The 143,793-nt window shown below is 40.4% G+C and overlaps 7 protein-coding genes and 1 long non-coding RNA gene across 9 annotated transcripts; 4 read left to right on the top strand and 4 right to left on the bottom strand.

Moving 5' to 3' along the window:
* Positions 1-1,703: 1,703 nt before the first annotated feature.
* Positions 1,704-17,415, bottom strand: ptger2a (prostaglandin E receptor 2a (subtype EP2)). The gene is made up of 3 exons (XM_004573270.5): positions 17,201-17,415; positions 13,441-14,287; positions 1,704-4,764 (listed from the first exon to the last, which is right to left on the bottom strand). Exons 2-3 carry the CDS (start codon positions 14,284-14,286, stop codon positions 4,489-4,491), a joined length of 1,122 nt encoding a protein of 373 aa, XP_004573327.1. The 5' UTR covers position 14,287; positions 17,201-17,415; the 3' UTR covers positions 1,704-4,488.
* A 6,626-nt stretch (positions 17,416-24,041) lies between these two features.
* nid2a (nidogen 2a (osteonidogen)) lies at positions 24,042-88,476 on the top strand. Its single transcript, XM_014411633.4, has 34 exons — positions 24,042-24,338; positions 25,849-26,034; positions 26,235-26,351; positions 40,198-40,299; positions 40,679-40,818; positions 41,259-41,391; positions 44,574-44,879; positions 45,226-45,337; positions 48,018-48,057; positions 48,392-48,501; positions 48,598-48,731; positions 49,634-49,745; positions 50,069-50,269; positions 50,350-50,580; positions 59,006-59,146; positions 60,547-60,675; positions 62,193-62,318; positions 62,717-62,850; positions 62,943-63,048; positions 63,416-63,549; positions 63,705-63,810; positions 63,903-64,036; positions 64,344-64,449; positions 68,068-68,201; positions 68,513-68,618; positions 71,187-71,316; positions 71,421-71,521; positions 71,627-71,799; positions 72,530-72,659; positions 72,775-72,946; positions 83,660-83,817; positions 84,054-84,177; positions 84,286-84,398; positions 86,252-88,476. The coding sequence occupies exons 1-34, from the start codon at positions 24,135-24,137 to the stop codon at positions 86,260-86,262; spliced, it is 4,596 nt and encodes a 1,531-aa protein (XP_014267119.3). The 5' UTR covers positions 24,042-24,134; the 3' UTR covers positions 86,263-88,476.
* On the top strand, positions 75,411-83,218 carry LOC143415140 (uncharacterized). Its single transcript, XR_013095751.1, has 2 exons — positions 75,411-78,918; positions 79,220-83,218. It is a non-coding gene; the product is annotated as an uncharacterized LOC143415140 (long non-coding RNA).
* Positions 88,477-88,775: 299 nt separating the features above from the next.
* Positions 88,776-92,013, bottom strand: rtraf (RNA transcription, translation and transport factor). Its single transcript, XM_004573269.5, has 8 exons — positions 91,838-92,013; positions 91,235-91,359; positions 91,005-91,104; positions 90,187-90,267; positions 89,887-89,975; positions 89,449-89,517; positions 89,265-89,313; positions 88,776-89,114 (listed from the first exon to the last, which is right to left on the bottom strand). The coding sequence occupies exons 1-8, from the start codon at positions 91,896-91,898 to the stop codon at positions 88,960-88,962; spliced, it is 729 nt and encodes a 242-aa protein (XP_004573326.1). The 5' UTR covers positions 91,899-92,013; the 3' UTR covers positions 88,776-88,959.
* Positions 92,014-94,133: 2,120 nt separating this feature from the next.
* sap18 (Sin3A-associated protein) lies at positions 94,134-98,093 on the bottom strand. The gene is made up of 4 exons (XM_004573268.4): positions 97,907-98,093; positions 95,204-95,313; positions 94,519-94,641; positions 94,134-94,411 (listed from the first exon to the last, which is right to left on the bottom strand). Exons 1-4 carry the CDS (start codon positions 97,976-97,978, stop codon positions 94,255-94,257), a joined length of 462 nt encoding a protein of 153 aa, XP_004573325.1. The 5' UTR covers positions 97,979-98,093; the 3' UTR covers positions 94,134-94,254.
* Positions 98,094-102,763: 4,670 nt separating this feature from the next.
* LOC101487633 (gap junction beta-2 protein-like) lies at positions 102,764-107,830 on the top strand. The gene is made up of 7 exons (XM_004573267.2): positions 102,764-102,845; positions 102,964-103,012; positions 103,650-103,821; positions 105,471-105,623; positions 105,862-106,010; positions 106,087-106,293; positions 106,439-107,830. Exons 3-7 carry the CDS (start codon positions 103,651-103,653, stop codon positions 106,524-106,526), a joined length of 768 nt encoding a protein of 255 aa, XP_004573324.1. The 5' UTR covers positions 102,764-102,845; positions 102,964-103,012; position 103,650; the 3' UTR covers positions 106,527-107,830.
* A 527-nt stretch (positions 107,831-108,357) lies between these two features.
* LOC101466801 (gap junction alpha-3 protein-like) lies at positions 108,358-123,139 on the top strand. Of its 2 annotated transcripts, none has more exons than XM_004573281.3 (5): positions 108,358-108,629; positions 111,265-111,326; positions 112,325-112,413; positions 112,665-113,215; positions 117,343-123,139. In XM_004573281.3, exons 3-5 carry the CDS (start codon positions 112,345-112,347, stop codon positions 118,154-118,156), a joined length of 1,434 nt encoding a protein of 477 aa, XP_004573338.1. In that variant the 5' UTR covers positions 108,358-108,629; positions 111,265-111,326; positions 112,325-112,344; the 3' UTR covers positions 118,157-123,139. The 2 variants fall into 2 exon arrangements, with proteins under 2 accessions (XP_004573338.1, XP_076736361.1); XM_076880246.1 differs by lacking the exon at positions 108,358-108,629 and adding an exon at positions 109,772-109,982.
* Positions 123,140-126,864: 3,725 nt separating this feature from the next.
* On the bottom strand, positions 126,865-130,427 carry hpxb (hemopexin b). Its single transcript, XM_004573266.6, has 10 exons — positions 130,270-130,427; positions 129,726-129,751; positions 129,459-129,551; positions 129,221-129,378; positions 128,967-129,120; positions 128,594-128,806; positions 128,417-128,509; positions 127,650-127,780; positions 127,396-127,543; positions 126,865-127,324 (listed from the first exon to the last, which is right to left on the bottom strand). Exons 1-10 carry the CDS (start codon positions 130,332-130,334, stop codon positions 127,098-127,100), a joined length of 1,308 nt encoding a protein of 435 aa, XP_004573323.3. The 5' UTR covers positions 130,335-130,427; the 3' UTR covers positions 126,865-127,097.
* Positions 130,428-143,793: the final 13,366 nt, after the last annotated feature.

Below are 143,793 nucleotides of genomic sequence, written 5' to 3'. Positions count from 1 at the left end.
TTTTTCTTTGAAAGAACCCTCTAATGTCCATTCTTATGTTTCAGTACATAACTGAAACCGATTTAGTCGGGGAGGGTAAGAACTGAAAATATGAAATAAACACACGTAAGCTAAGACTCTAAAAAAAATAGCATTTGTTCGGCTTTTCATTTTGCCATTTGTTGATTCACTTGAAGAGCAAGTAACGTAATATTGGTCAAGTGATCAGTTTCATATCAATCTTTCGTGATGCACCGTCATATTTACATTATTTGTACAGTACGAATGATTTGCTTTGGTACCTGGTCAAACTTAAGCTCTCCTTAGTATGGCTGGCTCCGTCTCTCCAACAGCGCACTCACGGGCAGCAGCTGCCCCGCCCCCTCGCTCAGTCGCTTAGTGCCTGAGCTTGGATCATACCAATATCAGGGGGGGATTCACGCACAGTCGTAAATTCCCACAGTGTGCACTATGTGCTTCGAATATTGTGTGTACTTTTTGTTTTATACAGTTGTCAGCCAGGCATCTAACTATGAAAAAATTACACTCCAAAATACCCCGGGCTTCTGACAAAACAACCCGGGCTTAAGCCCCGTAAGCCACCCCCACGCTCCGCCCCTGCCCCACCTTATCATGCGAATTCCTGAGGTCAGATGGCCCAGGATGTGAGTGGGCGTTAAGGCGTCTGGGAAGGGAACTCAAAACTGGATTATAGATGGCAGAGAGTTGGTGTCGTAAACCCCCGCCTCTGTTCAAAGATGGTCGCTCACAGTGGACATAAATGGCTTCTTTCACTCCTCTTTCAAACCATCTGTCCTCTTTGTCCAAAATGTGAACATTGGCATCCTCGAAAGAGTGTCCTTTATCCTTAAGATGCAGATGGACTGCTGAGTCTTGTCCTGTGGAGGTGGCTCTTCTGTGTTGTGCCATGCGCTTGTGAAGTGGCTGTTTGGTCTCTCCAATGTAGAGGTCTGGGCATTCCTCGCTGCACTGTACAGCATACACCACATTGTTAAGTCTGTGTTTTGGCGTTTTGTCTTTCGGGTGAACCAGTTTTTGTCTGAGCGTGTTGCTGGGTCTGAAATGCACCGGGATGTCATGCTTGGAGAAAACTCTCCTGCCTCAAATCTGAGGCAAAGGCTCAATATATGACTTGCAGAATTTTCCAAAATATGTTAAAGATTTTTGCACTTGTTCTCAGGCTGTATTTAGTCTGCCTCAGTGGTTTCAACTTGGTTAAACAGATGTTTGAACAGGCCTCAGGGGTAGCCCAATAAAATCACTGTGGCCCCTCAATTGAATTCTATTGATACACTGTAACTATGAGTTAGATTAAACCATATAATTTGGTAATGAAAACTAGCAAACTCAATTTAGTAATTTACTTCACAGTTATTTAGTACTTCTGTAGTGATCATGGGCCTGTGCAGGTCAGACTTTTTCCCTCTCAAACAAGGGCATTCATCTCCCCGCTTTGTCCTGACCGTCTTCTGCTTTACCAGGACAGATATTTTAGCACCTTTATAACATAGCATATATGGTTGTACGTTGCATCCAAAAGTAAGAGAGCTGATCATAAACAAAGCAGAAGGTCTTGGTATGTAGTTTTAGCTGCCATATTCGACTCTGTTCTCTACATCTGGAACCCATCCACATACTGCATATAAAAAGTGTGTGTGTGTGTGTGTGTGTGTGTGAAAAATTACAAATCTGGTTGCTCAGAATACTTGGTAGATGAGATGTTTATTTACACAAGCCATAAAACACACACACAAGCTTGTGCGCTCAGTGCATTCAATTTCATGTACAGTACTTAATTACAGAAAAATCCAGGTAGGTAGCATTCAGGTTTGACATTACATTTGCTGTCTGTCACACAAGCTGATACATATCACAGGCACACTGACGCAAAGACTCACATACACACGCTCATTCTCAAAATCACAAGAGAACACATTGGCATTAGTGCACACAGAAAGAACACATTACCACTGACAGGAAGCAGTAAGTCTCTGTCGTAAACACTGAACATATTGAGCCTGAGCTAAGAATCAACAACATACCAGCAGAGGCAATAAACTGCAGATTTTAACAACACAACGGGCAATTCTCACAGTGATGCTCACTGAATCTTCTGGCCTTTACCACACATTTCTGTGAACATTTTTCCACTTTGTACTCATTTGAGCACCAAACTATTTCAATTCCTAAACCCAGTCACGTCAGTGGGAGAGTTTTCCCTTTTTTTGAGAGATAATGGCAGGAGAGCAGGCAGAAGTTTGCAGTAGCTTTATTTTATTCCCCAGGGTTCCTTTAAAAGAAAGATATTGTGTAATTCAACCACATATAACTTTTTATCCCATTGAAAGTCTGCAAAAAAACAAAGTGGAGAATACTACCCACATTTTCCAAGAAAATCAGTAGTCATCTGATTTCAACTGATTTGCTAAAAGTGACATCACTGTTGTGTAATGGTGGGTGGCTGATCAGTAAAGCGCGTGAGCTGTGTAGGCTAACTGCAAAATGATTAATGCGGGGTACAATTCTTAAGGACCTGAAAGGAAACTTACATTGGAAACCTTTGCTTTATCAGCTGAATTTCTAAGAGGATCTTAGCTGTGAGCCCTAATTTAGAAAGATGTCTTGTTTCAACACCAGATTGTTACTGTAGGAGACCCCCCCCCTACAATGTCTTAATTTTGTATGAGCAAGTCAAGTTGCCATATTAGGCTACTTCAGTTACAGTAAAGTTTTATTCAACCGTATTTCAGTCAGAACCACTATAGTCAAAAGTTATGGAAGGGGATTAGGGCTACAGGAAAAAAACAAAAAAATGGGGACGTCTTTTTTTTTTTTTTTTAATCTCTCAGAATTCCAACTTTTTTCTCAGAACTCTGGGGGGGGGGGAACCTCCCCGCTTTTTTACCCCCAATGCCCTTATCCTCTTCTGTAAAAAGTTTTATGCATAAATTAGAAAATGTGTGTCAACGTTAGATAGAAAGAACTTTGAGAAGCACAGAAAAACTGCTTGTGTGAATGAGGCAAGTTTATAACATTTAAATGGACTGTTTTTTCTCTACCTGAACACTCAAAGCACCTTTCCATTTAAAGTTACAGTCTTTCCACACTATAAAAATAGAGATAAATTCAAAGAAATCATTAAACGCCCCAAACTATGAAATTCATGTCCATGAAACTTCTGAACACAACTGTTTATGGAAAGCTAGAAGATGACCCCAAATAGGACATAGCAAACACAAATAAAACAAAAATCACATCATCGGCTTAGAAGGTGGAGTTGGGTAGAGATGAGTTGGATACATAGCAACTTTAGCCAGACTAAGACCCAATAAATGGCGTGGCGTGGTTCATATTCGCCAAACAGGTGTGTAAAAGGGTATCATCTCAAACCAGCTGATGTAGATGTAGGGCTAAAGCTCAAGACTTCAGATATTTGTCGTGTAAATATTTATAATGAAAACTTTGAGACAGGATTTATAAATGGCCACTGCATATTCTTTGTATTGTGCATAAAGATGCATTTGCACGTGTATTTAGTGAACTGCTGCCAATAACTGTTTGCCATTACAGTGATAAATACTGAATGTAATCAGCCATTTCTTTACAAATCACGCAGCTGACATAATTTAATCTACAGTATCACTTAAGGCAGAAAAGGTATGTTTATGCTATAATAGTTAACATATAAACCTACCTGGTCTGGAAAATTAACTTGATCACATTATTTTTAATTGTTTTGTCATTAATAAGACCCACTTTAAAAAGTACCCTAAGTTCATAAAGTGCATCAAAAGCATTACAATAACAGCCACGTGTCATGAGATTATTGATCCGCTTTTCCTTAACAGTTTAAGAAGCTTAAATCAAAATACATTTGCACATGAAACCTTGTTGTTAATAACATGGTAGTGTATCCTGTATACTACACACTATACATAAAAAATAAATACTGTAGCTCTCTACCTTTTTTGGTTAAAAGATAGCTTAATCTAAGACTCTGTAGGCATCCTGCCCTTTGACTTTTCTAACATCAATCTGGCAGCCTAGATTAAAGTACGAGGTTTAGACTCTCAGGGTTGATAAGAGAAGTATCAAAATACCAGTGATCAATATTTGTAACGCACTTGCACATTGTCTATGACATCACTGCCAAACTTTAGATATTTCCTTTCCCATCAGCAGCCATTTTTCTTTCATTCATAAAGAATGCAAGTCATGAGGGAGACAAAATCTCCGGAGAAGTCAGTGTGCATTTAGCTGAAATGCTAGAAGTGTATGGAAATGCCCACTAATTGGCAAGAGACGGCCCGAAACTGATAAGGCTGCTTAGAAGTTCTTATCAGCTTGATGGCATGGACCATTACCCAAAAGAAACACTGCTGTGACCCAGCAAACTTCTGCAGCTTCGGTGCTCAGGTAGGACAGCGCACAGTCTACTTTCATGTCCAGTAAACATAAATATCAAGTGATGGCAAAGCACTGCTGCAGTCACATATTTTTTACTGAATCAATTTGCTCCATGTACAGCGTTGGCCGAGACAGTTCTAGTTTGGCATTTTCTTTAGCCAGCGATGATTTAAACACAGATCCTCTCTGGTCTATCAGGGTGGACTGGCAGACAGAGGTCCAGCAAAAGTGCTGAACACCAGGGGAGAGTAGGATGAAGACCCAGGGGTCGACGATGGAGTTGACGGAGATGAAGCGGAGAGCAATCAGGTCTGAGGGATGATCATTCTCGCCATTGTAGTTGATGTACACTCGAATCTGAGGGAGGAAAGAGGAAGCAAGGAGTGAGGATAGAGAGATTATGAAGATTCCAAGGTACAATCTCAAAGCGAACATCATGAGAGAAAGACACACCACAGCTAGCATCCTGGTTCCAAATCAAACATTAAGCCTTTAATAGTAAACCATCACATAAAGACAGTTTGATATAGGGGGCTGAATTTGACTTAATTTTAATTTAATGCTGCCTGCATGTGGAAGGAGTTTGGAATCATCTTGACAGTGAACAGTGCAAAAGCCAGCCAACATCCAAAGAAGAAATTACAAGAAAGCCAATGTTGTAGAATAAAAGTGGTAAAAAAATACTACGAATGTTCATGTTTCATGTTTTTGCATTATTGCTCTAGCTAGCAAAATCACATCCGCTTATACTCGCCCATTTATTTATTTATCTATGCAGAATCTGTGGCTCTACTATACATTGATTATTTTGATTATTGAGGAAATACTGTTGGGACATCTAAGAAACTGGAGACTTTTTCTTTGTTTCTTCCAGCGAGATTAGCATGATAGCAATCAATCCAACGGCGAAAATGTTGCTGGCGAGTGGACTAGTGCGAGTGCTGTAAATTTTTAAAAAGGTGGAGAAATGGTCTCCACTTACACAAGAGGCTGAGGATAGAAGCCCAGATCTAAACTAGATTACATAATAACCAATGATAATTTGGGCTCAGTTTATCTTACAACCTGATCTCATTATGCATAGTTTTAATTGTTTCGGTTTTAGTCTGCATAACTGATTTCTCAAAAATAAATAGCACTACAATTTATCCCTAGTAATGCGCACACAAGATATTTTTACTAACTAATGTTCTACATCAGGAAGAATATTTAAATTTCTTGCAACTCCCAAATATGGGCTCTCATGCTTATTCACTCAGTTTACAGACAAAAATAACAATAAAATGAAAGTATTCTTACATATTTCAGTTTTTTAGCTCATCCTACCAATAATTCAAGAAATCTCCACCATTTTCAAAGCACATAGATACTTCGGGCCGTTTGGATAAACAGACCAAATATTAAAAATGAAACTCCGTACTTTCTAACGTAAAAACCAAACTAAAATCACACTCTAACTACTCTTGTGGTAGTTCATGATGTACTTGTGTCCCCCCGTGTTTTAGGACAAATTTTCCTTTTTTTTTTTTACGTTCCAGGATATAAAGTTCCCTCCTTTAACTTTGTTTGCATGAAAAATATTTCTCAGGCCAATCACATATCTACTGATATAGTTAACTACTTGGTTAAGGTTAGGTAATAATAAGCAGTTTGGTTAGCTGTACATGGTCTGGATAAAAATCCTCTCTAAAGAGTCTCAAACATATGATCTGCAGGTAGGAAACATGCTTCCAACTGAAGCACCTTTTAAACTCGACTGAGTTCAAATTCAGATCTTTTCCGTTTTTGTAAGCTCACCATATGATTTTCATCTGCCTCGGTCTACAACCTCCAACCTTGTTCAAAAGACAAAAGAAAGGTAGTAGAAAAATTGATGTATTATAAAGTACTTGAGCTTTTAAATACAGCTGCTTTCATTAGCACCCCTTAGGCCAAGAATGAGCATCAAATTACACTAATTAGTTCCTCCTTTGCAGCTGGAATGTCAGTGAAATCAGCCACTGCATTTATTGGCAGGAAGAAGCAGTAAATTCCCTCAGCACATAACCACAAGGTTGAGAACCAGCATGTTAATACAATCCATGGAAGCTGTGACTAGTCTGCAGGTTTAGAAATGACTGCTACTCTCTCTCGGGGATCGAGGGGAACAATATACAGTTAAAAGGATCGAATAACAACGGACAATAACCTCCTAATATTTTACATGCTCGCTGTATTCCCTAACAGTGCTTCTCTTATTCACTTCCTGTCCTCCACCCACCCTTTTCTCTTTCTCTGAAATTCTTTTTTTTATTGCTATCTGCAAGTTTTTATTTAGCGCTTTCTCTTTTGCTTTCCACTCTACATTTGTGTTAGCACCTATGAGAGCACTCAGATTATCACCTGGAAATAAGGAGTAATTTGCATGAAAAATTTGCAAGAAAAATCAGCATGTATTTCAAAAATACAAATGATGAAGGAACAATGTGAACAACCTTGGAATAAAACACAAAATGTGCCTTTTGCGTGTTCTGTTCTTTAAGTGCAAACCCCAGTGCCATTTTAAACAAAGCCAGATGGGATCATTACTCTGATCAGTGACAGCCTTCACCATGTGTGAGAAACGAGAATGCGAGGAGACAGAAGTCAGACTTTCACCGTGAGCCCACGTTTCTCTCACAGCACCAACAGGAAGCGTTGTTGTGAGTCTTTGAGGGTATTGATCAGAGAACTAATGTCATCTGTTTTAGTTTCATTTCGAAGAGCAAAATGTTACACAGCCACAGTGTATGCTGAGCAGATACTGAGTCAGAGGTGATGACATTATTAATTTTGCCCTCATGATATCGTGTTACTTATTAATGTTGGCTAGCGTTTTCACATTTTAATGCGATCACAGATAACCACATCATCTGTCCACGATTTCATATCCGCAGAAAAATGTAATATGATCTTGCCATGTGGCTGTGTGTATTTGATATCCTGACTGTGGTCTCACATTACAATCTGGACACCCAAGAGTATATACAGTATATCATTGTGTCCTTGGGAATCTCACAATCATTTTGCAAACATGAAAAACCTTAAATATTTATTCAAGCCCCACCTTCTTGAGCTACAGTCATTATTAGAGAACTGCTCAGTGATGACAGTCACAACATCAGATCTTATCAGTGAAAAGGGTAGCAGTTTTATCACTTTAAAATACACTTGGCTTGAATGCTAACGTATGACTCTACTTTGAAGGCAAACCTCCATCTTCAATGTGTGCTGCACTTGATAATTTGCACTAACATTCGGCTAGTATTTGCAGGCCAACATGAAAAACTACAGGCAGCTATGGCAATCTGCTAGGAACCAAAGCAATGACTAGGAAGTTTTTGGTGCAACTACTTCTTTGCATCCAACTTCACCCAAGCGACCGCCAAAAACCAGCGAGCGGTGGTAAAAAGTCTGATGACTCAGCCACTCAAAATTGTTGCTGCATAATAGCTGAACATGACTGACATGAAGATGCAGTCTGTCCAACAGAATCACAAACTTTTTTTCTATTAAAAAAATACAGAATAAGTTTGCATCTAAATGATGCCATCAAGTCACCATAATCATACACCCTAACTAACAGCTTTGCATGGTAAAATTAGCAGTTTTGTCAATGTCGTCTGGTGGAGTTCAAGAGTTTGACTTGTTAAGAAGCACCACCTGAAACCAGGAAAAGCACTGAAAATGTTCAACATATAACATACATTTAAACTGATATCAACACATGTAAGTTTACTTTCTTGCTAGAAGGCAATACTGCATCGTTGATGGTGTTAAAAAAGACTACTATGGGTAACATGTAATTAAAGCGGATTATCCCCAACTAAGTGAAAACAATTTACTCAGAGAATATGATAAAAATCTTTAAATGGTTCTATGGACTGAAAAAAGGCAACCCAGTTCTGGAGATATACATCATCGAATACATATTTTATTTTATGTCTCTCCAGTAAAAATAAAACCACCAAAATTTGACTCTTCATGTATTTGGAATTTAGCAAACTTACAAATTTAGTAGGGGAACAAATAATTATTTCCCCCACTGCGTTCTACTGTAGCCCAAGTAGATTTCCTTCCTCCCTCATGTCCCTGTTTACCCTCGCTGTACCAAAAGTCATGCATTTCACTGAGTTGCCTGTTGAGGCAGTGAAGAAACCTGATCTCAGTGTCTTGTACCTGCCTACAGAATTCTACATCTGGCTGCAGTTGTCTGATAGTTGATTCTCATTAACACAATTAGAAGCTGTCAAAATGTTCAGTTTTACGGCATCCTGTGATGATTACGCTCCTCATTACTGTTAAAGACATTTTTTTAAAAGTCCTGTGTATGAATAGCTTATGTTACAAAAGCACTAGAAATTTTAAGTGAGTGGATGTGTGACAATTTGAGGGATTTACATAACGATCAAACAATAACTGTTAAATTAATAATACTCCTTGAGGAACACTCTCTGAAGGGCTCTGCTTGTAAGAACACGGTTCATAAAGTGGCTTCCGCCTTGGCGTCGTCTGCTTTTTATATTGTGGCTGATATTAAGTTAAGTATAATGCACAACTTGGCAGACACTGCAGAGCTGAAGGTTATGACTCCGTATTTCAGGTCAGAGCTGAGAAGCAACAGCACACGGGATGGCACTTTAGCACATAACCGATGTCTGCAACTAAGTGCATGGCATCATATTTTGCTGGGAAAGCTACTCATTTAGCATTTGAAGAACAAAGTGACGCTTAGGAAATCAAATGTTTCTCATATGTCTACTTTGTAAACATGCTATGCTAGTCAGAAATATCATATAACAAAGTCTAACAACATAGAGGTTTTGTTTTTGGTGTTTTACTACCATCCCCTGAGCAATCATCTGTGATATTGTTACAAGTGACATTTCTAATTGCACTTGGAAAGACAGATACTCATGATCTTCTCATTACAGCCTGAATCCAAATTGCTTTCTGATGACATTACTGATAAAATCTTAAAGGTTGCTTCCAGTTACCAAGCATACTGCAAGTGAAGCTTGCTGTTTGGAATGATAACTTGACCTTAAAACATAACTTCTATTTGATGGGGGGGGGGGTTGGATTGTAGTCCTGGACATTTCATTATCTACTCACTATTTAAATAAAACTTAAGTATAATAATAATGACAATGTTTATGTGTTAGTCCCCGTAGGGGAATTATTCTTCTGCATTTAACCCATTCACCCAGTGAAGCAGTGGGCAGCCACCAGTGTAGGGACGGTACCTTGCTCAGGGGTACCTCAGGGTAGCTGTTCAGTGGATTTGAACCCCCAACCTTCCAATCATGGGGCAACCACTTCACCTACTGAGCTATCCCTAAATATGTGAATCAATATGTGATGGAAGAAATCATTAGGAAAAATATAGCTTGGGATCATAAATAGCTTTATAAATATCTTGGATTGATTTATTTTTAATTTAATAATTTCGTAATTCAGAGTTGGCCAGGCTTCTGCACTGCCACAAGCTGTAATAAACCCTTTCACATAGGAAGTGGCATGTGCTGTGCTGCGCTCTGAAACCCAGTCTTTTCTATGGCTTGTGCCATGCAGTTTCCTGCTGTTTTGAGCAAAGCATAGCATAAGTTTGCCGGGCAGGGAGCACTTGTGGAGGCGTGGCTCAACACAAATTTCTGGCTGATCATTCAACATAGCCGTTAGTGCAGCGCATGCTGGAAAACACCCTGAAAAACTCACCAGTCTATTTTATTCATGCATCCATCCATGCATCTATCCATTCATTCTCTTCCGCTTATCCTTATCGGGGATAACTTTTCAGACACAATTTCTCTGCTGTAGCTGCTTAGTGGCAAAGTGCCTAAAGATACCATTTAAGTTTTCTGATATGTAGACAAAACACTGGTTTATCCCTTGAGTTACAGTGGGGCAAAAAAGTATTTAGTCAGCCACCGATTGTGCAAGTTCCCCCACTTAAAATGATGACAGAGGTCAGTAATTTGCACCAGAGGTACACTTCAACTGTGAGAGACAGAATGTGAAAAAAAAATCCATGAATTCACATGGTAGGATTTGTAAAGAATTTATTCGTAAATTAGGGTGGAAAATAAGTATTTGGTCACCTCAAACAAGGAAAATCTCTGGCTCTCACAGACCTGTAACGTCTTCTGTAAGAAGCTTTTCTGTCCCCCACTCGTTACGTGTATGAATGGCACCTGTTTGAACTCATCATCTGTATAAAATGGGGCAGGGATAGCTCAGTAGGTAGAGTGGTTGCCCCATGATCGGAAGGTCGGAGGTTCGATTCCCCTTAACAGCTACCCTGAGGTACCCCTGAGCAAGGTACCGTCCCTACACACTGCTCCCCGGGCGCCCAATGGCTGCCCACTGCTTCACTGAGTGAATGGGTTAAATGCAGAGAGCAATTTCCCCACGGGGCTCAATAAAGTACAATAATGTACACACTTTCTTCTTAAAAGACACCTGTCCACAGCCTCAAACAGTCAGACTCCAAACTCCGCCATGGCCAAGACCAAAGAGCTTTCGAAGGACACCAGGTAAAGTATTGTAGACCTGCACCAGACTGGGAAGAGTGAATCTACAATAGGCAAGCAGCTTGGTATGAAAAAATCAACTGTGGGAGCAATCATCAGAAAATGGAAGACATACAAGACCACTGATAATCTCCCTCGATCTGGGGCTTCATGCAAGATCTCATCCCGTGGGGTCAAAATGATCATGAGAACGGTGAGCAAAGATCCCAGAACCACACGGGGGGGACCTGGTGAATGACCTGCAGAGAGCTGGGACCAAAGTAACAAAGGTCACCATCAGTAACACACGACAACGGCAGGGAATCAAATCCCGCAGTGCCAGACGTGTTCCGCTGCTGAAGCCAGTGCATGTCCAGGCCCGTCTGAAGTTTGCCAGAGAGCACATGGATGATACAGCAGAGGATTGGGAGAATGTCATGTGGTCAGATGAAACCAAAGTAGAACTTTTTGGTATAAACTCAACTCGTCGTGTTTGGAGGAAGAAGAATACTGAGTTGCATCCCAAGAACACCATACCTACTGTGACGCATGGGGGTGGAAACATCATGCTATGGGGCTGTTTTTCTGCCAAGGGGACAGGACGACTGATCCGTGTTAAGGACAGAATGAATGGGGCCATGTATCGTGAGATTTTGAGCCAAAACCTCCTTCCATCAGTGAGAACTTTGAAGATGAAACGAGGCTGGGTCTTCCAACATGACAATGATCCAAAACACACCGCCTGGGCAACAAAGGAGTGGCTCCGTAAGAAGCATTTGAAAGTCCTGGAGTGGCCTAGCCAGTCTCCAGACCTCAACCCCATAGAAAATCTGTGGCGGGAGTTGAAAGTCCATGTTGCTCGGCGACAGCCCCAAAACATCACTGCTCTCGAGAAGATCTGCATGGAGGAATGGGCCAAAATACCAGCTACTGTGTGTGCAAACCTGGTAAAGACCTATAGTAAACGTTTGACCTCTGTTATTGCCAACAAAGGTTATGTTACAAAGTATTGAGTTGTATTTTTGTTATTGACCAAATACTTATTTTCCACCCTGATTTACGAATAAATTCTTTACAAATCCTACCATGTGGATTCATGGATTTTTTTTTTCACATTCTGTCTCTCACAGTTGAAGTGTACCTCTGGTGCAAATTACTGACCTCTGTCATCATTTTAGGTGGGGGAACTTGCACAATCGGTGGCTGACTAAATACTTTTTTGCCCCACTGTAGGTAGTTTTGTATGCTTGAATGATTCATAGGCCAGTGTTACGTGGCTTAACAAAAAAAAAAAAATCAAAAACAAGACAAGACAAAAAAAAAAGTTAAAAAAGGAAAGATGTGAATATTTTAGCAAGCCCCTGTACACAAACTGAAGTGCATCATCTTTGGCTTTAAAATAGGCAGCAGCTTCACAAAGGCACTACAGAAATTCCTGTCTACACATTGGCATCAAAGCAACCGATAATCTACTGCAATGTTTATGAGTATTGCATTTCCACCACGTGTCCACAGAGAAACAGTTACATTTGCATATGTATCAGACTTCACACAATAAACAGTATCGGCTGTGGGTGACATTTTGATACACATCTGATAAGACAGCAGTTTTTCAGCAACCAGGCTAAAAAAACAAAACAAAAAACAGTTTTATCTTTCAATCAGTACTCGAGATCAGATAAGCTGAAAAGAGATGCATATACATGAGTTGCATATCAGTCAAACCACTAAGCCAGTACTTCGCTTTCCTTTTGTAAATAGCTAAACATTGTCTCTAATTTTGTATAAGTGGAACGTGGTTTGTGTTCTAGGGGGTCTGAAATAGTGGTAGTGTAGTATTAAGGTAATGTGACACAGTGTGAACCTAATAACAAGTACTCTAACCAAAATATCACTATTACCAAAGTGTATAAAGGATATAAAGTGTCAAAAAAGACTAGCCTGTAAGCCTGCATGACCAACAATGTAGCACAAAAACTGCAGTGACCTAATCAGGCCGGTCACAAATAGTAGACAAGGGATGTTAAACATGTGGTCTGGCGGGCAGAACCAGACAGCTAAGAGTCAGTTCAGTGAAGGGTCTTGCAATTGTGAAAATTGTAGGCATTGAAGTAAAAAAAATGTATTTATTTATTTATTTAGTCTACGGAAGGAGGCGTTGACCATTCCTATTGGTCCCCACTCCCTGCTGTAATTAAGTGGGAGAAGGGACATATTTAGGGATGGGGAGAAAAGGACCCCAGTGCCCATCTGACCCCACCACAGAGAAAAAAACTACACCCGCCCTAACATTCAGTCAACTCCCAGACTACATAAGACAATAAACAACAAGGTTAAGTCCATCCTCCACCTCTGGTAGATTCATCCACCTGTAGAGTGGTCTCCTCAAAAGAAGAGACAAAAAAAACTGAATTGGCCATGAATGGCTCCTACGGATTCAGTTCAGCCCAAACAAACTGATGAACAAAGGTCATTTGCAGAACAACACTCCATTGTCACTTACCACTAGTGGTAGTGTACAGATGATAAAGATAACGGTCATGACGACCATCATGGTCAGATGCTCCACCTCCTCTGACATGGACAGAAGCTTGCGCTCACTGTTGGATCTCATTGTGGACATCACTGTGCCATTTCTCCTCCGGCGCTGGTACATCCTATACAGCTGGTACACCACAAAGGCGTTACACACTACAATGGCCACCACGAGCACCAGCATAAAAGTGGCATACAGAATGGCATAGGCTTTGTTCTGTGGTTTCACTGCATTCATGTCAATGAAGCACCATGTGCCCGGGCAGTATTGTACATATCTCCCAAATCCAGCAAAAGGGAGGAGACAGAATATTATGCACAACAAAAACACCAGCAATATTGTGATGTATGCACACTTCTTGGTGACATGCCGGCTGTACAGGTAGGGGTACCCAATGGCAAAGCATCTTTCTAGTGCTGTAGAGAAGAGGAGCAACATGGTAGCCAGGCTGAAGAAGGTCATACTGGCACCAAAGTACGAACACAAGCCGCAAGTTTTAGGCCTCATACCAATCAGGGTTAAGTTGCGCGAGTATGAAAGCAGCACTAATGGGCTGACCAAACAGGTTCCAGTCAAGTCCGTAACCACCAATGATGTGATGAGGATGTGGAACAAGCTGCGCTGCCATGTGCCTCCACTCCTTACGTTCCTGCGTCGCCGTATTTCCAAGATCACCAGGGCAGCTACGTTTCCAAAGATGCCTATAGCAAACATGGAGGCGCTGATCAGGGGGTTCACAGGAGGGTTAATGTGGTGCTTGAAGTGGCATGTATCGTTGTCTACATCTATCCTTGAGCAGTTGCTTTCACCCATCCTGTTAAACCAAAAATAGGAAAAGAGATCTGTGAGACGTAGTCTTGACAACAAATTTTTTTTTCACTATTATTAGCTTGATCAAAATGATTGGTGAAAAATGTCTTAACAAAATACAACTCAATTGATATAAGTACTTTTAACAGAGTTCCAAATAACACTAGCAAAATTGTATATGGGAATTATTATCACACTATCAGTATGTATTATTTACTTTTAAGAAAACAGAAAGAACTAGACTCCGCAATGCCTTTCTTTCACTGTACCACCGTGGCCCTCATCAGCATACAAAAGTACAAAGAACCAACCATGTTTAGTATGAGCCAATGCCACGGTGACAGTATATACAGTCTGGTACAACAACTTTGCAACAAATTATTAAGACCTAGAAAGATGGTGCTCAACAAATTCAGTTAGATTAAAATAACTAAATAAAGATACATGTTTATGTATGTAACATGTTACAAAGTTACAAAGTAACGTGATTACAAAGTAACGTGATTACAAAGCAACGTGATTACAAAGTAACGCTTGACTGTAATCATATTAGAGTTTTCTATAATGCAGTAAAGTAAATTACTGTACCAACTGCATTATAAGGCTAACACAACTTCAGCTCTTTGCAAGCACCTGCACAGACAGCATGCAAACACAAATCTAGCCAAGAACCCAGAGTGATGATAAAGCCGAGTCCATGATGACTCCAGCACAGTAACCAGGCCCCGAATTTCCACAGTGATGGGCCATCAGCCTGCAGCCTCCATTTCTACCTGTTTTTGTTTCTAAAATAGAATTACTGGCGATTCTACTTTAATGTTTAGGCTGGTTTTCATCTTTGTTTGGCTTTGTGTTTATAAGTAAAATGTAATTATGTTTTACAGAGTAACGAGAAAGTAATATGCCAAGCAGTCAAATTACTTTCTCCAGCATCTAATTTCATTCCATAGTGCATTCTTTTAAGTCGAGTAAAGAGGAATGTGTAATGCAAGTGTAATACATTGCAAGAAAGGCACTTTCATACACATATTATGTAAAGAACTCAAGAGATTGGGTCTCCAGAGCTATGTAGCCCTAAAAAGACCACTTATCAGTGAAGCTAACCAGAAGAAAGGCTTCAATTTGATAGAGAGTGAAAATATTGGTCTCTACACCAGTAGAAAAAAAAGTCACATAGTCTAATGAGCCCAGTTTTACCCTGTTCCAACTTTTCCATGAATTCATTTCTTTCTTCCCTGATTCTGTGGCTATATCCCGAAAGCTACATACTATCCTTTTAAATTGTGAAAGAGTTGTTCGGGGGGCTCAAGACATCATTTTCACATACTGTGGCCACCACTGACTCCGGACCTTCACATCATTCAGAATCTTTAGGAAGTCCATGTGTGTCCATGTGACATCATAAAAGCTAAAGTCAGGTCAACGATATAATAGAGTGTATGATGACAAATAAAATGAAAGGGCATGATAGATTCCCCTCCAGAGAAAAACAAACATGCTACATAACTCAACTACGCCCAGTCATAGTCATCTTTCATGTTTGCAGTTGCTCATGTGTTTTGTGGGTGAAACCAAACTGCTGGCAGTTGAAGACAAACTCAAGTCTGTGCAAAGGAAAAACTAGAGGCCTACAAATCTCTTATCCAGGACTTTTAATACAAAGATTTGTTGATTTATGGGTGTAATGTAAATGATAAAATACTGTCTTTAACAACGGAGCAATATCATAAAATATACTGAACTAACAGAAGTAATGCATGCAGCTCCAGCAGGTGCCTCAAACTCTGTGTCACAGTTGTGGCTTAATAAGACAAGAAAAAAGAAATCATGTTTTCGTGTACTAAACAACTCGACAACTGCATTAAAACTGTTGGTTTTAATGTTCATTTTAACATAATGAGGGAACATGAACCTCAACACATGATCTTCACTGCAAAGCAAATTGAATTCTGACTCAGCTTTAGGGAATGCTCTAAGCGCTAAGTTCCAGCAGTTTCAAAATGACTTTCATTTGTTTAACTTCCGCTCACTGGTCCAAGAAAATCCAGTGTTGGCTGCCAAGAATGTTTACTGGTGTCATTTAAATTCACACCATTTTGACTGAAGCCAATAACGCTGATAACACATGGCGCACACTTGATGTTTGTAGGACTTTGTCTGACCTTACTGACCGCACGCATGCTGTGCGCAAAGGAAGATCCCCCCCTCCCATTTCTCCTTTTTTACATTTGCAAAAATTCCACTAGTATATCTTTTGGAATTGTGAAACCCAAAGTTGTTCCTCTTTTTCCTCAGCAGTTAAGAGATATCAGCTGACAGGCAGAAAATCAGAAAGTGTATCTCAAGGTTTCACACAGTTACTTTTACAACGGCTGTGCTGATTTTTCAAAGTCTACGTCTGCATACTAATATTGCACATTTGCGCCGTTTGCATGACTTTCTGTGGGTGTGATTGCCTTCACTTCCACTGGATGTGTAACAGGCTCACTTGCTGTGACTGATTACGCCCGCTGTTACTTTGGGCTTCAGATGCTCCTGAACTGATTAAACAGCTACAAAAACAACGTCGGGAGTCTGAAAGATGTGACCAGGTTTTGGTTCTTGGATGAAGTTCTTTGCAGATTTTTCATGACGTCAGTTTTTGACAGCTATTTAAAAAATTCTGGAAAAATGTGACTTTATTAATTAACACGCTTTAATGAAAACAAACAAGCCGGCTTCCGTTTAATTTAATATCGATGACTTCTTGTAAACAAGACACGGCGGTTTGCTGTCTGGTTTCAAAGTATTTATTTAATTGGTAAAAAGATGTTTGAAGCATGTGACGAAGGCTTTCAGTTACATCATTCACACTCAAGAAAACAACGCGACTGTCCCTCACAGAAGCAACACACATCCAAAAAAATTAAGTTCTCACCTGCTTTTTGACTTTCCTTCACTAGTGTAGAAGTTTGTCGTTTATCAATGTCCCAGTCGAGTCGCAATGCAGGTAAAAACACAAGAAAATACCCACCGTATATTCCCTCTTCTTTCACTTACGGCGCCGCTCTGGATTCAGGGTAAGTTGGTGCGAGAGCGAGGCGCGCGCTGCTGTGAGAGTCAGGCATGAGTGGACCCGGGTAAAGGGAATCGTGCGGTGACGTCACACCCAAAAGGTCCACCCACGCAGTGAATGCGTGCCCGTGCAAGCCTTACCTTAAAAATACTGTTAAATAGCGCTCACTGTGAGTTCAGCTGCAGAACAGTCTTTGTTCAGTTTGTCTGTCAGACTGCAGTCACGTGACGGGGATGATACTTCCCTGTTTAAACAAGTCATGTAGCTTCACTTTGGTAAGAATGACAACCGATCACTCCTAAGTTAAAGAAAGTACCACAGAAGCGAATTATCTACATTGTTTGTAACATTATATGTCTTTATTTTTGGAAATGCTGCATTATACTAACAAATAGGTTATTTAATGAAGAAGGGGTTTCACACTAGCCTTCAACTGGCTTACAATGTTTTTAGAAACAAGGCCACTCTCCAGATTGTACACAAGACTTTTAAATGCGACAAGCAGCTATTTTGGGGGAACTATTGTAAAAAAATTTTTTAAACAAACAGCTGTAGCACTAATGTGAAGTAATTATATAAAAATGTAATCTGCTCCCTTTCTTTCTGAAGTCCCTAAAGCAATATTACATGGCATTATTATTCATGGTGAGTTTCCAACACTAAAAACAAAAAGAAAAGTTATAGCATGGACTGTTTCCTGTCTGATAAAATGACGTGTGTGTGTGTGTGTGTGTGTGTGTGTGTGTGTGTGTGTGTGTGTGTGTGTGTCTGTCTCCTGCTTTTATCTCGAATGTACAATTAGGAGATTCAAAGAAAGATGTCTGTTTTCTCATATGTAGGGTTTGTGTATTCTTTTGGGGTTTGTTTTTTTCTTCAAATTAATGTACATTTGAGGTGAGTTTCCCAAGAAGATGAATAAAAGTGTTTGTCCCGTATGAATCAGCATAAAAAAAACCAAACAAACCAAACAAAAAAACTGTAGAAAAATTCCATGCCAATATCAATACATCATTTGATAAAACAGATAGAAGAAGAAAACAGAATAAATGCCAAACAAGATCCAATAATGTGCCTTTATTGGAACATGTTGCCATCGTTGGACATTGTAAGATTAAGCTCAATGGGGATTTCAGGTCAGTGAGTGACTTCTTTACCATTTACCTTTTTTCTTTTTCTTTCTTTTCTTTTTTCTTTTACAATTCGTCTCCTCTGGTTTGAAAAGCCTTGTAATCAGCTAATGTCTAAAGCACACGTGCAACCACAGAATTGTATCACATATTATCTCCTGCCCAACACCTCAAATTCTAAATGTTATTTACAGTTTTCACAGCTCACACACAGAAATTTCACACACCCTTCCTTCCTGCCTGGTCTTTCTTCCTTTTTTAAAAACTCTTTCTATCTCTCGCTCTCTTTCATATTGCAGATCTTGTAGCTTCCACTTTTATTTCCTGTAATACCTTTCGCTTCCCTTACAGCTTGTCTGCTCCCATTTTGTTTCCTTTCCTTTCTTTTTCCTACCTTTCCTCTGTCAGCACCTTTTCCATTATGTCCTTTTTCTTGTCATTTCCCCGTCCTTCTACTTTTTGCCCTTTTACAGTTGATTTCATGCTTTCTTTGATCACCTAACCATTACAAATTAAAAGACTCAATCACAATTTTCAGCTTATAGATACAAAACCTACAAATCCAGATTTTTCAAGTAACAGCCCCACCCGTGAGTCGATATTGATCCAAGCAAAGGATTTATAAATAGCGATCATTGTTGTCTGTCTTTGCTCTTTATTTAGAACCATTTCAATTATTGATCAAGGTCTTGATCCACAAAGTCTATGTCCTGCTGCTCTGGTAAACAGCCTTTGTTGGGAGTTTGGCATCAGTCAAAGTGCTGACAGCTGCTGTACAAATTGTTAGTGTCTCGTGATTTCTTTTCTGCACAAACACACACAAGCCCCACTGCTGTCAACAGGATACAACTGTATGTGTGTGCTTTGCTGTAGCCTGCTAATGGTCTGTGTTTGAATCATTGATGAGTTCATCGATTTGTTTTTCTTTTTTTAGTGAATATTGACTTTCACAGCTGAAGCATAAAGAACTGACATCCTGTAATTACACACTGAAACAGTGAAAAGCAAAACGGAAGATGAACACATCAAACCTTCTAATCACACTATGGGAAATGCACTTTGTTATATATGTGTATTTATTTTATGGCACATGGTCGTCCAATTATAAATATGGGATATGATTTCATGTGGGTCTTCCTTTATTACATGATAGACAGACGGTTTAAAATATCTGTGTGTGTGTGTGTGTGTGTGTGTGTGTGTGTGTGTGTGTGTGTGTGTGTGTGTGTGTGTGTGTGTGTGTGTGTGTGTGTGTGCAAAGTAAACCACAAATCAGACAGCAAAATCACACAGAATAGACGACCCACACTGTGTGGAATTTAATCTCTCTGCTTTGTCTTTGTCTCCACCTACTGGTTTCTGTGTGTAAGTGCAAGCTCGGATTTCCTGTCTGAAGAAAAGCTCGCTGATACAGGTATGTACAGTAGGAAATACTCCTCACTTGTGTCCCATCACTTCACAACACGTTTGCGGTTGTTTTTAGGTCTCGTTTAACTTAAAGGAGAAAGTGTTCATTTTTTGGCAATCAGTTCTGCACACAGTAACCTCAATGTCAAGAATCTACCTGTATGAACTTCCCTTGGCTGTTGGACAGGGGCATTTTCAGGGTTTTTGAAATGAAAAGTGGACAAGTGGAGACAAAACAAGAAGTGGCAGACCTAAAAAGGACAAACAGTGTGAAAGTCATGTTGTTAATAAACAGGAAATTATTCAGCAAAAACCTGACCCGGGACCTGATCCTTATGTTGGTCTCAGTGGAAGGCTGGCTGTCACAAGGCCATTCTTTAAGAAGGGAAAAGTCTGAGGTATGCTAAATTACACAAACCTGACTAATATCATACAAAGTAACAGGTTATATGTTATTACTGATTTGTAAATATTATCATCTGGTTGTTACACTGTTTTATTGTTAACAATAACTCTAAAGCGTGTAAATGATGGTCTTTAAAGTGGAGTGGTTTGTGTCCACATGAGGAGTTCCAGAGAGAGAGAGAGAGAGCTGAGAGGCTATAGCTGGGACACCAAGACAATTCTAAGAAAGGGGAGAAGAGAAACTGGTAAGTACAAAGAGTAATTTAGCATGACACTACAAGTCTGTATGCTAGCTGTTGATGAGGTAACGCAGAGCAGATATGCCAGTTATGTCAGCTCATGCTCCAGCAGTGCAGCTTGGAGGCTGTGTCTCACAGGAACAGTAAGCCTGTCACTCACACACATCAGCACACAACAGGGTGATGGGGGAGAGTGAGAAAAGGGATGGTAAATCACACTGGTGGGATCGCAAAAAAAATCTTATTATTTAAGTTGTTTTTTCTCTTGAATCTTTGATTGATTGGTGCCTAAGATACATTTCCCAAAACAATTCATATATGCAGCAAAATACTACAGATAATTGGATACTACGGATACCTTTAACAGTGTCTAAACCAGAGTGGTCAAAATGTTCGGTACCGTCAGAATCACAAAGTGAATATTTCTCCATGGGAGACGTAACCTCTGCTTTTGTCAAATGCTGATTTCAGGGTTTTGCATTCTACTACTGGCATGAATTATCTGCAGAGGACCCAAGGGCAGAACAAAAAAAACAGATTCAAACAAAAAAAAATGACCATTTATTTGGGTAAACAAAGTAGTACACTTTACAAAAAAGCAAAAAAATCAAAAATGAAAATCTTCCCATCACTGAACAGAACAAAGCATATGGACCATCTGTACTACAACTATGGAAATAAAGCATAGGCTGTGTACAATAATACACCGCTCACAAAAATGAAAGGAACACTTTTTAATCAGAGTATAGCATCAAGTCAGTTAAACTCCTGGGATCTTGGTTAGTTAGGTAGCAGATGGGGTTGTTAGTCAGTTTCAGCTGATTTGGTGAAATTAACAACAGGGTCAGTAGAGGAGCTAGGCTAGAGAATCTTTTCCCCTCGTAGTCTTTTATCTGACTGTTTTTCACTTGTTTTGCATTTGGCCAGGTTCTGTGTCACTACTGGTAACATGAAGCCATACCTGGACCCTACAGAGGTTGCACTGGCAATCCAATTCCAGATGGCTTGGTGTGTCTCCTAGTCCGGTGTCAATGCATGGAGGAGATTCCAGGAGACAGAAAGTTACCGCAGATGCTACCCAGTTACTAATCAGCAGGACCAGTATCTGCTCCTTTGTGGAACTGCCAGCGCTGCAAAATGACCTCCAGCAGGCCACTGGCATGAATGTCTTTCTCTAAACAATTAGAGACAGGTTTCATGGTGGTGGCCTGAGGGTCTGATATCCTGTAGTGGGACCCGTGTTCACTGCCTGGCACCATGGAGCTCAGTTGTCATTTGCCATAGAATAGCAGAGCTGACTGGCGCCTGGTGCTCTGTGCTTTTTGCAGATGAGAACACATTCCAACCATGAATACATGTGACCGATGTGAAAGAGTCTGCAGAACTTGTGGAAAACATTTTGCTGCTGTTACATTCAGCTTGACAAGTTTGGTGGTGAAGGGATGTGCAGACCTTTTCCGGCTAGGCAATGGCACCCTGACTGTCATGAGGTGAAGGGTTTAAAATCCTTGGACCCACTGTCAGACCTGGTGCAGTGGGTCTTGGGTTCCTTCTGGTGCACGGCATTGCCCAGAGTATGCAGGCAGTTCTTGAAGGATCTGGAACTGATCTAGGAACTGATACTACTTACTGGTTCCCAAGCTTGTCTGAACTAAATCCATTAGAACACCTCTGGGATATTATGTCTCGGTCCATCTGATGCTGCCAGGTTGCCCCTCAGATTGTCCAGATCTGGAAGGAGTTCCCCAAGTACACCATACACCACAAACTAAACACACTCTCACTCACTGAAGCACAATTTGCACAATAATTAGATGCAGAACATTGACCACAGATGCCAAAAGTTGAAGCGATAGAAGCCAGAACCCACAAAAACAGAGAGAGACTTAAATTCAACACTAATATGTAGAAACAATATGTGAGACATGTCTGCTTTATATTTTGGTAATCATTGTAATATTGTGAAACAACCACTTGAGATTAAAGGTCCAAGTTCCAGTTCCTGCACCAGTTGTTTTCAATTTTTTTGATGTGGTGTGCTCTGAATGCCCAGTATTTTCTTCATTTGATTGCATGCATGATCAGATAAAACGATGTGGTTTGAAGCACATCAAAACACAGCTGTTTTGATGTGTTTGTGAGATTTTGCAAGAGTGTTTTTGTAAATGTAGGGTGGAAACTTTCAAGAGAAGCAATGGGCTGTGACCTGCCCAGCCTGTCCAGTCCTAAATGGATGGATTCAAAAAACGTTTCTTAGCAATTGCTGAAAATTGTAAATGACTGTTTTCAAACTCAATTTAGCTGGGGCATGGTGCATATTCTGCAGTATGCCTTTGCAGACACCAGGTGGCAAACAAGACAACACAATGAGTTTTTAGGGCTTCTTGCATGGTTCTGGGTTTTCAGTAAGTAGTCTCTGAAATGCTCATACATTGGACGTGGTGTAAATTGTCTGTAAGTGTGTGTCTGAATTTGTACACCCTATAAAAAGCACAAAAGAATTGTTTATGTTATAACCGTACTACTTTTTCTTACTTAGTCGGCTAAGAAAAGTTCGTAATAATTTTATTTTTTGATTTTAAGTGACACCCTCTAAGGCAGAGGTGTCAAACATAAGGTCTGGGAGCCCAAAGTTGGCCCGCAAAGACTCTAGTCTAGCCCACTGGATGGCTTTTCCAAAAATGTGATAAAGTGCATAAAATTTCAGACTTATTGCTGTATTTCCACAAGTTTTACAGCTGGTTCTACTGATAAAGATTACCATCACTACCATTGCCATTCATGTTGTCTGTACCTCAGACAACTGGACGTAGCACTATAAGCTTTATTTATTTCCTTGTTTTTAGCATTTTGCCTAATCGTACAGCCCATCCAAGAAGCAGATGTGGATTGTCAGGTGATCATACAGGTATATACTTAGAAACAAAGGGTGCAAAACCAAGAGTGCTAACTCCTTATTGTTCCATCTAATATCTCATCTCATTCAAATGTGGCTTCCAAAAAAACTGACAAAGAAAAAAACGAAGAAAAAAAAAACGATCTATATACAATATATAGAAGTGTGAACCTAACATACTGAATCATTACCTGATGTGTCGGAATTTTATGTTTTCCTTTACATAACGATATTTCCATTACGAATAAATGCAGAAAAGTCACATATTTGTTAAGAAAACTTTACAAGAATTCAGGAAGTAAGTTAAAAGTTTCCCAGGGAAGTCCTCCAGATCCCCTCACTTAATGTGTCCTCCTCGAAAACCTCAAATTAAACCTACAAACTATTTAAGAAAACATGTTTCTCACTTTGTTTGTTTTTTTAAATGACACCACATGTCTTTTCAGTGTTGTGAAACAGATAGAGTTACATCCGGATTAAAAATGCTCTATTTGTCTTTTCTTTAATACGAGCCAGATGTTACCTCCAGCCCCGGCCTGCTGTCACTCACCCCGCCTTTGACCAATCACAGTGGGCATAAACTCCTCCTTCCCTCCCCGTGGAGTTTGCGGGGGCTCGGTGGAGAGGAGGAGTGAGTAAAGATCTCTTTCTGAGTCCAGCTGTGCTTCTCTCCTGCTGCTCCCTCTCATAGCGCAGCGCTGCTCGATCACTCAGGCTGTGCAATGGAGAGATGGGCGATGCTGGCCGCGTGCGTGTTGCTGTGCTGCAGCTGCACTATGGTTACTGCCATCCAGAGGGCTGACATGTTTCCTTACGGCACTTTAAATGGAGATTCGGTGTTGAGAGAGGGCGACGATGAGACGTCCAAAGTGCTGTCCCTTCCCAGACCCTTGTACTTCTTCAACTCCCCTTTCTCCCAGCTATATGTAAGTACGACTTCATTACTATTCATTTGCACTCAGTCGAGGTTGTCTATTTTGTGAGCACCTAAAAAGATTCGCTGAAGTTCCCGCTTCACGTGTCTCAGGTGATATTTGCAGCTGTTGAATAATCTGCGCAGGAGAGTTGTGCTGCTGTTTCCCCTCTGCTAAATGGAGCGATTCATTCACGGCTGAATAAAAAAAAGAGATGGACAGCAGAGGAGATTGGGTTTATTATCATGTGTACTCTTTTTTTCATGAAGGACCAATGTTTGAATAGGATTTCAACAAACTGCGCTCCTAATATTTAAATCCAAATCTCTCAGCAACTTCACTTTTATGTTCAGCAGATGTCAACAGATGCAAATAAATTAACTCTTTTTCTTTTACCATAACTGCTGTAGGAGCATCCGGTATAAGTAGAAGTGTTGCTCAGTCAAATGTACTTAATGCTTTAAAAGTAAAAGTAATTATTGCCCAGAGTGCCTCCTGTCAGAGCCTGCAAAGTAGCCATGCTGCAAAGTAGGAGTGAACCAATGGGTTCAAAGGAAAAAAGCCACTTAAAGCTTCTACTTAACTATTTTCTAACTGACTATTATTTGATAGCTTGCAGATCTGGGAAAATAACTCAAAATATAACCAAGAAATAAATGATGTTGTATTGTTCTTGTTTGAGATCAACAACGTTTCTTAGATCCAAAGAAAGTGGTAAACTGTTATTATCCTCACTTAAAACTTGAACTAAGTCTCAGCAATGCACTTCTACAACACCATGGGCTGGTATGTGATAAATAGAGATTATGTTGAACTGTGACTCATGCAAGCTATCCAAGGAGAACCAAAGATTTCAGGATAGATAGATAGATAGATAGATAGATAGATAGATAGATAGATAGATAGATAGATAGATAGATAGATAGATAGATAGATAGATAGATAGATAGATAGGTTTAAGTGGTAGCAACATTGCACTGATTAATACTGTCACATGTGAGAATGCTCATTATGCAACATGGCCACTTTAATAATCAGGAATACCAATATTAATGCTTTGATGTGTACATCACTTTAACACACAGCTGGGTGGGGCTTCTGTGCTCACAGTCAAAGGTTTGGGCTCTCAATGACCATATTAGGGATAGTCCCTCTGACTGATGTCATACAGAGCCAAGAGTAGAAAAAACTGATCTTTTGACTCACGGGGATCTATCTACAGCCTTGTAAAAATCTCCTTCTAAAATGTTGTGAAGTAGCATCAAATGGAAATATTGAATTGCTTGAGTACAGCTGTGGCTGCATGTGGTCAGAACTTTTCTAAATCTTGATCAGAAAAATTTGGGAGGGCACCCCGAGGTTGTTCCAGTGGTTTTTGAGGAAAATAGGGGTTCATTATGTGGTTCCTGGAGTCCATGAAGGGGTTCTAGTGGTTTACAAGGGCGAATGGGTTCATTAGGAGGTTTGTTGGGTTCGTGATAGTATTCCAAATATTCCAAACTAAAGCTTTCCCTCCCTTTAGGTGGCCACCAATGGCATCATATCAGCCCAGGACTTGCCAATGGAGAAGCAATATGTTGATGACGGATTCCCCACAGACTTCCCTGTGGTGGCTCCATTCCTGGCTGACATTGACACAAGCGGAGGGCGAGGACAGATTTACTACAGGGTGACTGAAATACCCAGTGTGCTCAACAGAGTCGCACAGGTGTGTAATGATTACAGTTTTAGTGTTGAAAACTCATAAGATGCTATAAAACACTAGAGAAAAAAATACCTGTTGAACTTTAATTAACTACAGATTTGGTTTGTCTCAATCCATCAGCTCAGTGTTTGTCTTTCATTCCCTTATTTCATGTGTCGTCCTTTCCCTTCCTCCCTCATTCGTTCATTCATCTCCTCGCCTAGGAAGTACACCGGGGGTTCCCAGATGCAAATTTCACACCCACACACGCTGTAGTGGCAACGTGGGAAAATGTCCCGGCATACGAAGAACAAACTCGACCCCCTAGCCCTCCAAACAAGGTAAGATGTTTTAAAGGAAGAGACACCAGTAGCTCCAGGGCCTCCCTGTATGGAGGAGTTCTGTTTTATCATCATGTAAACAGCCCACATACCCCACACTAGTATGTTTTGGTTCTTGTGTGACACTTAATCCCAAATTCCTGGCTGTTGTGCATGACTTGTAATCACCCTAAGGTTGGGGAGATTATTTGTAATCCCTCTTCCCCAAATTTGCCTCTTAACCTTTTTAAAGGGTCAAAGATCATCTTTAAGAGTCATCAAAGTGTCCCCCGCCCTCTTTATCCTCTCCAGTTCACACACCAGTAGACACAAACATGTATTGACCATTGTTGCCCTCCGCCACTAATGGTTTTCCTCGTGTTTCACTCTTTAAATCCTTTTTTGTCTTTCCGTTTTGTGTAATCTAGGATAATTGTGCCATTTTTTAAATGCTGTATTTGCCATTTAAAGTATTGGTCGCTGATAGTTCCTGTTTGCTGTGTAACCACGACCGTAATGACAGCTATCACTAAAGCATGATGATTCTCAGGAATGGTCAATATCAAATCAGTGGAGTCTAAGAATTCCTGCCTCTCGTGTGGGTGCAGAAGCAGTGCAGTCATAATGCAGCTCAGCAGTGACCCTTGCATGAGACCTTTCCTGCCACCTACATGCTCATGTCTTTTAAAGTGTAACAAAGTGTAGTGACACTAGCAGGGTTTAAATTATGGTGTATCCGTCAGACATTTGTATCGGTTTTCTTTCATATTAATGTCAATATTAATACTTTCTAAAATCTTGTCCAAGCAAATGATTCAGAACTTAAAGAGCTGTATTAAGAAGAGTTAACAGGAGAAGCATTGGTTGCTTTGTTACAGTCCAACTTTGGGAGAGACTCCAAGTAAAGCCAGACCTACTATTGATCAAACAAACAGCTCCTTGATGTTCTTGGTGTGCAGAATTTGGGGTGAAGAGGAATAAAGGGAGTGGTAGGTTTAAGGAAAAACACCAGGGGATCTTTCTTTCTGTCAGCCCTCCTCGTCTCTGTTTGTTCTTTTTGTTGCTCTCACGGTCTGCTTTCTTTTAGGCTTGTTTCTTCCTCCTTGAATGTTTAAAAAATTATCATAGAGTAGTCTAATGGCTACTGCAACATTAACCCTCTTAACTGCTTTCTCTGGAACTGATCGGGATTTACAAGCCCCCAAGTGGACAAGGGCTTTTTCTCCGAGCCCCAAAATTGGAATTTTGTCTTAGCTCAGTTCTTGACAACATGCTAATTAGAGGATGGAGCGTACCTCCTAAAGTACAAGAAGTGACGTGTTTTGCTATTTAAGCGCTCCGTGCTGCTCATCAGATTGGAGCGCTCTCTTAGTTGCTTGAGTGGGTCTCTCTTTAGACTGATAGCATCTTCCTTTGAAGTGATTAGCCAGAGGTGCTGGGTGGTGTGTGTTTAGGGTTGCCAACTCCCTGAAAAATAAATAAGGGACACCTCGTGGCCAGGGCCGGGCGACCCAGTTGTCTTCACCCTTCCCAGTGTGGTGAATTTTCTAGCTCTTTTTTTGTGTGTGAAATTATTTTTTTAACCCTTTGACTTGAATTTGATTTAAGTAGATGTGTATTCTTTGTGATATGAACACATGTGAAACAAATGATCATTTAGCCATTTATTTTTAGCTCAAAATGACAACATTAACACAATAAAACAGGTCTCCTTCTTAAACAGAAGCCTGTCATGCTTAACTTTTGAGAATATAAGTAAATCTTTCTTTAAAAGCACTCTGTCCTGCTTAACTTAAAATAATAGAAAACAATAGAAAGAAAAACATTCTTGTAACAGTGCACATTTAGTGCATTTAGTACAATCGGCTTCAGTTGAAATATTATTTCAGCTTTTCTAATGCTAATCAGCTGCTCCTGTTTGTAAACCCACTTGTTGCCATGATTACGCATCTTAACTCATCATCATTATTCATCTATGTATTACTTTTATGTATTAGTCATCTATTTGTTGTAATCATCTATCCTTGCAGTTGTTTATTACACAAAATAAATTATATTATCACACTTCTGGCCACATAGCGCTGATATTCACTGCACATGCCCATATTAACTTTTTCCAGCCAGGTGTTTTCCTTTTCCCATTCTTCCCTTTCTCTGAGGGGAACAAACATTGCTGCTCTAATGCTGGGCTCACACTGTGCGGTTTTAGGCCCATTTTGAGCCGATTTTTGACCGATTTTGGCCTTCATCGTGCATCGTGTAGTATACGTGGGGTAACGAGAAGTGATTAACACCTCACGACCAGCTCCCGATCATCAATCGCTCGTGAGAGTGTCATCACAGCCGCTCACACTGCTCGCGCGCAAACACGTAAACGTCGGTGAAAAAGATGGAGCAGCATGGCTGTGCAGCGTGTGATCTGGACACAAGCGATGGAGGCACAACTTGTAGAACTTTGGAAAGCTCATCCGAGCCTTTTCGATGTGGCATCACAAAATTATCACGACCACAACAACCGTGAAAACAGTTGGATTTACACTGCTGCTCAATCACAGCTGCCTGATCATGTTTTTCATTAGCAATTTAGCAAAGTTGATGGTGGTGGTGTGTGTGTCTGTGTGAGTGTAAGACGGAGAGAGAGAGAGAGCGCGACAGATTTTCTGTTATAACCTTCATGTTATGGAGGCACAGTGTGAGCACTCAGGTCGCATCAGAGCATCGGGCGGTATAGTGTGAGAGTACATCGTGACCTACCAACTTCTAACCCCTGCGAGTCAATCGTGCAGTTTGAGCAGGAGCTGAATAACGTGACTGAAAAAATCGCACAGTGTCTGCCCAGCTTTAGGTGTACTGTCGTCCGAGACTTGCACCGCCGTGTCGGCGTTTGTTTCCCTGTTGGCCATGCTTCTTGTTGTGGTCATCTGTTGTCTTCCGGTATTTTCTCCGTAAGCGACCTTTCCTCGACCAATGAGATGAGCGGTAATCTGAATTGTCATACTCGAATTGTCATAAGTGTGCTGTCAGCTCATTGGTCACAAAGCAGGAGAGGGGCTGGGAATTATGTTTTCAAACAAAGCGTTAATTCCATTAACATTTATAGACTACTTTTGATTCTCACTGTATTACGGGACAAAGTGCGTCCCTTATTAGCTCAATACGGGACGATTCCGTATTTTAAGGGACGGTTGGCAACCCTATGTGTGTTGAGGGCAGATTGGTTTGTGTGTGACCTGAAGTGTGTGATTGTTGGGGTGGGTACTGGGGGGTGTTGGGATGCTGTTTCAGGGGGAGGGGGCAGAATGTGTGGCGTCTGGAGATGAAATAACAGGAAAACAGAAGACAGAGAATTAAAGCGAAAGAGTGAAGGCTCACACTTCTAATAAGCTGAGCTGTGTTTTCGATGAAATTAGCCTTAGAGATGCTATTATCAAAATTGGACAGAAATTGCTTGACTTAAAATACACACCCATACATCAACTAGCAGGGTGCTCTGTTAGCTAATTACCGCAGTCATTTCGCTAAAGACTGCTTTCAGTGTTTAGATCTTTTAAGAAGTGTTGACTTTACTTTGAGCGATTATCAGTAACACTAAGCAGCCCGAAGTTGGAAAAATATCTCATCCAAAGAAGCACTAGAGTTATCTTGATGTTAAAAGAGCAGGTTGACATTTCACACATACTCACTGTCTTGTCACGAATTAGATAAAAAAGATGACTATCTTAGCTTAACGCAGAGGCCAGATGAAAGGTAAACAGCTAGCCAGGCTCTGCAAGTTACAACAGCTACAGATTCACAAGCTAACTAATTGCATGTTATAACTTGCTTGTTCATCAAAGCAAAACTTGATAACTTCAGTTCCTTGTGTCCTACTGTCATGTTTCATAGCATAAAGGCAAACAATCAGAAACGCCTGTGTGTCCCTTGAAGTGAGCATTCTCTCTGAGGTGATAAGTGGAGGCAAACCGCAGGTTTATCAGTTCATCTGTCAGATGTCTCTATTTATATTTAATATTAATATATTGTAGGGGTGGGGAAAATGTTGTAATACCGTATAGTATTGCAGTACTTTGCTTGGGGGTATTATATCAATATTGGAACACCAAATATCAATATTTTATCAAATACATTTAAAAAACTCTGGGAATACTACAAGCAAAGTGGCTCATCTCATGCACCACCATCCTGAGATAACGTTAGCCAAGCAAACTTACATTAAATCATCTATATTAAAAAAAAACAAAAAAACAACAACAAACATTCGACACTGGACACACTCTAATTCAGAGCAAGCTAAGTGCCCGGTCATGCGATTGAAAATAGGACAACAGTCTTTGGACAGACTGCAATTACTCTCAGAGAGAGTCAAAGTTTTGCACATAACTTATGTCTAATGTATAAATGCAGCAAAAATTTTCTGGCACAACTTCACCTGCTTCCAAGGTGCATGGAGAGGATCAATGAGTTTTTATGAACTACACCTCCTTTTTTTTATCAGTTAAATTACTCTCACATGAGTAATGTTTATTCAATTAATCTTATTATTTTAGCCAAAGAAGAAGTAACGTTTTAGACATCTCATCTTAAGTCTACAATTTAAGTCTAAATTTTAGAGATTTTATATTTTAGAGACATAATTTTTTTTTTAAACCTGTGTGTATATAGCATCCACCTTTTGCATTTCATGCATGTGTTATTTTCAGACATATGGGGGTTATGTCACCCCCCCCCCCCCCCCCCCCCCCCCCCTCCTCCTCATCAGTAATGATCTAGTCCGGTATTTACTTTTTTCTGTTTCCTGTCTTGTATTTAAGCAATTTTTTTACAATGTTTTACTATGACCCTGATGAAGGCCACAAGCCGAAAGGCGTTGGTCAATTATTAAAGTTGTTCATCTTCCCTCAAGTGTTGCTGGAGTTCCTGCTTAATGTATAAATGCAGACAGATTACCAACATGTTGTCATCACGCTTAGGTCTTTGTCACTCGACTCAAGTCGATTGTGGTGATGGACATGGGGGGGGGGGGGGGGGGGGGGGGAATATACAGGGAGTGCAGAATTATTAGGCAAGTTGTATTTTTGAGGAATAATTTTATTATTGAACAACAACCATGTTCTCAATGAACCCAAAAAACTCATTAATATCAAAGCTGAATGTTTTTGGAAGTAGTTTTTAGTTTGTTTTTAGTTTTAGCTATTTTAGGGGGATATCTGTGTGCAGGTGACTATTACTGTGCATAATTATTAGGCAACTTAACAAAAAACAAATATATACCCATTTCAATTATTTATTTTTACCAGTGAAACCAATATAACATCTCCACATACACAAATATACATTTCTGACATTCAAAAACAAAACAAAAACAAATCAGCGACCAATATAGTCACCTTTCTTTGCAAGGACACTCAAAAGCCTGCCATCCATGGATTCTGTCAGTGTTTTGATCTGTTCACCATCAACATTGCGTGCAGCAGCAACCACAGCCTCCCAGACACTGTTCAGAGAGGTGTACTGTTTTCCCTCCTTGTAAATCTCACATTTGATGATGGACCACAGGTTCTCAATGGGGTTCAGATCAGGTGAACAAGGAGGCCATGTCATTAGTTTTTCTTCTTTTATGCCCTTTCTTGCCAGCCACGCTGTGGAGTACTTGGACGCGTGTGATGGAGCATTGTCCTGCATGAAAATCATGTTTTTCTTGAAGGATGCAGACTTCTTCCTGTACCACTGCTTGAAGAAGGTGTCTTCCAGAAACTGGCAGTAGGACTGGGAGTTGAGCTTGGCTCCATCCTCAACCCGAAAAGGCCCCACAAGCTCATCTTTGATGATACCAGCCCAAACCAGTACTCCACCTCCACCTTGCTGGCGTCTGAGTTGGACTGGAGCTCTCTGCCCTTTACCAATCCAGCCACGGGCCCATCCATCTGGCCCATCAAGACTCACTCTCATTTCATCAGTCCATAAAACCTTAGAAAAACCAGTCTTGAGATATTTCTTGGCCCAGTCTTGACGTTTCAGCTTGTGTGTCTTGTTCAGTGGTGGTCGTCTTTCAGCCTTTCTTACCTTGGCCATGTCTCTGAGTATTGCACACCTTGTGCTTTTGGGCACTCCAGTGATGTTGCAGCTCTGAAATATGGCCAAACTGGTGGCAAGTGGCATCTTGGCAGCTGCACGCTTGACTTTTCTCAGTTCATGGGCAGTTATTTTGCGCCTTGGTTTTTCCACACGCTTCTTGCGACCCTGTTGACTATTTTGAATGAACCGCTTGATTGTTCGATGATCACGCTTCAGAAGCTTTGCAATTTTGAGACTGCTGCATCCCTCTGCAAGATATCTCACTATTTTTGACTTTTCTGAGCCTGTCAAGTCCTTCTTTTGACCCATTTTGCCAAAGGAAAGGAAGTTGCCTGATAATTATGCACACCTGATATAGGGTGTTGATGTCATTAGACCACACCCCTTCTCATTACAGCGATGCACATCCCCTAATATGCTTAATTGGTAGTAGGCTTTCGAGCCTATACAGCTTGGAGTAAGACAACATGCATGAAGAGGATGATGTGGACAAAATACTCATTTGCCCAATAATTCTGCACTCCCTGTAGATGATGATCTCATTTTCATATTCCTACAGAACAGGTGGTTTGCTGACAGAAAATGTAATAGTTAAATGTGAATTTCTGTCTACGTAAACAGCTACAGATATGTCATTTTCAATGATTTATCCCTGTTAATTGCTGGATTATCAGAAACAGATTGCACATAATTGAGAACCTGACCCCATTTAATTGCAGACTGTCTGCAGACTGACTCCATCCTATGGCAACATTTGGCCAAGTTTATTGACAGCGTTGGTATGCTTGTCAATCTGAATTTGCAGCAAAAAATAAGTGAGGTAACTTTATCTTGTTATATAAGATAGATACTGACAAAGTTTAACTTTGAAGACATAATTTATGGTTAACAAAAGGTGATAAATCTTAATTTATATATTATTACAGTACTTAATATATTGCAAAATATTAAAAAATTGATTCTGTTTTTCACAGGTTTTGGAGTGCCTTAAACCTGTGCTCTTGCTAATGATTGGCATGAGGGGAATCATTTGGTCATAAAAACAAAATCTAGGTGTATAATAGAAGTCAGTAGCAAAATGATTCTCGGCTCCCCTGACCTATTATCTCATTACCTGATGAATTTATGATGATGTGATTGTCCAGTGTCCCTCTGTTTCTAAGCTAGATCCGTCTCTCACCCATACGGAGGATGGCAATAATGCTCAACAGCTGGACTTACAAACCAATAAGTGCCATCCATCATTTTGTATAGTTATATATGGTTTTACTCAGCTTCAGTTCAAGATGTAGTTCACAAGCATTATGTAGATCAACTCAGATAGTGCGTGATGCCATATGTAACATGACTGTCTTTCAAAGTGACAACACAGTCATTTCTTAGCAATCGTCCTGGCCTTTTAAGAGGAAACATGAAGAAGATTTGATCTTAGAATATATCTTTGCATGTTTTCTGGTTTTATAAATCTGTCCTCTGCATTTGCTATATGTGGAAAAAGAAAGGTATTGCCAGCTGAACTGTCTTGTTACTGTACCACAATAGGAGGTGCTGTTGCCATCGGTGTTATTTGTTATTTCTGGTGGCTCCTTGCAGTGACACAGGAGGCATCCCCCTGAAATATGTTCATCCCGGTCCAAAGCAGACTGACTGAACTTCAAGTTTTAGAAGATGTTACTCTGCTTTTACGCCCTGAGAAAGATTCTGCTTATTAGTGGACAAAAAGTAAGGGGAAAAATGAGTTTGCCTTAGTGTACTGCTCTGTGATGTCAAAAAAATGACTCATGATGACTTGGGACATCGCTTTAGTAATTATAAGTACACATTCATAGCTGTCTGGTTTGTAGTTACGTAATAGATTCATGTTCGCAAACCTTTGAGGATCTAAGAAAAGCAGCTATGGTTAACCACCATTTGCTCTTGATTTTAAAAAAAGCTTTTGAAAAGCTTTCAAAAGCCCCAAAGCTGGACAGATTTTTTTCAGCTATAAACAGCTGAAGGTAAAAAAAAAAAAAAAGTCACAAAAAAATAAAATTAGTGTAGAGATTTTCATATGACAACAGTAAGATACTGACAGGAGTGTTGGGCTGTAGTCAGTATGTGTGTATGTGTGTGTGCCAGTTCCCACGCTGCAGGCAGTTCCGTTTGTAGCACTCTGGTGAGGCTGGCAACTGGGCTGCAGCTGCTGTCTGCCTCACTTTGCCTGCTTGGAGCTGTGCGGCCGACAAGATAAAACACCAGCAACTAACAAACAAGTGAAGTCCATTTATCCCGAACTCGTTTCCCTGGGATGTTCCAGGCAAAGCAGACTGGGTTCCAGCTTTAAATATCTGTGACATGATTCAGAACATCCGCTACAGTGTGTTGAGTCATTTATTTAAAAGCCAGATGAGACGGAAAATCAACGAAACTGTCTTCAGTTTAATTTATGTGAGGTAAAGTAGACTCAACTATCTCAAGGCAGTAAACCACACTACTAATAAATAAGTAAATAGTAAACAATCCCAAAGTAAGATAAACTATGTTGAGTAAACTGAGAGAGTCCTAAAATTAATTCTACACAACAGTTTGATATATGTTTGCAGCTGCTGTCGTTTATTCAAAGCCTTGTTAACGTAGTGTCAAGAAAAGAGTGTATATAAAAGATGGATACAGCCAGTGTGTTTACACAGCCCTGTGGATTCATGAATTCTAAGTTTGTAGTTTGGTAATCAGTCTTGACCATGCATGACCATATTTGTATGAGATGTTGTCATACACGTAGTTTAGTGTAATGTTGTATGGCATGCTAATTTTGGCAAGAAATATCCTAGAAAGCAAAGTTAACTTAGTGGAAAAACTGAGGAAGCAACTCACTAAAGTGATTTTTAGTACAACTGAATGCTGAAAGCGATGACATTTTAAAGTGGCCGTTTAACAACATTAAACATGAATAGATTTTGATAGGGTGAGTGATATGAATATTATCATATCAGATAGTTTTTAGAAATAGGGAAACAGTTTTTGTACCAGGCTGTAAGAAAATAAGTTAGGCGTTTGGATTGACTCCTTTTAGCTTCTTTTTCATTGCTACTTGGCATCAGCTAAGCAAACTTTTGCAAAAATAACTTCTTGGCTGTAAATAATTGGATCTATATTGCAGTATATGTAAAATGTTGTTTAGATTAGGGCTGATGAGGAATATTTCTTGCTTACATGATCTGTGTATACAGAATAAAGCTTATTAAATAGTATTATAGTATCAAGTCTGTATGCTAAGCAAAGCTAATCATAGCTAACTATCTAAGCTAGTTCTAGCTTCATATTTAGAGTGCAAACTTAAAAGTGATATCAATATTTTAATTTTAATTCTATTCCTTTAAAAGTAAAACACCAAAAGAAGGGAGATTGTTATGAATCATCATCATATGCAATCACATAAATCATTGGGCCACTCAAAATGCAACAAATGACACTTCATAGGCTGCCATTGAGAGACAAAAATGATGAAGAAAACAAAACTTGACACAGGTTTCAGTCTTCTTTCTCTTCTGTTTTGTCCTGTTTGTTGTACCTGGTCTCATTCCCTCTTCTTTTTACCTTCTCTGTCTCCTCAGTCCCGATTTGTCATAGCGAACAGCCGCCTCTCTCTGAGCCTGGTTCTGCAGGTGGTTGCTTAATGTTAAAGGGGAGTTCTTCCTTCCCACCATCGTGATCACCTGATATGTTGGGCGTATCTCTTGAATATTGTAGGCTTGTTTCCTTACAGTGCAGTAAAAATCACTTTGTGACAGCGGTTGTAGAGAACTGGTCCCATGATAATAAAACATAATTGACTTTAATGTGATTTATACACAGGTCTAAAAGGCAAGTTCATGTAAGTGCTTATCACCTTTCTAAATAAACTTCCGGTATTTTTCTTTAGAGGTGTTTTCAGACTCTCTCACCCCCTGCTGTGAAGCAGACAGGCCTAGCAGATGGATGATGTTACCACCTAAACCTTAAAACAGTCAGCATGGCCCCCAAAAGAAACATTTGTTGGTCCCAGAGACAATTAAACGTCTGTGCCTGCATCTGCTTGCAGCAAAGAGTGTGAGGAAACGCTTTAAAAAGGTGTGACACAACGCCTGTAGGGAGTCTGAGTGTTGTATATGTGTGTGTGTGTGTGTGTGTGTGTGTGTGTGTGTGTGGGGAGCGGGGGACCTCTCACATGCATACTGAGCTACAGAGTCTAAACGTCTTTGATGTGTGTTGGCTGCAATTTGTTGTTCTCCAGCTGTGAGACTTCTTTACACACTTGGGGAGACAGACAAACACATGAGTACAAAGACAGAGACAGGATGGGGACCAGCACAGAGGACCTTACAGGACTGAGGCTACGTCCACACTAGCCTGGATAGATTTGAAAACGGTGTTTTCACAGAGTTGTGCATCCACATTGAAACGCCCGAAAACGCTTACGTTCCAGTACTGCGCATGCGTGAAACGCAAGGAGATTCAACCTGCCTCATTTCTGTCTGCCGTTTATTTACTTTCCGGTTCTTTGAAACATCGCGGCAAAATGTTGAGGAAAAGTTTTTTAAATGGACTAACAATGACGTGGAGTTGCTGCTGTGAGTAACACAAAAGTACAAAGTTGCAAAAGTGAGTGAGAGTTAAAGAATTTGAAGAAAAGCTATCTGAAGCATGTACAAACTGATATTAATCTTTAATATCGCTGTCAAAATTGAGAGTAAACAAAACAACTGCTGTACAATGCCCTCCGCTATCTTAGTTTAATTGGTCACATGACTGCATCATATGACTAATATGCATCATCGTTTTCTAAAGTCTCCGTTTTCGCTGTCCACACTGCATTTGAAGCACTGTCTTCAAATGTATGCGTTTTCGAGAGCGTTTTCAAAACGCTGTGTTTTCCTCCGTCTCAGTGTGGACGGGAGGCCAAAACTGGGAGAAAACGATGCGTTTTCAAACGAAAACGCATTAGTTCAGCATTTTATGAATGGATTTATTTGTTGTGAAAATGAGATCATCATCTATACCCCCCCCCCATGTCCATCACCACACTCTATCTCTACAGGCTGGAACAGGCTGGTGTTTGCTCGAACACTTGGGAAAGATTAAATATTCTCAGCTACTTTCAGTTGCTCCCCAAAGTCGTGTTTTAACTTCTTTTATCTGTGTTTTTAGCAACACTTATAGTTCAGGAGTAAATCACATCGACTTGAGGGGTTATTAGGTTTCATACGGTCGTAGTTTACAACAATATTTCAGTGGATAGTACCTATCAAAGTAACATCCACATGGATGTCAGGCCCAAGCTTTCCTAGCACTCACCTTATCGTAAAGACATGATCAGCGTTACTCACCTTACCTGTCACTGTTTTTAATGTTGTGGCTGATTGGTGTATGTTACATGTAGACAGAGAAAAAACAAACAAACTTCCTTTTGCTTTTCTCAACTTAACCTTACATTTTGGTTGATCTGATATCCTCGTGTTGGTGTTGTTCCCAGATCATCATACTAAATGTTGTTCCAGGATCAACATTGCAAGTGACCAATCAGAATGTTGTGACGTCATACTTTTGCAACTTCGGGAAAAACCGGCGTAAAACAAAAAACTGTACTAAAGCTGCGTGAAACCGCCTCTGTCCGCCGATCAACGGACCCTGACCCTAACCGTAACCCTTTAATAAACGGTAAGCAGAATTGATATTGTCCTTGCAACATTGGAATTTCATAAATGCACGAATGGCTTGGCGCGCAAAAGAATAACGTCACAACAATGCGATTGGTCACTTGCAATGTTGAACCTGGAACAACATTTTCATGATGGTCTGGGAACAACACCAACACGAGGATATCAGATCATCCTTACAATTTTAGTGCTCCTTTTGCTTCTCGCTGTGTCCTTCATTTCTCCTCCTCCTGCTCCCAAGAAAGCAGCAACAAAAACAGGAGAGACATCTAGTTGGAGTATCAGAATCCCCCCCCCCCCTTCCCCCCCCAAAAAAGGTACACATCACGTCATGTTGCTCCAGCGTCTTCTCCTCCTTCCCTGAAAACACAAGCCCCCCTCCTCACTAACTGCGCAGAGCCCAGAGGCTCCGAAATCCCTCCCGCCCACAAACAGCAAGAGCATTTAAAGATGTTGATGTAAACAAGGTGGGGGACACACACATGCATTCACATGAGATTAATATAGGTGGAGGAACATCTGTAGGTGTGTGTGTGTGTGTGTGTGTGTGTGTGTGTGTGTGTGTGTGTGTGTGTGTGTGTGTGCCCTCCATGGCCCCTGGCTAACACATTGTAGCTGGTCTCTGGTTTGCATGTTGTAAAGTCATCCTGAAAGATGTTGAGACACACAGGAAGACAGCTGTGGAGATCAACATCTGGGCTGGGGGCTGAGAGTATGAGGTGTGTGTATATCTGTTGCTTTCTTTTTATGTGTGAGTCTACGGATAATTGGATTTTGTTCCAAAGGAAAACAACATGGGATCACTCACAGTGTCTCCTTCATTCACTAAATCTGTGTTTGTTCAACTGTGGTTGAGCAGTGGGCTTGGCCTCCCCCATACGTGTAGGAGATAAGTTCTTCAAGTCACAGTCTCCCGTGTAAATGGAATTCCCTCATTCGTCAGTCCATGCAGACTTCATTCAATTCAGCTTAGTTTGTGTAAAGTGAGATGAGATGAGATGAGATTAAGTAGTCGTTTTGGTGACCGCAAGGCGTGGGGGGTGTGAAAGGTGAGAAGTCTAAACATGGGACCCAGCAGATGAGAGAAGAAGGGCAGGCTACACAGGGAGGAGGAGAGGGTAGGTGCAGGAGAGGTGTGAAGTTTAAACATGAGGAGTAAGTGTAAAAATAATGAATAATCGGAGGGAGGTTAAGCTGAGCAGGACACACTGGAGGTGATTTTATAGATGTGTAAAAACTGGATTCAACACTATGTTAATCAGAAAAACATAAATATGTAGTGTAGTTTGCTTCCAGTGAGCCAGACTTTCTCATTTTATTTTTAATTTTTGGGTTAAGTAACTTAACCTGCAAATAGTTCAAGCATAAAAAAGGGAAAGGGGAAAACAAGGCTCAAGTGATGAACTGATTTAAACTGTACTTTAGATACTTTCTTATCAGTAGCCTTTCACAAAAACTTTTGTTTCCATTTATTTAGTTCAATCGATGAAAGATTGCAAATATAGAACAGTCTCACAGGCATACAATACAATAGAATACAACAGTGAAGTTTATAACCATCTGTAAACACGTTGGAGGTTTTGTCATGGTTAGGAGCTGCATGTCAGCCAATGGCGTTGGGGACCTTGTCATATCTGTTTAGATGTTCCAGATTTGATCCACCTGGAAAGTGTTTGATTGACGCCACACAAGCCCCTTTTCCATTAGTAGCTACTCAGATCGGTTTGATATGGATCGACTGGTTTTCCATTACAATTTAGTACCTCTTGATGGACGTGGTTGTCGTCATAGCAACGCGTCTGAGTGTACCACAATGTAATCAATATGCAACACAAAACCAACAATAAAAGTGGACTTCGAGGCAAGATTATACCTGCTGCTCGGGGTAACACGGCGTTGTTCAGCCTTGTTGCTAGGTTTCAAAAATGTGGTTTTGATTTTCCTGAACGACACGCTCTCATGACTCATGGAATGACGCCACAGACTAGCCAATCGGTGGCATGCAGTGTGATGATGTCACATTTTAGTACCTGCTCAGATCACTTGGAACCCTGGCTGAGCAGGTTAGGGTTATTTTTTCTTGCTGCCCATGTTGTAATCCGCTTTTGCCTCCACAGGTCAATACGTTCCAGGCTGTTATTGGTTATGATGAGACAGACTCATATGTCCTCTTCCTCTACCCTGAAGGCGGTCTGAACTTCTTTGGCACACTGCCTAAGGTAAGCAAACAAGAGTTAAGTCATCACTGTTACAGCTGTAGGGCAAAATGTACACGAGCAAAATGAACCATTGTATTTATATCACTATTTTTATCACTTCACATAGCCACTGCTGCTTTAGGTGCATAAAGGGGTCAACATAACACCTGACCAGGGTTATGTTAGTATCTGTGTGCACGTTTTGGTTGCTCAGATTTTACATATTATTTTGTTCCTTAATGACTATTGAATTATTCTATATAGTTCCTAATTTTTGTTATTGTTAGTATTTGTTGCTAAATATTTGACAAATTATTTTATTTTATTTTATTTTATTTGAGAACATGGTTATTATGTTGTTCTGTTTTTTGTTTGTTTTTTGTTTTTTTAATTTTTCTAGGAGTCGTATAATGTTGAGATAGAGCTTCCAGCAAGAGTTGGCTTCAGCAGAGGAGAAATTCCAAATATATTAACTTCCCGAAATGAAGGCCCTTACTACAGTGTCACCAGTAATGAGCAGAGTGTTAAAAACCTCTACCAGTAAGTAAAAAAGGTTAAACCATAAATTTCTTTGCAGCCAACAGTTTAACCTTAGAATTAGATGTACGCAAATAATGACTTGTTCTATGATCAGAATCGAAACAAGTAACAAGATGCATACACACACAGTAATCGCTAAAACAAATACTGGTAAATAAATGTGTATGTAGTAAGAGCTTGCTAATGACAGTGCATGTATAGCACAATAAGGGGCAGATAGCTAATAATTACAGGTTGTAAATGTCAAGCTAAAATTAGTGACTCAAAAAAAGATGTTCACATTCATTGTTATGTGCCTTGCCTTATGTCCTTTGTTGAACCTTTTCTTCAAATGCTGTTGCAGGAGAAGCTTAGGACATTTATAACAACAGAAAATGTTTTTTTGTGGTGCACATAATTATTTACATCCTTCTGTGAATGTCTGATTTCTTCTGCTCTAGGTTTGGTAACAGTGGAATTCCAGGCCTTTGGCTTTTCCACACTGGAAACCGTTATTCCTTTGACAACATTGTACCTGCATCCATTAAAGGTCCTGTTTCTACTCCACCAACTGTAGGATATGACTCCCATATGGTAATTTTGTTATTTGCTTGATTTAGCTTTTGGAAGATAACAATATATCTTCTTGAAATATACTGTAGTGCATCAAAAATCTACATTTTCTGCCTTATTTGCTTGCTTATTATGCACCAGTCTACTGCTTTGTACAGTGTTGTCGGCCACAATTTTTTCTCCCCAAATGACCTCTAACAAGAAAGCCTAATTTCTGCTATTGAGTACATCAGAAATTTCAACTTTCATAAATCATTCCAGATTATGCTAAATTGCAAAAGGCTTAGCCATGTCTTTAGTAAAACCTCTGTAACTTTGTGAAAAACAGAAAAGTTTGCTTTTCAATTTCTACTATAGAAATTTCATTTTTTTATGACTACAGTTAAAAACAAAACAATTAAAAAACAATTAAAAAAAAACAAATAACACAAAACTGGAAGTCAGAGCAATGAGCTACCAGAACTTTTACTTTAATTTTATTTCTTACAATTTAAGTCCAAAGAGCCGTGCTGACAGATTTCTGTTATTGGCACATGTAGAAAAACAGTTAAATATGTAACTTCTTTACAGAATGGGGAGTTTCAGTCGTCCGGACCGCTTAAGATCAAAGTGGGTTGCACGTAGCCCGCCATGTAAAATGAGTTTGACACACCTGCTGTAGAGCATCTCTGCCATCATGGGCTTCCCAACACACACAGTCAGACACAACGTTCTTGCTATGCTGCTTTCTTTATTCATTCAGTGTTATCTCTAACGCTTTTTTAACAGTGACATGTCCACTCAATTTTATCAGCTCTAGTAGCTCTTCTGGCTGCTAGTCCAAGTGATTGCTATACACACCTTGGTCCCAGCGAGCTACTGCATAAATAGAAGAGACATAATGAGACAATTGCTGACAGCTGTGCCAGCCAGCCCAAAGAGCCCTCTGCTCCAGCTCTCCCGGCGCTGAGCCAAAACCACACCCCGCCACCAAATACCCCAATCGCCCAACCTGGGATGCGGAGCCTAAACTTCCTTTGCCCACAGAAGAGGAAATCAGCCACAACCATCTATACCTCAAGCCTTTGGATCATCGTGAATTTGAAAGGCTGTCAAGCTAGATATCGTTGGATGATCTGGGTGTTGGCATCCTTCGTGCAATGGAGCCATCATTCTGCAAAACATTGCCCGAACATAGGGTGAATCAGCATATCAGGAGATAACAGTGGAGGGCTTCAACTGCCTACAGAATTGCCAGACATTCTTTATCTGCTGTGCTGTATTTAGTCTTGCGCTCTGACAGCTTACAACCGATGTATACCTCAGTCGAATCCCCTCACCTGCAAACACAAAACGGCCACCTGCCCTCAGGGAGAAGTTAGGACTATGGAGCATGGTTATCCCTAGAGAGTTTATTTTACCCAGTCAAATGGAATTTAAAGCTTCCTTGGCACTGCTCTGTCAATGGACCAGGTCTGACTCACACTTTCGGGTGAGGTTGGTCAGGGGACTAGTTAGCTCTGCAAAGTTCATGATGAACCCATTCAGCTCCAAGAACCACCTAACAGCATCTGCTCTCTGGGCTTGTGTGAGATGGTCGTCACGAAGGAATGGCGGGAATGGGCCCCAACCCATCTTTGTCTTTCATCAAGCTCACCAGAGAAACAGGATCTGCCTGCCTCTGCACTTTCAGGCAGTATATTTTTGTGGCTCTACCCCTGGCAGAATGTGCTAACTCATAATTGACATCACCCACCCATCATGTGTGACCACAAAAGACCCTTACTACTTGACAAGTACTTTTCAGCTGGAGGATGGGAGAAACACAAGTAGTTTACCTCCTGGTGTAAACTACTTGAGTCTAGCCTCTCTGTTTTCATCCTCTGACATCCTCTCTTCTTTTATTTTTGCTTGGACTTTTCTCACAGTTTTCTGTAAGTAGGTCCAACACCACACGTGGTTTTCTGCCAAACAGCATTTCAAAGGAAAAGAAAAAATCAGTGGAGGCCTGGGGCACCTCCTACAGTGGAAACAACAGTGGGTCTAACCACCAGTCCCAAGTTCATTCATCCTTGTGAATGAACTTCTCCTCAAACATCATGGAATTTAATGCTTTATTCACACACTCCACCAGCCCATGTGTGAGATTTGAAAAAATTGCCCTGGTCAGTAAATATTTCTTTTGGGATTCAGAATATGACCAGAAACAGCTCATGGACCACACTCTCAGCAGAAATTGAAATGCTTCACAAAGCCACCTCTTCATGATATTGTGTTGCATAATTCACCAAGACTAAAAACAAAAGGATATCCTTGTGCACTCCAGTGAAATGACCTGACTGGCATTCCAAGTAGGACTCATCCAGAAGAATTGGGTCACGATTTTATTATGGTTTTATCATATTATATCAGCACCACCAGCAACAGGATGTACATTTCCCACTACAACATCCCTAGTTACAGCCAGCTGGGTGTGGCCAATAGCTGATCTCCCACTCCCAGTCTGGAGTTGTGGAATTGGCAGCACTGGTCTTTATGGGAGTAGCCCAAGCAGTCCAGCACAGTCTTCCAGACATCTTTAAAGTTCCCCTGAAAAACCGCTGGTAGGCTGAGCGCTGCTGCCTGCCCTTCCCCAGACAATAGGGGAAGCAGCCACACAGCCTTTTCCTCCACCAGCTGCTTACCAGCCTCCAACACTGTATCCTCAAACATATCCAAGACCAGCTGCGGTCATACGTCTCCACTGTCTTGTGTGGCATGATCAAAGAACCATGGTAAGTAGAGGCAGTTGAGTTGCGGCCCCAGACCAGACCACAAGGTTTTCCAGCACCGGGTTGTGCCGCTCGGCCTGGGCCTGCAGTTCTTCCATCTGCCCTCAGTTAACCACCGCCTGCTCCTATTGCACAGGGGAAGTTTTGCCACCATCTGATCCAGGGCTTAGACTTGTTTAACAGTACAATCTGTTGGTGTGACCCTTCTTTGGGTGTTGGGTGGAGTTGGCACCAGTGTAGGACATTTCTACCATTTTGGGCTTCCCAACAGATAAGACAGTCAGACACAACCCTCTTGTTATGATTGTTTTCACTGTTCTTTATCTTACACACTGTTTCTGATGTTCTTTTTAGATAATCCCCAGTCCAATCAGTTTTATTAGCTGCCACCACAACCTCAGACACCCATGCTGCTCTTTACTCTTCTGACTTTTCCATTGTTTTTCCTTCCAGGGCACCACCACCCCAGACTATGATGAGTTTGAAGAATATGTGGAGAATACGTTTGACCCTAATACCCAAGAAAGAGAAGATGATTATCCTTTAACAGGGAGGAACCCTGAATTCCAGCCTGCACCTGCTGATGGTGACCGATCAAGATTCCTTCTACCGCAAAACCATTATGGGAGCGACAATATACCATTGACCTTTGAACCTGTGTATGGTTTCGAGCCACCAGAGAGGCAGTACGCTTCCCCTAATCCTCCACAGACAGTCGCAGAGGGAGGTGCTCAGCAGCCCCAGGAACAGCAACCACAGGTAACAGTGGTTCAAATGTGCAAAGAACTGTAGTATAACCCACTAACCATTTATCATGCACAACTTGGTATTATGCACACCTTTTGCCATCACAACTGCCTTAGTTAGATATGAAAAAAGGGAATTGAAACAGCAGGGTTGTCAGGTGTTAAAAGGATTTTAAATTCAAAGGACAATTTAAGAAAATATCATGGTCATAGTGGAATGGTGTTGTCAACAAAATAATGAGAACATAGCGCAGATCATAACTTTCTGGATTATGATATTTGTAGAGAATTACAGCTACAGGCTTGGATTTTATTGCTTTCAATGCCAGAACATATTTCTCCTGTGTCTTCCTCTGCAGCTGCCTCTGAAAGTGGTGAATGTGCACACCCCACATAGAAATGCTCCGCCTCTTTCCCCTGGAGCACATGTGGTCAGTGTGGATGAAGAACAGGTTAATTTTGACACAGGAGGTAAGAAAAAAACAATGAGTATTTTTCTTTTTTTAAAACTTATCAGCAAACTTTATCCTAAAGAAGTGCACAGAGCAGTCAAATCAATATGTGGTACCTCACTGAATCGTCTAGATACACTTTCCAACAGTTTTCCAAGTTACTTCATAGTGTGCTCGTTTCACGCTTAGGCCAAAATAGGCCATTTAAAGGACGTCAGAAACAAAAGGACAGCTGGTCAAAAGTTCAGTCTTTTTCACAGTCAAGTTGTCATAGTGATAACTGGGCAAGTATACACTTTGTTTTGTTTTTCATGCAATTTTATTTATTTATTTGTCTTTGGATTCCTGTGACAATGAAGTGAGTCACATGAGACTATGTTTTGAGGAGCCATTCTAAAGAAAGCCACAGCCAAAAATGTGCCTATTTCACACAGCCACGTTTTGAACAGGCACAGTCAAACCCATACACATATACAGAGAGTGAATTCTCATAGCTGTCCTCTTTTCATATCAGTAACTTTGTCACTGCCTGCATGTGATGCATTTGGGGACATCTGTACATTGTAGCTATAACAAAATAACCTTGGTTGCACTTTCTCTACTCTTTGAAATTAGTTTCATGGAAAACGCTACCTCGCTGTCTTGGCCAGCTGCCGAGCGGTACCTAATACAATACTGCCGTTGTGCTGTGTAGCTACCAGGTGTGTGTGCTCACGCTCCCTCCCCTTCAAACTACTCCCACAGGATTTTGCCATAAATAAGAATGTGTTCTCAGTGAACCTCTTATATAAGGTCAAGCAAACTGTCTGTGTAAGTGAGTTCATCTTATTAGGTCAGTTTGGGAAAAAGAAACAGTTTTTTCTGAGAAGCCTTCGAGATCTGTCGCCAAGTGTTTAATGTTCTATCTGACATTTTTATGCATGTTTTTAGGAAAACAAGATATGTCTTTAAGCTCACTATTTTGTTGTAGAGCTATAGTAAAAGTGGAAACAGGCAGGATGGGATATGGAGCATCTTGCTGCTAAGGCCATTTTAGACCATATCTTGTAGACTTAAAGAATATCAGACTTCATGTACTAGTATACGTACATAGAGTATTTGGCTATATTTATCAAATCAAATCAAATCAAATTTATTCATAAGCACATTTAAAAACAACACAGGTTGAACCAAAGTGCTGTAGATAATGGAAATAGTAAACATTCATAGTAAAAAAACAATGAAAGACTAGCCACAATTAAAAGCTAAAGAATACAAGTGTGTTTTCAAGCGGGTTTTAAAAAAGGTCAAATGTCAAGTGCTATATTTATGTGTTTTGAAGTTTTTAGAAAGCACATTTATATTTTTCGGCATTTTTATGGATTTGATGTTTATGAAACTTGGAGTACAATTGTTACGTCTTTGTCTCCCTAGAAAATTCCAACGTCCCAAAAAGAGAGAAAGAAAATGAGAAAGTCAAAGAGAACAATGCACTCGCTCAGGAGTTATGCAAGCTCCATGTGATGTTTTTTGTTAAGAGAAGTTACTTAAGCATGTGAGGTTGTGGTCAGACTTGAGCAGTTCTAATAAGAATAGGCATTTAAGGTTTCAATCTAAATATCTTAAGTCAGCAGTTTTCTTGCTGACTCAGTTATTTATTTATTTTTTTGTCGATTCAAAGAAAAAAATTGTGCAGCATTCAAGTCAGAGACACTTTCAACAAATAAACAGTCTTTTAGTTTAGAGTCTATTTAGAGTCGTAGTCAGAACATGTATATGCTGTGAAGACATTGGGTCTCATCTTGGCCACATCCAAGGACTGTTTATTACTTGGTATTGAGGTTTAGGTTAATATTTGGCTTAGTTTAGGGTTGTGGTTAGCCAGTGAGTGGTGAGGGTTACAAGACTACACAATGTATTATGTCAATGAAGGTTCTCATTAAAGAGGAAAGATGTGCATGTGTGGATGTTTGAAGCAGGACTGCAGCAGCTGGTTTTCTTTTCATATAGCATCTTGGAGTGTATGCATATATGTCTGCATGTGTGTGTGCAAATTTCATGTTGTTCCACTCACCCCCAACCAGCTGCAGAGTCTCTTCCTGTTAAAAGAGTTTTTCCTTCCCACTGTCAGTAAGTTCTTGGTCATAGAGGGTCATCTGAATTCTTTGTGTTATTGTAGGGTCTTTACTTTGCAGTGTAACGCGCCTTGAGTTGACTGTTGGTGTGATCTGGTGCTATACAAATACATTTGAATTGAAGTTTTTGTACAATGTGTAGATTGGAGACAAAATATAAATTGTTCAAGTGAATCATCTTACCATCACTCATTTTCAGGTAAAAGTCATAAAAATAATATAGAATGTTGATCATTATAAAAGATTTTTCATAAATTTTGCAGAAGACATTCACAGATGATACAGAGGGAGATGTTGCAACAGTTTGAAAAGATAAGACTTAGTCGGAAAAACTCTTCTCCCCCTAAACCATCAGCAATATGAAGGTTTTGTCTGAGTAGCAACACTTACTGTTCAGGAGAATACTGCAAGTACCTGCGTCATAACAGAGAGCTTAAATGAATATGGCTGAGTGATGATGTCACCAGTGGAGCGCAAACTAACCAATGTAGTGGGTATAACTGAAGCATTAGAGTGGAAACATTAGGCTAATGAGTTTAAATGTCGTATCATGTATCCTCTAATCTTACTTTTTTTCTCTCATAGTGATTCAATATACTACAGAGAATAAGGAAACATGTGCCAGGTATGTAAAGAGTAGACATGCAATTTAATTTGCTTACCTACACAGCCAATCAGACATTGTTGGTAAGACATTGAAAAGACATCAAAGACAACTTTGTTAGGTGTCTTAACAACACTGAGATTTGTTCAAAACAGTGTAAAGAGTAAAAGTTGCTTTCTCAGAATCTGAAGATCTTTCTTAAAAAAGAAAAGCTCTTTCCTGCAGAAATAATATTTTAAGTTAGTGTCTGCTTGATCTGACACTTGTCCATTCTCATGCCTTGTCTGATGCCATGAATACATATCAAAAAAGCACCGATCGTACTTAAAACTACAACTTTCTCCTTCTCATTTAGATTCCTGCAGCAGTGCTCCCAGAATGCATTTTGCACTGACTATGCCACAGGCTTCTGCTGTCACTGCCAACCAGGCTTCTATGGAAATGGACGCCAGTGTCTGCCTGATGGTTAGATCTTGGCCATTTTTTCTAAGTGCTGTGCCCATTGATTGTCTTTACATATTAAAGCTGCTTTGTTGTGTGCGTTCTGTGCTGCTCATCCAGGTGCCCCCCAGCGTGTTAGCGGTAAGGTGAGCGGTACTGTGTATGTGGGATCGACTCCAGTATCGCTGAACAACATTGATCTCCATGCCTACATCGTGGTGGGAGACGGGAGGGCGTATACTGCGATCAGCGAGGTACAACCTGAAAAACAGCCCCATTAATCGTGTACAAGCTTCTTCTATATTGTAATTAAGATTAAAGCAGCCAGTACTTTTTCCATAACAAATTTAAGGAACCAATCTGGTAAGCTTTCAGAGTGGGGCTAACTTATCAGATCAGGAGATCAGGAGCAAGGTTTAACTTACAGTCATGAAAAAGAAAGTTTTCAGAGGACTGCACGTAGTCATGAGACAAACTAAGCATACCCGTACTGCTTCCACAGGAATTAAGAGGGTAACCCTAATACTTGGCTAATCGAATGTTTTTGATTAATTGACATCAGCAGGTTTGAGCACCTCTATAAAAGTTTTGTCAGTTTGCTGGTCTGGAGCATTGAGGTGTGTTAACATAATGGAAATCCCAGTGAATTCATTCCAATGTCAGACCAAGAACTACATGGGCATGCTGAGGCCTGTAGAGTCTGAGTCCTTCAATGTTTAATGTCATGATACCATCGTTATTTAATAAAAAAGTGCATGTATGGTTTGCTTTGAAGTGTTATCAGGAGGAAGCCTCTAAGAACATGACAGCACAGCTTAGGTTTTCCACTTTGCATCTGAACAAATCACAAGACTTCTGAAACAATGTTCTTTGGATGGATGAAACTAAAGTTTGGCTATAATGCTCAACACCAAATAAGGAGGAAACCAAACACAGCATATCAGCACAAACACCTGATATAGTGTCCATTGGGGGAATTCGATTCGAATTTTTTTCAACCACAATTTTTTCAAATCCACCTTGGATTTAATCATTTTTAAGTAAAGGAAATTGAAATATGTTGGTTAAAAAGCCTCTGAAAAAAATGAACATCTTAATGTCTTGCGTCATTTATGTAAACTTAGTCAACTTAGCAAACATTATCCCTCTTGGTCAGGTACCAGAACCAGTGGGCTGGGCACTGATGCCAGTTGCACCCATTGGAGAGCTATTTGGATGGCTGTTTGCTTTGGAGCTGCAGAATAGCCAAGCGGGATTCAAACTGACAGGTAAACATGTTTGCACAGTTTTTTGCCTTGTACGTCCTGACTCTTGACATTCTGGAGAGACATGAGGGAACTCCTTAATAGCAAGGACATCGTGCGTCTGTTTCTTTGCATGTGTGTGTTTCTGGTCTCCCAGCCAGATGTAGTGTCTCCAGGGATGTGATGTGATATCAGTCTTCCCCCTCCCCTCACTAATGGGAAACAGCTGTGTGGTTGTGTTAGTGTGTAACTATTGTAGACACTGCACTTTTTCTGAAATGTAGCTTCTGCATGTTTGTTATATATAAACCAGTAAATAAAAGATTGATGATTATTTGTGTTACAAGGTGCTGAGTTCAGTCGTCACGCAGAGGTTGTATTTTACCCTGGGAACCAGCGCTTGTCAATTATTCAGACGGCCCGTGGCCTCGATGACCACAACCACCTAACCGTGGGTACTGTAATCAGCGGCAGTGTGCCCTTCCTTCCTCCTGGTGCTGAAGTTACCATGGAGCCCTTCAAAGAGACTTACCAGTACTACCCCTCAGGTAAAGTCAAGGATTGAACAGCATACATCATTCGATTGCCCTTTTTGTTGCTTAAAGTGACTCCATCTCTCTTTCTACAGTTGCAACCTCCACCTCTATTAGAGAGTATTCAGTGGTTACAGCAGACCGAGGGTCCGAGTCCTTCTCTTTCCAGCTGAAACAGAATATCACCTACCGTGACTGCCCACACAACAACCAAGCTGCCACCCCAGAGACTTTGCAGATCCTTATGGAGAGGGTGTTTGTCATGTTCGTGAAGGAGGAGCGGATCCTGAGATACGCCATCACCAACAAAATCAGCCCAGTTAGAGGTGAGACAAACTATGTTTACAGAGATCACACTTTAATAGCAATTCACAGGTGGTCCAGTTACTGTATATACTACATATTTACTCATATAATGTGTGAGTTTTAACATGGTAGTGTTTTCTTAAATCGACCATAGCAAGTAGTGCCTTGACCTGAAGTAAAGTGAACATTTGCGACTTGTCAAGCCTCTGACCACACGTAATGCAAAGTTCTTATAAAATCAAGTCAACAAATTTACACACATAAACAGCAAACAACAACACAACACAACAGTAGTTTAAAAGCCTGAAGTGCTGTATTTATTTAAGTATTTATTGTCCAGCAATAAATAATAATAAGAATAACATAAAATTTTAGCTAACATTAGCAGGAAGAATTTGTCTACTGAAGCCTGTCTAGACAGAAATGTGCTCGCCAAGCGATTGCTATGGCCCACATCAAAAGGGCGTTTGATTCATGAAGGGACTGTTTGGTTTCGGAATAATATTTGTCTTTCCCTGCCGACAGAGACAGATTGCAAGCTCACATAAGAAAATACTGTCTTGAGTAGTTGCCCCTTGTTATAAAATTATAAAAGTATTCGGTAAATCAACTACATTTTCTTTACGCTGTAATTGCCAGCATGGGTGTGGTTAGCAGGCCAGCTGGCATTTTTTGTGCCAAAAGTGAAAAAGTTATCATTTTCATGATACTTGGTATATAGATATAGGTATTTAGTGCACATGCCATTCCCCTACTTGTAATATAAGATAAATAACGCATGGTACAATGGACAGTGTTTACAAGGTTGCACACATTTTATGAACCTAAACTCATGAAAAGATAACTGACACTGCAGTTCACTTAATGACTGGAGTTGTCGATAACTGTGACAGTTTTTGAGCTGAGATTTTTCTTTAAATGGTAAATGGACTGATTGTTATATAGCGCTTTTTTACTCTCCTAGAGTACTCAAAACCCTCTATGCAATATGCCACGTTCACACAAGCACTGTCTTCTATGCTTTTAACTCCTTAGTAACTACCATTCACACACATTCATAGTCCAATGGACGCATTGGAGAGCAACCTGGGGTTAATATCTTGCCCAAGGATATTTGGCATGCAGACTGGGAAAGCCAGGGATCGAACCTTCCAATCAGTAGATGACCTGCTCTACCTCCTGAGCTACAGCAGTAAATGCTGCCATTATGTAAACTGTTTCCCAGCAAGCTGTCATAAAAACATCTACTAGATACTCTGATACATGATACAGTCATACATGATGACCAAAAAAACAGGCTGTTCTCCAAACTGAAACAATTTAAAGTTTTAAATCAACAAATCTTATGGTTCTAATGGCTAAATGGATTTCAGACCATCCCTGTCATGTGTATTTTATGATCTACCAGTTGTGTCTGTTTGCGTATGGCATTCCATATGGACAGTTTCTGGTGAGGGGTTTTCACCCACCGCAAACATCTTCCTGTGCAGTCTTCCAAAACCCCAACTGCACGTTGCTGGATGCAGATCAAGCTGTCTGTTGTCGAATGCTAACTGGTTGACAAGTGGGCCGTAACAGCAAAGGGAGCCGCAACAGAGTTCGCCAGAGGAAAGAGAGAAGCACACAAAACTCCATCAAAGATAATAATAAAAAATACAAAATGAAAACCACAGATAGTGACTGCAGTGGACACGTCCCATCATTTTTAACACTTGCTTTCACTTCAGCTCTTTGTATGTTATAACTTGGATGGACCAACAACACAAGCCAGACTAGTCCCGAGAATGGTTGTACCACATATTTTGTAACTTCAGTCTTTCAGCTTCAGTCAACGCCTACAGTGTTGGAAACATGACTTCTCTTCCAGAGCCTTTAACCATTCAGCTATTAATTATTGCAGGGTTGCCACAGAAACCTCAGCCAAACCAATGGCACAGAGTTGGATAGAGCACAGGTTTAAGAACACATGCTGTGGATTTACAGATTGAAACCATAGAAAATGTTGTCATAATGTCTCCATTTTCACTTCAGTGTCTACCATGGTGCAGACACACCAGACCCTTTTAAGGATAATTTGAACCACAGTTTACGTCACAGCTGTCACAGCTGTCTTTAAGGATTTTAACGAATTCAGCTGCAGATGAATCCAGACATGTGTTAACACAGTTAACGAAAAGAGCTGGTCAAGGAGTGAAAACTGTAGATAGGCCAACAGAATTTAATGAGAACTTAGCATGAGTGGGGGAAAAAATCTCAGAGTGTTGAAAAAAAAGATTTGCCTTACTGTTTAAAAGCACCTTCTGTTTCCAGAGCACAAGCCAAAACCACCAAACCAGAACTGGTTTGGTTCTGTGGAATTTGCCCCCAAGTTTGTGTTCTGCCTTATCGTCTGCAACCTAGGAATAAAAAAGTAATGTGCTTGGAATACTACTTAGTAATTATTATAATTATTGAAGTATTATTGGTACAACTGACTATGTTTACAACTTTTATGGACAGAATTTTTTAGGAGCCATGAAGAGGCAGAGGATATGAGTTTTAGTAAACTCACTTTCACACTGGATCCACTTGTGTGAAGTGGCTGACAATTAGCAGCTCAGAGTCTGAGTCTCTGGTTCTCAGCTGAGAAACTGTGGATGGCCTCTCCAGGATGGGAAGGAGGGTATTTAAAAGTACCTCTCTTCTGTGGAACCAGCTCCCACTTTGGAATTGGGAGATAGACGACCTTTATTCTAGATTTAAGATTAGGCTCAAAACTTTCCCTTTTGATGAAGCTTATAGTAAGGATTGGATGACAGGTGACACTGAACCCTCCCTTGGTACGTCCCAATAGACTTAGGCTGCTGGGGGTTTCCCATGGTGCACTGAGCATTTCTTCTTCTTCTTCACCTTAATCTAATGATCAAGGAACTGACCTCACAGCCCATTATTCCTTCAGTGGGCTGGTTTCAGTCATTATGCAAATGTGCTGTTTATAAGATTGGGGAAACCTGCAGTCAGCTGAGACTGAAGAAGTCACTTGGATGGGTGACGAAACGTTTCTCCCACTGAAAACGCTACCTCCAGATGAACAGAATCAACCTTTTGGAACACAGCATCGTATTTCATCATTAGTTACTGTTAATCTCTGGCTGACTTCCACATTGTCTCTTTGGTTCAGTCTTCCTTTCTTACCCCTCCCCAACCAGTCACAACAGATGGCTGTACCTCCATGAGCCTGGCTGTGCTGGAGTTTTCTTCAATTCATTTTAATTAGATTTTATTCGTAATGTCAAATCACAACAACAGTTGCCTTAAGGGGCTTTATATTGTAAGATAAAGACCCTAAAAATTTAGAGAGGAAACCTCCAACAATAAGATAACCCCCTATTAGCTAAGGCTTTGGAGAAAGTGGGAAGAAAAACTTCCTTTTAACAGGAAGAAACCTCTGGCAGAACCAGAAATTTAGGGAGGGGCAGACGTTGCTACCACCGGTTGGGGGTGAGGGGAGGAAGACAAATCAAAGACATCTGCTTTCTGTTAAAAGAGAGTGGGGTTATCTGATTGTTGGGGTTTTCTCTGTAGTATTTTAGGGTCTTTACCTTAGAATACAAAGCCTCTTGAGGCAACTGTTTTTGTGATTTGGTTCTATATAAATTGAATTGAATTGAATTGAATTGAATTGAATTGAATTGAATTGAATTGAAATGAAATGAATTGAATGATCTCCCTGTGTTTGCGTGGGTTCCCTCCCACCGTCCAAAGACATGCAGCTTGTGGGGATAGGTTAATTGGATAATCCAAATTGCCACTAGGTGTGAATGTGAGTGTGAATGGTTGTCTGTCCCTATGTGTTAGCCCTGCGACAGACTGGCGACCTGTCCAGGGTGTACCCCGCCTTTTGCCTTATGACAGCTGGGATAGGCTCCAGCGCCCCCCGCGACCCTGAAAAGGATAAGCGGAAGCGAATGGATGGATGGAATGGACATTAATATAGTTTTACTAATAGAAGGTGTAGCATTCTCATGTGATGCGACAAGCCAATGATCACTCTGGATGTTAGTCCGCTGTAAAACTTTAATGCGTACCCCAGCGTTAAAACACAATGCCAGTACCGGAAAAACAAAACTCCTGCCACCATGCTATTGGACCACAGTTACGGCAGGTCTCATAAACAAATATTGCTTGGCAATCATTTAATGATTCAATAATCAATGATCTACAGAAGGTAAACCTGAAATTAGCTGCTAGCTACTTTTCGCTGCGTTGGTCACAGAATAGTAACTGTAGGCAGTTAGGTCCAGTGATATCCAAGGTATGGGTTGGATTTGAATGTGTTTGGGGAGTGTGTGTGGTTGACAGGCATATTTGATGTTATCTTTTCTATTTACAGTTTTATCGTTGTTAAAGCTTTACTGCACCCAAGTGAATGGTAAATCAAGCACTTTGAGAATCACAGAGGTCTTTGTGGCTTGCTAAGCCAAAGAAAAGATCCTTTTAGATGAATTATGTTACATTAGATGAAAAGTTTTTCAACAATTTTTCCCGCGTTGTTTTTAATTTTTATGTCCATTACCTTCATCTGCTCTCCTTAAAATAATGGAAGAAAAAATGTTCATAGATATATAAATACAGGACAGAACATGTGTTGTGTTCTTTTTCTGTCAACATGCAGCAGTTGTGCTGTCTTTACCCACTTTGTCTGCTGAAAAGCAGATAGTGACAGTTGGATACGTGACCTTGTAAGATGACGGGAAAAAGAAGTCTGAAAAAGAATTTGAGACAGACACCACCACCTTGTTTTTGGATTCAGACCAGGAATCTGTCATTGAGACGTCAGCACGCTGATTAAAAACGTTATGATGACATATCTCACACATGCACATGCTCACACACAATGATCCACCCAGACCACAGCTGGAAGAGCTTTTGGGGATAAGGGATTTTGTAAACATGGGTTAAGTATGAGCCTGTCACACAGAGGGCATACATATGTGCTGTGGAGTGGGGGGTGTCTTGAATGGGGGTTGCCAGGTAGAATAGCTGACTAGTGATGTCATGAGAATTGTGGAAGAAAAGACGCTGAACTGACAGGTAAACCTGTCATACGCTTTATTAAACTGCAAATTAACTAGTTGTGGTATAGTTTATTGAGGGCCCCCTATTTTCAATGATTTAATTTAATCTAATGTAGCCACCTGTTATTTAAAGTATTGGAGTAAATAGTTTTGAAGTAAATATTTGAAATTATTCATCCATCTGGAGCCTATCCCAGCTGTCTTAGGGTGAGAGGCAGGGTACATCCTGGACAGGTCACCAGTCTGTCTCAGGGCTAACAGATAGACAAAGACAACCATTCGCACTCACATTCACACCCATAGGCAATTTAGTGTTTTCCTATCCCCACTAACTGCATGTCTTTGGACTGTGGAAGGAAGCCGGAGCAACCGGGGAGAACCCACGCAACATGGGGAGAACATGTAAACTCCGCACAGAAAGACCCCACCGTGCCACGGTGCCGCTAAAATGATTCATCCATCCATTCGCTTCCGCTTATCCTTTTCAGGGTCGCGCGGGGCGCTGAAACCTATCTCAGCTGTCATGGGGCGAGAGGCGGGGTACACCCTGGACAGGTCGCCAGTCTGTCGCAGGGCTAACATACAGAGACAGACAATCATTTGCACTCACACTCACTCCCGCATTCACACCTGTGGCCAATTTAGCATTTTAGACCTAAAGTGATTCATATTTATCTTACTTATCTGGATTTTGCTTTGAACAAACATCTCGTCATTTTAAAGAGTCTGAGTCTGTTAATGAGACTCGGGCCCCTGTTGTACATTCCCCGTAGTGCAAAAGCCAAAGCTGCATATTTTAAAAGAACTACATGTTAATTGCCCCCATGTTTTAAGCACCATGCCTGCAGTTAGTTTTTTATTTGCAGCCTCACTTTAGCTAACTGTTGACACCACTATGGATTCATTTGGGTAGTTTTCTCCTTAGCTGTGCCGGGTTGTTTTTTCTTTTAGCCCGATAAACCACTTAAATCCAGCTTTCAGTGCGTTCAGATGATTTAGTGTTGCTGGACTTTAAGTGTCCAGTGCATAAACCCAGTTTGTTTGTGTCTACGTGTTTATGCGTGTGTGGAGGAGATTTTTGAAAAGCAACAGGTGGGAAACTGCACTCACCACTTTGATGATGATGATGATGATGATGATGTGTGTGTGTGTGTGTGTGTGTGTGCGTGCGTGCTTCTCCCATTCTCTCTCTCTTTAATTATCCCTCAGCCTTTTCTACAGTCCATGTGTATCTCACCCTCTCATCTCCCCTTTTTTACCGCCACATTCAGACTTTGCAGGGTCTCTCTCTCTCTCTCTCTCTCTCTCTCTCTCTCTCTCTCTCTGATAATGAGCCAAAATTGCTCTCTGGCCTCAGGAGATGAAAACAAGCTGCGTGTGTGTATGTTTGTTTTTGTTTATGTGCAAGTGTGTTGTTGTTTATGGCATATGATGAAGCTGACAGTAAAGCAAAAGTCCAGCATGAAACACTCTAAGATTATTAAAAACAGATATTATAACAGATGTGTTCATGTGCATAACTGAGAATATTTTACATCCCAGCCAACTGGAGCCGACTAACTATAGATGTCCTTGAAATAAAAGCGAAACCATGCAGACACTGAAGGTTTGTGTTTGAGCCGAATCTAAATTCCATATTTGGGCCAATATTTAAATTGTGTGGGTAGAAGGAATATTTAAAGAATGCCTGAGCAGTGTGGGGTATTTTACATTAGATAATATTTTTACATGACACGAGACCAAAGTTATCGATCAAAGATGCTGAGACTTGTTTTAACGACACTATAATATTGCTTAATGTTAAAGTTATAATAATACAAAAAAATAAGAGTTGGAGCATTCTTATAACAGGATCATTGCTGTATCCTGCTGTACAGAGCAAATTTGAACTTTAAGCATATGTATTCATCTTTAACATTTCTATTTTTTCCCCCATGGTTTTCTTTGCTCTTTTGTTTATATTTCCGATTTTCTCAAAATTCGTCTGAGGTTTGTTTTTGAAATTGTGTGTCTGAGCCACGCAGCAGTATGAAGAAACCCTGAACTCACATCCGCTCACTCATCCCTCTGTCCATGTGTCTACCCCCCCATATGCGTCTAAGCTTGTCCATATGTTGAACATAGAGAACATGAAGGGAGTTGCTTCCTAAGAGGAGTCCGTCCTGTGGGAGTTTGTCTGGAGTGATTTTACATGTGTGTTTGGTTAACTTGCCCTGTAATCATTGCCCTAATCACTGAAGTTTCACTAAATAATCCAGACCTCAGTTGATCTGAGTTCAGGATATTTGGTGTGTAGCAGATTTTGTGTGGTTGTCTGGTTGAATTTTCTCACACCAGCTTTAACAATGTTGCTCTTTTATGTCTAATGCAGTTTATTTTCAGATTCTAATGTCTGTTAATGTTATTGTCTGCTTCTTTAAATTCTTTCTTTTTTAACATTTGTTGAAGGTGCCACTTTTAATGTGCTTTGAAAGACTAGAAAATGAAAATGAAATCAAATGGACATTACTGACAGTACACAAGCAATTTTTTCTAATAGAGTAGCTTTGCATGAGTTCCATCAGGTTACCTGAAACAAGCCATTTTACCTGCTTTTGGCTCTTTAGGCCATCTTTCATCTGATTGGCTGCTACTCCTAAACAGAAGGTTTTACCAGCAAGTGGGTGGGGCTTCTGTAACCATAGCCAAAACAATTTGACTGAGATGACTATAACAGGGATATGGTCTCTCTTTGTCATCATACAGAGCCAGTGTAAGACAAAATAACGTCTGAAATAGAAGAAATATTTAATTATTTTTAAGGCTGACCTCAAATGAAACTTTGAACATGAAAAATCCACCATGGCAGAAGTATATATATTATATTAAATAAGGAAATTATATTAGACACTGGTTACAGGGAGTTATATGAAAGTTAGCATATAAAAAGTACTTAAGCTTACTTATTTGTGTAAATGGGAAGTCCTCTTCACACACTAAGGTTAATTATTCCACAGGATTCCTTGCAAGAGCCAATTCTATTTACATTATACATGCTATCCTTAGCCAGTATTATTAGAAGGAATAGCATACATTTTCTCTGCTATGCAGATGATACCCAGCTTATCTATCCATGAAACCAGATGACAAATACCAACTAGTTAGACTGTAGGTATGAATAAAAGACATAAAGATCTGGATGACCTGTTTCTAAATTCAGACAAAACTGAGTTATTGTACTTGACCCTAAAAATCATAGACACCTGGTGTCCAAACGGATCCTCTCTCTCCAGCAGCACTGTTAGGAATCTTAGAGTAATTTTTCACTGTCACTCTCGGTCACTGTTAAGTTGCAACCACTGTGATTAAAAACACAATCCTTTCTTTTTCTTCCCTCATGAAATGGAAGCTCCAGGCCCTGAGCTGCACAACCCTTGCTATGCCGGGACCCACGACTGTGACACCACAGCCCAGTGCATCCCGTTAGAGGACCTGGCTTTCCAGTGCCAGTGTGCTACTGGTTATACAGGAGATGGGCACAACTGTTACGGTATCTATCTGTGTCTGTGTCGGTCCTTCTGTGAACAAGCACGTAGAGTGAATTCTTCTGTGGATATACTGTGCAGCAATGAGATGGTTTATGTACATTTCAGAGTGCTTCCTCTGCCTTTGTTTAGTCTAGCGTTTTCTGTCGCATACAAAATGTCGAAGTCCAAGACAGTGTTTCTGTGTTTTATCAACATCTGTCCAGCCAGTGTAGAGGGGTCAAGTACAGGTTGGTTGAGCAGAATCGTCTGTAATCACTCTTTTCTTTTCTTTTCTTTTCTTTTCTTCATCCTTCCTCTCCATTCGTCTCTTCAAGGTTAATTTTCAAGTTAAAAGGGCCTTCAGGACTTCAAGCTGGTGTGTGGTCTGTCATTAGCCCAGCAGCAGGTCTTTTTCGCTGCTGACAGCAAAGAAAGCCCCAGGCTCATCCTAAATTCTCACGGATGGGCCTCAGTGCGCCTTTCTGCTCAGATGATCTCCATGTTGTATTACACAATGCATTTTACATTCATGTGAGGAAAAAAAATGTGCACAAGACTCGCCACCATTTCTCAGTTTAGCAGCAATAACTTGAAGTAATTGTTTTCTTTACGACTTATCATTATTTCACGTTGTTGTGGAGGAGTTTTGGCTCATTATTCTTTGCAGTGTCACTTCAGGTCATTGAAGTTTGCAGGCATTCGTTCATGCACAGTTCTCTTAATGTCCCTCCACACATATTAATCGGGTAAAGATCTGGACTTCGAATGGTTTGATGCAACACCTTGATTCTTTTCTTTTTCAGCATTTCTGTTTTAGATTTGTTGGCACGCTTGAGATCCTTATCCTTTTGCATAGCCAATGTATGTCCAAGCTTCAGCTGTAAGACAGATGGCCTGACATTTGTCTAGAATACTTTGGTATGCAGAGAAGATCCTGGTCGACTTAATGGCTACAAAGTCCCCAGGTCCTGCAAATTAACCCTGAATCATCACTCCTCCACCAACCTTTAATATTTAACATGCTAACTGAGGTCTGTAGAGTCTGAGTTGTAGCTCGTCAGTTGTACTGACCTTAGACATTTGCTTCTTGGAAGATTGTGGCATCGTGTTAGCACACACCTGGATGTGTCAGAACAGCAAACTGCCAAAACCCCTGCTTTTCTAGAGGTGCTCAAACTTGGTGATGATCGCTTAATCAAGGGAAGCACCTGCCTGTTATTTACCCTCTTAATTCTTTAGAAGCTGTTAAGGGTGTACTACTAGACTGCACAGAGTCCTATGAAACCTTGCTTTTTCTTTTTATACAGTAAAAGCACCAGTAATGAGCCCTAATTACAGCTTTTACATGTGTTGACAAGGAATTCCTGATTTACAGACTTGTAAATTTAAAGAAAAGCTAATTTCTTTGTCTCCCTCTCTGCAGACATAGATGAGTGCGCTGAGGGTTTGGGCACATGTGGGGATAATTCTGAGTGTGTGAACCTGCCTGGGAGTCACCGCTGTCACTGCCAGAGGGGCTACAAATTTGGCTACGATGGGCGTACCTGTGTTGGTGAGTTTGGAAATTCCTTCAAGAAATGCACAAAACATCTGTATAAAATGTGAGAGGAAATTTTTTTGCAAAGTCAGTAGATCTCATCAGTTATTACGGGTCGCTCTGAGGGAAACATGAATGACTTGACATCAATCAATGGAACTGTATCCAATAATTTCATTAGAAGCCAAAAATGTTGTGCTTCTTTTCTATGTTCTTTTACTTCTCGTCCACCTCTTTTGCTATCTCTTGCATGAATTCTTCGTCTTTTGTCTCCCAGATTGTTTACGTTAAGGGCTGATATCAACTTCCTTGCGACACTTGCAGCCTGCACATTCTGAACTGCCTCCTATCAGTTTAATCACATCATCAGCAACAAGTGTGAACATTTTCAGTTGTTCTGCATAAGAACTGACATGTGTTGCATCATCTATCATCAGTTTATTGTTGGAAAACCCTTTCTTATGAGCTCTTATTTTGAAAATTTTCACTATTTGTCAGCTGGCTAGCCAGGTGACTGGTGTTGTGGCGCTCGGTGTTATTCAGTTGCTTCTCTAGAGAGGATCCAGTCCCTCGGTTGATGATGATGATGACGGTGGTGGAGGGCTGATGATTAGCTTCAGCAAACAGACAGTTAATTTCAACTAAACCGAATGTTTAGCATTTCAGAAATCCCACTTAAGAATATCCCCTGTGTGCAAAGAAATCAACTGAAAGCCATAACACCGTGTCAGTTTGATCAATCTCTGCTTAGAAATGTGCTGGTTTCTGCTGACTTTTTAAGCTGTGGCATCCTGTCTGCTTTCACATACCGTACCTTTGATGCAAATGAAAATTTTAACCAAATATGTGCACACATATTTTTTGTGGCAAACACATCATTCTTCCATTCTGCCTTTGTTGCATTTTATCCATTGTCAGCTGGACTAACTGTCCCCCTGAGAAGTATTCTCGGAGCATTTTGTCCTCCAAGTTCCAAAATGAGTTGAATATTTGGAAAAGGTTCACTTGTTTGTCCAAGCAGAGCTACAACATTTCTTCATCCACAGCTGCAAAAAGCTAGAAAACACAGGCAGAGGGGAGGATAGATGAGAAATGTGAGAACAGAACTAATGTGAGAACGACAGGGTGAGATTAAACAGGGCGGGTGGGGGTTAAGGGAAAGACAAATGGAGCAATGGCACAATGTGTTTGTTGCTTTGGAATGTGTGGAGGAGCAAGGTCCTGGCTGTGTGTGTGTTTGTGTGTCTGTCTGTGAATGTGTGCGCGCATACATGTCCTCCTTTCACGTAAAAGTGTGAACTTTTGATGAACTTTCTTTGAGCCCCCCCAAAAAAATAAAAAATAAAACTAAGTATAATACTTTACATTTAGATAATCACACTACTGATAAATCACCACTGAAATAAATAACATCTATTAAGCAGCCAGGTAGTATTTTTTGTGTGAGTGTTTAGTTGTATTGGTAGTGCAGTTTCCAGTCCAGTTGTGGTTTTTGACTCCTTTCTCTCCTTCTGTTTTTTTCTTTTTTTCAGATATAGATGAGTGCAGCTCTTCTCCATGTCACATCAATGCCAGATGTATTAATGGACTGGGATCTTTCCAGTGTCAGTGTCAGCTGGGGTTTTTTGGGAATGGTTTCTACTGCTCTCAGCAGGAAGGTCAGTAGCACTCCATGGATATTGTATTCTGGGCTAAATCTAGTCAACCAGTGCCTTTGCAAAAGATGCCTTTGGTTTAAAGGCAAAGACTCCAATTCAGTCTGATTTTAACCATGAAGGGGTTGTGTCGAGGGCTAATATATGTCCCTGCTGACAAGGGGTTTTGATATGGTTCATAGCTTTACACTAGAAGCTCTTTGTGCCTTAACCCCAGAGGGGCTTTGTGATTTCAGGTGGAATTGAACTGTTCACCCTTGACTTTCCAAACAGGTGTCTTTGCCAGTCAGAAACTTCTGATGTTGACAGACTGTCTCTTGCAACTCATGAATTTATGCTTTTTTCTGGTTTGTGTGTTGTTTTTCCTAAATTTTCTGTCTTTGTGTTTTTTTCTCATTCAGATCGACCGGAGCGTCTTAAAACTCGCTGTGAGCACCACAGAGACAGCGTAAAGACCACCAGTGCTGATGGATATCCTATAACTGGAGTCTACAAACCACAGTGTGATGCAGAAGGACAGTATCTACCTCAGCAGGTGAAACTCCAATTAGTACAGTTTGGCTTTGGGCTTTCATCTAAAACTTAATTTTGTTCTTCTAAATAATGTGTTTCTCATCTTTATTTCAGTGCCATGGCTCCACTGGTTATTGTTGGTGTGTGGACAGTAGAGGAGAGGAGAGAGCAGGAACCAGGACTCCACCTGGTGCAGCACCTGTAGACTGTGACAGACCAGGTGAGACTCTTATTCTAGTGTCCTGTACTTCATTCAGATTAGTTTTATTACCCCTCAGCCCTAAAAAGTTGTGGGGTATTGTTGTCACCCTGCAATAACTCGAGAATAAGGCGACATGGGATTTTCAGATTGGTACCACAGGTGTATCTAATAAAAATCTCAGATGAGTTCAAATCTCAGTGACCTTGACCTAAAGGTCAGAGGTCAAGTTTTCTAAAACTCTTATTTGTGAACAAGGATTTTGACATTGATGCATGCAGGTGCAGCTACTATGAAGCTGAGGGGTAGTACTGGCGGCCACCAGTATTTTACAGGTTTATTTGGAGTTGACACAGGAAGGTTTAGATGTGCTTTGTTTCTCTTTCAGATCAACCAGAGCATGTTAAAACTCACTGTGAGCACCACAGAGACAGCGTAAAGACCACCAGTGCTGATGGATATCCTATAGTTGGAGCCTATGTACCACAGTGTGATGCAGAAGGACAGTATCTATCTCAGCAGGTGAAACTGTGACTTTTTATTTATTTATTTAGTGAATAACTACAGTTTCTTCTGCCACTGTTCCTCCCTTCTTTCATGTCTGAAAACTCTTCACTGTTTATCAAATAAAGTTCAAAATGCCCCAAAATGGAATGTATTTCTCATCTTTATTTCAGTGCCATGGCTCCACTGGCTATTGTTGGTGTGTGGACAGTAGAGGAGAGGAGAGAGCAGGAACCAGGACTCCACCTGGTGCAGCACCTGTAGACTGTGACAGACCAGGTGAGACTTCTTCATTCAGATTGTTTTACGCAGGTTGATTTCATGTTGACACAGCACAGCTTATATGTGATTATTTTTATTTTTGCCTTCAGGTCTACCGGAGCGTGCTAAAACTCACTGTGAGCACCACAGAGACAGCGTAAAGACCACCAGTGCTGATGGATATCCTATAACTGGAGTCTACAAACCACAGTGTGATGCAGAAGGACAGTATCTACCTCAGCAGGTGAAACTCTGACTTTTTATTTATTTAGTGAATAACTACAGTTTCTTCTTTGGCTTTTATCAGTGATTTCTTTTTGTTCTTCTTAAGACCCTTTTTATTGGTGTTAGTTTAGCTCACGTGGTTGAGCAGGCAACTTTATGCTGAAAAGCTCAACACAGCAGTCTATGTTCGACTCTCACTCAGGGAGCTTTGCTGCGTGGTTTCCAACACTGTTCCTCCCTTCTTTCATGTCTGAAAACTCTTCACTGTTTATCAAATAAAGGTCAGAATTCCCCAAAATGGAATGTATTTCTCATCTTTATTTCAGTGCCATGGCTCCACTGGTTATTGTTGGTGTGTGGACAGTAGAGGAGAGGAGAGAGCAGGAACCAGGACTCCACCTGGTGCAGCACCTGTAGACTGTGACAGACCAGGTGAGACTGTTCCCCCCCAAAGATTTATGTAATCAGTTCCATTTGTTTGGTTTTATTACCCCTCAGCCCTAAAAAGTTGTGGGGTATTGTTGTCACCCTGCAATAACTCGAGAATAAGGCGACATGGGATTTTCAGATTGGTACCACAGGTGTATCTAATAAAAATCTCAGATGAGTTCAAATCCGAACCAGAGACATCATTATCCTTATGGGAGATTTTAATGTGAACCCAAGATTGGGTTTGACAACACAGGATATGAACAAATCATAGGGATACATGGGCTGGGAGTGATGAATGATAATGGGCAGAGATTAGTTGATTTGTGTGCATTCAACAACCTGGTCATCGGAGGTAGCATTTTTCCGCACAAGTGGATCCACAAAAGAACCTGGGTATCACTGGACAGTGTGACAGAGAACCAGACTGACCACATCAGCATTAGCAAGAAGTTTAGAAGTTTTCTCCAGGGTGTTAGGGTGAGAAGAGGAGCAGATGTGGCATCTGACCACCATCTTGTAGTAGCCAACATGCAGCTGAAGTTAAAGAAGAACTGGACAAAAACAACACGGCGTAGAGCGAAGAATGATGTCAGTCGAGTAAAGATAAAGGGAGGAGTTCGGTTCAAGAGCAAGATCAAGGTGCTTAATTAGCTGCACCAGGGAGAGGAGAAAAGCAGCATACAGGCCAATTGGCAGACCATAAAGAAGACACTGAGAACAATCAGTGAAGAAGTGGTCGGAATAAAGAAATAGCATCATAAAGAATGGATCACAGCTGAGACCTTGGGCAAGATAGAAGAGAGAAAACACAAGAAGGTGGCAGTAAACAACAGCAGGACTAGGGCAGACAAAGCCAAGGCCCAAGCAGAATAGGCAGAAGCCCACAGAGCAGTGACAAAGAGCATTAGGAAAGACAAGAATGTCTATATAGATGGAATGGGAGCTGAAGCAGAACAGGCAGCATACAATGGTAACATGAAACACCTTTACGCAATAATCAAGAAATTGTCTGGGAAGTACAGCAAGCCAGAACGACCCATCAAGGACAAAGAGGGAAAGGCCATCACAGAACTAGTGCAACAGATGAAAAGATGGTCTGAACACTTTGAGGAGCTCCAAGAAAAGACCAGCATATTGGCAGCCACATCAGCACAGGTTGGACTCATCAATCAACAAGGAGAAGACCAAAATCCTTAGGATCAACTCCTATAGTAACAACCCAGTCATCCTTAGTGGAAGTCCCCTGAGGAAATACACTCTTTTACTTAACTAGGTGGAACCGATGCAGATGTCAAGACAAGGATTGGAAAAGCAAGAGCCGCCTTCATCCAGCTCAAAAACATTTGGGCATCCAGAGAGATGACCCTGACTACCAAGATCCGACTGTTCAACTCCAACGTGAAGTCAGTACTGCTGTAAGGGGCTGAAACCTGGAAGACAAATAAAACCTCAAATAGAAAAATCCAGACATTCCTCAACAGCTGTCTCAGAAGGATTCTCCACATTCGCTGGCCAGACACAATCAGTAACATCAAACTACGGGAAATAACCTGTCAACTCGCTGCTAAGGAAGAAATCAGGCAGAGAAGATGGTGCCGAGTAGAGCAGGGCGATATGGCCAAAAATATTTATCACGATATATACTTGAAAATTTGCGATAATGATATAACTGACGATATAATTGATGCGAGACAAAAATACAAAATACAATTCCACAACTTTACTAGCGCAAAAAACCCATCCATTTATTTTCACTTAAACAAGCAGCTGTTTTTTATGTGAATTAAAGCTATATAAAAATTTAACAGTGCAAATGCAAATTCCTTGCTGAAAGTTTAACCAAAGGGCATTTCGAGTAGAAATGGGCGGACATATCCTGAGCATAACCATGTATAATGTCCACTAAAGGTAATGTGGTATCCTCGGATCACAAATGGTCCCTAGGTGAATGGCAAACAAGCATATGGGAATCCCGAGGACACCACAAAGGTTTAAAAAGAGGTGCTTTGCAACATTAAACTGCAGTGTGCCAAATAAAAAAGTCAAATACGTATTCTTCGGACCATAAGGTGCACGGGTTTATAAGGCACATTAAGCAAAACAAAGCGGTCAAATAAATCAAACTTTATTCAACTCATTCTTCTTGCTTCCTCCACTTCTGTACCATTGATTCGTTAATGCTGTATTCTATCACAGCTGCTCTATTCCCATGTTGTTGCAGTATATTAATGACTAACCTCGTATTGTGGATGGATTATCTCAGTTGTTCTCCTGACTGAAGTTTGGTCCGTTTACAGCATCCTGCCATGGGATTGCATTCGTCTCTAACCATCGGGAACCCTCACGTTAACTTTTATCGAGTGGAAAAGTGTTAGCATTCATCCTCCAGCTTCACTGTTTATGTTATGCTAACATAGCTGTGTTGCTAGCGTAGCGTATCATTATATACCAGCTAGCCCAACTTCAGTAACCCTACAAACATCGCTGCTGTTTAGTTTCCTGTCTTCATTTATGTTGGAAGTTATAGCAGAGCTGTACGTTTAAATTTTTTCAGAAATCTCTCAGTCAGAACATGCTATATCATGCTTAGCTCGCTAGTTTCGCTAGCTACCTAACTTCCTCAAACTTCCTGCTAACTTCTAACTCCGTTAAATGTAATAAATTCTGTTTTCATGGATGCCTGGATGTTAAACTTAATTGTTACACCTGGTAAAGCAGCAATGCTGATCATTTTATTAAAGGTGAAATAATTTCGACAGTTTTTAACTCTCAATGTGCCGCAGTGTTCGTTTGACTTTGGGACCTGAAGCGGACGGAGTTTTGGACCCAGATTGCTCCCAGATTTACGAGCACCTTAGTCCGACAAATACGGCAATAACGACGGCCCGCTTTGCATGTTCTACAAAAAATAGTGCTTTGGTGGGTATCTTACGGACAAACACCAAACCAGTTCCACACCACTGAAGGTGCACCATTTTTACAAACCAATTCTGGTTCATCCGTTTCAGTCAACGATCCGCTTTCCCCCTTCTCATTCTCCGTTGCCGCCATGCTTTTTCGGCCATGTGCGTATGAAAACAAAGGCACTGCGCATGCGTGTTTTACCCATATTCTATCGCGATATTTTATATTCTTATCGTTGCCTAACATTATACCAGTATTACCGTGAACGGTATAATATGGCCCAGCCCTAGTGCTTGGCAGGGCACGCTTTATGCAAAATACCAACCAACATCACCAGGCAGGCTCTCAGGTGGAATCCCCAAGGCAAGTGAAAGAGAGGCCGCCCAAGAAACACCTGACGACAGGACCTTGAGGCAGAAGCAAAAAAGATTGGCTACACCTGGACCCAACTAGAAATAATGGCCCAGGACAGAAATCTCTGGAGATCTACAGTACCTTTGGAGGCCCATACCCTGGGAGGGGTGACACGCAGTAATAATAGCGTCCACAAATATTAAAGTTTTAGTGGAGTCCTTTTCTTTCAGGAGCAGTTGTTCTCTCTGGGTGCTGTTGGTATTCCAGTGGCCCATACTTCATTCAGATTGTTTTTATTCAGATTTATTTCCTGTTGGCACAACAAAGCATCAATTTCCTTTTTTCTTTTTTCTCATTCAGTTCAACCAGAGCATCTTAAAACTCACTGTGAGCACCACAGAGACAGCGTAAAGACCACCAGTGCTGATGGATATCCCATAACTGGAGTCTACAAACCACAGTGTGATGCAGAAGGACAGTATCTACCTCAGCAGGTGAAACTCTGACTTTTTATTTATTTATTTAGTGAATAACTACAGTTTCTTCTTTGGCTTTTATCAGTGATTTCTTTTTGTTCTTCTTAAGACCCTTTTTATTGGTGTTAGTTTAGCTCACGTGGTTGAGCAGGCAACTTTATGCTGAAAAGCTCAACACAGCAGTCTATGTTCGACTCTCACTCAGGGAGCTTTGCTGCGTGGTTTCCAACACTGTTCCTCCCTTCTTTCATGTCTGAAAACTCTTCACTGTTTATCAAATAAAGGTCAGAATTCCCCAAAATGGAATGTATTTCTCATCTTTATTTCAGTGCCATGGCTCCACTGGTTATTGTTGGTGTGTGGACAGTAGAGGAGAGGAGAGAGCAGGAACCAGGACTCCACCTGGTGCAGCACCTGTAGACTGTGACAGACCAGGTGAGACTTCTTCACCCCCAGCCCCCTCACCTCTCACAACCAGTTTTAAATCACCAAGAATGCAACAGACAAAATGCCTAAGTTGTAGCTGCAAAACAAGTACATCTTTAATATATAGTCTATGAACTGCAAACGAGGTTTATTATTTCATAATGACAACATTTCTCACTCACATTTGGTTCAGGATCTGAAGATATCTGACCCACACAGGCAATTTGTCTGATTTAGTCATACTGACAAATTTCTTTTGTTCAAATTCAATTGTAGACTTTTTTTTCTATCTGCTTTTATCTGCTCCCACATAACTCATAATAATTGCCATCCTACAGTGGGGCAAAAAAGTATTTAGTCAGCCACCGATTGTGCAAGTTCCCCCACCTAAAATGATGACAGAGGTCAGTAATTTGCACCAGAGGTACACTTCAACTGTGAGAGACAGAATGTGAAAAAAAAAATCCATGAATCCACATGGTAGGATTTGTAAAGAATTTATTCGTAAATCAGGGTGGAAAATAAGTATTTGGTCAATAACAAAAATACAACTCAATACTTTGTAACATAACCTTTGTTGGCAATAACAGAGGTCAAACGTCTACTATAGGTCTTTACCAGGTTTGCACACACAGTAGCTGGTATTTTGGCCCATTCCTCATGCAGATCTTCTCGAGAGCAGTGATGTTTTGGGGCTGTCGCCGAGCAACACGGACTTTCAACTCCCGCCACAGATTTTCTATGGGGTTGAGGTCTGGAGACTGGCTAGGCCACTCCAGGACTTTCAAATGCTTCTTACTGAGCCACTCCTTTGTTGCCCGGGCGGTGTGTTTTGGATCATTGTCATGTTGGAAGACCCAGCCTCGTTTCATCTTCAAAGTTCTCACTGATGGAAGGAGGTTTTGGCTCAAAATCTCACGATACATGGCCCCATTCATTCTGTCCTTAACACGGATCAGTCGTCCTGTCCCCTTGGCAGAAAAACAGCCCCATAGCATGATGTTTCCACCCCCATGCTTCACAGTAGGTATGGTGTTCTTGGGATGCAACTCAGTATTCTTCTTCCTCCAAACACGACGAGTTGAGTTTATACCAAAAAGTTCTACTTTGGTTTCATCTGACCACATGACATTCTCCCAATCCTCTGCTGTATCATCCATGTGCTCTCTGGCAAACTTCAGACGGGCCTGGACATGCACTGGCTTCAGCAGCGGAACACGTCTGGCACTGCGGGATTTGATTCCCTGCCGTTGTAGTGTGTTACTGATGGTGACCTTTGTTACTTTGGTCCCAGCTCTCTGCAGGTCATTCACCAGGTCCCCCCGTGTGGTTCTGGGATCTTTGCTCACCGTTCTCATGATAATTTTGACCCCACGGGATGAGATCTTGCGTGGAGCCCCAGATCGAGGGAGATTATCAGTGGTCTTGTATGTCTTCCATTTTCTGATGATTGCTCCCACAGTTGATTTTTTCACACCAAGCTGCTTGCCTATTGTAGATTCACTCTTCCCAGTCTGGTGCAGGTCTACAATACTTTTCCTGGTGTCCTTCGAAAGCTCTTTGGTCTTGGCCATGGCGGAGTTTGGAGTCTGACTGTTTGAGGCTGTGGACAGGTGTCTTTTATACAGATGATGAGTTCAAACAGGTGCCATTCATACAGGTAACGAGTGGGGGACAGAAAAGCTTCTTACAGAAGACGTTACAGGTCTGTGAGAGCCAGAGATTTTCCTTGTTTGAGGTGACCAAATACTTATTTTCCACCCTAATTTACGAATAAATTCTTTACAAATCCTACCATGTGAATTCATGGATTTTTTTTTCACATTCTGTCTCTCACAGTTGAAGTGTACCTCTGGTGCAAATTACTGACCTCTGTCATCATTTTAGGTGGGGGAACTTGCACAATCGGTGGCTGACTAAATACTTTTTTGCCCCACTGTAGTTTGCCAGTCTGCAGATGGAACTGATGGATCATCCAGTTGTTGCTCTTTTCCAAACCACCATATTTAGTGGGTAGTCTGAACATTAAATAGAAGCAAAACCAAGTGATCCAGAAGACTAAATTGCAACATGCTAACTGCCACTATAATAAACACTTCTGGAAAAGCTAACTGCATTAATATTTTGGTTTGTCTTTATCTCGCAATAGAGAACTGTTCCCTTTCAAATTGTGTCCTCCTCTCCTTCTCAGTCTACAAACAGCAAAGTCTCACATTCAAAATTGACACTGAGAGAGCGAGGCTAGCGTAAACACAAGTAGAAGCCAGAAATGCTCTGAGGTTTAGTTTTAATGCTCTCCAATAAAGCGAGTCATTAAAGGGATTTGAACGCGGTAAACATTTCTGACAAAAGTACGATGTGTGTATATGTGTGCCTCTTTAAACACGAAGCATCCCCTCACCATTAGCTTCCAACTAACACTGTAGTATAAACTCAGCAAAGTAGGGAACATCCTGAGAATACAATTGAATAAATAATGATGAACTACAGAAGAATATCATCTGACTTGTAATTTATCTTTAGCTTTATGAATGGAAGTACTGATGGGTTGTTTTGGGGTTTTTGGCTTCCCCTTAGTTGCAGTGACTCCAACAGAACGCCCTGAGAGCATGTGTGAGCGATGGAGAGCCAGTTTGATTGAGCACTATGGTGGGAAACCTGGCCCACAGCAGTATGTACCTCAGTGTGAGCCAGATGGAGAGTTCAGGTAAGCAGCAGATATGCAGTCATCAAAGGAAGTTCTCAAGGAAAAAATAATTGCATTGCTGTTTAAAAGTCTTCTGATTTTTCCGTTTGCCTGCACCATCCCAGTCCAGTCCAGTGTTACGGGGAGACCAACTACTGTTGGTGTGTGGACCAGAATGGACGCATGGTTCCCGGAACCAAATCAGATGATGCTGTCAAACCTGCATGTAAGCAATAATCGTCAAAGATATATGTCATTGTACTGTATTATATAAGTTTTGTCTTTCACTAATTGTGACTCAAACATTTTTATCCATCCAATTACATCCCAGGCATCTCGTCAGTGCCACCGCCTACGGTGCGTCCAACATCCCGTCCAGATGTCACCCCTCCCATAAACACTGGCATCACACTGCTGTACGCTCAGGGCCAGAAAATAGGAGCGCTGCCTCTCAACGGGACCAGACTAGACGAAAGCCGATCCAAAACACTATTGGCTCTACATGTAAGAAATTAATGGGTAGATCACATACTCTATAAAATTATTTTTTTAATCTTTGTTAATTTTTGTAATAAATTTGTTTGCTACTTAAAAGAAAGAAAGAAAAAAAACTGTCAGCATTATGTCTTAAGCAGAATTATGTCTTAGAATTATAAGTAAAAACTGACTTCACATCGTGTATTTCAAATTGTATGTCATTGTAAATACCCGGCACCTTGATTATAGAAAATATCTGACTAGTATAATAAATATTATGTATATAAATATAAAGTATTACATATTTGGGTAGAAAGTTTTAAATTTGTCAGATATATAAATATGGTGTTTTAGTTATTTTGTTTAGTTATTTCTAGTCCTCTCAGGGCACTTTATACTTTAGGAAAAACTACCTAAAATATTAGAGAAAGAACCCCAGGGAATAGGCAGTCCCCAATAAGCAAGCACTTGGTGACAGCGGGGAGGAAGAACTTCCTTTTATAACAGGAAGAGACCTCTTGCAGGATCAGGCTTAGGGAGAGGCAGCTATCTGTCTCGACCAATTTGGTGATGGGAAAGAGAGACCACAATAGAAGAAAAGCATATAGTTCATAGTATCTATAACTAACTTTGAGTTTTGTTGTTGGTTCACACCATGACCAAAATGTTGGAGGTGAGTTCTCATCTTTGAGGTACACTTGTGTGAACTGATGTATGTCAACACTTGTGAAGCTTGTATTTATGTGTGCGTCTCCAGGGTTCCATAGTTGTTGGTATAGCCTATGACTGCAAGGAAAACCAAGTCTATTGGACAGATTTGTCTGCGAGATCAATCAACAGAGCTTCAATGGTGTCTGGTGCTGAGCCTGAGGTTCTCATTAACACAAGTAAGCTTTCACAGTTGTGTGGTGCTTGTTCCTGTAATGATTGTTGTGGAATGCCTTAAATGATTTCAATATCTCCTCTATGATGTCTGGATCTCTGTTCTTCTCGCTTCTGCAGATCTCGTCAGTCCAGAAGGTTTGGCAGTGGATGTCAAACGCCGGCTGATGTTCTGGGTTGACTCTACTCCTGATGTGATTGAAAGAGCCAACTTGGACGGCAGTGGGAGGAGGACCCTGTTTGACACAGACTTGGTGAACCCCCGTGCAATCATAGTGGTTTCTTCCACCGGGTAAAACCATTTGTTCATCTTTCTTTGCTTTCACTAATTTCAAAATGCCAATTTCCAGATCCGTAGTGTTATTTGAAAAAAACTGTCCTTCTTGCTGTTGACGTCAATGTGATGCACTGTCTGAAGCAACCCGTCTCTTCCTCTAACTCCTGCTCTCCTTCCCTTAAGCCCACTGCCTCTCACAAAGAGCAGATTTGAACAGATGGAGTCACAGTGACGTCTTCCGCGGGGTTCTGGATTCCCCATACGAAAGCTTCAACATTAGCAATTTGGCTGTGCTTATGTTGTTTTTTTTAAGACCCTGACGTAATCACATTTGGATGAGATGACTGAATGTTGAGTTGTCAGCTAATGCTGACAGAGTTCTTGATAGTCTGTGCCACATAGCAAGTTGTTAGATAATTCCAATAGTAGGGACCTAGCAAACAGCTACTAGCTACATCTGCTGTCAGCACACCTGCTAATAAAAGCAGCCAATTGTTCTTAAGATATATATTAAAAAAAAAAAAACATCCACCATATGTTCATGGATACAGATTGCTAGCCATAGCTTGGGTAAGAGATATGCGTATGCAATCTAATCTGTCGGGTTGAAACTGGCTGCAGAATTATGACAAAAAAGGTTAGGGCTTTTCGATGTCACTATCAAGAATATTTTGCTTAAATTATTTTGTCATAGTTTGAAGAATTAGAAGAATTGTAAGAAGGGATAATATGAAGTCTGCCTTGAACACAGAATACCATTGTTGAGCAGTCAAACAGAGGCATGCAGGTGATGTTCAAGAAGTACAGCGAGTTGATGGCAAACTTACATCTCAGTGTCTGCACAGCTTTCATTTTGAAAGTATTTTTCAGACTAGATAGGATAAAATGTACTGAACATTGAAATGTTTGCAGGGTTACCACTCAGTTCTCCCATACAAATAAGGATAGCCTTGGCTGAGTGTTTAGAGCAGTCTGAAGCCTCAACAACATCACAACATATGTATATGGAAAAAAATACAGAAAGGCATAAAAGCTCTACTTAGAAATGAAGAAAAGTATGTTAACATAATCTGGATTTGCAGACATGGAACAAGAAACAAACAAGAGCCCACACACTGTCTTGCAACAACCTGGAGGTGCTCTGCTGAGATAGCCTTCACTGTATCCACAGAGATTTTATGGAAGAAGAGGGCACAGATGGTTTTCAGTCTGTTACTACGAGAATGAAAATTAAACACTAGTTCTTTAACAAGCTATGACTCAATGAGGCCTGTACCTAATTCATTAGTACAGTGCAAACTCTGTTTTAAGGCTATTTGGCAGTAAGGGGGGTTGTTGAGTCTGGATTCTAAGATTTAGACTGTGACCAAAACATGACTTCATCATTATGAGACTGGCACTCATAGAAAAAAAATGGCAATGGGGATTTTTAGGTGGAGTCTGTCTTTAGTAACACATGTTTGCTAATTCTATCACAAGTGACTTTTAGTGCTGTGTGTGTCGCAGCAAACTGAGCCAAGAAGACTGTCCTGAATTTACTGATGCCATTAATCCTGGACACACACGCTCATAGGATGAAAGCAAGAGGCCTTGATTGGCCAACTCGCCAGGAATAACATCTGCTCTTCATCACAGCAACTAATCACATAATCAACAGTTATGCGCGTGCATGTTTGTGTGTGTGTGTGTGTTAGTTAATGTGGTTGTTACAAATGATTAAACACAGCAGCAATAACCCTGGTCATAAAACCTGAAACGTTTGCTTGACATTATTGATTTTACAGCTTAGTTTCTGACTTAGGGGTAAATATATGGGGTGTGTGTGTTCTGACAAAAACTCAGGTTTGAAAAGTAATTACTGTTCCATACGGGCACACTTATGCACTTATGATTAAGCATGTCCTCTGTGGTTTCTTAGGCTGTAAAGTGAACACATGCAGTTAACCCTAACCAATAACAGGCGAATAGACCGAATTGGGGAGGGTCGCTGAATATTCTCATCTCTAACCACGACACTCAGCGAAGCAGACACACCAAAATGACACGCAAAGGCTTTATAAAAGCATATACACGTGTGAATGTGTCAGACATCTGCTGCCCTGCACCTTCACCAAATTCATAAGTGTGTGTGTGTGTATAAGCTGAACGTTCATGTGGTGTGTATTACCTGTAGTTCCCAGAGGACTGCCAGCACGTAAGCAGCCCACACACAGTGCACTGTTTAAAATAGTATTTAAATCTTCATTAAACAGGAAATATGAAAACACTGATAAATATGCCTGCATGTGTGAGGCAGTGTGGTCCACGTTCTCTATGTACACAGATAAAGCATGACCAGAAACTAAAAAGATAAGCCTGACCTTGACCTCAAATCAATGCAAAATGACTGTAGTCAACAATCCAGATGGAAGGGTGTGGAAAGGGGTTCATTCTGCTCATGTCCAGCTCCATATTTTTAATGTTGGACTTGTGGGGGTGAACAAAAAGTATTTGACCAGCATAATATAATCTGCAGTATGATCATTGCTTTAACAATGTAACAGATAGCTTTAAGAAGGCCTTAAGATGCTTATGCACACAGTTATTATGTTTAGTAGAGGTTCTTGATTAAAACATTTATTTAGTAAAAGTCATATCCATAGTTTCAGTTCGATTATTACATATACGAGAGTGGTTTCTGTCTCTCTGTCTGGTGAGGGGTCAGGAGCTAGTCGCGAGGTGAAACAGGGTGCAATTGTGGTTAGCACACAGACGCGCACACACACACACACTCAGTTAGAGAATCATTTATAGGTGAAAGTTTAATCATGTTTTGCTGATGTTGCAAAGAGCAGTTTGTCGCAGAACTGCTGCGAGCATCCGGCAGTGACAGGAAGCACCTGTTGTGAAGATAGGAGACAATTGTTCTTTTAAACTGTGTCAAAAGTCGTTGTGGTTTTGATTTGATCTATGTATAAAATGTGTCTGTGACGTATGAAGGGGCGTCAGTAAACAAACCCTGATGCTATAAAATATCTGTTCATGCTTTGATTGAGTCGAGGACTACTGGCTGTCTGCGTACAGAGTGTCTTCCCACGCGTGTATTCATTAAAATCATTGTTTGACCAAAGATCCTCTGGACCATGGGTGGTGTGTACTCTCCTTCCTCAACTTTGAATCTTAACATTTGGGGGCTTCGTCCGGTGGTTGAGGAGGGAGGATTGGAGGTTTAGATGGAGAAATTTGGTGGTCTCTGAGGTGGTCTGACGGGCAGACATGAATTCCAGTGGTCGAAGTGAGTGGGCATAAGCCGGCTTATCCAAAAGGTAAGGCACTACCTGTTGAATTATTTCCAAAGTGTGCCAAATTGGACATGATAAAATTTAAGTCTACTCACTGAAGTTACTGGTGGATGTCTGTTTTGATTTTGATGAAAAATCTCATGAGTTGAAGCAGTTAGAGTTCTGCTAAGAAGAATGAAGAAATGAAAGCAGTAAAGTCTGCTAAAGCAGTTAGAGTCTGCCAGGAAAAGTTTAAATACTGGGTTGAAGTCCCAAAGAAATTGAGTTAGAGTCTCAAGTAGTTGGTAGGGAATTGGTTATTGTGTTGGTTAGAGTCCAAATTTGGTCATAAGAGTGGACCTGAGCGGTCATTTTGTGAGTTGGAGTCTCCATTTGACCACTAGGTTGCACCTGCCTCAGTTATACACTTGTTTCGGGTGTTGATTGTTGTTTCAAAGTATTATAAATTATTCTAGAACGGCAGTTAGAGTCTGCTAGGAAGCGCAGTTCTCGGAGGTAATGCTCCCTCCCGGCCAAGGACGCTTGGCCCTGACCTATCGGCGAATAGGGTTAGTACGGTTGGCAACCGGGGAGAACTTGGGAACCTCCAAAATAGCTAGGAGTTAGAGTCTCCTTACCGTTTGGAACGGTATCTGCGCTTTTTTGGGCAGCAAAGGTTGGACCTTGGGTGTTGGACACTTTTAAATTGAGTTAGGGATTTTAGAAATGAGGCCAGAAACAGTTAAAGTCTTGATACTGGTTAATTGGTCGCAAAAAACTCAGGGAGTTTATCCGCTGGGCGGTTATTTTAAATTTGTCTAAAATTGTGTAGGCGCTAAAGCTGACAGATCTGACAGTGGTTGTAAATATAAGACGTCGTTGTAATATAGAATAATAAAATTTGGTGTGAGAGATCTCTGTGTGTCGAGTCAGTAATGCACTGACTGCCTGGTGCTATTTTTAGATGTGTGTGTGTGAGTGTGAAAATGCAAGGCAAGGCAAGGCAAGGCAAGTTTATTTGTATAGCACAATTGAACAATAAGGTGATTGAAAGTGCTTTACAGAGACATTAGAAACAAGAACAAATAAAAAGCATGATTTAAAATTGATTAAAACAAGCAAATAAACTAACTAACTAACAAACAAACAAACAATCAAAAGAGTATATAAAATCAAAACAGATAAAATCAGAACATGCTTAATAATGTGAATTAGTAAGCAGTGAACTGTTTAAGCCACAGTTGGTTTTACAAATACTGCTGCAAACATTGTTGAGTGTGTGTTTAAAATGCCATTCATGTTTATTAAGAGGACTATAAATAAAGTTTTGAGTTGCTGTAGTGGATGTATAGTAATTGACTGAAGTTGGATGTAGATATATAAATATATTGAGTGCACTGTGTATACTTAAGATTAACATATTACTTTCAGTAGTAACTTCTCTCCAGCAATAGTTGCTGGTGTGTTTTATTTTTTCAATTTCTTGTGTGAATGCGGTGACTAGAAGGTTTTGAATGATGAATAAAGGTGTGAGAGGTATTTCTTTGGTGATGTAAAGTAGGATGTTTTAAAGTTTGAAAGTGTTTTTAATTTAAGAGATGCATGAGTGATGTTATAAGAGTTTAGTTTATTTAAAAGGTGTGTGTGTGAGAGGATTATGAAATCATTGTGTGAATGATGCTACATTTTAGGTCAAAAGTTAGTAGAATTACAGAGGGTTTGTAGATTGTAAATACAAAATAAGTTTGATTAGCCTGGAGAAACAGCAAAGCAGCTTGAGCTGCTCTGAGCAGCTGCGTGCTGTGTGTGTGTAACAGGAAATGGTGTGGGTGACAGGAAGTTTGCATGCCCATATAAGGTGACGAGTGAGCACCCAGAGAGAGAAACAGATGAGTTAAACTCTAGGCAGATAAAGCGAATGGAGGTTTTGAGAAAAGAAATGAAAAGGATATTAATTGTATGTTTTAGTGTGTCAACACAGATTACAGATAAATAAAGGTGGACTTCTCTCAACCTGGAATTTTGAGTACGGCGCCAAAACCACTAGAGTAGCATAATTGGGAGAAAACAGGCCAGATTTTGGCTTAAAATTTTACAGCTTGACCTCGCACTTGTCCCCATCCTGAGAAGAAGCTCAAAGGACAGTTAATCTCCTGATGAAGACCGACAGAACATCGTGGACTTGAGAAGAATTAATAGCAGGCAAAAGACAGTGCAACGGAAACTACACTGACGACACCAGCAGCAGCATGAAAGGAACCACGAGGTGGAAACATGTACTGTAAATTACAGGCTGGGCAGTTGAACAGTGGGATAATGAACGGTGGTAAAGCACTGGACACTGATTGTCAGATTTGTCTTGCTTGGAGTAATCTTGAAAGGGACGAGTGAAAGGATCAACAGACAAGAAGAAACCACGTGATGAACCATGCACGGTGGACAGCAGGCTGGTAAGAACAGTGTGACATGACTGTTTAAAGGCACTGAATGTGGTATTTTGCCAGGCTGGAACTTGATCCAAAAGGAAAATACTGAAGAGAAACAGAGAAGAAACAGACTGTGTTTGCTGGAATTCAAGACAACAAAAGGACACTGAGAGAAGAGGACAGTGACCAGTGAGAGGTGAAGCAGGACGAGTTCGACTGTGAGAATACAGGGTGTAATTGGACTGAAAGTGAAGCTTGAACTCATGATGGTTTAGAGATGTCCACCGTCACAAACAAAGAGGTAAACAAGAATAGAAAACACACATACACAAAGTGTTACATGTGAAATTATTTCTGGAAAGAATCAGAAGTGAGATAGTTTTGAATTAAGAAATAAGGGAAAAGATGCATGAATTAAACCTGACTATAACATATAGAGGCAATGAAGAAAGCAGCTTACACTTACTGAACATTAACAAAATACATAGGAAAAGCAATGAAGACCTGCTTACACGTATATACATAACATAAGTTGGGACCTCTGACCAGAGAGAGGGAAACGGGTAGTTTAAGTACATATGATAATAATGAAAATGTCTCAGTTGTGTTTCTATAGGGGCGAAACAGATCTGGATCAATTTTCCACGTGCAGCGGTCGGAAGAGACCTGTAGGTTAACTTGACTGGACATGCCAAGGCAAGTTTCTGGTTGAATTGTTTACAGCGCCATGTCTCCATAAACCTGACAAGTGGGCCCTAGCTTCTGGCTGAGGAGCAGGAATAAGGTGGGAACTTAAAATTTGGGTTAGCAAATTTGGGAAAGAAACTGACGGCTTAAGTGGAGAATTGTGCAGGAGTCTGACACACTGCAAAAGCAACATATGCAAATTCACATACAGAAGCAGAAAATGCATTAACCTTATGAAGACAAGACAAGCTCATCGAGATTAATGCATAGATACAGATTGAACTTGGCTAAGAACACAAACATATGCAATGAAGAACAGCTTGCTATTTTGTATGAATGATACAATGGTGTGAATGTTTAATAAAATACATTTGTGTTTGTAATTGAGGAATAGAAGACGCCATATGACAAAGGGGGTTATGTTTTATGTTGAATTGAAGTATGTTACAGAGCATAAGGGGGTCATTTTTGTGTGCAAATTGTGTGGTTTTAATGAGACTTTCGGTGTATTGAGGAGGTGAAATTATGTGGTGGCAAGACTTGTGTGTTTAAGGTTGTTGTGGTGATGGGTTGATTCTGTCAGTTAGGTTGTTGTGGTTATTTTTGTTTTAATAGAGGGAGTTTTAGGAAACATGGACATGTCTAAAATTGGGCCCATTATTTTGTAACAGTGCACTTAAAGAAAACCTGTCAGGTGATTTTGTTTTGTTTTTATGAGCTAACAATCAGCTCTATTTTTCATTTCTGTTTTAAGCAGGCCTGCAACAGTGAATAACGGCGCTGAAAATTCTCGGGAAGAGCAAATATAAGGCGGCTTTCCAGATTACAATTGGCTGAGGAGAGCTACCTGTGGGGACTATTCGGGTCGTAAGTCCCTGTAAAAAGGATTTTATGCGAGTCAATCCAGTCCAAAAGCATAAAGAAATATTTTCCTATGGAAAATAAAAAATGACGGAGCTCATTTTGCTGAGGGTGGAGTATCTGATCGTGCGGGAAGCTCCACTATCAGCAAATACATGATGTGACTGTATGTGAGTGAATGTGTGACTGACTGTGAGTGAGGATGAATTAATGTGGACAAACAATTTGTTTTTACCAGAGAAAATTTCTGTTTTGTTTTGTTGACTGGGGTTAGATTATGGGATTATAGTATATTGTTGGGAGAATGCCAAATGCTAAAGGGGAAATATTTTTTGATGTAACTCAGTTACCATTAATTGTAGAAACACATGACTGATAACTGTTCTGTTTTAAGTTTATCTTATGACATACATTGGATCATGAGTGGGGAAACTGAGCATTTTTAAGTTTTGTATAGTATCTTGACACATGAAATGTATCAAGATAAAGGGGGGTTTAGGGTTTAATAATTTAATTGTTTAATAATTTAGGATCATTTCAGGACCTTTTGGGTTTTTGATCATTTGGATATGGTAAAACTGAAACTGTTATTTTTAAGTTAAGGTTAAAGGATTAAAAGTGAACTGGTCACGATTTGCGAGGCAAGCCGTGTGGAGTTGTAGAAAAGGACCCAAAAGGCGGCAGCTCTGGTGCAGGTGAATATTTATTTACAACGGTGGGCATAAAACAGCACCGGTGGAAAAACAAGAAACCGGAAACCTAAACTGGGTAAGCTAATAACACAAACCAGAAACGAGACGCAGGGAGACCGAGGGGAAACAACACAGACAAACCAGCAACTACCATAACAGAAGACACAACTTAAATACACCCAGAGAACACAGGGAGATTACACACAGGTGGGGAACACAGGTGACACTGATAAACATAACGAGACAGGGCAGGAGTGAATACAACATTACGCATACTGACGAGAGACTGTCAAAGTAAAACAGGAAGTACACAGAGGTTCAGACAGGAGGAGAGAAAGCACGGGGAGAACACAGACATAACAGGCTGGGGGAAACATGGAATAAACACAAAGAGAGACGAGAGCTCATAAATACACAGAGGGGCACAAGGGGGTAAGAGTCACAAAGGGAAAAAAACACTTAGGGAACACCACAACAGGACACCTGAGAAAACCTGGCCTAAATAAGGAGCGAAAATACAAGGAACCAAGAATACTGGGCCAGCATGGCCCAGGACCATGACAGAACTGAATCCTGTTTAGAAGATACAATGCCGGTTTTTCAAAGCTGTGAATAAATCTTAGAGGGAAAATTAGTGAGGGTTGAAGGAGGAGAACAGGTTTGATTTTTTTGATCTTTAGAAGAAGTGGTTATAATGTAGGCGTACACATACAGATATTACATAGGTTTATCTTTAGGATAAAGGGGGAGCTTCTACGTAGAAATGATTTTTATACATATTGCATTTTGTGCTTTTAAAGGAGTTGTGGCTCAAATTTGTCTCTGGAGGGTCACGAGCCTTTGGCTAGCGCTATGATTAGCCAATCTACTGTGAGGATAATATGAGTTCATGAAGGATTGCACACGCTTACAGACACAGAGTTAAGAAACACACATGACAGTATTGATTCCAGGCAAAAGGCCTTAAATTCATTTAGCTTTTAACTGAACTTAAAGAAGGACCAAAGAGGAAGGAAAGCATATATTTTGGTTAAGTCTGATAAACTAGAATTAGAAGGTATGGTTACATTAAAAGGAGCAAAATGAAATAAAAAGGCTATACCAAAAACAGGTGATAACATAGGAAATGTGAGGTTTAAATGAAGTTAACACATAGGAGTTGTTTCAAGGCAGCATTTACCTATGATGAAATGTATACAGGAGTAATTGCTTATATGCTTAAACTTAATTGATTAAAGTGGTTGTTTTCTTTTGGAGTAGAGGAACTTGCAGCAGCGACAATTTGTGCACAGGATGTTGATGATCAGATAAGGGAAAAATAGAGCGAGCAACCGGACGTGAAAGCAGGGCTTAAAGAGTTTTAAGGTGATGAGTAACGTTGAAGAATATATATAAATACAAGTCAATAAGTTAAGAAGATAATTAGGATCAGGCTTTTGATTAAAGAGTCTCAGATAGGATAAGTTAGGGAGATGCAGGAAAAGGTGTTTTGTTTCCTTTGCAGAAGATCGATCTCGGCGTCCACAGGAGGGGCGAGGATCCTGGAGATCTCGAGGCCTGCAGAGAGGGACCAAGAAAACCTAAGCTTACACATGGAGTGTTCTCGAAGGGGAGCTGGTGTTTATTACCGGACCAATTAGATGACATGAGGTTGTCTGATTTGCTGAGCGAGGACACAATGTATTGCGACCTCTGGTGTTCCAGAGGTCGAAAGGGGGATTGTGGGGGTGAACAAAAAGTATTTGACCAGCATAATATAATCTGCAGTATGATCATTGCTTTAACAATGTAACAGATAGCTTTAAGAAGGCCTTAAGATGCTTATGCACACAGTTATTATGTTTAGTAGAGGTTCTTGATTAAAACATTTATTTAGTAAAAGTCATATCCATAGTTTCAGTTCGATTATTACATATACGAGAGTGGTTTCTGTCTCTCTGTCTGGTGAGGGGTCAGGAGCTAGTCGCGAGGTGAAACAGGGTGCAATTGTGGTTAGCACACAGACGCGCACACACACACACACTCAGTTAGAGAATCATTTATAGGTGAAAGTTTAATCATGTTTTGCTGATGTTGCAAAGAGCAGTTTGTCGCAGAACTGCTGCGAGCATCCGGCAGTGACAGGAAGCACCTGTTGTGAAGATAGGAGACAATTGTTCTTTTAAACTGTGTCAAAAGTCGTTGTGGTTTTGATTTGATCTATGTATAAAATGTGTCTGTGACGTATGAAGGGGCGTCAGTAAACAAACCCTGATGCTATAAAATATCTGTTCATGCTTTGATTGAGTCGAGGACTACTGGCTGTCTGCGTACAGAGTGTCTTCCCACGCGTGTATTCATTAAAATCATTGTTTGACCAAAGATCCTCTGGACCATGGGTGGTGTGTACTCTCCTTCCTCAACTTTGAATCTTAACAGACTCTAGAGTAGTTTTGCTTGACTCCCACAAGTAGGTCCCTTTTAACTCTTTTAGTCCCTGAAAGCTCACTAGAAGAAATGCTTGAATTTCTTTTCTCAACAGAGTAGTTTCTGTCATATTCCAGGCCTGCTTAAGAAGGAAATGACTGGGTTTGCATCAGATATTAATGAGGATGGTTTCTGCATATGCAGCTACCTGTTGGAAAAACCTGGACACTATTCTAACGGTCGTCAAATCACATCTTTATTAATATATTCTGAGGTGTAAAAAAATCACCATCATGGTTTCGGGGGAGGTTATCAAATGTTGTCTTTATGGAGAAAAGAGTAAAGGAACAATCAGAGTGAGAGTAATAAGTTTTCCCCTCCTGTGTCTCCCTGCAGTACTCTGTATTGGACAGACTGGAACAGAGAGGCCCCTAAGATCGAGAGCTCATCAGTGGATGGTCAAAACCGCCAGGTGATAGTGTCTGATGGGATTGGTTTGCCAAATGCTCTAACATATGACTCTGCTACTGAACAGATCTGCTGGGCTGACGCAGGTAAACATGGCCTCTATGCTGATGCTGCATTCATGTGAATTGGTCCCTTATTTATTGTCCCAGGGTTTTAAGACATCTGTAAACAGTGTACAGCTGCCTCTCAGACTATATACTGTCATATCTTGCTTATTGAGATAGTTGAAAACTCTTCAGTTAAAAGTTAATACTCTAGAATTTACCTAACCTATATTTTCTTGATGTTGTAATGAGCCATGCTGTCTTCCTGTGTCTGTCAGGTACAAAGCGTCTAGAGTGTATATCCTCAGATGGTTCAGGTCGAAGAGTAATCCACGCCAACCTCAACTACCCATTCAGCATGGTCTACTACAGGAACCACTTCTATTACACTGACTGGCGGAGGTAGTCTTCATTCATCTCCTTCTACTCAGATCACAGTGGTGGTTACAGTTCAATAAGTTGATATGTGTATATCGCTGATATCATTCCTCTCTAACCTGTTACTCACAGGGATGGTGTGATTGCAGTGAACAAACACAGAAGTCTGTTCACTGATGAGTACTTGCCTGAGCAGCGCTCTCATTTGTATGGCATCACCGTAGCAACGACCCACTGCCTACCAGGTGAGATATATTGTGTAATCAGAGTCCGTCTTTCAAGTTTGAAGGAACATCCACCCATCCATCCATTTTCTTAACCACTTGTCCAGTTAAGAGTTATGGCAGGGGGCAGAGCTGGAGCCTATCCCAGCTGTCATTGGGTGAAACGCCGGATATACCCTGGATAGGCTGCCAGTCTGTCACAGGGCTAAACTGAAGGAAAACTAACTGTATTATGCACACACTCTAACTTAAAGGAGTTGCAGACAGTGAACTCATTAGTTTGTGTACCAACTTTGCTTTTCCTGCACTGCACTTTCCTATAATCTCACAGATCCTTTGAAAAACATGACATTTGACAGTATGAATGAAATGAAACTAGATGCCTTCAGCAACATGTTGTGCAGGCTGCATATCCACTGATTACAGTTCCTCTGAAATGAATGGTGTTACTTGTGTGAGATTTACATTTCTCTCAGTTCATCAGAAACATTTCTGAGTAGGGTATCTTTCTGCCATCTGTTGCTATCCTTAAGAATCGTTATCACCCATTATTGTTCTCTCTAACCAGGACATGCAGCTACTGTGCTCAGTTTTTAAAACCTTACGATGTAACTACAGCCCAGCCCATGCAGCAGTATATTAATAACTAACCTCATATTGTGGATGGATTATCTCAGTTGTTCTCCTGACTGAAGTTTGGTCCATTTACAGGATCCTGCCATGGGATTGCATTTGTCCCTAACCATCAGGAACCCTCATGTTAACTTTTCTCAAGTGGAAAAAAAGTTAGCGTTCATCCTCCAGCTTCACTGTGTTTGCTATGTTATGCTAACCATAGCTGTGTAGCTAGCCACCACGCAGCACTTCATTATATACCAGCTAGTCCAACTTCTGTGACCCTACAAACGTCACTACTGTTTAGTTTCCTGCCATCATTTATGTTGGAAGTGATAGCAGAGCTGTACGTTTTAATTTTTTCAGAAATCCATGTTACTGATAAAGGTTAATCAAACTGGTTTCTTTGGGCAGTCTTTGTTGTTGGAAGTAATCACAGCTCGTGTTTGATCATCACACAGCTGGCTAACACCTACCACTCTGCAGATACCGGTATATGTGTCTGAGGGGTGACTTCACATACACCCATGAAATAGACAGGAACAAAGATTGCACAGCTGTCTGTGACCCTCTATTTGTGACCTGCGTGTGTGAGAGACCAAAGAACAAAGATTACACAGCTGTGTGCGACCCTCTACCTGTTTTTTTGCACGCATCATGTTTGATGTGTTGTCTGCAGATGGCTTCGAGTCCTTTCAAAGCCTCACGTTAAAGTACAAAGTACACAGGATAATCCCTAAAGTAGCACTTTGGCAAATGTCACCATTAAAGCTACACACATCTGCAGAGTACATAATCTCGTCACAATGCATCTGCCTTTGAAAACAGTCGGAAGGAACACTATCACTGGTGTGTGTTGCTGTAAAAGTCACATCCTTCAACAGTCAGACTAGATTATAGTCGCTAGCTTTAAAGATGACGATGTGTGGTGTAATTGTTGCCATGATGACAGGTCTAAAACACAGATCCTGAAGTTTTGGGAGGAGCTTGCGAGAGGCTTAAAAGCTCTTATTGTGCAATACATAAATATACACACATTCTTTACAGAGATAATTCTCAGTCGCTTCCAGTTACAAAGTGCACGACTGTTTGTTCTGTCATTAGAGCACTGCAGCGCCCAAGTTTTCATCCTGTCACATTTGGATTCACACAGAAAATGAAACCTTTAACCTCTCATTTTAACTTATCCTTAAAGTACTTCCACTATGGGATGATGATTCAAAGTGATGAGCTTTTATCTTTGTGTGTGTGTGTCACAGGGAGCCACTAACGACAGCCTGCACCCGCAGTGTGCTTTGGTGCTAAAGTTCTGAGGCGATTCATGGACATAAGGCAGGTCCAGGCCCTCTGGTGTCCCTCTGGAAGAAGGACACTCAGCAGGGAGCAAAGATGGCTTACGACAGCCAGATCAGCAATCAGAGCAAATTTACACCCACTTCAACCCCAGTATCTCACCTTAATGTAACCCAAAGTAAATGATTTGTAAATTTGTTTTATACCTCATTTTTAGTTTTTTTCTACTGTATTTTTGTATTGCTTGAGATTTTTGTTTTTCTGTTGAATAAAGGTGCAGAACAATGAAATCCGATGTTAAAATGCATGGTTGTAGTTTTTGGGGGTTTAATTGTACTTTAAAGCCAAAGAAGAATAATTTGAAGCTTTTCCTTTTGGGAAAACTAACATCAAGCTGTTGGGTTTTTTTTTAATATATCAACAAATAACATTGGCCATTAAGTTGAGAAGTTACAGATGCACTCATAGTGGTCTCTGGTTAACAACAAGAACAACTGCACATTAAAGGTGCAGTCTGGCTTTTTGGGGAATACTTTTTGGGAATAATACTGCACTCACATCTGTGAGCTAAATACACAGACTAAGAAAAAACTGGATATATGGACAAAAGTCCTTGCCACACATTACACTTAAAGGAGTTGCTCAACCATGGAAACCCATGCCATGAAGTTCCTAGCACACAGCTTTTTGTGCTGATGTTAATGACAGAGCAGGTTCGAAACTCAGCGGTAACTGAGTTAGCAGATTTTGGCGACTTTTGCGCACTTCGTGTCGCAGCACTTTATGTGGTTTGATAATGTGTCCAAATTGTAATAAAACAACACTTATGTCTTTGTTACACTGAAGCTAGTTCTGCCCATAAAATGCTAGCATTATGCTAATGTCTGTTAAAGATTTACATCAGAAAATGCTTGATTGATGTTAGACTTTAGGTACACTTTAGAAGTTGGTTGTTGGTGACTGTTATTAGGAGACATTGTCTGGCTACTGCTCCACCGAGCCCCTTTCATTTTGGACTGTCTTGTAAACCGTCTGTAAGAAATAACAGTTAAGAGAATAAGAGCTCTGAGACATTAAACTCTCAGCGTGCAAAGTCCTAGTTTCTCAGTGAGATCTATGCCATGCTGTCTTACACCTTGGCATTTCACTCAGGCTACGTCCACACGTACACGGGTATTTTTGAAAACTGAGATTTTCCGTTTCCGTTTTTTTTTTTTTTTTAAATCCTGTCCACGCGTAAACGCAAAAACGAAGGACAACGCTGCTAGGAACATGCCAAAACAATAGGTGGCGATATATTCCTAACCGTGTAGAAATATTGGCCAATCAGAAGCCTAGAAGCCTGGGTGGGAAAGGGTAAACAAAGATGGCGCATAGAAGCAGAACTGAGTCCTATGTGTGGCGGGACATAAACTGTGTGTATATATGTAAGCATTTAAACAGTAAAATTAACAGTAACAGTATTTTGTCTAAGTCCACCATTGTAGAAATTTATTTCACCGAAACAATAACGTGGCGCACAGTGTGACGTCAAAAAAGGCGCACACCTTTGACGCTGCGTTTTCTCAGTTTTCCTCGTCCACACGTAAATGCAAAAACTGAGTTTTTAAAAATCTCTGTTTTAGTGACCGGAAATGTCGTTTACGTGTGGACGAAAGGTGCAAACGCATAGAAAAATCTGCGTTTTCAAAAATACCCAGGTACATGGGGACATAGCCTCAGTGGGTAAAGTCACAGTGGCTACTTTCTTCTTTTATATACAGTATATGCTTAAACATAAAGCCACAGTCAGAAGAAGACTGGTTTACCATCACTGAACGAGTGGAAGCAGGGATAAAATACAGCACCTAACACTAAAGATTAAAGATGACTTGATTCTTTTATTTCAGCAAAGTAAAATGTAAGAACATCTTTTTCCCCAAATGTATCGATACCTGCCAAGGAATCATGATAGTTGTAACCCTTGTCACTGATACTGTTGTATGCTTACCAATTTTTGTAATCCGATTACTATAATCGGAGTATGTTTCTCCAGCCTCCCCCATCCAATTAGCCCTACTATATATAGCTGCACTACTAATTGTATTTTACACAAATGACATTTTTTTTAGCAAATACTTTTTCTTCTTCTACTTTTAAATTTTTTCATAAGGTGTGATATTTATAAAATAAAATGTGACTTGTTACGGGAGATGCTTTTTGAACATTTGTCTGATTCACCACAGAAGTGCAGGAGTCAAACTGTGTGCAGCTGGATTTATATATTTTCCCCTCCCACCTGAAAATAACAATTTCTGTCCATCTGCAAAGAATATTTCATCAGAAACACCAGAAACAAATATAACAGTCAGTTTGAATATTGCAGAAGAAAAGATGCAGTTTCAGAACCTTTAAACTTTGTTACTGGATAATTAATGGAAACCATTTTTTTTATTATTATTATTTATACATTATTAAGTTTTAAGAACTTATCCAGGCTGTCCACACATGAACACTTGGGTCTTTTATTTATGAGATTCCCAATTTAAACAGTCCGATCTCATGCAACAACGGAAAAAAAAAAAATCAACAAAAATTCTTTGATGTCCTTTAACCAAACAAAAGGTTTTTCCTCTCAAAAATCAAATCAGGTTCAGTCCCTCACTCCCTTTGCGGTCCGTCACCGTCCTCGCTCTCATCTGCCAACCTTGCCCAGCCGGTGGTCTGTCTTGGGGTCGGCTATGATGGCCTGAACAGCTACGATGGCCTCGTTGATCTTGGTTTGCAGCTCCCTCAGCTCCTCAATGTGCAGCAGGCGCAGGATCTGAGCCGCTTCGTTTAGAGTTGCATCTGAGGAGAAAAGACAGAAGTTTTACCAAAAGCTGACCAATACTTTAAGAGAAGCAATTCTTATGAACTGTGGGCAGACCGATCGTCATAGCATTTGCTCATCGGCTTTCAGCCTTTCTGCTGAAAAAATTCTTTAAATAAATAACTCACCTCCAGTGTCAAAACCCAAGATGTGCTTGTCTAAAGCTACTGGAACACCCTGTAGGAAAAAAGAAAATATAGCTGGTTGAGTTTTGTCAGTAACGCCGCTGAAATCATGGCTCTAGACTTGCAGCAGTCTATACACAGACATATGATTTTTGATGCATATTATGCACATGTGTCTTTAGTTTACCTCTCTATTGTTGCTGGCTTTAGCAATGGCTTCTGGAGAAAGTCTCTCTTGGATCAAAATACGAATGGCCTGGCAGTTGCAAAGAAAAACAAGAAAAACTCTTCTTAATGATTTGAGATCATTCTAATACATAAGACTTACATTAAAAAACAAAAAAAACCATTCCCTTAATATGGTTAACAGGATTACTTTCTATTGCGAGTGGCAAGTGAGAGTGCAAAATTTCTATTCTGCATTTTTTGAGTGCCAACTATTATCTCCGTGTTATCAGTCTGACCATTACCCTGCATTAAAAGAACGACTCAGGGCTGCCGGCTCACATGGAAAGCATTAAATCATTTTAAGGGCTTTTATTGTGAAGCAAACGCAAACTTCGCCTTCCTCTGTGCCCAGGTAAGCTTTGCTACAGTATTAAAGAGCCCTTTAGTGCGCTCTCACCTTAAGCATAACCAGGTAGTCGTCATGCCGCTGTATCTTGAGGATGTTGGACAAAGCTGTTACTCCTGCTTTGAAATCTGGAGAATTACCTGAAAAAAACAAAACAAAAAAAAAAAACAAATAAAAAAAAAACAAAAAACACACACACACACACACACACACACACACACACACACACACACACACACACACACACACACACACACACACACACTTTAACTTTTATCCTGCAAAGATTTAAAGGAGGGAAAGAAGAAAGAATGCCAGGACAGAGGAAGCTCAAATCCAAGTTTTACTTACTGTCGAGGTTAACCAGAGGGTCCATGGCTTTATTGCTGTTACTGGAAGCTGCCAGGGGCTGACAGTTTTTGTACTTCTCCACTGTGAAGAGACACACAAAACACGTCACCGATGAACAGACTGACTTGCACTACATTAACAGGGGAGCTCACAGTAACGAGTAGAAGAGTAACAATTTGTTCTTCTTATTCTGCAGTAAAAGTAGACATATGATCTGGCACTTAGCAAAAAGTATTCCTTTTGTAATGTCTCCATCTCCTGGTCATCGGTGGCATTTCAACTAGTGACACAGGCTAACATAACCCTAACCCTAGGGAACTGACTGGCCAGTAGGTGGCAATTTTGTGTACATTATCCCTTAGCCTAACCATAACCTACTAAAAGTCCCATTAGGAGTGTGGCACACAACCGTGTTGATGTGAACCCCCTCTGCAAACCTGTAAATCCAAGTTAACCCTCAGGTTTCCCCAATAAACCTCTGCTCTGTAGCACAGCTCTCTACGTACTGCATTCAATTCAGTTTTATTGATATAGCACCAAATCACAACAACAGACACCTCAAGGCACTTTATATTATAAGGCAAAGACTCTACAATAATACAGAGAGAAAACCCCGACAATCACATGACCAACTTTAAGAGAACACTTGGAAAACAGCAGGAAGGAAAAACTCCCTTACTGTAGCTACTTGCACTTTTGCACTTGATGGTGGTCCCCTCCAGTCTGGTTCTGCCAGGAGTCTTTTTTTTTTCTTTTTTTTTTTTTTTAAGGGATTCTTGCGCTATACAAGTAAATGTGACCCAAATGAAACCCCTTACCATTGTCTCCATATTCATACCGCACAGCAAGGCCCAGTAACCAATCTACAGCCTCCTTCCTCTCATCGACTTCAAATGGACAGTTCACATCCTGTAGGTACTGCACACAGATAAAGAAAACTCAAACACAACTCACCGTGCTCCTCATATTATATCAGAAATGCAGTGTTATGTTAGTAATACCCATTAATAACAGCAGTGATTACTTTCAGATGATCCAGCAGTCTTACCTTTTGGTAGGCTTTGGGCCACTCTGAGCTGGGGATGTTTCTCAGGTTGCCTCGGTCTTCGATTTTATAATGTCGAATCTTCTGGTCCTCCAGCCACACAATGCAGTTCCTAAACTGTGTCTCATCTGAGAAGAAATTAGACAATACCGATAACAACACATCAGCAGCTACACATGGCAAGTAAGTGAAGGAGTGAATAAATAAAACTGAGGTTCCAAGACCATATCTGCTGAATCACTCACTACAGGACGCAAACAATTTACTTTGGCACCAGGGAGTAGCCAGCGTTTGAACTTACTGGTATGACTGTGCTAAACTGGTATCTGCAGCCTACCTACTAATGAAGCCCGAGTGTGTGTTTATTGCGTGTAAAATGCAAACAACCTATAGTCAAAACTAGTTAAAATTATTAAAAGTGTCGAGCATAAGCACCTTGTACATTGCTTTTTTTCATAAATATACACGTTTGTCTCATACTGAACATACATGTTCTACGTTATTAATCTGGCAGCTCTCTGTCTCCATACAGACAAGACACGTTAGCCGGCTCCACGTTCAACTCAACTGACCAACCGAACTGCTCTTTCATAAGTTTATTCTTACCTGTGCAGTCAAAGCCGTCGGGGTTGTGATAATCCAGAGCGCCCAGTTTTCTCCGAAACATTTCACCCCGTGTTTAATACGGAAACCAAATAGTTTCTTTAGCTAACAGTCGCTTGGATTTTCTGCTAGCCTTCAGTATGTAGCTTCGCGCATGCGCTGACGGAGAGCGTACAACTTCCTCTTATAGGTATCAAAATAAAACTTTTCCCACACTGACTACCGCCGTTAGACATTAACAAGAGTAAAATTGCAGGTGCAAGTGTTGCATTTTGAGGGGAAATTTATTTTGAGCGAAGAAAAGCTAAATTTGAGTGAACAAAATTCATTGCTGTGTGCAAAAAAATGTATTTCAGTGTTTACTATTATCCACACACACACACAGCCCCCTCTCACTCAGTTTTTGCATTTGCGCTGGCTTGCAATGTGTTGCTTGTGCTCTCAACATTTCTGCCCGTGCACATTCAACTCTTTCTGTACACCATTATAGTTGTGCCACAAAACCAGCCAATCACAGACTTGGATGCAAAAAAATCTGATTGGCTGTTTTGGTCTATAAGGCTGAACTGACAAAAAAATCTGCCGACTACACCACCAGGTATTATAGGAAAAACCATAAAGCCTTTGAATTAAAACAAACGCTGTTGTGAAAGTGATGTACACTGTCTTGTTGGTATATATGTATGATTTGTATCACCTTCATGTTTCCCTCTCACCACATATCCAAACCGATATCATGACCAGCAGTTTTTACAGCTGTGGCTCCAGCAAACATCAGCTGATACTAGAAAGTAATATTAAATAAATTCTAACAACAGCTTATAAAGCTTGCTGCTGTTGTTTAAAAAAAAAAAAAATCAATAAGGCTCTGACTTGTATTATGAGTCTGTGGTCTGGGAGAGAGTCCTGTAACTCTCTGTCTGCAAAATACAGTAAATAATGACCACTGTTGGGCAATTAATTATATAGTTACTTCTTCAAAAAAGTAACTGAGCTATGCAAACAACAAATTTTTTGCAGCTGTTTACCTAAAAATGCAGCCAAGGCTTTTTTTAAAATAAGCATTTCAAACTATTTACAGAACAATCAGGTGTTCTGCATCAAATTTGATGCCACAGAAATTATTTGTGCCACTCCAAAAAATAATTTCTGTCCACTATGAGATAAAGGAGAACAACAGCCTGATACCTGCAGGCCTGACAGCAGGAGATGTATCACTGCCATAACATTAAGTAGTCGCCTCATTGTTCTGACACACACAACAAAACTATTGACTACACTACACACTAACTACACAAAACTTGCGCTAAACGTCGCAAATCTCTCACATCTCAAAACACCGCCGTCACTCCTAAAACTTCCCCCTTCCTAAACAACTAAATGCCATATCATTTTTTGATTGGTCGACATGGTACTTTTTTCGTTTTTGGTTTTGCTCACAGGTAGAGAGTGCTTTCGAGCGTTTCTTCCCGCAGTAAATATAAACAACGATAGTATTCAGGAAGAAAACCAAACATTGCATATATTTTTATCATAACTCTGGTTTTACGTGGCCTATCAACACAATTTAAAAACTGGTATAAAGTCCACACTTTTTCCGTCAATTGTTCCGTCTGTCCTGCTCACATCTCCAATGGTTGTGTCGGCACATAAGGACGCTGTTATAACCTGTCAACGACGTTGATTAGCTGCGTATATACGAATGTGAATCGCATTATTGGCTGGACTATGGGATAAGGTAGCATCGTTCTAATCCCATACGGGAGCAGACAGTCACTTACTAACACTGCAAAACAGAATTGTTAAAGTTTTAATTTCAATTTCAATTCAGGTTAGATTTTTTTTCTGTGCCAGCAGTGCGCAATTGTGCACGCGCGCAGTTTAGAGGGAACATTGATGGCAACCATGTTTTTCTCATTGATCTTTAACTATAGATTTGCATTCAAAAGAAAAGAACATTTTGATCAAGCTGTTCTTGCCTTACATGTAGCTTGGACTCATTTGACATTGGTGATTTGTGGGTACTGTGAATATTGAATATTAACTTTTTTTTTTTCACTTAATTTGTAATATTTATTCATGTTTTTAATTAAAATGCAATTCAGTTAATTTTAATATTATAGCTTACAAATACAAAGGTAGCGAAATAATGTGCATTCAGTAAATGGCTACATTTCCAATCCTGGAAATTAATACAGCATTCAAGGAAGAGGCGAGCTCCCTGCTTCACTTCTGTTTCTTTGCTAGTTTAACAAGTTCAATAATCACCTCACAGTGACACAGAAAAAACTATTCAGACTTTGGAAAAAAAGGGACAATTTTATTACAGATCACATTCTAAAAAAAACTGAGTCAAAATCATCCCAAGATGATGAAAATAAGACAAAATACAGAAGGTGTAGGTTTGTGCATGTGTATTTTCAGAATGGCCTCATGCGTGTGCCAAGGGGCGGTGCTCTGTTGGGTGGTGTGATGGCTATATCCAGATAGTCTCCAATCTGGAAGCGCTGAGACTGCAGTGTCATTGAGTCATCTGCACCTTTTCTGCCAGACACAGTACTGCCAATCTCTTTCAACCTGAAGGAGGTGGGAGAAGAGAGGTTATTAAAGATGCAATATACATAGATCACCACATTCTTTAGCTGCGTGAATCCAAAGAGCGCAGTCTTTGGTGTGATACTCACTTGTACATCTTCCCTCTGGGATCAGGGTAGACAATGGCAAAGCTAAAGTAGGTGCCCTTTTTCCTGGCCTCTGGATATACCTCCTTCACCAAGCTGGTCAACTCTTTTAGTGTAGCATCCATCCTGAAACACATAAACACAATCAGAGACCAGCTCCAGTGTCCTTATTCAAAAAGAAAACCAACCGAAAAACGACACCCTTAGCTCCTTAACTTTTTCACAATATTGTTTTTGTCTGTGGGAAAAATCCACCGTATATGAAAAGAGAGCCAGAGACAGGTGGGATATGACACAGAGAAAACAAACTGGACGACTCATGCGAACTATAGCTCTAACTTAAAAAATTAAAGGGCCTGCAAATGTTTTTATTTAGTCCTCTTTAAACTATTTAGCCGATGTGCTCCCAATTATGTTAACCATGACTGCCAAATCAATCAACGTCCTCTGTCACCACAGCAACAATGCTATCACTGATCAGCGATGCTACAGGGAGATGGCCAGGAGCACTGATTTGAGAAAATTATCCAACCCCGAGAGCATTATAACACTATGTTTCTGTTGTTTTACAAACTCAGCTTAAAACACTGGCAAATCCTTGACTCCGGCCAAAACACCCACACTCACAAAAAAACCAACCAACCACCCAAACAAAAAACAAAAACCAGTGACACATCTGTGATCTTACCAAGTGTATATCTGCAGTTCGCTGGAAGGAACATTTCCTCGAGCAAATTCATCGACTCTGTGGTGTCTCCCACTGTTGGTGGTGAAGACTCGCAGCAGAAGGGGGCAGGTCTGCAGCAAAGAAACATAATAATAATATTACTGAACAAATTCAGTTTACAATGGAAGAAACACAATGAAAACATTTGATTCATAAGAGATATAAAAAAAATATTGATTTCAAATAATTCAGGTGTGTATTCTCTGTTATTTTTTAAATGACTACTAAGAAACCCTGCACAAAATAACAGAACCTGATACTAGAGCAGGGCGATATGACCAAAAATATTTATCACGATATATATTTGAAAATTTGCGATAACGATATAACTGACGATATAATTGACATTAGACAAAATACTTTATGACTCCACAACTTCATTAGTGCACCCCCCCCCCAAAAAAAAAACATCAATATATTTTCACTTAAACAAGCAGCTGTTTTTATGTGCATTAAAAGTTATATAAAAATGTAACAGTGCAAATTCCTTGCTGACAGTTTAACCAAAAGGCATTTCCAGTGGAAATTGGCCGACAGATCCTCAGCATAACCATGTATAATATCTACAAAACTTAAAAAGAGGTTATACACACACAATACGGTAATATTATGTTGAAGCACAGTACGTATCACTCCTCGAGGCGCCTGCCTACGATAACCGTAATGCTCCGACAATCCATCAAGCGGTGCGGGTTCGTAGCTTAGCAAAGTCGTACTAAAACATTTGACAGATTTTCGAGCGCCGTGTACCACAGAAAATCGTTTCGAGGTCAGTAAACACAACCAGAATTCATACATAAGGCACTCGGGATTATAAGGGGCACGGTCGATTTTTCAGAAAATCAAAGGACTGATTTTAAGTGTGCCGCAAAAACACGGTTCATCCGTTTCATTCAACGATCCGCTTTCGCCCTACTCATTCTTATTTTTTACTTTGTCAGAGCACTAAACACTCCAGAGACTGCAGCTGAAAGAACAAGGTACAAATTGTTTTACAGTTGTAATGCACTAGCATGGCCAAGGCAGCTCCTTTCATGTGAGCATAATGTAGTCTGACTGGAAAAATCTGGGTTTACTTTCCAGTTGACAGAAAGACTGTATAAACTCTCACTACCAATGTCACAGTAAGTGAAGCCAGTTAATGGAAATGTGGTCAAAATTATTTTACGGCAAGATTAAATTAAGTGAAAGTTTTGTTTGCTTTGACTTCCATCTCATTATTCTGCATTGAAAGATGTAAGATCTACTTCCCAATCTCAATCAAGAAAGCAAGCAAAGGGAATCTATGGTGATCGCCTCGATCACCATAGATTCCCTTTGCTTGCCTCACAGGCTTATTTACAATTCAATCACAGTAGTAAGATCAATGCGTTTTCATTTTGTCTGGTGCAAACAAACTGTTCTAAAAATATGTAAGAGACGCATTAGAGTAGGGCTGGGCCATATCATACCGTTCACGGTAATACGGGTATAATGTTGGGCAACGATAAGAAAATGAAATATGGTGATAGAATTTGGGTCGTACGCAGGAGCCTCGCGGAGTAATATGTACTGTGCTTCAACATAATATTACCGTATTGTGTGTGTATAAGCTCTTTTTAAGTTATGTAGATATTACACATGGTTATGCTGAGGATCTGTCGGCCAATTTCCACTGGAAATACCTTTTGGTTAAACTGCCAGCAAGGAATTTGCACTGTTACATTTTTATATAACTTTTAATGCACATTAATAAAAAATAAAAATAAAACAAACCCAGCTGCTTATTTAAGTGAAAATACATTGATTTTTTTTGTTTTGCACTAATAAAGTTGTAAAGTATTTTGTCTCGTGTCAATTATATCATCAGTTATATTGTTATCGCAAATTTTCAAATGTATATCGTGATAAATACTTTTGGTCATATCGCCCTGCTCTACATTAGAGCCTTCACATTTTACTGACCGATTTATTTTACGCACTTCACAATGTTTCCCTTATTGCTAATTTCTGAACTTTTGCGTACAAATCTAACTTTAAACTGCAGCGCTATTTTATTTGTTTACTCAAAATGCCACAAAAGTAAACTCATAGTAAGACATCACTGAAGTTCTTTAACGCTAAATCTAACAGGACAACTGAGCTAAATTAAGTGATAAATGCTTTTTCTTGCAATTGCCTACAGGCACATTTCAAAACGCCAGGATTTCGATAAAGACCTTAAAGGTATTCTAGCTTTAAAAAAGGAAAGAAATGCCTCGTGCTTTTGCCAGCTGTGAATTACGATTCAATAACAGCTTTGCTTTTTTAATTTAATTTAATTTTTTTTCTTACTATTTTACGACGTAAACACTAAGCAAACAGTTACTAATCAGCTGCAAAATTATATTAGGTTATATGCAACGAAAAAAACTGCATAAATCATATGCAACAGTGCCGCTGGATGCTATCGAACTGATTATTAGCTAACTAGCACACTTTGTATCCAAACTGGCGACTCTCTGAGCATTAACGCTGCATATCCTGAAAACAAAGCGCAAATGCAGCTTTATCTATTCTTACCCCTAAAACTGCGACAGTTCTGAGCAAACATCAGGCAGTCTGCATCAAACTGACCAGTTAGCTTTCAGGGCTAACTCAGAGCTAATAACAAAAACAGCACGCGAATCAAAATCCGCTGGTTACCTTTTCCCTGTCAATTGGCTTCTCTGGTTCTTTCTTTATTTCCTCCTGTGTGATCCGCGATTCAAGTGCCATTGCTACTTTTTAAATAATTTACTGCTTCAGTTAGGTGACTTGTGCCTCCGTGTTGGATATTTCAGCCAGGCTGCAGCCAAAAATGAGGCGGATAGCATGTAGTTTCCGTTTCCCGTGTGCTTTCGTCCACCGCAGAATAAGTTACTGCCACCTTCTGGTCAGGGACGGCTCCAGATTTTCTTTCACAGGGGCGGCTGTATGGAGGGCCATTAAAAATATTGGGGTGGCACACCAAAAAGAGAATTAGCGGTTTTATTATGTTGTTGTCAAATATAAGTTATATAAGAGAGAAAGAAAAGAATTATATGCCTTGTTAATTTCCTGCTATTAAAGTTAATATCACTGAAAATAGGTACATATGAAAGCAAATAAGATTTTGAAATCTGAATTCGCTCTCTCAGTATGGAGTGGGGGTGGCCAGTGCACCCCTGTCTGAAACACCTGTAGTAGCCTTTCAGATGATGTTACTGAAGGGGGGGTAAATGCTCATCCTGCAGCACTTGTACAGACTTCCACAGAGTGGCTGATCTGAGATCAGGCAGCCAAGTCCACCTACAGATGTGAAACCTGCTATTCAGTCACATGCTGCTCTCCCCCTCACTCATTACATGGTGTGAGGGTGAGCGTGTGTAGATTTCTGGGTAACATATATGTGAGCGTTGTACAGTGCGTCTTTGTACAGTATGTATGTGTGTGTGTTTGTGCAGTGTGTGTATCCTAACAGTGCCTCTCTCTGTTCTCCTGCAGTTGTGGCTGATCAGGAGCTACTCTAACAATCAGCTCTATTTTACCTCTCTCTTTTTCTTTCCACCCATTCACTGTGTGTGTGTGCGTGTCTTTGAGCCCCCCCACCATCACCACTGCATCACCACCTCCTCTCATCAGAATGGGCAGCCAATCTGCCAGCTTTCACCCCTCTGTTTTCACCCTGTGCTGACTGAGAGATCAAACAGTGGCTCTTTGAGTCGGGCCCTGACACTGATACTCATTCATTGATATGCATCAAGAATAAGTGGCGCTGTTATTCCCCTAATGACTCCATTACAATCACTAACGCCCTCTCTGTCTCAGCTCATGTCTCCTCATCATGCTGGGTCATGTTACGTGTAGTTATGCACATGAGATTCCAGCCAGGACGTCTGCAATTCTGCACGGGGACGCTTCTGCTTCATTCGTCAACTTTTAACAAGCTGGCAGCTTTTTGTTTGCAAAATATTTGTTTCACAGTTTATATCCGCACCACTCAAACTGCAGCACAGAATGCAGAACTAGTTAGAGCTTCCTCAATAGTCTTCATTTCTGAGCATCCTTATTGTAAACTGAGGAAGTTGTGCTTTATCCTTCCACACGTTGACAAACAGTGGGAAAGGCTCATCGGTCACAGCCATCAGCAACACACAGAGCTGCTCTGTCCTGCAGGGTGACTGTTGCCAAGTCCTGGTTTGGACCTGAAAAATCATCTGACTCTACCTGTTTCAGCTTACAGCCACAAACAGATCGCGCGCACACATTAAACCCCAGCGCAGCTTTGCTTCTTTCTGCTCTCTGACTTCCACACTGCAGAGGAGGTGCAGTGGATGGTCATCCAAACCAAGTTTATTTAGTTGGGAAAATCCAGTATGTCAAAGAAAAGGCAACATGACTAGTCCCACTCATCTTGCACATGAAACTGAGCTCTTTTCTAAAGAGCACTAACCAGCCTGTGAAACATTAAAAAGTGGAAAATTTCTATGAAACTTTACTGGAAGCAAACCTTTCTTGCATTCCCTTTGTTCTTTTACTTCCTGCCAAGGTTATCTTTTTTTCCCTCTTTAGCAATTGCCTGCTCTGTGTTAGGGTACCTGGGTCGTTGACCCAGTGGTTTCAGTTTTGTACCTTTTATTTGTGTTCTCATCTTAGTTTATTATTGTGAAGGTCTTGGTTTCTGTTTTGCATTTCTATTTTCCCAAGTTCTTCTTGGTGTGTGATTATGTAGTTCTTAAGTTTTGGTTTCCATACTCCCTCTATTCTGTGTCCAGTCAGTCCATGTCTCTGTTCCCTCTGTTGCAGTGCCTGCTTGTGAGTCTGTGTCTGTAAGTTCAGTCTGTAGTTCCTGTTTTACTTTGAAAGTCTGTCTCATGTTATCTGGTTTTGCTTCCTTTGTCTTGTCAGCCCAGATTTGCCTCAGCTGTGTTTCCCTACTGTCTCTCATTCCCTGATTGTTCCCTCTGTGTATTTAAGCCCTGTGTTTTCATCTGTCTGTGTCGTGATCCACCCTCATTCAAGCTGTGTGTTTTGGCTGCGTGCTTGAGTGTTTGTATTTTGAAGTTTGTTACTTTTGAGTTCGGCATTAAAGCTGTTTTTTTGAGTTCATGTTTTGTCTCTGGAGTCTGCACTGTAGGTCCTCCATTTCACCACTCCTGCCTGCACACGACGCCCTGTCCTTATTAGTCGTGATCAATAATTGGTGTTTCATCTCATTACTACTTTGAATTTATATTCCTGAATAAATTTTGATAAAACTTTGTAGAGGTGTAGAGTGAGGTCATGTGAACAGTCCATTATAAGTTGATTTACATCCATCGAGGACTTCAAGGTCAACTTAATGGTTACTGGTGGAAAATGGACGAAAACCTTATAACTTGAAACTATGAATCTCACAAGTTTTGATGTGTATTATCAACATACAGAAAGCACTGAATAAAAATACATTTGGCCTCTGACCTCTGCTTCAAGATCAGTAGTTTGATCTGAAGGTCAAAGTAATAATAATTCTAGACAAGGCTATTTAAAGCTATGTTTTTTATTGCCATTGTTTGTATTATATGTATATTGACATAAAGGGAGTGATATACGGGGATTCTAGCTATCACCTTTCTTTGGATCTCTGACCTCTTCTTGAGGTCAAATAAGATCAAAATTTAATAAAATGCCTTTTATCCTTAAAATCATGCTTAAAAATCTTTGTCTTTGTCATGTACAGGGTGGGCCATTTATATGGATACACCGTAATAACATGGGAATGGTTGGTGATATTAAAGTCCTGTTTGTGGCACATTAGCATATGTGAGGGGGTAAACTCCTCAAGATGGGTGGTGACCATGGTGGCCATTTAGAAGTCGGCCATCTTGGATACAACTTTTGTTTTTTCAATAGGAAGAGGACCATGTGACACATCAAACTTATTGGGTAATGTCACAAGAAAAACAATGGTGTGCTTGGTTTCAATGTAACTTTATTCTTTCATGAGTTATTTAAAAGTTTCTGATCACTTATAAAATGTGTTCAATGTGCTGCCCATTGTGTTGGATTGTCAATGCAACCCTCTTCTCCCACTCTTCACACACTGATAGCAACACCGCAGGAGAAATGCCAGCTCAGGCATCCAGTATCCGTAGTTTCAGGTGCTGCACATCTCGTATCTTCACACCATAGACAATTGCCTTCAGATAAAAGTCTAAGGGGATCAGATCGGGAGACCTTGGGGGCCGTTCAACTGGCCCACGACGACCAATCCACTTTCCAGGAAACTGTTCATCTAGGAATGCTCGGACCTGGCACCCATAATGTGGTGGTGCACCATCTTGCTGGAAAAACTCAGGGAACGTGCCAGCTTCAGTGCATAAAGAGGGAAACACATCATCATGTAGCAATTTCAAATATCCAGTGGCCTTGAGGTTTCCACTGATGAAGAATGGACCCACTATCGTTGTACCCCATATACCACACCAAACCATCACTTTTGTTGTTCCAACAGTCTTGGAGGGATCCATCCAATGTGGGTTAGTGTCAGACCAATAGCGGTGGTTTTGTTTGTTAACTTCACCATTCACATAAAAGTTTGCCTCATCACTGAACAAAATCTTCAGCATGAACTGAGGGTCTTGCTGAATGAAGCTAGGACAGCCACTGATGTTTCTTCATTAGTGACAGTTTTCTTGTGTCCATATTTTGGCAAATCCAACACTGAACCAGTTTCACGAAAGCATGGGAGATGGGTGGTCTCGTAGGGTGTCTTGCACTGAAATCTGCTGCAATGACCCGGTTACTGCGTTCACCAGATATCAACACAATTTAGATCCGCTCCACACGTGTTAACCTCTTCGACATGTCAATGGCTGTGAACAAAGAGAAACTTGTAAATAACTCATGAAAGAATAAAGTTACGTTGAAACCAAGCACACCATTGTTTTTCTTGTGACATTACCCATAAGTTTGATGTGTCACATGGCCCTCTTCCTATTGAAAAAAACAAAAGTTGTATCCAAGATGGCCGACTTCTAAATGGCCACCATGGTCACCACCCATCTTGAGGAGTTTGCCCCCCTCACATATACTAATGTGCCACAAACAGGACTTTAATATCACCAACCATTCCCATGTTATTATGGTGTATCCATATAAATGGCCCACCCTGTAAATTACAATAACAGGCTATGATCAGTTAAATATGTAACAATATGAATATCCTTGCACAATAAGGTTTTTGTTGAAAACAATATAAGGTTGTGATCAAAAACATTTTAAATTTGACATTGATTCCTAAACAAAAAAACTGATTTTACTAAGTAATGAAATTAATGCGTTATATCCACATAAAAATATTTCAAAATTATGTCAAGCCTTTTAAAATGGGTTTTAACAGAGCAAATAACAAAACTCTCAGAGTGCTTCTTGTCACAATCCAGAGTTTTTCTTGTTGCTACATTTCTGCTAAAAATATTATCTGTATTTCTCCTCTCTGTTATCTCTTCCTCCTAAAATGCACAATCTGCGCTGTGTTGTTTTATTTTGAAAGTCATCACAGGAAGCTATCAGACATCATCCTGTCTCACTTCACACTGAGAGGCACATCTTTGATTTCATGCAAAGAAAGCAGGAGCTGCAGGTTTGTGTTTTAGTTTCTTAGACTGAGATTTTCTTTTAAATGTGACTGATGCAACAACAGGCTGTGTGTGTGTGTGTGTGTGTGTGTGTGTGTGTGCACGCGCTTTCATACTGAAAAGGATCATGTGGAATACTTTCATGGAGACATCCTGACACTGAAGACACAAGGTAAGAAAACAACAAAGACAAAACAAAAGTTAATCTTAATTCATTTTGGTAAAAGTTGCTTCCAGTTTTTATCAGAATTTCTGTTTTTACTTTACGACAAAACATCTCCAGCTAGAAACAAACCTCTAAATAAGCATGACATGTGAAGTATATCCCAGGTTCTTTCAGTGCAAGTACACATCATCTAAAAAATATGAATGAACCAATCAGTGACCGAGTGTGAACAGTGAAGCTCAGTGAGAACCGCAGCAGTGTGCTTGTACAGTGTGTTTCAGTGTGCTTTTAGATGAGTGGGCTCGGTTCAGTACAGTCCACAGTGGGCAGAGAGGTTCATCAGTTCACATGAATGCTGGCAGTGGACCTTCTCCCCTCCTCCTCTCACTTTCATTCCTTTTCATCCCGTCCTCTTTCAAACTCGTCTTTTGTTCAGCGACGGTCTCTGCTTTCATCGTTTGCCACTGACTTCCTTGTAAATCTGAAATCTGAAATCGGTGTCCATGTGTCAGACGTGTAGAGGCTGTAAAAGTAGCAGATAAACACGACCGTGTAATGACAAGAAATGCAAACGAGTATGCTGATGAATCCCTGTTCTGTAGTGCAAGCATTCCCATTCCCTTGTCACTGTCCTTTCCCCCAGGATGTCTTGGCCCGCTCTGTACACTCAGTTGGTCGGGGCGAACCGTCATGCCACCAGCCTGGGTAAAATCTGGCTCTCTGTGCTTTTTATTTTCCGGGTCATGGTGCTGGTTGTTGCCGCGGAGAGCGTCTGGGGGGACGAGCAGTCTGACTTCACCTGTAACACATTGCAGGTAGGACGTGTCCATTTTTACATCCGATCCACACATGGGATGTAAGTTATAATGACACTTATTTGTTAAAATAAGATTTGGGTTTTATTGTCTGAGCTTGAATTCTGCAGCTCAAAGAATCATTCTCTCACCCCTAGTTCTCGAAGAATACAGAATCTACTCTTCTCACTGGTTTTAATAGATGGCTTCTCTCCACTGGTTTCCTGTCTAAGAACTGACTTCAAAGTTATACTGTAAAGTTTTATACTACATAAAGTATTAATAATCTAAAAAGTAGTCACTATCTATCACCACTTAATATTTTTATTGTGCTTTTATTGTGTCGGGCGCCACTCCTGTCAGCCAGGAAACGGAGACTCTGTGACAAGTTTAAACGACAGCTGAGTGATGGCATGGACCGCAGTATCAGAGGAGTGTTTCGAGCTCTTTGTTGAATTGGTGCCACGAAGAATTAAGACAGTTCTGAAGGCAAAAACAGGTTCATCCCTAACCCTAACCCTAACCCTGTTTCCGGTGTCCTATTCGCGCCTTGTTTACGGTCCAAAACAAGTTAAGCAAGTGAATGAATCAAGCGGCGATTTACATTTCTCTAGATGTCTTGGGCATTTACCCAATATATCTGTAAATGATGTTCATCGACTTGTTGATATTTTTCCCCCGCGCCTCAGAGCAAAAGAGAAAAGGGATTCAAATGTTATATTTCTCAGCTGTCCCTCGTTTATCGTGGGTGTTATGTTCTAAAAAATAACCGGCGATAGGTGAAATCAAGTAGCCAATTTTATGTTTTGAAGGTGCAAAACGTTTTGTGGACATTGTTGACATACAGTTCTGCACTTCAGAGTCACACTGCTAGCGATCGATGCAGCGATTCTGTACTGTACAGGAGAGACGTCACGGAGGAGATTGTCTGCAGCGATCAGGACGCAGGACACAATGTGATGTAAAAATAAGCATGCAAACTTGCACTAAAAAATCCGCGAAACAGCGAGGTGAAAGGTGAACGGGGTTATTAGCGAGGGACCACTGTAATTGTGAAGGTAAGTCACAACATACCCATCGTAAATACTAATGTATAGAAACCCTTACCAGCAATCGTTCATTTTTTGTGTGGCTTTTTTTCACGGTTTGTTGACATGCTGTGTAGGTGTGTACTTGACTAGCTGATATCGACATAACAGGGAAACATCTGGTTTGACTATTCTTCACCTGTAGTTTGAATGCTGAACATTTGCCTGTTTAAATCATAATAACTGTCACTATACAGAGATGTGCTTCTGAATGTGGACGATGTGTCTTCTGCATGCAGTAATGCAGTTCTGCTTGTGTTGAGTGATGTAAACAACTGATCGATCTAAACTCTTTAAACGTCAAAATTGATCATTAGATTTTTTATGACACAACAGTGGTGAGTGTTCCCACCTTCTGCTCTTTGTAACTTAACGCGATCTTTCCGTTTTCGAGTTTTGGACATGATTTTGGAGTATATCTTCGCAGTAGCGATTGACCGCAAAGTAAAGCTACCGGAAATGTACAACCCCACATCCGGTCTCAAACCAGGAAGTTAGCATTTTCTCGTACACAGGGTCTAGTAACTATACACTGATGTTGTCATAATTGTGACGATCATGGTTGGTTTGTTTTTCCCTCAGCCTGGCTGTGAAAACGTCTGCTATGATCAGTTCTTTCCTGTGTCCCACATCCGTCTCTGGTGTCTTCAGCTTGTCTTTGTCTCCACGCCAACACTCCTGGTTGCCATGTATGTGGCCTATCGTAACCACAGAGATAAGAGGAAGCTCCTTCAGGTGTGTGCATTGTTTTATTATGATTACGGCAAAGTCATCGTGATGACAGACAAAATGATGATGTCATTTGGGGCAGCTGTGACAGAGACCTAATTTGCCCCCAATGCATCAATCAGTGTGTGTAAGTTAATATTAGATAAAAAGGCACTTAGGCATGTATGAATGTGTGTGTTTGGGTGAATGAGACTTGTAGTAGAAAGCTCTTTGAGTGCTCAAATGATCTCATCCTGTGTGACAGAGTCCTGGTAGAGCTGGGTTTCTCAGTGCAAAGGGCCAAGATGAGGAGTTAGAGACTCTGAAAAAGCGGAGGCTCCCAATAGCTGGTGCCCTCTGGTGGACATATGCCTGCAGCCTGGTGTTCAGGCTGCTGTTTGAAGCAGGATTCATGTAAGATCAGTGCTTCCTTTTTCCGTCAGTCTCACATGGCTGTTTTGGTTTGATGGTACGATATCTGTGTCTCCAGGTATGCTCTGTATGTGGTGTACGATGGTTTCCAGATGCCACGGCTGGTGCAATGTGATCAATGGCCATGTCCTAACCTGGTGGACTGCTTCATCTCACGTCCAACTGAGAAAACCATCTTCACTGTTTTCATGGCCACTACCTCATCTATCTGCATGGTCCTTAACATGGCTGAACTTGTATATCTTGTCATCAAGGCTGTCTCTAGGTAATAGTATTAATCAGACAGTCAGGTGATTAATCAGCTGATTGACGCAATTCTTTTGTGCATTATTTTTGTTTTTAAGTTTTAAGCTGTGCATTCCATATGCACTTCTTTATATTATATATCATTTATTTATTTTTTCTTGTAGGGGTCTCTGTGATCAGAAGGAGAGGAAATTAGGCAGCAGAGAGAAGATGCGGATCAGGACTAACCAGAAGTCACTTGTTTCAACCTGATTTTGAAATGTAGCTAGAAGACGGAGGGTGGAGAAGAAACTGATAAAAACATTGTCATTTTAGAGATATAATGCATGTGTGAGAATCATAAATGTAAATACAACTCACAAATTGGACATTTTCAATGATAATCTATAGAAAATCAAGGGGTGGAGAGGATGTTAGCATCTTAAAACTATACTTTCATGTTAAATGAGGTTGTATGTAGATAAGCTGTTTAACAAATAAAAATATAAATACATCATGTGCATTTAACTACATGTGTTTAATGTTGAAGTCATTTTAAATACTTTTTATTCTGTTCAATGTCCAGAATCATGTTCTATAAATTGTTTGTAGAAAGAAAAAAATGGGGACAGCTACAATTTCCTATGAGTACAAAGCAAGCAGACCACAAGAAGGCAGTAATGTAAAGCAGCAGTCCCCAACCCCTGGGCCTTGTCCTGATTGAAAGGTCCTGATGAAAAGCCACTGATGTACAAATATTTACAAAAAGTTGTATTTTTCATAATAATTAATTGAATGCAAAAAGTCTCCAGATAACATTTAATCTTCTTTTCATTTGACTGGTTATGTAGTTTATTCTTATGATATTTATGATGTTTGTTTTTAAAGGAATGAAAAAGACAAACCCATGAATTCTTTTGTTCTGTAATGAGATACTGTACTCTGCTGACCCCTGCTGGTGAGCAAACAGGTCTGCAACAATTCCTTCCCCTACCCAGAGGGACTTTTTTTGGGTGACACAAAACTAAGTGATAACATAGGTGAATAGATGGTGTCACCCCATTCTTTGTAGTTGTTAAGAAGCAACAACAAAAAACTTGTTTTCTTTTACAGAAAAAGAAAAAACTTTGCAACATTTTGGAGTGAAAAAAGGTTTTTAAAAAAGATACAGTGACATTTATAATTTATTTGTCTCTGCCTGCATTCCTAAGACTGTGGATGTTATTTATCACTCTACTTTTCACATTTATTGCAGTCAACATTTATACTATGAATCACTTAATCTCACATGAATACTGAGGTAGTCTTTTCTGTTTAAAAGATGTGAAAATGGGCTATATGTCAGTGTTTAATTATAAGGCTGTCATTGGGTGGATAGAATTCATTTTATTGTACACTGGCGCTCTGGGCCATATTAAGCTTGGCCACACGGCTGACTATTGCTGCAAGATTTTCATGTCTGTACTAAGCTTGGGATAACTGATTTTAGTTTCTGTGTTTTCTGCTTCTTATATTTTGTCTTTACATTTGTATTTTGTTGTGTTTAATTTCTGTTATCCTGTATCTTTTATTATTAAAACTTGATGGTGTTTAATGCGTCTATTCTTTTAAATTTCATTTAAAATATCATCTTTGTAACTGAATGTAATTTACTTGTAACTAAATGTCATGTATGTAACACTCATGTAATGTAACACTTTAACATGTAAATTCCTTTTGGGGGCTAAAAACTGTTGCAATATGAAGAACTTGTAGAAAGATGAGCTTACTTTTACACTTCAATTTTTGTCTGTTTTTTTCTGATTTCTCCATTTTTGACATCAGTAATCTTCCATATTGATGTTTATTTGTAATGACAGTAAAAAAGCTAGTAAGTTATTAGCTAATACCCAGAGGGTGTTTTACCTCATACTGCAACAAGGAACAATCCAAATATTTATTTTTCCCTTAACAGAAGTTGTTAAAGAAAATTTTTGTCTGGTCAGGAATGTGATAGTTGCGTTACACCACATATACACGCGCGCGCACTCAAACGCGCGCCTTCCCCTTACCACCCCCCTCCTGCGCCCCTTGCACGGGGACACCAATGTTTGACAGTGGCGGATGGCCTTGGCCACGCGGGACGCAGCCGCTGTGCTTCGCCTTCGCGGGACAGGTTCCACACGCGCCCTTTTTTTTAGACTAGACTAGCCTCGCGTATTCTTCTTTTCTTTTTCCCTCCTTTTTTGTTGTTAACTTTCTCTCTCTGTTACTCTGTGTATTGCTCTCTCTGTGTCTCTCTCCCTCCCTTCTCCCTTCTATCAATCTGCCCAATCTTCTCTTGGTTGCCCCGAGAACCTCCGTGGGACTAAAAGAAAAAAGAAGAGAAGAAACGCGGTAAGCAGGGTCACCGTAGAGTGATGCTGGAGGTTGAAGTGGGAGGGAAGAGGCATTATCATCTTTCCACCTGCTGGATTATCAGCACCTCTCATGATGCGTTCACATCCATGTGGGAAAGACGGCAGACAGGAAGCCACAAATCCAAACCAATATCGTCCAGGCTTAAATAATCTTTGGGAAAAAAGAATGCATTTTGTGGGGTCTTAGGCTAGATTTTGATACTTTAGTTAAAAAATAAGTTTTTTTTAAAAGAGCCATGGACAAGAAACTAATGGAAAACAGGCGGTAGGACTGTTTTTTTGTTTTTAAATAAATTTGAGGTCAACTGTAGGGAAGCTTACATTTTAGTTTTGATGGATATTTAAATGCAACCATTGCTAGTTGTTTATCTTTTGTATAGGAGACACACTGTCTAATGTTACCACGAAAGGAAGAACCTTCCTGTAGTTTTTCTGCTTGTTGGAATTGTACCGTGTGACTTGCTGTAGTAAATGGAGGAAATAAGTTGCTGCTCCTAACCAGCCAACCAGCTGCTGAATTGATTATTTCCATACTCTCTTTAGATGCTGTGTGCCATTCTATAAATCTTTGCACACTTTAAAAAAAAATTTGCTTTGTACTTTTAGTATCTTAGGCAACTTTGGGCCCATTTATTCACTTGTGTGTACAGTTAGAAACTCTTTCCACATTTTTGGAATGGCACTTTTAGACATACATTTACATTTTTAATATATGTATCAAAAATATCTTTTCTTAAAAGCAAACTGCATTTAATCATCTTCAGTACTATTCCACACCATGTGAAACTAATTGCTTAAACACTGAGCACGGTCTTCTCAAGTTTCTGGATATACACTAAGGTAGTTGATTAACTGAGTAATGAACAGAATTGTCTTTTATTGTGACTGTGCATATTTTCGGATTTCGTTGTGCAAATGGCAGGCCAGGAGTTAACTGTTTGGGCTGTTTTAGCACAAAGACCTCTGATCCATCAAAAGCACACAGCAGCCAGAACAATATCCATCTGGCAGCTTCCCTATTGTCTGCCATGGCCGATGGTATTTCATCACGTCAACACATCATGTACATGTACACATACCACCGTTAGACTGGTGAATTAGTAGCCATTTGTCATTTGAGAATATGTTTCACGTGTAAGACATCTGAAAAGTCTTTGTTATTTATTTATTTGTGTTTCTAAGCAGTTTTTTAAGAACACAGTTAAATCAAGACCACGATATTTCCTTTCTGTCTATGGAGCTTCCGTTCTCTCTCTTTCTCTTTTTCTTTTACTCAGTTGACCTACCTCTCATCAGACACAAATTCCTGGATTTACATTTTATTTTGGAAGTAAGTTACACAGTATGCAGGAGTACAGAACACTGCTGAAACTTTAGAATGCGTGTATATGTTTGTGTGCGTTCATATCAGGGAATCCCAGGCAAACATTTGCCCCCATCAGCATTCCTGGGATGTGATGAGTCCGGCATTCAACAGCGACAACCTGTTATTCACTCACTTCACTTCTCACAGATGGCCAGCCATTGTCCACTAACCAGCCAGTCTCGCATCACACACACATACCAATGCAAGTACACACAAATTTGGCACATCCAAAAGCAAATGTATACCATGGAATAACTATCAAACAATCAGACACATGCAGTGCTACTGTGAGCATTGGATTGCACCAAAATGTCAGATGAAGAAAAAAGAGTGAAATTAAATCAAAGTAGTGATAAATGAGCGCTTTTAAACTGCAGCTACCAATTCTTAGTAGTACACTTTGTTCAGAGTACTTGACTGTTCCGGGTCCTCTGTGGAACCTCTTTCTCCTTTTTCATGTAATTCCACATGGAATCTATGAAGCTAAAACCTGGACTCTGTGAAGATCCAACACATTCTCATCCCAAAACGTAACATACCGACACTATGAGATAAGTTGTCGGTATGTTAAGCTTTCGGAGGCACGAGAACTGTTTGGAATGAATCTACACATCTGATCATGCATCGCTTTGGAAAACACTATCTGATATGGTTAAGGTTAGGGTTAAGGTTACGGTTAGGGCTGGAATACACAGCTGGAATGTGTGTTACCTCCGCGAGCATCATTCTTTTGGATTCCATCCACAATCCGGAGCGTATCATAGGGATGCGGAAGGTTACCTTTGAGATGCCATGGGACGTGACAAATCGTAGTTATGCTACATGTTGGGAATGAGAATGCTCTGAAAGGTCATACCATTCGCTGCCGGACTCAATTTAGCTAGTTCTTTATGTCTTATGCTATGTTTCTGGGGTTTTCATCATGCTGCAGAATTAATTTTGAAGTTATCACTCTATAGACCTGTGTGATTGATAATTTAAAATATCTGAACTGTTTAAAAAATTTGGACAGTTCTTAGCACTGGTACTAATCCTAGCATCAGGTGAGGAGTAACAAGACCCTTTCCGATGCCATACTATAAGTATATGGCATCATTTGTACCTACTGTGCACTAAAATGTTTCTGGTTAAAAAAAAGATTCATATTGGCATCAGCATCAAAAAGCTCTGTATCCTTTTTTGTGTGATGTCTGTATGATGATGAGCCCAAAAAGCTAATACAAAGCATTTTGTGTCTTCCTTCCAGATATAGTTTTTGTTCTGATTTCTGGTCGATGGATTTATCACTGACAACACAACAATATTTTAGTAAGTCAGCTTAATTTGTCTTTTTTTTTTTCAAAACAATCCGACTTATTTGAAATTTTATTTTGAAGTCTTTTCTCTTCTTGATTTTAGCATTGAAGTTCGAAAGTAGTTATGCTTTCTGTGCTCAGTTGAAAAGAGCTTTTTGGGCAGCAGCCAAGTTTTTGTAAAATTTCACAGTGAAACACCAAGGTTTAAATGGTAAAAGAAGATATTTCTAGGTATTGTAAGGCAAGATACTGCTTGAGATGTTCATGCAGTTATTTTGTTGGTAAGTATTAACAGCACTTGTTTATATGACGCAATATTTCAGAATATCAAAGAATTTTGTTTTTGATGATGATAGCCTTTATATTGTAAGGTCTTTACCTTATAATATAAAGCCCCTTGAGACAATTACTGTTGAGATATAAATAAAATTTAATTGTATTGAACTAAATATATGAATAACTGTGGCTTAGATGAATACTTTCAAAAGTTTCTAGGCTAAAGAGTTTATAGATGAACTGGCCGTTAGATCTCATTAGGACTCTCTAGTCTGTGTTTGACACAGACTAAAAATGGAACAATGCTAGTTTTTTATGTTTCATGGAAAAGAAGTGTCAAACTGATTGCAGGAAGAGGAAGCGAATGTTTGGCATAAGAAAAAAGGGAAACAGACTGACAGAGATCGAATGATTCCTCATAAACGTCCTGGAAAATACACTCACCGAACACTTGATTAGGACACTTGCTAGTACTGATTTTCAGAACTGGCTTAATTCTTTGTGAATTCAACAAGATGCTGTATACATTCCTCAGAGATTTTGATACATACTGACATGATTTGCTGTGATGAGAGACACAGACACACACAGACACCTACAATCAGACATAGAGACACAAGGTAAAACAGTATCAGCCATAAAAGTTCAGATAAAATCCTAAATACTGACTTTCTGTGGTATTGTTCTTTAATTGACTTTTTGTTGTTCACCATAGACTCTCATGTCTCTCTGCAGGCTAGAAAACTGAGAGAAGCATGGGTGACTGGAGTTTTCTAGGGCGACTGCTGGAGAATGCTCAAGAACACTCCACTGTGATTGGAAAGGTGACCGACTATTGATAACAAAAACATGATCTGTTAAACATATTAAGCTTACCTTTTGATGATTTTCACTGTATTTCCTTTTCATAGAACTTTTGATACGCCAACATTGTTGATGACATTTTCTGGTTTTCAGTTTGGTAAAGGGTAGACCATACTGACACTGTGGAGAAACCACAAGCTTTAGTTACCCTCTGCATTATCCAGGAAGTACTAACTACTGTGCTTCTAACTGTCGTGTTTGTCCAACCCAGGTTTGGCTCACAGTCCTCTTCATCTTTCGAATTTTGGTGCTGGGTGCAGCAGCTGAAGAAGTTTGGGGTGACGAGCAATCAGACTTTACCTGTAACACACAGCAGCCCGGTTGTGAAAACGTTTGCTATGACGAGGCATTTCCCATCTCCCACATCCGTTTCTGGGTGCTGCAGATCATCTTTGTCTCCACACCAACCCTCATCTACCTGGGCCATGTACTACACATTGTTCGCATGGAGGAGAAGAGGAGGGAGAGGGAAGAGGAGCTCAGAAAGGCCGGACGACACCAGGATGACCATGACCCTCTCTATCACAATGGAGTTGGTGATGGTGGAGGGAAAAAGGAGAAACCCCCAATTCGTGACGAACATGGAAAAATCAGGATACGCGGGGCATTATTGAGGACCTACATCTTCAACATAATATTCAAGACTCTGTTTGAAGTGGGTTTCATTCTGGGGCAGTACTTCCTGTATGGATTCCAGCTGAGGCCTCTCTATAAATGTGGCCGCTGGCCCTGCCCCAATACTGTGGACTGCTTCATCTCCAGGTAAGAAAGTTCAGTTTTATTGTTTTGCATCACAATCAAAGATTTTTTTCTTTGTGTCTGTTTAATAATTCTTCATTATACTCTACACATACATCCTGTCACTCAGTTATATTTACTAAGTCTATCACTCTCTATGTTCTTGTACAACACTAATAGTCTAAACAACACCCCACATAGCAAAATTGGTATGGCCCAGATCTGGCCCACACAATGTGCTTACACATGGCCCACATACCACAAAGAATGACGGCCCTTTGGTGGCCCAGATCTGGTTTGCAAGAGGTGGCCCACACATGGGCCAGCACAAGGCCAGTTGCAGACACACTGGTGGTCCTGTGCTGGCCCCTGTGTGGATTACCTCTGGCAAACCTGATCTGGGATACCAAAGGGCCGTCATTCTTTGTGGTATGTGGGCCATGTGTAAGTTGTGTGCAGCCATGGGCCAGTTGTAGACACACTGCTGGCCCTGTGCTGGCCCAGAACAGTTTCAGCTCTGGCCCCAGATGTCAGCCTAATGTGTACCTTAATCAAGCCATGTAATAACAACATGTGCCAGAACATAATAGTGCAAAAGTAACATGACGAAACTCTGTTCAGACAGTGAATGGACTAATTCTTAGATAATGCTTTACTACTCTCCCGGATTACTCAAAGTGCTCCACATTCACCCAATCACACACTCTCTCTAAACTGGGTGCTTCCTAACTACATTCATACACATTCACACTCTTGACATGCAGACTAGAGGAGCCAGGGATCGAACCAATAACCTTCCAATCAGTAGTGATAAACATGAGTAAACCCTCACTAGGTTTTGGATAAAGTGTACACTCACAAACCTGTCAAACCTGCATTTGAAACGCTGGCTACAATAGCAGTATAGTATTGCAACATGGCATTTGGGTCTTCTAACTAAAATAGGAAAATAGGAACATAAATAGTGCCATCATTGCCAGACCTGGCCCACATCTGGTAGACATACATCCTGCCATGACACCAGTCAGTCAGAAGTGCTAGCTTGATGCCAGATCCGGGCCAGACCTGTCTGCGATGTGGGACCTTTTGTTTCTAAATGAAAAAGAGCAATTCTGGCTGGCATTGCAGTTTGATCAGTTGTAGTGTTGTGGCTAATAGACTGCTTCAAAGAGTTGAAAGAAAACAACAATTAATATTCCTGTCTCCAACAGGGTTGCCACTAGGGATGGGTATCGTTTAGGTTTTATCCGATACCGGTGCCAAACCGGTACTTTTGAAACGGTGCCGGTGCTTAAACGGTGCTTAAACCGGTGCTTAAGATAAGATAAGATAAGATAACCTTTATTAGTCCCACACGTGGGAAATTTGTTTTGTCACAGCAGGAAGTGGACAGTGCAAAAGTTATGAGGCAAAAATTAGAATACAATAAGAATAAATACAGTACACAACTGTACAGAATAGAATAAAATACTATATACAGTAGAATAAAATAAAATAAATATACAATAAGATAAAAATAGAATACAAATACAAATACTATATACAACTGAGTAAAAATACAACGATGACAGAAAGGATTATTGCACTTAGTATTATTGCATATGTATGGATGTGTGTGCTTGATCAGTTAAAGTCTTTATTATGGAGTCTGACAGCAGTGGGGAGGAAAGACCTGCGAAATCTCTCCGTCCCACACCGTGGGTGCCGCAGTCTCCCACTGAAGGAGCTGCTCAGTGCTGTCACAGTCTGCTGCATGGGGTGGGAGATGTTGTCCAACAGGGATGACAGCTTAGCCGCCGTTCTCCTGTCACTCACCACCTCCACTGGGTCCAGAGGGCATCCTAGAACAGAGCTGGCCCTTCGGATCACCCTGTTCAGTCTCTTCCTGTCCCCAGCAGAGATGCTGCCGCCCCAGCAGACCACACCATAAAAGATAGCAGAAGCCACAACAGAGTCATAGAAGGTCTTCAGGAGTGGGCCCTCCACTCCAAACGACCTGAGTCTCCGCAGCAGGTACAGCCTGCTCTGCCCTTTCCTGTAGAGGGCGTCTGAGTTATGAGTCCAGTCCAGTCTATTGTTCAGATGAACACCAAGGTACCTGTAGCTGTCCACAGCCTCAATGTCCATACCTTGGATGTTCAGTGGTTGCAGTGGAGAATGCTTGTGCCTGCGGAAGTCTACCACCAGTTCCTTGGTTTTACTGGCGTTGATCTGGAGGTAGTTCTGCTGGCACCAGTCCACAAAGTCTTGGGTCAGACCTCTGTACTCCTTGTCGTCCCCATCAGTGATGAGGCCGACTATTGCAGAGTCATCAGAGAACTTCTGCAGGAAGCACTGGGTGGAATTGTGGGAGAAGTCAGCAGTGTAGAGAATGTAAAGAATGGAAAACACAAAACTGGTCCAAAAACCTCTCATGTTCAGCTGTTTTTTTTGTAAAAAGATAACAATGTTAGCCTTTTCTGCAGCTATAGGGGATTTATGGCATCACTCTTGGCTGGAAGCAGTGCTTAAACAATGGAAAAAACACAAACTTTGTCCAAAAACCTCTCATGTTTAACTGTTTTCCACTTTTTCTTTGGTCATTTTAGCCTTTTTGGCCAGGGTGAAGGGAGTATCTGCCATCAAACAAGAAGACAGCCGCATGTAGCTATGATGATGTTTGCTAGTTCACCTTACATGCATTAATTTAATAACGTGGTTAGCCTACTCAACGTAAATTACACACGGACAACATTAAGCTACTCACGCAGAGAAGAACGGCGGCTGCTGCCATCATCATCCGTCATCATTTCTGCTACACTGGCAGGGCTAGGGGCCAGGACTCTATTCTTCGTGTTTTTGGGGGATGTTGCTAACTCCGGGTCCGATAACAGGTAACCCACCCGCAGGGTGCTCGGTGTGAGGTCTCGCAGCAAGCTATCAAATACGGCGCATTTCTCGGCTTTTAAAAAAAACGCTATGCGTCGCCAGGTGTTTCATCGGATTTGAGGTGTTACCTCCTTTGACAGTATCACAGTATCAGCTTAAAGCACTTGTTGCAGGCTGCTGAGTTTGCTAATTTTGCTGTGAAGTACAGGCAGACTTTTGACCGCTTTGCCTTGGTCATTTTTAATCTGTAGCTCTGCTCTAAAAGAACGTACGTACCTGGCCCCGCCTACTATCCTCGGAAACGTAAAATGATTGGCTAGAATCTAAAGCGTATCACAGCTCAGGAAAAAAAAGCACCGAAATAAAGCACCGAAATGTGCGCTGCTTTTCGGTCTGGTTACTACCGTTTATGTCAGAACCGGTGCCATCATGGCACCGGATACCGGTACCCATCCCTAGTTGCCACATTACTAGAATTTTGATACCCAATAGTATTTAAATACCACAGGGGCAAAAAAACAAAACAAATTACGAATCATCTTTCCTTTCCTGGAAGAGGTAGAAATAATGAGCTAAATGAGGGTGGTTTAAGTGTCTGATTAGGTCTGTTTTTAAGAAGCTTTTCAGTGTCAGAAGTCAGTTTATTTATAAATAAACAAAATGCTCTTAACACTCATTATCAGACAGTTTGTATCACATTAGTATGTTGTATGATGTCAATAATAGTGATAACCTTAGCATGGTCAAATCAAATCTTTTGTTTGTAAGTGGCAGTCAGTATGAATCAAGGCAAAGGGCTTAAAGAGAAGCCTTATTTCAATATCTGGATGAATCTAGGGCCTGCAAAAAGGCTCAAGGATTATTTTGAATTATTTTGAACTGACAATCATGCAAAGCTACTCTAGGAGAGAGACCCAGTTGGAAGTACAGTGTACAAGCGAGTACAGTAAGGTTCATTTCAGTTAACACAAGAGGATTTTGTGTTTACAGAGGGAGTCTAAAGTAAAAGGACATAGTATGAATAAATAGTATATTGAATAGTAAGGAGCTAGTTACTTTAGTCTATGAAGATATTGTTCAAATACTAACATTTTTGCCCTTGTGGGTTATTTAAAATTGATTATCACCAAGTGTTCCCACTGCAGCCTTTATCGCTTTAACAATGAGAAATCCAACAATAACATTGGATTTTCTTCCTTCTTTTTCTTTTAATGTTACATTTCCTATTATACACTGGTGTGATTTGTTAATCACAACCTCTTTTTGTTCCTCTGTTGCCATAGGCCCACTGAAAAGACAATCTTCATCATCTTTATGCTGGTCGTTGCCTGTGTCTCTTTGGTCCTCAACCTGCTGGAGATCTATCACCTAGGCTGGAAGAAAGTAAAGCGAGGGGTCACCAATGAGTTTGCACCTGACAGCGAGTCACTGATTCTGGCTGAAGATGAGCCCACAGACGCAGAGACAATCCCTGAGCAGACCTCTCCTTTGGTGCTCGACTGTCTGCCGACATTTGGCAGCGTGAGTGTGACGGGAGACGGGGCAGCTGAGGGAGGGGCCTACAGCCCACCAGAGTCTTCCCCTGCTGTGACCTCCTTAAACGCTGCGACCACCCCTGTGCCTGCTGGGATGAAGATGGACAACACGGCGTTCCACCCAGACGACTTCTTGTTGGATGCTGCTTCTTTTTATAGCAGCAGTGAGAAAGTGGGTGTTGGAAGTCAAGGACAGCTGGTGGTGATGGAGCAGAACTGGAACAACATGGTGCTGGAAGTCCACGATCTGAATGGAAAAAATTCAGCCTCAGCCTCCTCCTCTCCTGAAGTGGAAAAGACCCCAACACCAGAGGAGCAGCAATCTGCATTTCCCACACTTCCGCGCAACACCCCTCTTTCTTCTCTCATGCCAAAGGAGACGGCAATGAAAGAGGAAACTGCTGTCATCACAGCACCTAAGGTCCTGCACAGTGACTTCACTGTGGTAACCAGGGCGGAGATGCATCAGCCTCCTGCTGCTGCGGGGACAGACAACCGCAAGCCAAGTCGGGCCAGCAAGAGTGGCGGTGGACGAGCTCGCCCCGATGACCTAGCCGTGTAGCTAAAACACACACTCACTCACACTTTTACCCAACTATGCATGCATGCTCTATAGTCAGAGAGAGCCTACACATGCTTTTTTTTTTCTTTTAATATGCACTGCAGCATAAAACCACACCTAAGCATGCACTTCAGCATGAGCCTGATGCCTACTGGAGTTGGCTGCTTAGTTTATAGTCAGCATTGCGAATCTGAAATGATGCCCTACATAGATATTGACAACATCAGGGTATGTCCACATTAGTTTCTTAACGTGTAAGTTTTCAGTTCAAAGGAGGTTCAAATTGTTTAGAGTAATGGCTGTGCACATGGGGGTCCATTTTTTTCGTTTACAAACATATAAAAACATCCAGATTATTTTTATTTTATTTTTTTATTATTAGGTTTAGAGGCTAAATTAAATAGACCAAGAAACTATATCTTTTGTATGTAGATTTTTTCAAGACCAAAAATCCTGTCAGGCCATGGTTGTCATTCCAGCTTAGAGTTTTCAGGAATTTTCTTGTAGCCATGATATTGCCCACTGAAAAAGTATCACTAAAACAACCCCCAGCCAATTTAAGCTAATCATATCAAATCCATTGTTTTAGTAGTTTACTGACACAAAGACAGAAATGCAGAAGTCAATTTTGCTGCTACTTAATTTTGCTTGTCTGGCCATTCTCTCACTCCTCTTTGACAAAAGAATAACACAGGATAAGAAATCTAGATGATATTTAATGTAACTGCACACTTAAAATATCCACACAGCCAGCAAAAATACATATAAGGAAAGGTTATTGTGATGATGATGATGACTGGACCTACTAATAAGTTTTTGTGCAGTTTTTTTTAATTTTCATCTTTCTTTTATTTCTTTCCTGTGAGACATCAGAGGAAAGGTTTGCACTTTTGTTTCTTGAGCTTTAATTTTTCTTGTGATGTGATGGTGGAGCTGAAGTGTCGTAAGTGTGTAGAACTCGTCCATCTCTGTGTACGCTCTCTACACAGCCTGTAGTTTTAATAAATAGAGGGATTCACCAGCATTAGAAAATAGCAGGTGACCATAAAGCAGGCCCACCCAGAGATGTAGTTCTAAGGCTTTACAGGCTGTGTGTGTGTCTGCATTTAGGTATATTTATAATGTTTCGTGTTTACAAAATAATATCTCTGCGGTTACATCAGGGTAAACTATATATAAATATGTAAATACATAATAATTAACAGCATTGATATGCACGACAAGACTTTATACAGAACTACCTATGTTTTTAAAAAGTTTGTCTCTGATCAAACTGCAGTTTTACATAAGAAACCAAAAACCATAAATGCTTTAACATTTTACTGACTTTGAGCCAAAGTTTGTCACTATGCAAAACCCCTTAGCATAAGAGTTGAGTCGACTAATAAGACAGTATTTCAAAGTTCCTTACTGAACAGGTTTAAGTTTTGCAGCTTGAACTGAGTATAAAAACTGCCTTCTTTCTGCTGGTTGTGTTTGCAGTGTGGCACGGAAGTGTTGAGTTCCCTGGAGCTGTTTTGTTTAGGAGGACTCTTAAGTTAATTTTCTAGATGAGCTGTAGATTATGCTGTAGCTCTTAGATTTTTTTGAGAGAAAAGAAAGCAATATGATCTAAGAAGTGTTCATTTTTACTTTGCTGTTAGTAATTAACACATCCCACATAGGAATGTTCATTTATGTCCTGTTTTTCTATTAATTCCTGCCAGATTAAAAACACAAGAAAACACATGGATAATGGTTTATGCATTCTAGGTTGTTATGTTGCTTATTAGTAACTTCCCTAAAGCTTTAATTTACCCAATTTTATCCATTGGGGGGAAAAAAGTCAGCCTTGCATCAGGACAGCAAGAGAGAGTGGTTTGGAGCAAACTGTGTTTTGTATTTTTGCAACTTTGTGTTCCTCTATGAACAGATTTGAGTTGCTTATAAATGACACGCTTGAAAAAAAAATGCAACCTACCAAAGAACAGTCAGTGATTAACATTTGAATTTAAACACTTTTTCCTCACATACTTCACAGCTCAGCTGTCAAATATCAAAGTGCTTTAAGTAATGCTCATATACTGAAACCAAATGCATAAACATAGATCTAGTGATTGTTCGATAATGTGCATTCATTTCAATTTGAAAAGGTTCATATTTTACACTTTTTGGATGGCGTAGACATGGTGTAGTGGATAAAGTCAACTTAATATTCTTAATAAAGCTAAGTTCTAAATTTCCAGAATAAACTGAATGTTGCTGATGTTGTGCCTGGAATCTGCTGGAGCCACTCTTCCAGTTTTAGGGTTAGAGCTCCTTCCATTCCCTTCCTATTGCAGTTGTTCCTTCAGTACTTCTCTGTTTTCATAAGCGCTTTCTTCCTGATGTTTCTATCTGCTGAAATTGCCATATTTATCACGATTGCAGTCTTCTGCTCCTTTTCAACCACCGCTATGCCTGGTTGGTTGGCCAACATCTGCTTGCCTGGAACTCAAAGTCCCACATGACCTTCGACCTGTTTTTCTCAGTCACCTTTGGCGCTGTTCTCCCATCAGGACTTGGGGACTTCTAGTCCATATGCAGCACAGATGCTCCTGGACGCCATCCAAGCAACTTGGTTGTGCCTCTCAGTGTAAATGGCCCCAGCTTGCATCTTACATCCTGCTAATATGTGGTGGATAGTCTCCTGGGCACCTTTGAACAAGCTGCAACTTGGGACCTGTTGGCGGTGGTAGGCTCCTTCTTCTCTGGATCTGGTGCTTAGGGCCTGTTCTTGTGTTGCCATGATCAGTGCCTCTGTGCTGTCCCTTAGGCCGGCCTTTTCTAGCCACTAGTAGGAAATCTTGATGCCATCTAGTTCCTCTATCTGTCGATGGTACATCCTATGCTTGGTCGTCCATCGCCCTCTGTCTTCAGCTGCCAGAGGCATTCTTGCAGCTGCTTATTTCTGGGGTCCATCCTCCCGATGTATTCGTGGATGCTCTATGTTTCATCCTGGATTGTGGATTTGACACTCACTAATGCTCCCCTTCCCTTTTCCGTTGCTCAGAGAGCCTTAGGGGCTTTGCCTCAGGAATTTGGAACAATAGGGTCTGACCTATTGTTCCAAAGATGCTAATGCCGCTACTAGACTAGACTGCTAGCTTATATATTATATATAGCTACCCTTGCTCCCAGGCATATTGATTAGCACAACCACCTATCTTTTGGATTTACAGATTCACAGATAAATAGTGCTTCAATTGGATCTGCTGGATCGTTTGTCTAGTATAAATTTTAAACAACATAGCAAATGTGGTTGTTTCCCCAAAATACAATATCCCTTGCAAGCATCTACCACGTTCATGGTATAAACCAGAGCCCTTTTCAGACATAAGGGGCGATCGTGGCTCAAGAGTTGGGCGTTCGCCTTGTAATCGGAAGGTTGCCGGTTCGAGCCCCGGCTTGGACAGTCTCGGTCGTTGTGTCCTTGGGCAAGACACTTCACCCGTTGCCTACTGGTGGTGGTCAGAGGGCCCGGTGGCGCCAGTGTCCGGCAGCCTCACCTCTGTCAGTGTGCCCCAGGGTGGCTACAATGTAGCTTACCATCACCAGTGGGTGGATGACTGGATATGTAAAGCTCTTTGGGGTCCTTAGGGACTAGAAAAGCGCTATATAAATACAGGCCATTTACAGGCCATTACATTAACTATGTCACATTTCAGGTTTCATCAATCTGTAAAAGTGTTGACATCCTAAGGTATTTTTTAATGGCCTAATACAAATCAATATCAAAACAGTGAAGGAGAATGCCACAGTACTTGCCAAATATTTGCTATTCGCTGGAGATGGGACATGCCTCAAGTGACATTGAATCTGTTCGTAGAGTGTTACCTCTGTTTTATTTGATTATGATGTTATTGCAGTCATTAAGTTTGTGATTAAGAATGTATTTTCTGTAAAACTAGATGGCATACCATTGATGGGGTCAATCTGAGGTTCATGTTTGGAACTTTTCAAAGTTCGGAGTTAAAGTTTTCCATCTTGTCATGAGTTCAACTCCTAAAGCGCATAAATGAACATAAGAAACAAGGTGATAAATTAGAATCAATATACGGTGAAAGGAACTTGTTCTACATACTTTGTAGTTAAGAACAAATCATTTTGTAATGCATAAAATAAGCCCCCCCCATAAATGCTGTTTGTGGATAGAGTTTATGTCTCTGATCAAGTTTGGGTGACAATAAATTCAGCACACTGTAGATGCTGAACCACTTAATCTATTCTTAGAGAGGAAGTTGCAGGTTGTGATGTGTTGATTTAACCAAACCAAAGAAATATCCACCAAAGAGATAATACAGAAAATACATTATGTTAGAGTTTCTTTTAAAAAGATGACTTTTTGAAATAAGGTATTATCTTTTTTTATTGCTTAAATGTTTTTTTTTTTACTTTATTGTACCAAGTTGTTCTTAGTATCTTTGACATGTAGGTAAAGTTTTGCACAGTTAGACAGTTATGAAGACATTGAAATATTTAGAGAGAAGCAAAAATCAGAAGGGTTTCGTATAAAGAGGGATATATTAACATATTTAGTTTATTTGTGGAAATAACAAACACAATTAGACTTGGAATGGACGAGAAATGAAACTAAAGTGATATTTTTCTGTCCTGAAAATGGTTGAAGAGATGTTGGCTCTAGCTTTTACCAGTGGATGTACCTTGAATCAAAGACTTTCTGATGGGAAATGATGAAGATTATATGATGGACTTATCATCTACACAAGCAGGAGCACACACAGAATAACCCCTGCGACTACTCCCACTGTAAAATGATTGTCTTTGAAGAGAAGGGCCTTTTGTCTGAACCTTTTGTTGAAGAACATGTTGATGTAAATGTTGATTTACCTCAGATGTTTACAGAACTGTTACTCAATAAATATTTTGTACCATACCTATATTTGTTGCTTGTTTTGGAATATTTTGGGGTCCGGAGCAGTGTTGCCAATTGATTTCAATGGAAAGTAGTTAAAACTTAGCCTAACCTGGTTCTGCTAGAGGTTTCTTCCTGGTAAAAAGTGCTTGGCCATTGGGGTTGTATGATTGTTGGGATTTTTTTCTAATATTTTAGGGTCTTTACTTTACAAAGCCGTGAGGTGACTGCTGTGAATTGGTGCTATATGAATAAAATTGAATTGAACTGAGAGTGCTAATTATCATATTCATGGTTTTGTTGCATCAGTCTTTTATTCTGCCTCTCAGCCAATGTGGGGTTTTTATCAGTTTCTTCTTTACTTGTGCAGATGTACACTATGCACAGCCACTTCTAGTTATTTCCAAGCTCCAAGGGAACACTTAAAGATTCTTTAATTAAATTTTTGGTGATACATTGAATCTAACCCTCAGTGATTCTACATAGTCCCCCATTTTCAATTGGACAAACAACGATCATTTTAAGTGCAAGGAGTATTTTGTTTTGTTTTTTTTACTTTTTTTTAAATTAAAATCTTGTGCAGTCAATGATTCTCTGGAACCTTTGGACTGATCACCGTATGTTGTGCTTGATACCTTGAGATGCTCTTTCAGACCTTTTACTGCATCTGCCATCACTGTTTGTGAGCCTTTTTTGCATCCAGCTGGGTCTTTTTTAACTGAAAAACATGCTCTTCATATTTGCACTTTTCCTTCCCATCAGTTTTGCAGACTTTGTTTGAATCTGAACAGACAGTGTGCCATGTAAGCTTTAGAATACATCATCAAAAGTACTAGTGATGTCCATGCTATAACATAACTATAACACTGCCTCCACACCCTGTTCTCACTCCCGAGGAGTAATATAATGACGATTTGTCAAGTCTCGCGTTCCTGAGGAACGCGAAAGGTGACCGTCCGCGTTCCTATGCTACAAGCCGGGTTATGGATGAAATACACGTTCCAGCCATGTATTCCAGCTCTAACCCTAACCTTATACCTAACCATAACCTCATCTCTAACCTTAACCAGCACTCTAATGACGTTAGATAGTGTTTTCCAAAGCGATTTAATCGAAACGAACGTACATGTGTAGATTCATTCCAAACGGTTCTCATGTTTCGTAATGTAGGGACGTGTTGGGTGGCCAGAAGCGTAATATGTTGATTATTTGTCACCTAGCGTAAAATGTTACGCTTTGGGAGTGAGAACGTGTTGGTGTCCATCAAGTTTGATAGATGACTTGGTTTGATAGATCAAACCATACGTGTAAGTAGAGCCAATAATTGGGATTGATAGACAAGTAGACTAACATTCTAAAGAATTGGAATACTGGGAACCAGTTCTCGATTCCCATCCCTACTTCTGTGGTATTTCAGGCCACAGAAGATGCCTTCACTTTGACAGATTTAAGTGATTTCTTAATTCAACAGGTGTAATAGTGATGAGTCCTGGGTGTGGCTAGTGGAACTGAAGTCAGCTTTAAAAAAATGTAGTTAATTCATGGGGGCAGTTACAATAAATTAAATCATCATTTAAAAACTGCATTTTGGATTTACTCGGGTTTTCTTTGACTAATAATAAAATGTATGTTATGACCCAAAACATGACAGTGTGACAATTATGCAAAATCCTAAGAAACCAGGAAGGGGGCAAATACTTTTCCACATCACTGTAAAATCAACTGTGGTGGTGTACAGATGCAAAATTACAAAAGTTGTGTTGTTATCCAAAAATGTGTAAACCTAATTATGTTCTAGCAGCCTGTAGGCAAAATGTGAGATAGAAAAAAAGCAGTCTATTAGTTTGTATATGTATGATATTGTATGATATCGATTGCTGAGGCTGAGGAGCTTCATTTGGAGTCAAAGCTACTGTAAACTACAAAGAAGAGCTGTTGATATAGCAGATATCAAATAGTTACAACGTACTGAGCTTTTGTTATTAGCGTTCCATGCTATGCTAGCTCTCCCTCTATCAAACAAGGCATAGCTCCTGACATGTGGTGAAACAAACAACATACAACTTAATGGAAAGGATAGACCCACTGACACAAGTATAGCCAAGATAGTGTATTCCTAGTCTAAATCGAATTGAGTCATTTTCTTTTAATTACATCTATTATCACAAATCAAGTAACTCAGTTGAAGTGTAAAAATATGTAACAGGTATGAACTGTGCTCTCTGCCAAGTGGCAAAATAGTTCACTCGACCTGCAATCCCTCTAAATACAGGAAATGGAAAATATATATGTTTATTTGCATTTGTCTTTTGAAAGTCATAACTCACCATGACACCATGAATAAATAAATAAATATTAGAAAAACAAAAACTCCTGCTTCAGCTCAGCAAGCTCCTTCAGTTAAATGCGCAGTGCTAGAAAGCGGAACAAAAACCGGTCTAAAAGAAGCTAACAGAAGCATTGACAATCAATAAATTCATAAACAGATGTTTATTATTTAATCACAGTAACAAGTACACTGGATCGCATGCGCGAATATGCACTTACATATTCGTGTGTGTGTGTGTGTGTGTGTGTGTGTGTGTGTGTGTGTGTGTGTGTGTGTGTGTGTGTGTGTGTGTGTGTGTGTCCCAGTGGCCTCACCCATTAAACTGTGCTGAGGCCAGCACTTCTTTTATGCTGGCTGAAAGTCCCAGGGATTTTGGCTGAACAAAAACCTCTCCGGGGAGAGAAAAGGCCTTGAATGCCTGCTAATGCTATTCCGACCTCTGGACTCTTGCAGGCTGGTGCGTACGTGTCTGCATGGTCCAGTATGGCTAGAGACAGTAATTTAAATATTTTGCAATAAAGAGAGAGAACTGGATTTATAACTCTGTTATATATATCTACATATACATATTGATAATAAAAGGATGATGGAAATGCAATACCTGACTTTGATGTTGACATATTAAAAATTAACTTTGTTTTCATTTTTTAATTTCAAAAATAATTGTAAAACCTACAACACGTTCAAGAAGCTAATAAAAGGTATGATCTAGTAAAAGTTTTATTTGTCATATGACATATTCAAAAGTTAAGGTGAAAAAGAGATTGTCTGAGGAAAATTATTTTAAAATCAACACAATGGATAAAAGCTCCATCACGTGCATTACTGTGCTGCCCTTGTGTATTTGTGCAATCAATAGGCTATTTAAGAGGGAGGGGTTAAGCCAAAAGTTCATTTTTTAATTCCTAGTTTTCACACTAAAGGAGCACTTAAGCTAACCGAAATGTTATCTGGGCCGACCGAAGAGCCCCTTGGAAGGCAGATGCACTTACAAAAGAGGCATTTAGAGCACTCAAGTGCCCCCTTGGATGTGACATCAGAGGATGTGTCTCATTTGGGCACAGAAGCAATGACTGAAAACAATCTGCATGAGCTGTTTGTTTGACCTGATGCCTTTTAGTCAAGTAATAGTCCTGAAAAGGATTTTTCAGATACCTGAATACTCCGTATTGATTGTATAAAGCTGACAGAAAAGAAATATATATAAGTTTTAAAGTACCAGTATCATTTCTGAAAGCTATAAGAAAAGAAAAAACTTTTGGTCAGCAAGAGGACCTGTAATATCAGTGCAACAACAAGAAGAAGTCACACTTTGTTCATTAAAGAAGCAAATCACTGGGACAGAGCCATGCATGGGAATATGCATGCCTTTGTACAGCAGGTCCTCTTGTGGCCAAACTCTGACATTACTTCATTTTAACTGAACTTGGTTGATTTCAGTTCCAAGCTTGCAGATTCAAAATATAGATGCTTTAATAATAAAGATTTCACCATGAAAAATTCTTTATTCACCAAGCAAGTAAAACTTCATTGCAAGACATGATCATTTTTCCAAAAACTGACTTGAATGACCCTGATTAAGGCCACAAGCCGAAACGCGTTGGTCACCTAATAAAGCTGTTCCCTATTACTTTAGCTTTCGCTGGAGTCTTTACGTCCAAAAACTGACTTGCCAGTAAATTATTATTAAGGTTTCTTCCTCATTTTTCTTTTTCTGATTAATCCTCACACCCTATCATTCCTGACGTGATGTTTCGAGGAACAGGAGCGATCCTGCTTGTAGCCAATATCATGGGACTTTCATAGAGGTAATACTGTGAACCCTTGAACACTTTAATGCCATCTGGACCACAGAGACCAGCATCAATGTCAGGCAAGGGCAAAGGTATTTCTCGGTTGATGACCCTGGGCGTGGCAGTGAGGTCAACGTCACGAATCATGTGTCCTTTTGGAGAAAGCAAATGTAAATACCAATTTTCTCCACAAAAACTAAGACATAAGCACTCAGTAACTTACCTTGGAGTATATGAACTGTGTGTTCATTGGGACAGAGGAAAGCGGCATCCACGGTTCCTTCAATGCCTAATTCCTCCCTGAGGGATTTAGGGTAGCCTTCAATCAGGACGTAGTGGGCATCAGTTTTATAGATGTAAACCTGATCATCCTGTAAGTGTTTTGTTAGAATAAGTGGATTTTAGTTTTAACTTCAACACAGAAATTGTGTGTGTGTGTGTGTGTGTGTGTGGGGGGGGGGGTTATATGGTGTCTACCTTAATCAGGTACATTTTGTTGGTGTAGGAGAAAACGGCATCCACCCCGTTTGTCACTTCTTTCCATCCCCTGGTTATTGGAAAGGCGTGAAGGCCGTTACGCCTGTTGTCCACACGCATGTAGTTAAGCCCTGAGAAATTGAACTTGTTCTTTATCATGGCAGAAAACTTAAAGACATTTTTTTACAGGATCACATTTGGATGAAGCACTCCTAAATCTGTATGCTACATATAAAGTGTGGATCAACATGCTATTAGCTCAGCTGTTTCCTTGTAAACTTTCCGGGTTAGCCTGACTCTCACTAAAGTTCAAAAATACACCTGGCAAGTTGTAAAGTTACAAAAAAGAAAAGTGACAATTTGTTTGTTTGATCTGTGCAACAACTAAACTGCAAAAGAATCCTACTTTAGCAGTTACATAAGGCTATATGTTACTTAGCCAAATAGCTAAATGCTATTTTAAGTGTGTTATTAATAAGCACCTTCTTAGTTTAGCTTGGTAACATCATTATTTAGTTGACTGTTAATGTTATTTTATTTGGTATTTAAACTCTTACAGTTTGATGTTTGATGGCAATAAAATAACTGAAATATCATTTTTTTTGCTTTAAATTTTATCCTAAATTAACTCAAAATACAAGGACTGTCCGAAGTTCCCTCAGCTAAAAGCCCATCTAGAAATAATTAAATTATAATCTATTTATTCAGTTATGGGAGATCACACTAAGTGAGAGCTGACTGAGAATTTGAAACATATGTCACATTACCTGTAAATAAATAAATTCTGCCTCTGTCATCTGTAGTAATGGCATCTAGTTTGACTTCGCTGCATTTAGGAGCCTTGTGATCACCTCCGTGACCTGCGGGAAACACACAAGACTGTATGTATCTGACAAAAAAACCTCCAAAATGAATCTCTAAGATTCTCTTCTTAATGAACCCACCAAAGTTTTCGCACTTCATGAAGTAATTGCGGGCATCCTTTGGGTACGTGCCGCTAACTTCTCCTGATACTGGGTTGAACCTGGTGAAGTTGTGTCCATGGAAACAGTAGTAGTGTTCTGCCCAGCGGAAAGCAGAGGTGCAGAGAGGCAGGAGGGGCCACGTCTTGGTCTTCACTTTCTTTGTGACTATATCATAAACATACACATCTTGCCCTATGGAGGGAAATGACCACTTTGAGAAGGAGATCACAAGTCATCACAATGTTCTTTTTTATTTATTGTAGCCTCATTATATCACAGTACTCAACAAAATGCTGTCAAAGAATTCATTTCGACTTACTGAATAGTTTTGCAGCAGTAAATGCCAACATACCTTTGAAGAACAGAACAGAGTCGGTAATGCACTCTCCTTGAGGACACTCCACAGCAGCATCTAGATGTGTGGGGACTCCAGGAAAATCCTCCTGGATAGTTTTTGGATATCCGGTCTCCAGAGTGTGGTTGTAATAGCTGAACACGTGGTCATCCTGGAAATAGTACACAATAGTACACAGTAGTACACAATATCTGAGATCAGTAAAAGATGTCTTGACCCATATGATAGCTGAAAGCATATGAGGATCGTACCAGGAAGAGGAAGATGTGATCGTGGGCATCTTGTTTCTCTGGGTTGTGCATCCGAAAAGCAGCATCGACATGGCCGAGGTGGTGGTGTTCATCTAGCTCCTTGAAGAACATCGTTGAGGGTTTAGCTGGACCATAGAAACCATTCCACAGGTGGCCCTCTGAGGAGAAAACACCACAGACACAATATTTTAGAGGATGATTTAGTCCAACATTTTAAGAAAAAGAACATGTCCAATACCTTTGAAGAAGAAGGGGTTTTTTCCACTCTCATCAAGAGTGATAGCGTCAAACTCAATTCCTTCACACCGGTCTGGTAGAGCAGCATCTCCATCTTTATTCCCAAGATAAAAGTAACATACTTTTAACTGTTAATGTAACTTTAATATTCAAAATGCATGTCATTAGACACATACGAGTATTGCTCGGTATAGAATGCTGCTGTGATTGAGATCTAGCTGTTATGTAACTGACAAACAACGTACAGTTTATGTACATAAAATCCTACCTTCTGGTGCTGGCTCGTCTTGATGCCTGTAGATAATTTCAAAAAGTTATTATACTAGATGAAAAAAAGTGAGTCACTTACAAAACAACGCAATAATGTGATGACTAAGCAGTCTTAAATTTGTTCAATTGATCCATCTGGTGACCTTTGTAATCTAACAAACAGGGTTCCAAATGGATAAAGCTGACTTTTTCACTAAATCGCCAACTGATAAGAAGAAGAAAAAATCCAGAAATTATTCTATTATTATGTCTAAATAGTTACAGACTGATGTTTTGAGAAAGGTTATCAATTTTAATATGTTCCATTATTCCTGAATTTACAGAGTTGAGAGAATTTATGAGTTGTTTCACATTTTGCCTTTTTAACCTCAACAAAGAATCAACACACAGAGAATTCGTACTGCAAGTGTTCGCAAATTATTTTAAAAGACATGGCGCATCATGCTGCCTTTAAAGCCAGGATAGTAGGAAAAATCCTGCCAACACGAATTGTCTATTTTGACTAAAACTTCAAAATATAAATGGAGCTCATTAACACTCACGCAGGTGCTGCATTAGTGAGGGAAAGTGCCAGACCCAGAAGCAGAGTTCTGGTGATCAGCTCCATGTTTCTCTTGCTGAAGTCCTCAGATCTGGAGTCTCACTCTGGACTGGTGCTGTAGCTGTAGCTTCACAGGAGCTGAAGCTGCACTTTTATTCTGTGCTGTGCATGTGTGGGTGGACAGGTTGGGAAATCCTGTGTTCTTGTGTGTGTGTTTGTATAGCCAGAGTGATGGAAGTTTTGTTGTTGCAAAATATGGCTGTAACATAATTATTTATCACTTTTCACTCAACTTTGCTAATTTTTATTCTTTCTGCATGAGAATGTGTGCAGACCAAAATATATTTCTATATCTGCCTTGAGATGAGAGTAAAGGAGGAGAAGATTTACTTTCATTATGGAGCAGATTAAAGTGTAATCATTGATCTGTCTGGTTACCACTTCTAACTACATTTGATAACTGCACGTTGGTCAAAAAAGACTCCATTTGTGTTACAGTGTTTGTAAGAGATTTCTGGAAATACTGCAATTTTGGACAGTTTCTCAGTTATAGAAATACCCAAAAGCTATTGAACCACCCTTGAAAGTGTAGGGTTAAAAAAAATCTCCAGAAACAACAAAATAGCTGGAAATTAGATTTGAATGAAAGTTTAATAAAATTAACTAAGAAACTGACAGTACAAACGTTATTCAGACCTTCCCAAGCCAACTAAAGAGTTTGATACAGGAGAGATTACAATGAGTTTATTATATTTTGTCATGATTATTATTCATCATCTAAATGTTTTCCAATATGGGAATATACACAAAAAGTCTAAATATCACGCAGGAACACTCAATTATCAAGAGTTACAGATGTACCCGTTGCACTGTGCTCACATTTTCCAAGCATGCCATATTGCTTGCATCTTCTGGAATTGGAAATTAAAGGAAAATATTGAAAATTTATTCTATCAAAGTAGTAATTTTCTACACCACTCTAACTTATGACACTAAATCTTTAAACCTCTTCAAGCATGATCATGTCAAATATAACTGGTAAGAGGTACAAGATTTTAGAAGAATCTCAAAAAATGTCAGATTATAACTCTTCTAAGAGTTTAACCTACCTCAAATTATTAGACCAATTATTGTTAGTATATACTACCGGTCAAGAGTTTAAGAACACCCAAATTTTTCCAGTTATTTAATGCAATTCAAGTCAAATGAATAGATTGAGATGGTGAGAAGGTAAGTGGTGAACTACCAGAGGATAAAAAAGGGTAAGGTTACCCAAAACTGAAAAATAATGTGCATTTCAGAACTATTCAAAAAGGCCTTTTTCAGGGAACACAAAACGGGTTAACAATTTAAAACTGTTCTGCAACAATAGAGCTTGATCAACCCTTGAAAGCTGGTGCGACTAATTCTTACAGGTGTTCCAACTTACGTCTGCATGAAAGCAGTATTGGAACACGTTGTGGTACCATACCCTCGTGAGCATCAGCTGAACAGTATTGCACGGCAGAAAGTAGTTGTTGCTACAAAAATGAAAGAAAGAAAGAAAGAAAGAAAGAAAGAAAGAAAGAAAGAAAGAAAGAAAGAAAGAAAGAAAGAAAGAAAGAAAGAAAGAAAGAAAGAAAGAAAGAAAGAAAGAAAGAAAGAAAGAAAGAGGCAATTAACAATGGAAGAGAGACAGACCATCATAACACTTAAAAATGTAAGTCTTTCCTAAAGAGAAATTGCAAAGAAAGTTAAGGTGTCAGTGAGTACAGTTTCTTTCACCATCAAAAGGCAATGAAACTTGGGCAAACTCTGACAGGAAAAGGTCTGGTAGACCCAAAGCCACAACTGAATCAGAGGACAAGTTTCTGAGATTTCACAGTTCGTGTTACAGGCGGCTCACAGGACAACAGCTTCAAGCACAGCTCAATAGTGGTTGTTGTAAGCAAGTCTCAGTTTCAACTGTGAGAAGACTTCAAGCTGCAGGTTTGACAGGACAAGCTGCAGGAAGAAAGCCATCGCTAAGACGTCAGAATAAGACAAAGAGGCTTGCCTGGGCCATGAGACATCGCCACTGGACTACTGAAGACTGGAAAAAGGTATTATGCCTTCGAGTAGGTGAAAGGATGGCTCTACAATGTGTGGCATCAACTGTCAAACATGGAGGAGGAAGTGTGATGACTTGAAGTTTGATTTGACTTGTACAGAGTGAGAGGCACCCTGAACCAAAACAGCTAACACAGCATTCTGCAGCGCCATGCAATACCCTCTGTTATCCTCCTAGTCAGTCAGGGTTTTATCCTACAGCAAGTTAATTACCCAAAACACAGGTCCGAGCTATGCCAGAACTACCTCAGGAAAAAAAGAACAAGATGGTAAGCTTGAAAACATGGAGTGACCGGCACAGTCTCCAGACTTAAACCCATCGAGCCGGACAGAAGAGTGAAAGCAAAGCAACCTACAAGTGTTACATTTATGGGAACTTGTGCAACAGATATGGGAAGAACTTTCTGAAGAATATTTGATCTCTGTTGTAGAGTGAATGCCACGGGTGTGTGTTCAGCTGTTATATCTGCCAAATGTGGCTACATTGATCAGTCAGAAGTTTAAAATACATGCTTTCATTTCAGAGTGCAATGAGACATAAAACTGCATAGTTTTCAATAAAAAATTGGAAAAATTGGGGTGTTCTAAAACTTTTCACCCTTACTGTATCTCTATTTTGTTGCATCTCAGTCTTTACCATGCACCGCATTTATTTGTACTGGTAGATCTTGATGCAGTGATTCATGCTGTCTGACACTACCATGTGGCCATCAGGGAGAAGGGCTAGACCTCTTGGGCTACTTAGGTTGTCAGTCACCAGAGGCCAGCCAACTCCCTTGGATGGGTAGATAAGAACACGGTGGTGCTGTTTACCCCAATCTGTCACCAATACATCCCCATCACTGTCGATACAGAGGCCCCATGGACAGGTCAGGACTGGCCCCAGGCCAGAACACACTCCCAGTATTCGGATAGTGTTCCAGCCTGGCTCCAGGACTCGAATGCATGGGACACGCCCAGTTTCATTGCCTCTTTCTGATATTGCCATGAGCCCAGTGGTGAGACAAGCTGCAACCAAGTAGGGTCTGTGGTACCCTGTCACCACTGTGCGCTCTAACCTGGCCCCTGTTTTGGGATCCAGCTTTAAGCCAGTTAAAGTGCCGCGCTTGATATCAGCAACTAAAAACTCATCTTGACGGTTAACAGTGACCCCTCTTGGAGCATCTAACTCTTCCGTGGTAGAACCGATTGCAGTGCCTCCAAATGTTTGCAGCAGCCGTCCATGACGACTGAACACCAGCACAGCTCGTTCAGCAGCACAAGTCAGGGCTATGAGGCCCTTTGAATTCACAGCCACATCAAAGTAGTTGCAGATGCGGGATGACCTTTCAGGTCCTGAAGGAGACACCTGTTGTACAACATTCTTCTGGAGATCTGTGACTTGAATTCTGGCATTACCACAATCCACCACAAATAGCTGCCCTTTGACAGTTGCGTGGATACCACTTGGCAGGTTGAAGTCAGTACGGCCTGATCCTTGTTTTCCAAACTGTTTGACTAGATAAGCCGAGTCTAGGGCAGTTGAACCACCAGCTCTTTCCCCCAGCCCCTTCAGACCAGACACAGCTCCCTCTTCCATATCCTGCTGTGTTTCACTGGCTCTGTGGAATTTGTCACCTTCAATGGTTGACATTGACAGAGATCTGCTCACACGATTTGAACTCAAACCCTGTGTAACTTGAGTCGTGGCTGTGGACTGCTGTTCATCATGGCTTGTGTTCCCTTCAAATTCTGGGGAGTTTCCTTGGCCTTGCTCAAAAGTTGAGGTTTCAGAGACAAGACACATTCTGTTGACCTTTCTGATTCCACTGCTCTCAGTCTTGTCATCACTAATTAAAGGACGGAGTTTACCATAGAGGTCAGCTGTGGATACTGATCGACAGTGCTCTTGCCTAAGCGATCCATTTACTGGAGTATTCACAGTATAGGTGTAGCAGAAATCCTCACTGTTGGCTGGGGATGGTGGGCTTCCATTGTCCAATGAAGATTTCTGTGAAAGGCTTTGTTGGGAAAGAGAAAGATGCCTTGTAGAAACATCTACAAGACTGTGCCTGGAGAGTGAACATTTGTGCCTAGTCTTTGGAGATGTTGCTGTATCAGTTTCTTCAGGGGGACAGGATGGCTCCTTACATGACACCAAGACAAGAGACTTTTGCTTTCTTTTACCTTTCACTGTATTGCGTCTCTTTGGTCCCTTTGGTCTGCTGTCAGAGTCATCACCTTCAGATTCTCCTTGACTGGAGACAGGTTGGACAGCAAGGAAAAGGTCTTGCCCTTGTGTGTCTGAAAACATGGATTCCATTTCATCTTGGGAAGACTCGGATACACCACGGCGTCTTGATATGGGAGAGTTCGGTGATTTTAAGTCTTCCTCATTCTCTGTAGAACTTGACAGACGTAGTTTCCGGACAATACGCACGTTCCCACTATTTATCTTCATGCTCTCCTCTGGACTATACCTTTGGCCAGTTCTGTTTGGTTGAGGTTCCTTTCTAATTTCTAGAGGGGAAAGGTTCAAAAATTTCAAATCTCCTGAGTGCAAGGCACACTTTTGTCCTTGAGCACTACAGACACCAATGTGGTAGGTCATACCTTGCTCACGAACATCAACTTCCCCTAAGATTAAAGATTTGGACTGAGGACTTGGTAAAAAACTGACTCTTTTAAGTGTTAGAGAGATTTCCCATGGCTGGATGATCTCTGCCACCCCTCTTTGCAGTTGATTTCTATTGGATTCTCCAGCTGTACTCCCCCATCTTTGTATCTGTTCCCTCAGCTGACCAATTTTTCTGAGTTGCTGATCAACAAGTGACTGCACAACTCTCACCGCAGCAGCATTTTCCCTCTTCACTTGACTGAGGTGCCGTTGGGCTTCTCTGTGATCTTGCTCAACCTTTTCAAGAAGGCGACGCTCCTCTCGCTGAGCTTCAATTGCAGCGCTGTCCAATTCGCGGTTCACCTCCTCTACTTCGGCCTGCTGTTGCTCCCTGAGATTTAAAAGTTCTTGTTCTCCTCGCTCCAGATTGGAAAGAGCCTGTGTTACCCATGGAGGTGGTGAAGTAAGAGATATGGGAGTAAAGATGGACTCCCGTGGGGTTTGAGAAAGTGGAGGTGGGAAAGTCACATCTTTCAGTTTTGGAGTGCTATGTGTCAGCAGGGCTGAGAACCCAGGAAGGGCTCTTCTTTCTGAGTGAGACCTCATTAACATTGTGCTGGACAGATTTCAGTAGTCCTCTTTTTACTTTTTACTCCTTTATGTTTCTGTAAAGAATTAAAAGATTATTCATGTAAATAGAAAATACACAGACTTTTGTAGTATTTGAACGCATTAAAAAATGTAAGACATGTGGAGGTAGAATTCAAAATAAGATGTTCATCCAGTGGCAGGTCAATATAAAAGCTAAGTTGATCTGAAGCAAAATTAAGTATGGTATGTCACTGAGATGTCTTGGGTCTCATCAACACAGTCTGTGGTGTTTTATTAATGAATGCCACAGTCCGCCCTGTGAAAAACCACATGGCCTATCTGTTGCTGTTTTAAAACTGGGACACAGAGTCTCTTTCATTGCAACTTTATCTATCCCACACAATATCCAGTTTCTCACGGGACTCCAAAATACTCTCAGGTAACCACTGTTCCATTTCTCTGAGGTCAGTGTTGTAATCAGACTTTAACTCTGTTGGAAGAGTTTGGTGAAGACAATAAATGTCTCTAACAGGATGCTAATCGACAGTTGGCTCAAGTATATCTTATTTTATAATCTACTGCTTTTTCTCACTTCAAATTATTATTAAATCCTCATTACACATGGAGTCCAGGCAAAACACATTGGTTTATGCTTGCCAAGTTGTTTCTCTTGATGTTACTCATCGTGAAATCTTAGCCTCAAATATTTTTTCTGAAAGCAGCACAGGTGCCCCATTGTCGCTCTTGATGGAAACAGCCACGCTTATCTGCTTAAAGCATTGAAACTGAACTCTGTCTTTCAACTCTGACACAAAGTATGTGAGAGAAGGTCAGTGCTTTCAGCAAGCCTATGCGTTTTATGGCCATTTATAAAGGGATCATATTCGGAGCTGGCATTTGTTGGTAGGAGCATGTACTGTATATGTTAGTGTAGACCTGGGTAGGCAGTTCTGTGCTCCCTTGGAACAAACAAAAAAGCTTTTGCGAGGATGAAAGGGGTGGTATCAGTTTACCTGTGCAGGTTCACAATAAGGCCCCAAAGGAAAGATGTGAACTCCTGTTTTGAATGGATAAAATCTATTTACTATGGGTTCTTTTATGTTTAAGATTTTCCATGAGTGATTTGTTGTACATTTTTAGGTCAATTGAAACATTATTTTAAACAGAACTCAGATGCAGGAAATCACGGAACACATAAACACAAGTTTAATCAAACTACAGTTTATGCACACATGGGTTAAAAGATGCACGGTTTATGAATTAATCTGTCGGTTAAAGTTAAGGAAATTGTAGGTTACATTCAGTAACAAATCCCTGTCACTTATCTGGAGAGAAGACACTGACTTCTCATGTTACCCCACTTTAATGTTGAATGAGAGGCAGTAGTTGCTAAGTTACCAAACGCCCTCCACTGAGTGTAAAATAAATGATACCATTCATAATTGAAAAGATTATGCAGTACGGTCATGAGCGTTACTGCATATCCAAACTAAACAAGAGAGCTATTCAGAAAGTGTTACGGAGTGTAAAGCTCAGCACAGCTAAACACCTCTTTGAAACTCGCATGTCCCACAGTTGGTTGAAAGAAATCTGTGAGTCGCAAATTGTCCCTAAAAGCCATCATTTGCATTTTTGGTATTTATATAGCATACCAGCATTTTAAAGGTGAATATACAGAACAATGTATACCTTTTTGTCTTAAAAGTAGCAATGCTAAGGAGGTCCTACCTGTAACCAAGGTGTGCACTGCTCCTTCTGCTCCTCACTCTGCTCTGACCTGCAGCCTCTACTCCTTCCCTCCTCCCCACTCACCCTCACCCCCAATCTTTCTCCCCTCCCTTTTTTTTGTCCTTGCATATTTCACAGGCTGCATTGTTGTGTTATTGAATTACAGTAAGGGATAATAATTTTAACTTCTTTGAAAATGTAGATCATTTTGGGGAGCTGAAAAATTTATGAGGGGGGAAAAAGCAAAAACAGTTTATGCATGATATATGTAAACGATAGCTAAGAGGGTGTACCTTCAAACTTAATCCGGAGTATATTCGCATTCAAGCACCCTATCAGCGACATGAGACATAAAAACTTCACCCCACCCCAAGACGATGAGATTGATGGAGCACAGAACTATTCTGAAACAAATGTAATGTGTATTATGTTTTTGTCATTTTGATCCTGCTGGTACATTTGTGATGATACATATTCTCCCACAGAAAGATGCTGCAGAAATCATCTGCCATCATCTGTCTGCTCATGACAAATGTCTCTCATTAAATACCTGCTGATCTGAGGCAGACTTTAGCAGGTGAGGATGAAGATCTACAAACATCCTGAGGATGACTGCTTTTCAAGAATGAATTCCCATTCAAAAATCAATCAAGTAAAAAGTTTTTTTCACAGACTTACTCCTTATTATTTTGTAAATATTTGAATAATAAAATCCATCAGCAATTATATAATTACAGATGGATTTTTAATTTTGATTATTTTATATCAAAATGGGCAGCACGGTGGCAAGGTGGTTAGCACTGTTGCCACACAGCAAGAAGGTCCTGAGTTCAATTCCACCTGTGTGGAGTTTGCATGTTCTCCCCGTGTTTGCGTGGGTTCTCTCCAGGTATTGCGGCTTCCTCCCACCATCCAAAGACATGCAGCTTGTGGGGATAGGTTAATTGGATAATCCAAATTGCCACTAGGTGTGAATGTGCAAGTGAATGTGAGTGCGAATGGTTGTCTGTCCCTGTGTGATAGCCCTGCAACAGACTGGCGACCTGTCCAGAGTGTACCCCGCCTCTCGCCCTATGACAGCTGGGATAGGCTCCCGCAACCCTGAAAAGGATAAGTGGAAGCGAATGGATGGATGGATGGATTATTTTATGTCACATTAGAACTCACTTTGATTGGACTCTGGCTCCTAAACTAGATAAACGAAATACACAATAGGCATATAGCTGTCTCTAATAATACTACTAATAATTTTAATGTAACTTAACTATTCGGTGTGTTATATCAGCAAACTTTCGCTAGGTTTAGAAACACAAACACTGTATATTATAAGCCATCAGTTTTTTAATTTAATGAAAATACAGCAATGTACTAATTCGGTACATTTCAGTTCAATTCATTTATATAAAGCCAAATCACAAAATCGAGGTACTTCATATTGTAAACTAAGGACCTGATGCAGAGAAAAACCCAACAATCATATGACCCGAAATGCGCAAGCAAATGTCGACAGTGGGAAGGAAAAACTCCCTTTTAACAGGACGAAACCTCCGGCAGAACCAGGATCAGGGAGGGGTGGGGCCATCTGCCGAGACCGGTTGGGGATGAGGGGAGGAAGACAGGACAAATGACGCTCTGTGGAAGAGAGCCAGAGATGAATAAGAACTAATAATTAAATGCAGGCTGATGCATAAACACAAAGCGAGTGAAAAAAGATGAGAGAAGAAGAAACACTCAGTGCATCATGGGAACTCTGCAGCAGCTTAGGTTTATAGGGCTTTGGAGCGTGATGTCACGGGAGCTGGGCCACGCCCCCTCTCGCCATGACAGTAGGCCAAAGAAAGTACACGGAAGCGTCAGCTATGGTTCGTACGTGCTGTGTTGTCGGTTGCAACGTTAGATCACACGATAGGGAAGGCAAGAAGCTGGAAAATGGGCTCACTTTTAATCGTTTCCCCTCCTGGAGGCAACGGGAGGGATTTCATGTATCCGATATTACTAAACAAAGATGTCAGGCTTGGATTGCAGCGGTCAGATGAGCGGATATCGAGTTCTCTGCCATCCCCAATTTTTTGTTGGTTTGCTCGCATCATTTTCTTTCCGGTGAGTTCTAAATAAATTCATATCTCTCTTAATAGGCTTTTAGTGTATTTCGAATGCGCTGAGGTCATAGACAATTAGATAAAACATCGTAATGTGTGATGCTATAGAATCACGTCATGTTGACGGAGTAGCTTATTATTTGGCATTATTGCAGGCAAACCAGCATATGAAATATGAAACAGAAAAGAAAAGCATGTTTATTTACTGGGAGCTGACTCCACAGAAGAGGGGCCTGAAAGCCAATGGCTCTGCCTCCCATTCTACTTTTAAATATCCTAGAAATCACACGTTGGCAGCAGTCTGAGAGCGAAGTTCTCCATTGACGCTTGTTCTACACATCCATTTCAAGTTTGAACCACTAGATGTCAGCAAATATAAAGAATCGAAGGGGAGACTGCCATGCAAGTTAATAGAATTTGTTCTTCCTTAGAGCTGTTTAATGCCAAATTAAACAGCTCTAAGAAAGCAATGTATTTTATTCTATAGAAAGAGGTTATCATTCAGGCTGAGTGTCAAGACTTACTTTCTCACCAACTGAACAAGGAGCCAAAACTCCCAGGGGTTCACCCCACAGCTATATTTCGTTTCACACACAACTTAAAGATACTTTACTATATAAATAAAGATTAAATCATTTTCATAAAGTAATTTAATTAGAGGAAAATACTTCTTAGTTGTGTATATTTTCATATTAAATAACTTGAGCTATGAAAATTTCCCATCATATAGCATTTTACAGATTTGTCTGTCGGTCAATCTTATCAGCATCTCTCCACAGGAAGCTCACATTTTTAACAGATTTGCAACCAATTAAAGACTCACACTTACCTTCCTATTTTTTTAAAGCTGCCATTCCAACCAGGGTGGCCACTTTGGAAAAGAAACTGCGCACATGAATTTAAAATAACAGTAAACCTACAGGGTTTGTTGCTGCTGTCAACAAGGTTCAAACCACGTATGTTCAACAGCTGCCTGTCGATATTCAGTTGCATTATGGGATTTTGCTTATCTAATTACCGTTATTAAAAACCAAATGATCTCACCGGTTCTGTGGGAGGAGACTCGAAACCTCTCAGAGGTAACAATTTACAGAAGAAGGTTAAGGAGATACTGGAATGATATTGTGCTTGAATTTGTCCTCAGCTGCTTGCAGATAATTTCCATCTTCTTTTTTTGTCACTCGTTTTTTCAAAATATTTTATTGTCAAGCTATTTTTGCTGTCTCTTTTCTTTTCCTTTCTTTTCATTTGATATCTAAAAACTGTAGCGTAAAATGTTGGTTTGCCAAAGCAAGCACTGGATACTTGTTTAAGATGGTACGAAAGAGGTTTGATATCCACTGATTAACACAGTTATGGTTTTTACTGTATGAGCCTTTCAGCACAGTAACAGATTCACGCTTCTTATAGGATCCGGCATCTTCTCACCAATTATCGTCAGCGACACACTCAAACACACACACTGAGCGTTGCCCCCTGGACACAGATGGGTCCTAAGCCATCAGTGTTGCTGGATGTCAGACGGGGTCCTACAGGCTGCCTGGCTGGTGTTGTGACTGATTATTTCTATCTTCTGCTCTGCCAAGAGAGATGGAAAATAATATCGGCCTAAGGTGGCGCTCCGTTATTGATATCACTGTTAAAACTCTCCAATCCAGCTGCTCGCCTCGCCTGCAACATCACCGCAATTAAATCTACACGCCGCTACCAGCCCGTGTGTGTGGCAGAGAGTAATGGGCCCAATAGTTACTGTAACAAAACAATATTGTGATTCAGCATGGCAGCATAACAACCACACATATAGATTTATCAGTGGGTTATATGACAGGGAAGTTAATGGGTTATTATTAGCACTCTCCAACAAATGGCAGCGCCACAGCAAAGCAGGTACAACATGGACTTGTTGCAAACAAACAATTAAAAGACAAGCCTGTAAGCTTCCACAGATGGAATTAGAAAGATGGTCAAGAAAGTCATATCACACTCTTCTTCTCCACTTTGCATACAGCAGGCAATATTAGGTGATGAATATGGTAATTGTCCTCATTCTAGTGGGACTATCTCCTTTCAGAGGGGAAGATCTGGTTCGACTGTTAGATTCGATTAATTCCTCTTCATGCCACTCCTCATTTTTGTGCCCCCCTCCACTCTTACCCCCACCCCCCACCCCGCCATCCTCTCTAACACTTTCAGGCCTATGATATTAGACGAACAATCGCAGAAACAAAACGAGCTGGAACAACCAAGATGGGAACAGATGGCACGTAATTGCCTGGTGGAGGAAGCCAGGGAGTCAATTTTTACCAGTCCTGGGGGAGTTGCAGTTGCAAGGAGGGAAAAAAAGTGCAGGTGCATTTGTTTTGATCAGCTATGGCCTGAAGGAAGCATCTGAAAAATATTCATCACACGCACATTAGGGAGAGGAATTTAACAAAAGCTTTGTGGGTGAGACCTGGGATGCAATGCTGAGCTTTCATCAGGGCAAAGAGAGAGATGTGTGGCTGAGTCAACAGCAGCAGATGCATCACAAATTAATATCATACTGAAGTGTTGCAAAAACTGTCAAACTTTCACATGGTAGCAGTCTGTTCTAAAATTTTACAAGCCATATTTTAGTTTAGGGGCTGAGTTATTTCCATGTATCTGTTTATTTCAACTACAAAAAGAAAGAAAAGAAATGTAGAATTTTATTTTATATAGTATAAATTAATATGAGAGCCATTTTACGGCAAAATGTAGAAATTTTTATTCTGATAAATTTTAAGGAGTAGTAATAATCCTAGGGAAATGTCTCACCTTACGCATTTTGCCGGTATCTACAAATCTCTCTCGGGTCATTAAACTTCCAAAAATTTTAAATTGTTTTCCCACAAAAAATATGTTTAAAATGGAAAATAACTATCTTCCATTTTATGGAAATATGTTGGTATATTTAAGTGAACAAGCTTTCTTTCTCAGAGTGAAACAAAAATATTTATACTGCTAACAGTTCTGCTAGCCGCCGGTTAGCTTACTTTAGTTAGAATATTCCCGCCATTTTTAATTCTAATTAGAAACATCAATCGCACCAGTGGAAACACCAAGATCTCTTTCAGTATGTACATATTACTTAGAATTTATGAGTAAAAACAAGCAGTTATGGTTTATTGGAAAGTGACATTCTGGTGTTTTTGTCCTATGCTAGTGATTAGCTAGCAGTAATAATATTAATGGTTACTATTGTTCCAGTTGATGGCTGCCACCTATAAAATTTTAATGATGATGATAATGATGATAACCTTTTATTTCTGCCATATAAAACAAACAAACCCATATATACAATTACAAATACATGTATACCCACATATATATGCATATACATATATATATAAAGACGATAACAAAATAACGCTGAAAACCGCTAAAAACCCTGAAAACCATACATTTCACACCTGAGCCTCAACTCTCGCGGCCCGGTACCAAACGACTCACGGACCGGTACCGATCCGAGGCCCGGGGGGTTGGGGACCGCTGCTGTAGGCTCATTGTTCCACAGCTTTTAATCCACAAACAGAAATGCAAAAGGTTTTAACTGATGTTTGACCATTAAGTTTCCCGATTGCTCTTTTTTCCAAGTTTACATAATTGTCGAAGTGAAGTTTTGTATGTACCAATACCGCCAAATTTAGTTTTCTTCAAACTTGGTTCCATCAAACATGTTCTCAACTCAATCATTTCTTGTGTGAATTTCCAAAAGCTGTCGTGAATTTTTTTCCAGCACAAAAAGATATTTGTATCATCTACAAATGAATTAAACTGTGATATATCAGATATTTCATATATATCACTAATGAACAGGATAAACAAATTTGGTCCTGATACTAATCCCTGAGGTACTCCAAAAACAGTGTCCGGGCATTTTTGATTGATATTAACATCTTTTCACAAATTTTTGTTTGCTTCTCAAAGAACTCTTGACCCATTCCAACACCACTCCACTAATGTCATAGTGCTCCAGTGTCAAAGGATTTCATGATTAATTGTCTCTAAAGCTTCTCTTTAGGTCAATGAAAACGCTACATTGTGCTCGATCTATTATATTAGTAATATTTCCAGTTAATGCCATAGATGTTGATCTTTTGATATATAATCTTTATATCTTCTTTATGGCTGATAACCTTTTATTACACTACATAAGCCATCTGTTTCCAGCTCTTATGCTAAGCGAAGCTAACCAGCTGCTGCTCCAGCTTTGCGTTCACCTCACAGATATGAGAGCGGCGGCAACTTTATCGAAAGCAAAGAAGCAGAGTTCCCTATATAGCAAACCAAAATACATCTAAATGAAACCGTGCATTTGAAATCAGATCAGACATTTATCATATTTTTAGCTTTTATTTCTATTAAAATCATTGGTTCACACAAATGTGTTAACTTAATCAGT

The sequence above is a fragment of the Maylandia zebra genome, linkage group LG23 (genome assembly GCF_041146795.1).
Source record: "Maylandia zebra isolate NMK-2024a linkage group LG23, Mzebra_GT3a, whole genome shotgun sequence".
Lineage (NCBI taxonomy): Eukaryota > Metazoa > Chordata > Actinopteri > Cichliformes > Cichlidae > Maylandia > Maylandia zebra.
The sequence above is the reverse complement of the archived record's forward strand: the minus strand, read 5'-3'. Positions and strand labels throughout refer to the sequence as shown.

Bases quoted from the DNA above. Each gene is read 5' to 3' on its own strand.
- ptger2a (XM_004573270.5), bottom strand. From the start codon at position 14,286: ATGGGTGAAAGCAACTGCTCAAGGATAGATGTAGACAACGATACATGC. The intron at 4,765-13,440 runs GTAAGTGACAAT...TTCCTCCCTCAG, and splicing joins TCTGTACACTACCACTAGTG to ATTCGAGTGTACATCAACTA.
- nid2a (XM_014411633.4), top strand. From the start codon at position 24,135: ATGGAGAGATGGGCGATGCTGGCCGCGTGCGTGTTGCTGTGCTGCAGC. The intron at 24,339-25,848 runs GTAAGTACGACT...CCCTCCCTTTAG, and splicing joins CCCCTTTCTCCCAGCTATAT to GTGGCCACCAATGGCATCAT. The intron at 63,049-63,415 runs GTGAGACTCTTA...TTTCTCTTTCAG, and splicing joins TGTAGACTGTGACAGACCAG to ATCAACCAGAGCATGTTAAA.
- rtraf (XM_004573269.5), bottom strand. From the start codon at position 91,898: ATGTTTCGGAGAAAACTGGGCGCTCTGGATTATCACAACCCCGACGGC. The intron at 90,268-91,004 runs GTAAGGGGTTTC...GTCTCTTCACAG, and splicing joins GTATGAATATGGAGACAATG to TGGAGAAGTACAAAAACTGT. The intron at 89,115-89,264 runs GTGAGTTATTTA...TTTTCTCCTCAG, and splicing joins CTTGGGTTTTGACACTGGAG to ATGCAACTCTAAACGAAGCG.
- sap18 (XM_004573268.4), bottom strand. From the start codon at position 97,978: ATGGCACTTGAATCGCGGATCACACAGGAGGAAATAAAGAAAGAACCA. The intron at 94,642-95,203 runs GTAAGATCACAG...TATGTGTTTCAG, and splicing joins GAACTGCAGATATACACTTG to GATGGATGCTACACTAAAAG. The intron at 94,412-94,518 runs GTGAGTATCACA...CACCTCCTTCAG, and splicing joins CCCAGAGGGAAGATGTACAA to GTTGAAAGAGATTGGCAGTA.
- LOC101487633 (XM_004573267.2), top strand. From the start codon at position 103,651: ATGTCTTGGCCCGCTCTGTACACTCAGTTGGTCGGGGCGAACCGTCAT. The intron at 106,011-106,086 runs GTAAGATCAGTG...CTGTGTCTCCAG, and splicing joins CTGTTTGAAGCAGGATTCAT to GTATGCTCTGTATGTGGTGT. The intron at 106,294-106,438 runs GTAATAGTATTA...TTTTTCTTGTAG, and splicing joins GTCATCAAGGCTGTCTCTAG to GGGTCTCTGTGATCAGAAGG.
- LOC101466801 (XM_004573281.3), top strand. From the start codon at position 112,345: ATGGGTGACTGGAGTTTTCTAGGGCGACTGCTGGAGAATGCTCAAGAA. The intron at 112,414-112,664 runs GTGACCGACTAT...TGTCCAACCCAG, and splicing joins ACTCCACTGTGATTGGAAAG to GTTTGGCTCACAGTCCTCTT. The intron at 113,216-117,342 runs GTAAGAAAGTTC...CTGTTGCCATAG, and splicing joins GTGGACTGCTTCATCTCCAG to GCCCACTGAAAAGACAATCT.
- hpxb (XM_004573266.6), bottom strand. From the start codon at position 130,334: ATGGAGCTGATCACCAGAACTCTGCTTCTGGGTCTGGCACTTTCCCTC. The intron at 129,752-130,269 runs GTGAGTGTTAAT...AATTATCTACAG, and splicing joins CTCACTAATGCAGCACCTGC to GCATCAAGACGAGCCAGCAC. The intron at 128,510-128,593 runs GTGGGTTCATTA...TGTTTCCCGCAG, and splicing joins CATGAAGTGCGAAAACTTTG to GTCACGGAGGTGATCACAAG.